The sequence below is a fragment of the Poecilia reticulata genome, chromosome 10 (assembly GCF_904066995.2).
Source record: "Poecilia reticulata chromosome 10, P_reticulata-male-v2, whole genome shotgun sequence".
Taxonomy (NCBI): domain Eukaryota; kingdom Metazoa; phylum Chordata; class Actinopteri; order Cyprinodontiformes; family Poeciliidae; genus Poecilia; species Poecilia reticulata.
This window is the reverse complement of record NC_088839.1, coordinates 14,687,188-14,830,722: the sequence shown is the minus strand read 5'-3', so window position 1 is coordinate 14,830,722 and position 143,535 is coordinate 14,687,188. Positions and strand designations below refer to the sequence as shown.

General features: G+C 38.4%; 8 protein-coding genes across 12 annotated transcripts; 2 read left to right on the top strand and 6 right to left on the bottom strand.

Annotated features, from left to right (window-relative positions):
* Positions 1-1,839: 1,839 nt before the first annotated feature.
* LOC103471230 (hepatitis A virus cellular receptor 2 homolog) lies at positions 1,840-5,539 on the bottom strand. Its single transcript, XM_008420083.3, has 7 exons — positions 5,178-5,539; positions 4,733-5,071; positions 4,148-4,210; positions 3,240-3,277; positions 2,864-2,975; positions 2,631-2,745; positions 1,840-2,081 (listed from the first exon to the last, which is right to left on the bottom strand). Exons 1-6 carry the CDS (start codon positions 5,263-5,265, stop codon positions 2,654-2,656), a joined length of 732 nt encoding a protein of 243 aa, XP_008418305.2. The 5' UTR covers positions 5,266-5,539; the 3' UTR covers positions 1,840-2,081; positions 2,631-2,653.
* Positions 5,540-62,594: 57,055 nt separating this feature from the next.
* LOC103471229 (alpha-1A adrenergic receptor) lies at positions 62,595-79,722 on the top strand. The gene is made up of 2 exons (XM_008420081.3): positions 62,595-63,924; positions 78,610-79,722. The coding sequence occupies exons 1-2, from the start codon at positions 62,961-62,963 to the stop codon at positions 79,173-79,175; spliced, it is 1,530 nt and encodes a 509-aa protein (XP_008418303.1). The 5' UTR covers positions 62,595-62,960; the 3' UTR covers positions 79,176-79,722.
* Positions 79,723-84,704: 4,982 nt separating this feature from the next.
* On the top strand, positions 84,705-86,028 carry LOC103471228 (gastrotropin). Its single transcript, XM_008420080.2, has 4 exons — positions 84,705-84,839; positions 84,937-85,097; positions 85,178-85,267; positions 85,399-86,028. Exons 1-4 carry the CDS (start codon positions 84,773-84,775, stop codon positions 85,456-85,458), a joined length of 378 nt encoding a protein of 125 aa, XP_008418302.1. The 5' UTR covers positions 84,705-84,772; the 3' UTR covers positions 85,459-86,028.
* Positions 86,029-91,817: 5,789 nt separating this feature from the next.
* ccnjl (cyclin J-like) lies at positions 91,818-114,201 on the bottom strand. Of its 2 annotated transcripts, none has more exons than XM_008420079.3 (6): positions 113,467-114,201; positions 112,733-112,840; positions 107,747-107,957; positions 97,928-98,227; positions 97,661-97,820; positions 91,818-95,942 (listed from the first exon to the last, which is right to left on the bottom strand). In XM_008420079.3, exons 2-6 carry the CDS (start codon positions 112,808-112,810, stop codon positions 95,414-95,416), a joined length of 1,278 nt encoding a protein of 425 aa, XP_008418301.1. In that variant the 5' UTR covers positions 112,811-112,840; positions 113,467-114,201; the 3' UTR covers positions 91,818-95,413. The 2 variants fall into 2 exon arrangements, with proteins under 2 accessions (XP_008418301.1, XP_008418300.1); XM_008420078.3 differs by having other exon boundaries at positions 112,733-112,843; positions 113,467-114,198.
* Positions 114,202-114,509: 308 nt separating this feature from the next.
* Positions 114,510-117,316, bottom strand: c1qtnf2 (C1q and TNF related 2). 2 transcript variants are annotated; one of them, XM_008420077.2, is made up of 3 exons: positions 117,142-117,316; positions 116,563-116,707; positions 114,510-115,438 (listed from the first exon to the last, which is right to left on the bottom strand). In XM_008420077.2, exons 1-3 carry the CDS (start codon positions 117,154-117,156, stop codon positions 114,798-114,800), a joined length of 801 nt encoding a protein of 266 aa, XP_008418299.1. In that variant the 5' UTR covers positions 117,157-117,316; the 3' UTR covers positions 114,510-114,797. The 2 variants fall into 2 exon arrangements, with proteins under 2 accessions (XP_008418299.1, XP_008418298.1); XM_008420076.2 differs by having other exon boundaries at positions 116,563-116,820; positions 117,142-117,315.
* A 2,125-nt stretch (positions 117,317-119,441) lies between these two features.
* On the bottom strand, positions 119,442-124,701 carry slu7 (SLU7 homolog, splicing factor). Its single transcript, XM_008420075.3, has 15 exons — positions 124,543-124,701; positions 124,183-124,345; positions 123,452-123,605; positions 123,278-123,358; positions 123,020-123,184; positions 122,321-122,386; positions 122,092-122,223; positions 121,830-121,927; positions 121,684-121,751; positions 121,259-121,398; positions 120,772-120,933; positions 120,559-120,660; positions 120,336-120,416; positions 120,101-120,220; positions 119,442-120,009 (listed from the first exon to the last, which is right to left on the bottom strand). The coding sequence occupies exons 2-15, from the start codon at positions 124,329-124,331 to the stop codon at positions 119,830-119,832; spliced, it is 1,698 nt and encodes a 565-aa protein (XP_008418297.1). The 5' UTR covers positions 124,332-124,345; positions 124,543-124,701; the 3' UTR covers positions 119,442-119,829.
* Positions 124,702-125,956: 1,255 nt separating this feature from the next.
* On the bottom strand, positions 125,957-129,268 carry glod5 (glyoxalase domain containing 5). The gene is made up of 4 exons (XM_008420074.3): positions 128,130-129,268; positions 127,565-127,720; positions 126,978-127,133; positions 125,957-126,880 (listed from the first exon to the last, which is right to left on the bottom strand). The coding sequence occupies exons 1-4, from the start codon at positions 128,184-128,186 to the stop codon at positions 126,737-126,739; spliced, it is 513 nt and encodes a 170-aa protein (XP_008418296.1). The 5' UTR covers positions 128,187-129,268; the 3' UTR covers positions 125,957-126,736.
* A 528-nt stretch (positions 129,269-129,796) lies between these two features.
* On the bottom strand, positions 129,797-138,567 carry rlim (ring finger protein, LIM domain interacting). Of its 3 annotated transcripts, none has more exons than XM_008420072.3 (4): positions 138,409-138,567; positions 135,551-135,779; positions 133,811-133,918; positions 129,797-133,722 (listed from the first exon to the last, which is right to left on the bottom strand). In XM_008420072.3, exons 2-4 carry the CDS (start codon positions 135,717-135,719, stop codon positions 131,972-131,974), a joined length of 2,028 nt encoding a protein of 675 aa, XP_008418294.1. In that variant the 5' UTR covers positions 135,720-135,779; positions 138,409-138,567; the 3' UTR covers positions 129,797-131,971. The 3 variants fall into 3 exon arrangements, with proteins under 3 accessions (XP_008418294.1, XP_008418295.1, XP_081467744.1); XM_008420073.3 differs by lacking the exon at positions 138,409-138,567 and adding an exon at positions 138,193-138,315; XM_081611618.1 differs by lacking the exon at positions 138,409-138,567 and having other exon boundaries at positions 133,811-134,320; positions 135,551-135,664.
* Positions 138,568-143,535: the final 4,968 nt, after the last annotated feature.

The window sequence follows — 143,535 nt, the reverse complement described above, 5'->3', positions numbered from 1 at the left end:
AATACACTGTATTTTAAGTTTTAAATTGAAAAAATATCTAAATCTTGTGACAATTTACATCACTTCATTAACAAAATAATTTATTCACTTAATAATTCAATAATTTCCAATATTGCTATTTCTGTTAATGTTTGCAGAGGGGTTGTGATTGGGTAAGAGATTAATTTCACCCTGGAAGGGTTCAGATCAAACAACACGTTTTTTACTTCTTGATGTGAATATAAAACCAGAACAGAGTCAAGGAGGCTTCGTCTTACAAATTAAAACTTCCATTCATCTGTTCGCAATATTCAGGCCGTCTTTGCTAGAACACATTATTCATAGCAGATTTGGATTTAAAATATGTTTTTATCCAACAAAGATAATAGAAAATGTGACAGGCATCTCTCAAAACATAATAATGTAGATGGTGGATCATACATTTTTTAACAAATTTAGAAAGTTACTCTCAAAATTAAAGGGAAAAAAAAAATCTTTGTTAGCATTACAGTCACCAAGTCTTACAAATACAGACCAGTTTGTTTACACTGGTATCAAGACGATGATGTATCTGTGACAATGAGGGTCAGTTCTTTGAGGCTTCCTTGATGGGACCCTAATTGCTTCTACGACAGATTCTCAACCAGATGTCAGTCGACACTCTTGGTTCCATGTTGGTGAAATGAAAATATTACTTTAAATCTTTTTCTAAGAGGGGGTATGAATCATGTTGGGTGTATCTCCAAAGGTCAATGGGTGAGAGGAATCCCGGTCAGAATATCACAAGGGAATTTGCAACATGATCATATTAAAAATATATAAAAGCAGGAACTGAAAAAGAAACAGAGAAACTGACATTTTATTGAAACGAAAGATAAAAAATGTACTTACAACACTCATTACTTGGAAACAAGTTAAAAAATTTGTCGTCTTTGTCCACACAGAAAATAGCTTCTAGGGAGATAATGTTCTTATTAATCTTAATGATTTTGAACTGTTAGTACTTTGCTCAAGGAGAGCTCACGTAGGCAAGCTTTCTGCAGGAAGGCCCTGAAGCCAGAACTTTATTGCTGCAAGGCAACATTACTGACATCCTGTCATCAATGTCATCAAACTTTATTACTAAGGAAGTACTGATACGTTCCAGAATCTCTCAGGTTGTTCATGGCTTCTCCATCCACAGCAATGGGGTTTACAAATTACCTACTGATGCTTGTTCACATGATCAAATGTATTTTTAAGCTCAGTCCCTTATTATTTAAAACATGAAGGACCACAGATGTCATAATCTGTAAATGCTCTGCAAGAGGCCTCTTATGAACATGCAACGCTGTGGGTCTGGGAGTCCTGCACATAATTCACACAAAGCTTGAAAAGTTGTAGAGATAACATAAAATACATCATCTTACTTTAATCAAGCATACTCCTTACTTAAATCTACAATAATGACATCCCGCATTTTAATTATTTTTATTGTAGTGTAAATGTGAAGGCACAGGGGTTGAGGCTTGTATTTTCTTCTGCAGTTCTGGTTACTATCTGGACCCCGATAGCCTTTTCACAGCCAGATACTAATCAAGATTAAATGCCTCCAGTACAAACAACCATTTAATGACTGGTTTCTAAATATATTAAAGCAAATCTGCTCAGTGTCTCAAGGCAGTTTAAACTTCATATTATTTTTTTCAAGCTGCGCTGCTCACTTTAGGTAATGATGAAGTGGTTCTGTTATCATGATTGGTGGAGAATAGCTGCTAGGATAGATGATTAAATCTTTACTGGTTAATGATCCAATCTGAAGATGGAAAAAACTGGCAAAACTTTCATTTTCTTTGTGCATAAATCAATTAGAAAGACAAGTTTGATCCAAGTTTACAAAGACAAAACTTTATTCAATTTAACAAGTTGTTACTGTTAATTACAAACAGTGTTAAAAACACAGCGTGGCCACATAATGAGCCAAGGACTTCTTAGAATGTGGACAAAACTATTCAGCAGCCTGCAACAGCTTCCTCTTTTACAAATGTGTGCTTACTCCAACGCCGTTTCTGAATCCTGTTTTCTCACGGAGAGCCATGCGATGAAACATCATTTCTATTCCTCTAAAGCAAAAATACAGCAAAGGTTAAAAACCAAGCCACTAATCAAAAGTCCACAGACAAAATAAGTTTCCTGATAATTTACAGTCTTTGAACCACACATACTAAATAAATATTTCAATTATTACATTTTGCTATGTGCAGTTAATTCGAGTTACGCCATTGTTTATTCAAAAAAAATTAACACGCAGTCCCACTGATATAATTCAAGAAGTCATTGTTTTAATACGTAAACAAAGAAGAAACAAGGACGAGACGAAGTACAAAGCGCATCACTTGTCCCGTCATTTCATTGTTTATAACATTATGCGGTTTGTCCAGTAGGTGGCACTGTGCCCACAACTGTAAACCATCACAATCTTTTCACGTCAGTCACAAATAAATTCAAGCAGATTAATTAACTTTAGGGATCAACATTTATCTGGGAATCACTGGTTAGACATCGTACGCTATTTTAATGAGATTACTGTTTACTACTGAGAAACGTTTTTCATTTAATTTACTGTAGCTGATAAATTGATAAATTAAACATGCTTTAAGGTTAGTAGAAACCTGTTGTATCTGTTTCCTGGCGATCATTTAGTCATAGGGATGGTTTCGTAAATATTTTCAGCTGTCTTGGCGTTGAGCCTCTGAGGTGTCGTCCTCCCCATGAGGACCTTCCTCCCTGGTTAGGAGAAATGCCGTGATTAGACATGTTTTCGGTCTGAAGCAGAAGGATTAGTTTAAAATGAATCCGGACAGCAGATGGATGAGTCACAATCTATAAACTGCTGCACACTTACTGATGATGAGGATGAGGATTAGGATTATGGTGAGGAAGAAAATAGCTGCAATCCTCCCAATGTTCTCTGCTTCTAAGAGGGCTTGGAAATTTTCATGCAGTGAAAAATTAACCTTATCATTGGAGACAGGAACAAATACAAATTAATTATAGTTTCTCCCATTCATTTTTAGTTTATAAGAATATTCTTTTTAAAACAAAAAAAATAGTTTTTGCCATTTCATTTTTCACTTTCTTTCTTGATGTTATAAATTGATGCAAAAATGGTAGCAAAAATTTAAAAAACAATTCAGGAATTCCTTTTTGTCACATTAGATTCCTGTTGTGCTTATTAAAAATTAGCTATTGACATATCTGTTTTGATAACATTCACCTACCTGACTTGTTGCACTCTGAATTTTTGGTATTTTTGAGCCTGCAGAGAAATAAAATGTATTTATTAATTTGATCTATCCAATATAAAAGTTAAAAATATTATTAATTCATCTAATGAAAGCAAATAATCTGCCAGATCAAGAATTTAAAGAATCAGAATCTGTGTTTTTTTATTTTCTTGTAAATATGTATATGCGTAGTGTTTTTACAAAAGAAGACAAGATTGAAGTATTGCAAACAAGCATGGTATTAATCTGGCTGTCAAGTGTTCATCAGAGAGACAGTTTAGAATCTGCCTCTGATAGCTATTTTATTCAAATTGCGCTTTGCCGCGCTGACCTGCAGGTAAAAGTCTAAACAGTTTGTATCCAGGATGTGTGGGGTTTGCAGAGATTCTCGCTTCCCTCCTTGTAATCCCATACAAGTCCTGCATGGAAGGAAGATCCTTCCTGGTGATCCTCAGCGGAGACCCGAATGTTCAAAGTTTGGTCCTTTCATGTTTTCTGGATGATTCAAACCACACAGTGATGCAACATTTGCAGCCCATTTCCTGGTGGTTCCCAATCCTCTGAAGGCTGTGGTTACCCATGTCAGTTGTGCGCCTGTTTCTACCACATTTCTTCTGTCCACTCAACTTTCCATTAAGGTTTGAACACAGCTATACCCTTTTTATGGAAGCTTTAATTCACTCTCTGCTGGACAGGAGGCAATCTTCACAAAGAAAACTGGATTGTAGGGTTTAGTTTAGCCATCAGCCATAATCATCAAAAATGATCAAATTAGACTGTCAAAAATGATCACTTTATGTATAATGAACTGGTAGAAAAGTTTTATTATAAATAAAAACATTCTAATATTCTGAGTAAAAACATGCAGCTGTTTTATTTTAGTACAAAGAAGCTCTACTTACCTTTGCTTACTGTCACAGTGACAGCCTCTGTTGTGCTTTGGACGTCAAGTTCTTCCATAGGAGCTGAAAACAAACAAAATGTTCCGGTCAGCTCAAGTTGAAGCAGCGACAGTCAAAATTAAATGATATCTTGTTTAAGAATTCAGTAGAATAGTGTTTGCTGTTCCCATAGGACAGATGTTAGCAACCTTTACAACTCATTTGTACCCTCATTTAGTTATATTTTAAGAAAATACAGTTAAAGCTGTTAGAAGCGACATGCATCTTCTTAGCAACAGGTTATATTTACCTGTCAATGCTGCATATAGCCTGTGTTTTTCACATCTACTACGTAAACACACTGAGTTTTTACACATTTTATATGGCCTTCAACAAGGTGACTCAACTATGGACAGTGGTTGCATTTGCGTGGAGGAAGTTGTTTTAATCTTCTAACAGAGCTAAAGGTTGAATTTTGTGTGAGAAATATGTGAGGGATTGAACTTTGTATACTCTCCTCTACAATGCTGCCCATAAGGTGCCTGGACAGACTGGTATTATTATAAGATAGCATCACTTTATGATGTCCCATTTAGTGAGCATTACCTTCTTCCATAATCAGGTGTACGTTGATCTTTTGGTCGTTGAACCAGCCAGGAATCTCCACCCTGCAGCCGTAGACCCCAGAATCTGTTTTCTGAGCTTTAACAATGGTCAAGGAAACGTCGCCCTGCATGACCTGGCTCAGCAGCTGGTACCTGGGGGACTCTCTGAAAGTCACATCCCCATTATCCGACGAGAGGACCGTGTTGCTACATTTGGACCGGGGCACCTGCCCGTGTCCCCAGCAGAAACTGACGACTCCGTTAGCTTGGACGTCGTAGCTGCAGGGCAGAGTGACATCCTGCCCAATGTAGCCAGTGACTGTAACGGTGCAGGATGACACTGAAAAGAGACGGCAATGACAGATCAAACGAAGAAACCCACACGTACCCTTCAGCCAACGAGCAAATAACACCAGCTAAAAATAACCCCGAAAATATTCACTTACCTTGGATCAGGATGAGAAGGAAAGGAATCAAAAGACCACACATCGGTGTAGGGTACTGTGTAATCATGTCCTTAAGAGAGGCTACCATGTATTTCTGCCACCACAAACACTCTGGGGCAGATTGTGTCCTTTGTTAGATAAATAATGAAGTTCCGTTTTTCCTTCAAAGAAATAAGGAAGGAAATCAATACAGCGCCTGTCTGCATTTAGATCTTAATTCTTCATATGAGCAAGGAGACCTAGGACTGTAATCTATCACATCTACTGCTGCAATACATGTCGAATGACTCCTACTTATTCGCAACAAACTTAGGCTGATGTTTAAGTCGAAGAAAATATGCAGTGATCGGAAATGTTGACAGAGACGTCACTATGGTCAGAAACAGAAGCTTCAAATACCAATATGTGATGACAAAAGCTCTAAGAGGAAACGCGACGTATGAGCAACTTATTTTACACAATCAGGTTTCAAAGAGGCTGGTTTGAGATTTGAAAAATGATCTGACATACTGCTGCTGTTTTTGTAAGGGAAATTACTTACATTGTTTTTATATGGCTGTTTAGTTTCATTTAGCTTAATGTATCCACTGCTGATAAAATAAGATTTTTTATTTTTTTTAAGTCTGTTGATGTTCACATTAACACACATTTTATCTCTTGATTGTCAAGCTTTTCGTCATTCCCTCATCCTTTCAAATGTTGCTTCTGCTGTTTAGGTCTGCTTTATTGCTAAAAATAAAAAAATGCTTAGCAGGTTCAGCACACCCCGAAGAACGACAAACAAGCCGAGCGGCTTTCATTCTGTCAGGGCTGATTGCAGAGTACACCGCCTTGTTGTTTCTGTTTGTTTTGAACGGATCAAGACAACTGGTGTTTTAAAGAAGCTCTTCACTGTCACTTTCATTATGGTTCCATCTTATTCTGCTTCCTAAACACACGCTTCAATCAATAAAAAGTGGCCTCATAAATGCATTGTGATTTTTCACACTCTTTCTGTGCTTTTGCAAGATGTCCAGATGTCTTCTCTTCATTTTGCAAATATGAAAGAAGTAACATAGATCTCTATATAGATTGCTTGTCAAAAGTATTTATTGATTTAACACAAAGTTTGCTGTGAGTTGTGATGGCCACACCAAAACATTGACTTTGTTGTCCTTAAGTTACTTCATCACCACTTTGGCTGTATGCTTATTGTTGATGTCTTCCTGGCTTATGTCTTTAGATGTTGCTTCATTATTTCTACAAAATGTTCGTTCCCCGTAATTGGATCTATTTTAAGCCCCAAAACATGATGCTGCCACTACCGTACTTCATGATTAAGATGGCACAAGCATCTCTATTTTTCCTCCAAATGTAACGATGGTCATGATGGCCAAACATTTCCACCTTAGTTTAATCAGATTACAGGAAATGTCTCTAAAAATGAAGGTATATCTCCTAGTGTGCATTTGCAAACTGCAGTATGACTTTTTATGTTTCTGTTGAGGAAAAAAAGACAGCAAGAAATAACTTTCATTCTGAAAGGACTTTTAGCTCATGTCTGTTTTGCTGGGGATAATGTCGCTGATTTCTGGCTTTTTTTTTTTTTTCCTGGGGTCAATCTTATGTTCACCTCTGGGACACAGAACTCATTTCCTTCCTGAGCAGCATGGCTATTGGAAATTAAAGAATGCTGTTCCCCTCTACATTGTCATCATCTTGATCTGTACTATGACTTTACAAATATCCAATCTCTGCAGTGCTGTCGTCTGAGATGACGTGGTACGGCGTCTCAAAAGCTCATAGGAAGTGAATTACTTAGGACAAAGTTTAGAACAGTCCACTCTTGGAGTTTGTTCATTTATTTTGCCAAAACTCACCAATAGTTACCATTTCTGGCCTCATTTTTCTTTTTCCCCTAAGAGAGTTTGCTCTAAGACCTTCAAGCTTTTTCACATTTTTCAGTCAGTATCTCCCAGCAGTGTTTAAATTCACATTACACTATGCGGGAAACGTTGAAAGCTCATTGTCATGTGCATTATTAATGTAAAGAAAGTGTCAGTATGTGTGTGTGTGTGTGTGCGTGTGTATATATATAAGCAGAGAAGCGTAAGAAAAATATTTTGTCTTTGTCAGTCATTTCCTACCCTCTTCTCACCTCTGTCAAGTCTTTCTCCACTTCCTGCCGTCATCTCTGTCATCCACCACTGAGTTGTGGTCCTGAGATCACAGTTCTGATGCTGCAGTGGCCTGTTCTGTTTCCAGGTCTGATTTATATGTGCAGAAAAAAAAAGAATGAAACTAAAAAACTAAATTGACATTTTCTTTTGCTTTGTTATGGTTCATCATTAGGCATGTCCAAAAGCCACATCAAGTGCTGACAAAATCTGTTTACAACTGTGCAAGTTTCTTTTGCCTTAGCTACTTTGTCAAATGTTTCAGATTAAACACACTTCTACTTTCACTATATATTTTATTTCTGTTTGCTGTATGTAATTGGTAGAGTTATTTTTATTTTTATTTATCTCAATGGCTGGCAAACAACTATAGGAAGCACTACTGCCACCAACTGGTAAGGAGTGTGGACCAGAAAATGGAAACAAACAAAAGTAGTAACTCGATCTTTGGCGTCACTCTCCTGCCTCAGCCATCCATCTGAGCTGTTCCTCTGATGAGCCTGATGTGCTTCAGCTGTGGGTAATCTGGCCTAGAAGTCATAGAAAACTAGTAGAAAACAGGCATATAAGCTCACCCATACACTGGGTCTGTGTTCAGTTTAGTAATCAGTTAATGACCTTCAGCTGAAGGTCATTATTATTTTAAGTAATAAGAATTTTGCCATTAACTTTAATGGCAAAATTCTTATTACCTAAAAAAAAACACAATGTTTTTGCACAATCAGTTTCCCAGAGACTCGTGTACTTAGACAATCTAATGTATTAGCATTATAAACAACATTCCAGTTTATTTTCACTACTCATATACATAAACTACTTGTTTATAATATTCTCTACTATAAAAAGAAACCAAGATAGTTGATTTAAACTGGAGTCACTGTCAATATGCTTTGAAGATAAAAGTTTAAAAATGGACTTTAGAGCAGAATAGCTGGTCTGAAGCCAAGATGGAGACATTAACAAATGACTGGTTGACTTTTGCTGATGTCTGATTAGACTGGAAACAAATAGAAAAGGGGAAATGATACCACAGAAGTCACTCAATGTCTTTTGTTGAAATCACCCAGTAGAGGTTGGAAATTGCTGCATCAGCTGCATTTGTGTTAAGCAAACAGGAACTTTTGATTTAAAGAGTAACAACCACACAACAAACCACGTGCATGTCAGTATGAGGTTTTCTGAACTGACTGACTGCATACCAACCTGATATCATTGTGTATTTGTCCAATGCAAGTAGATCCCTGACACTTTTAAAAGTGCCAAATTTGCATGATTTTGTAAATTATGACAATTTAATGCAAAGTTGGCATTTTTAATGGACATTCAATGCAACATTGCATTAAAAGTGTCATTATTTACCGAATGACACTTCATGACAACTGTCATAAACATTCATAAAGACTTCTTTATGTTCATGACAGGTGTTATGTCGTGTTTTTGACAGTGTCATGTCAGTCTTATGCACACCCCTTCAAATAAAGTGTTACCAGGAGTATTTCTTAATTGATGTAACTTCTCATATAAGGGAAATGAACCAAACATTGTTGAGTAAATAATTTATATTTGCTGACACCTTTCACTTTATTAACTGTCAGGAGGACACTGGTGTCATGGAGCCATTTACTAATAAATAAGCATTTTGAAGGTGACAGTTAAGGGGTTAAAATAAAAAAAAGGTGACAAATTATCATTTCACCTTAGTGTCTGTCACTCCTAAAGGAATAAGTATATATTTATTTAAAAAGCAGCTTTTATTGCTATAAAATATTGAAATATTTGCTGACACTTGGATCAAATCAGTAAGTTGCTTTAAAATTTGATTGCCACTATTTTTTTTTAAATAAGTGCAAATTAAAGAAATTAGAATGAAAAAATCCCAATGCAACTACATGGATGCTCTTTTTGAAGAAGAGAAAAAGGATGCTTTTTCTCAACAGGTGGAGTCTAACACCTCCACCTGTTGCTTCCACTCAATCTCTCTGCAGTTTGTGTTAAACCAATTACCCTTCCACTCCCAGTTGCCGTTCTTACTTTGTTTCTTTGTTGCTAATGTGCACTGGTGTTGTACTTTTTGGAACTTGTAAATTGTTGTCTCAATAAGACAAAAATTCAAGAAAAGAAAAAAATATTCTCCCATGAATTACTGGTATGATCTGTTCTCATTGTCAATAACTTCTTCACATTGAAAAGACAGCAGCTCATCTGTGCAAGTCAGTCTTGCAGAATAAAGAAATGTTCAGCATCTAAAGCAGAAAGGTTTTTTCTCAATAGACCACAGTGCTTCCTGCCGTAATGTTTTCTTAACTTTAGGAAGTTTGGTTAAGTCAAGATAACTATACCGAAAGAAAACAAAAACGAGTGCAAAACATTGTAAACAAAAGTGTGACAATCATGGTCAAGTTACAGGATGCAAATACAAACCTCTTGGTTCAAAGTATAGCGCTTCCTCTAGATTTCTAAACATCCTCCCTCAGCAAAATGCTGATAGAGTGCATAGCCTTACACAGCATGACGGAAGAGCTATTTTGGAGTATTTGAACGTTCCCAAAATGAGACATCAACAGGCCTGAAACAAATGTAGCACCTTACAACTGAAAACAAAAACATGATACTGGAACCATTTACTTCAGAAGACACGTTCTCTTTGTCTGAGCAGCTTCAGACAAAGCCGACTAGGTAGGCCTGTCTTCATTAGGACAGAGCTAACAAAACATCAGATCAAAAAGGAATGCTGCTATTTTGTTTATTTTATTTTTTATTTTTTAAATGTAATGTGTGCTTCCTGCAATTAGCTTTACTATTACTACTACTTTACTACCACACTGCATGTTTTTTTTTGTCTAGGTTGAGAAAACATGTAAATAAATGGAACAAAAGTTTAATCTTTTCTGGAAGCATATTCATGAGAATAAATCCAGCTTTATACTCTAAACCTCCGACTTAGTTTAATACGCCAAATCTAAAATGAATAAAAAAGAAATTGATTTTTTTTTTTTGTTTGCTTGTTTATTTGATTCTTGAAGATGTTTATAACCTCGCTTTAACCTTCTTCAGTTCTGAACAATGGTTTGGAGTTCTGGCCTCACAGGACACAACGACGATCATCAGACGTTGCAGCATCGAGCCATAAGGTCCCCATAAGGACATAAGAAAATTACTTGAAACAGCAAGACATCGATGAAACCCTTTGTGCTTCATTCTGAATAGGTCTCAATTGCAGCTGGAGTAAGTGAGGAGGATATTTTCCAAGTGCAATATTAGTTTGAATTTTAAGCCTAACAAAAGAAACTGGTTCACCCCAAGGATAAAACACTTATAGTGTAGCACAGTAATGTGTCATATGCAGTTCAGTGAAACAGGCCTTGGTAAAACAACAAACACACGGAAAAACCCAAAGGGTCTCAATCCTCAAGTAAAGGACTCAGCAGGAGAGAAACGAAAACTTTTTGAACAGAGACTTGCGGCGTTTTGAGAAGAGTGAAAGAAGTCAAGTACCTTAAACATGTAAATACTGGCAAACAAAGGAAGTGGCCTCATGTATCAAACATGTATGGCTCAACTCTGACTTGTCTCCCCACGTGGTTACACAACCATTCACAAGTTCAAAGAGGAGATTAAAACTCTTCACATGTTTCCTTTGTCATTCCACAAGTGACAACGGGTATAGAAAATAAATAGATGTATAACTTATGCTGCCTCCTGTATGAGGATCTAGACCAGTATAGCACCTACTTCCAAATCTGGTGCATCAGGTCTCAGTCCATCACTCTGATAAACGTTTGACATTATGACTTTAAAGCCATGAAATTAGAAAACTTACGTATTACAGAAATTCAATTAATTTAAGTGAAAGTTTTATAGTTTCCTGTTTTCCATTTTTTAAACCAATCAATTAGACTGATACAAATTTTACCCCCAAGACAGAAACTTATTTTAAGAGCCTCTATGGGAAAAGTGAACATAAATTTGTACTTTGTATGAAGTGCACTTTGTATTTTCTCAACTGATTTATTTCTAATTTCCTCCACAAGAATCAGCTCTAATCTTTGTGTGTGTATGTCCGCAACTCATGCATGATGGATTTACAACTACTGGTGAATGTGCAGATTGGCCCTTTTCCCACTTTTTACTTCCCACCCATCATCCCTCCTGGGAGTGTATCTCCGTGTCCCACTCCACTCTCCTATTAATATCCCGCTGGGGAGAGCAGAGCTCGTGGTGAGTTTGGGAGCGGAAACGCCTCCAAACACCCCGAGAAGAAGAAGAGCAGTAGAGAAGATTAAAGCGGATGGAGACACGGTTTCATTCTGACCTGTGTGAATCATTTGGTGAGTGTAAAAGAGAACAGGAAAGAGAACAGAAGTGTAACACAAACTACAGCCACTGGTGGAAAAGGTGGCCCAGAATTTGGGTCATAATATCTGACCCAGACAGAAATGCATCTTGTAAAGTTACTCTGAACATTCCCAGTCTTTATTTGCTCCTATTCTCCCTCCCACATCCAGTGAGTTGGGAAGCCACCACGACTCCCGTTGCTGTCACTCACCACAGCATCACTATGGGAGAACTGGTCGCAGGAGTTTGTTCCCACACACACAATCTTTTGTGGGTCAGTGACTTACTGCTTGATAATATTCATCACTGGACATCTGTCCAGTGGCACATTACAACAAATGTAAAAAAAAAAAAAAAAAAAGAAATCACGATAAAGCCACACGATGCCGAGACGGAGCCTGCATCGTTTCCACCAGGAACATTCACAGGAGTTTAATCTTACCTTGCAGAATCGACGGAGGAAAAAAAAGTGCAGGCATAAGCATATGCTTAAAGGAAGTACATCAGGATGTACAGAAGGGAAGAATCTCCTGACCCAGGCCTCATTCAGATCCAACTTTTCCCGTCCTCTGGGAAAACAAAGTTCTCTCTTTATTTCTCACATGGCCTGGCCACCCATGATCCTAACAAGGGACCAGAAGGCGTTAAGAAAACCATTGGTGAACATGTCCATATTGGAGAAATATTACATTTGTTATGGACTAGATTAACATATAAGAAGAACCCAAAAAAAAAAGCGAGGCTCACAAAAAAATTCGGATGTCCTCCTGCCGACTTATTGCCTGCAGCTTCTATCAGTGTTTTTTCCTGTCAGACCACCTCAGCATAGCTGCGAGACAAAGCCCCCCGCTCATAATCGACGTTATGAATCAACGCCAAGCCGCAAGTCCTCTGCGCTAAACACTGCCAGTGTCAAAGATCATGAGAACATTTCTGCGGCGCATGTTCACACAGGCTTTTTAGCCATTGCGATGCTTATGACACGTGTGTTAAAGGTCATTCAAAGAAGAACAAACAAACACATATAACTGTAAACCTTCAGGCCAGAAGCACAGCGTAGAGATGAAAGTGGTCATATTCATTCCCAGAATCTTAAAGAGGAGACCAACTTCTCACACATGGCTTTATTTGTTAAAGAATCCCCTGTAAGAAAATACAGCATTTGACAAAAGCAGTGAAAACCAATTGAACATTTGATAATTTTTCCAACATTTGTTAATATATTTGATTGGGTTGAAAGAAAATGATGCATGTTTTCAACAGTTTCTGCAAAGAAATATTTGAATAGTCCGGCATGTGCATGTTTTCACACAATTTTACTTTGAGAAATGTGTAGCATATATAAATCAGAGGTTCATTAATTAGGATTTCTAGCTTTGTTCATGTCACGTTATGATGTTCAATCCATTTACCTACCAAGACATGGCAGCCAAAATTCAGATTCACGTCTCAACTAGGAGAATATGTTGACAGGAAAACTATTAACTGTACACCTCTCAAAACTGACTTTTATGGAAAAGTGGCAGATTATTTATTTATTTAAAGAAAGAAGAAATCTAATTTGCATTGTAGATATGTAGATGAAAGTTTTCTGGTCAGAAGAGTCTAAAATTGAACTTCTTGACGAACATGCAACATGTCATACATGGTGGAAAACACACGCATTGTGATTAATGGTGGTGGTTGTGTCATGCTGTGGGAATGCTTTTCTTTCATCATGTTATTCAACACATAACATTTAATTTGAGTGGTTTTCCTCTTAGTTCTCACAAAAAAAAAAGCTTTTATTCATAATTCATTATATTTGAACATTACAAAACAAGACCTTCAGATCCTTTTCTGTTGGGGGTCTGCAGGGTTAGAGTTGCGGTCATGGTGTTTCTGCTTTTGTTTCATTGTTCATTAACAATATGCCAAATTTACAGTATTGTACGTCAAGTGGAGCGCGCCCACACTTGAGAAATAACCTTGTGAGATTTCAATTTCAGCAAACATAGCAGTGAGTGAAGTGCAGATGCAATCAGTTTGGATGAGATGAGAGACAAAGAATCAGACAGTATTTTAGTTAAATATATAGCAGTAACAACATTTCACATGCAAAAAATAATAATGATAATTTATAACATGATGGCAAATGTAAAGCAAAAGAGGAAAAATGGACAAAATGCAACAACCAGAAAACATGAAAGCGTAAAAATCAAACAGAACAAACAGCTTAAAGTGCTTGGAAAAACAGAGATATTTTCAGTATTGTTAAACATCTCAGCTTGTAAATTTAATCAGTTGTCATTTTATTATTCAATGTATCAAACGACATACACTGACATTGCAATAGCTGTGCTGAAAGATTATTTTCCATGTAAATAACAGGATTTGATTGACGGTCCATTTGTTCTGCTCAGTTCGACTGAAGCACACGCAGCGTCTCTGACTGTTTGAAGAATAAACAGAGTTTTCTCTGGATATGCAGTGTGTTTGTAGTTAATCAGCCTGATGAAGGGACACACTTGTTGAGCACTTTAAGTTAATAATTGTAATTGAATAGTTTAGTAGTGGTGGTCGTAGTCAAAAGTGTCATTGTTTGCAATTAATTAGTGTACGCTGCAAATGTTAGCTCCAGTGGTTGTAGCTTGAATTAGATGAGATATTTAACAAGAGGGAAGACCATTTTTAGCTTTACCATCTGTATTTATTCCAAGACCCTTTGTTACAGGGGAAACAACTCCAAAAATATTTTTGTGTTATCATTATCAACACTCATTTATCTGTATAAAGTAACTTAAGGCATGTCTCTGCTGAATGTTGTGGATGTAACGTCATGAAGGGTGAATACGCTGTTGTGGTTTTAGTGACGTTTGGAACCAAAATGCAGACCAGTTGAGTTGGGAAGTGGGCGATTTAACAAAGAATAAGATACGAAACAACTTACAGCAATCAAATGTGAAAGCCACAAAACAGAAACACTGAGACAGTTATGACAACTTAAAGAAACCAGCAAGGAATGAGTGAAGGAGAAGTGGTTCCTAGACAATGGACAGATACTAATCAGAAACCAGTTGCTGCTGTAAGACAGAGCAGGAGGCAGAAGGTTGAGGGAAGAAGAGAGGCGGCAAAGAGGAGCAAGGAGGAAAAAAACTGGGGAAAAGCTAAAACATACATATTAAAGGAATAAAGACTAACTAAACACAAGGAATGAGCAACTAAAGTGACATGTACATGCTATAAAACATGTATCATGTTATTCTAAATTATTTAGTTGGATAATCCTCATCATGCACTTTCCCTGGAATAGTCAAAAGCATTTTTAAGAAAAACAATCCAATCAGTAGAGTGGCTCATGTCGAGGGCACTTAAGCAGGAAGGGGTTTCTCTGACATTTTTCTTGCGACTCTTAGGAAATTACACGTCTCACAGTGATTTCACGTCACTCAAGCATTGTTCGTCTTAAGAGTTTTGTGAACTCTCACACTGCAGCTAGTGCTATTGTTATTACGGAGTCAAGGCCGTAGGAGGAATCTAATCTTGATTAATTTACCTACTTTGAGGAATTTCAGGAATTCCCAATGTGCACATTTTTTGCACTTCCAGCTGTCCCGTCCAAGGAGCACATCATCCATCTGCAGTCAGAGATCCCCGATTATTGGATTCATATGGAAAAGCTAAACAAAGATAGGAAGGAAACACACCATCTGCACTGCCGAACATAATTAGGAACTGGAAAGAAGACAATGAGCCAGGGAGTAATAAAAAAATAACCAAAAAGCCCACCTGAGAGGGCAAATGTGACATTCCAACAGATTTTATATAACATGCAGCCACAATAACACACACATATATATATATATATATATATATATATATATATATATATATATATATATATATATATATATATATATATATATATATATATATATATATATATATATAAAATCAAAGACAGCATACCTTCAGCTGGCATGGCTGATGAAAAGATGTAAAAAGCCTTAAATGTAGTGAATCTTTTCAGATTGACTGCAGCAGCATAATCTGAAAGAAAAGTTTGATCAGATTAAATTGGCCTTCTTGTCAGATATGGAAGCCTGTGAAGTCATTTGCAGGAGTTTGTTTATACTCCCTCACAGCAAATTCAAAAGTGTTAAATGTTTTGGTGTTGGTAGACTTTGCACAAAAGCAGAGTTAATTTTACTCTTATAGAGTCACTTTCTGCTTATGTAACTCTGGGGTGTATATTACTAGTAGTTAAAATCCAGTGTTAAAACAAAGTGTTTCCGTGTCAAATTTAGAGGTGTTAAAATAGAATCAATAACTCTTTACTTCTTAACTCTGAACTCCACCAGCAGCTCTAACACTGAAGGAGTTAATTCACTGACTCTGCCCCAGAATCACAGATTCCCACCGAAGCGACTCGACAGAAGCCAAGTCATCTCAGGACCAGGTGCTGAGCTATAGGGAGGGCTGGGGGGGCGACTGCCCCCGGGCCGGAAGGGGGCCTTGGTCTGGAGGGACCAGGGAGGAATGGTTTCAAGACGCTTTAATGTCTGATTTTAGACGGAGAAAGTACACCCCTGCCTGTTCAGAAAGGTATATGCAAGTTACTGTCCCAACCTGCACCCCCTCCCCTCAACAGTTTCCAGCAGCGCAGGCGATACACGTGAGGGGCCCGGTCATTGGCCCCGCCCCCCGGCCCGACGCTGACTTTTTCCGCTAGTGTTCAGGACTATTTCCACATGTCTGAGTTATTTACTGCGCTTGGTAAGTAATTTTTTTCTGAGATGGTTTATAACTATTATTTTGAGTTGAGCTCAACCTGTACGACAGACGTCACGTTCGCCACACGGCTCGGTGTTAACATATTTAGCTTAGCATGCCGAATGTTAGCGGAGTATAAGTGTTGAAAAAAATCGAGCCTGTGAACATTTAATCAAATTCTTGGCTAAATTGAACAGATCCGTAATAATGTGGATTATGTTTTTTCATGATGTTGAACGTTTACATGAATATTGGTCAGATTTATCAACCTTTCTGATCGATTTTTTTTCCTTTGAAAAACTGTTGAGAGCATTATTCCCGCTGTTGTGTCGTCTTATATACGTTTTGCAGCATGTTTTAATAATTTTATTGCCTTTTTATATATTAGAACCAGTCTGGTTGAGAATGAATCGACAGTCCTCAGTGTCAACCCCCCTCCTGATCCCTCCATGGATTCTTCGAAGATTCAAGCTCCAAAAATGATTATGTAAGTGTTAATATCTCTGAAACCTACATTTCTGTAATGGAGGCTTGTTGTTAGAGTTGTAGTAAAAATGTATTCCTTCGTTCCACTTGTCAATGTTATGTTTTTTGTTTGTTATGATCCAGAGACCGACACTGGCTGTCCTACTCAGAGACTGAATACTGTCTGATGCAGTAGAGAAGCATGTTGGTGTCTCTGGCCAAACTTCACAAACAGCCCAACAACCTGAAGACAATCTGTTAGTGAGTAGACATCTCTCTGGTGGAGTGCAGAGAGGAACTGATTCTTAACAACAGAAACAGAAACTGGATAAGAAATGATGGATCTGAATATCAGGTTGGTTTGTTATGTATTGTACATATCTGGCAATCTACCTGTTAAGAGAAAATGTACTCTATAATATTACATGAACTGCATGCATTGATACAGGTTTTACTTTCTTCACCTTGTACTTTGAACAATTTCATGCATATTGTATTGAAGAAAAATGTATTAAGCATACTGCAGTTTGTATTGCACAGCTGATATGTTCGACCTTTTAAAAAGCAATATGTGAATGAAAGTGACATGTGAAACATGCACATTATTCCACGTTGTAATATATTTTGTAATTATGGTGCATGTTTTGAAATAAATGTATTTGAGAAAATCATTGCCTCTTTATTAAATGTTTATTTTCCCCCAAAATTTTTAAAAGTTCAAACAATAAAATACCCTTTTAATATTAATTACAAATAACTCTTATGAAGTTAAAAAAATACTCTGTGAGAGTTAATATTAAGATCTAACACTGAATTAGTGTTAGTAAGTGTTAAATTATTAACTGCAGCAGATTTGATATTTGACACTTTATAAGAGTTAAGGTACCAACTCTTCAAAAAGAGTTAAATTAACACTTTCTGGTGTGGACCCATATAGACACTTGAAAAGTGTTGAAATCAAATCTGACAGAGTTAATCTGGGCCTGCTGGATTTGCTGGAACTGCTCCCCATGTTGCAGTTTGATAATTTTTCTGTACAATGGATCAAGTTAAATCCTCTCTTTCACATTAAAACATTTTTTTAAGAACACATTAGTATCTGAGACATAAGCTATGATTTTTGTTTGTTTGTTTGTTTGTTTGTTTGTTTGTTTGTTTGTTTGTTTGTTTGTTTGTTTGTTTGTTTGTTTGTTTACAGTTATAGTAGTCTGAAACAGCTATTCAAAAGACTTTACAAATATCTCTATATCTCTCTGTCTGTGTTCAGGACTTAAAATAGAGCTGAATATTTGGTGACTGAAAATGATTTAAAGCTTCCTGTCCAGCCAAGACTTGCAGTATTTTCTTAAAGACCATCTGTGTGTTGTGAGTCCTCCCCATGTCTTTGTTTTCTGCCTTTAGGATTTACTGTAAAGTCCACAAAGACTAAAACACGAATGAACTAACAGTAAAATCCCTCCCAGGCTACACGTTTGACCTCTCAGCTGTGCTGCATTGTGCTGCACCCTGCAGACGGCTCAGAAACATGGAGGCACTTGTTTTTTTGTCACTCTGCAGTCTCCTTGGAGACGCTGTCGCTGCAGCAGTGCAGCTCGCTTGGCTCGGAGTCTGATGGGAGTGTCAGAGTTTCTCACAGATGCTTTTGGCATTTCAATTAGGGTAAGTAACTTAGACCAAGTTGGCTGTTTGAGGAAGGAATGTGAAGACTTTTGAGCTGGCAAAACATTTTTCCATATACATGAAACTAAATATCAGTCATAAACCCAAATGATTTTCTGTTCCTCCAGGTTTACTTCTCCCTCTTCTTAGCAGAGGATATTAGAAAATCATCATCGTAAAAAGATCTGAAAAAATATGTTGCCTGTTCCCCCCTCAAGAGTTTCATTTATTATACAAGAACAGAATGAAGATTCAACACGAACATCTTGTGCTCATATTTTCTCCTCTAAATCACCTCTTCAGCCAAAGTCAACAGAAGCCTTTCAAGTAAGGAGTATTGTTATATGAGCTTCTATTGTATAGATGTTTATTCTGGATGAGGTTTAAGTAGTTCAACGAGCGCTATTCTTACTTGCTTCTACTGGATATTGTGTTTTAGATTCAACAGAAGGAAAACATGAACATCTCTACCTCATGGCTGTGTAATAATGTCAGAATCACCAGAAACAAACAGGGGAGGAACTTCATAAAAAAGTTCTTACTGATTTAATGCCAGTCATTTTTTTTTTTATCTCTAGTTATATTCATCTTGTCAGAGTTGCTACTGTAATATTTCATATTATCATATTAATGAACTATATTCTATTATCTAGCACAAAATAAAATAAACATCTGAAACAGTTCATGGTTATTGTCACCTCTGGTTTACATGTTTAAAAGTAGTAAAAAAAATAAATGTATTATGATTATTTCTTTCTAAAAGCAGATCTGATGAGAAATATACTAAATAAATATAAGGGAACTAAGTGATTATTTTGTACAAGATTGCAGTGCCACAGTTTTCTTTGTACAACCTCCAATATTTTCTCTAATCTTCCTAGCATCAAGCATGTAGAAATACATTTGGTAATCAGTGTTAAACAGTTTAGTTTTATTTAATGTCAGACAGTTACAAAAAAAAAAAAGTTCATTTGTCGTTTTATTTAAGTGCTGAGGATATGTTAACTTGGTAAACATATCCTCAGCCTGGCTAAATTAGTGCAGCCAGTGCGAAATTAAAAGCTCTGGCGTTTGGCACCACATACCTGGCAAACACATTAATCTCGCTTCGATTTAAACCCTTCTGGCTGGGCGCAAGTTTGATTAGTCAATTACAGTGATGAATTGAGTTGCTCCTGTTTTCTGTAAGAAACATCCAGAGTTTCTCTGTTCCTAAGGTTTTCACAGTAAGTCCCACCATTTTGGACAGTGAGAAAATGTGTATTTTCTTGTCCCATTCAGCTAAAAGCAGCATCACTGAAGTGAGACTGAACTGGATAACAGCTGTAGTTTGTTTCACCTCGTACGTAACGGCAGCAATGTGGAAAAAAGCAGCAGCATCAGCAAATTAAGCACCTTCACAGAATGGCGAGTCGCTTCTAAATCATCCTGTCGGGTAAGTGTTCAGTCATCACTGGTTTACTGAAAAATCCTATAAGCTCTGATCTTCTGGGACTGGAGTTTCTGAAGTGATTAGAAAAATTCTTAAAACCGTCATATGAGCTTATCTGATAACTGCTTTATGTAATGAAAGCAAAATATTTATTTCCAGCAGAAACAAACACACAGTAAAGAAGAAGGCCAGAAATCTTGATTTCCCCAGAGAACAAGCTAAATTTAATGAGCTGTGATTTAACCCTTTAGGGTCCACGTAGCAAAGCAGCTGGACATGTCACAGCTAACAATCAAATTTGGTTTTTGTCTAACAACATTAACAATAAAATGCAAGAGTTGATATACAATTGGTGTTTTTATGACATATTTTAGATTTACAAGCCGATTTCTTGTCAGTTTTCGTTGATGCCATGCAGGCTTTCAACAGACTATCTTACATTCAAGGTATTTTTACGCTTCCTCAACTATATCTATTCAGAATCACTTTTTTTCACTGTCTTAACTCACTCTATTGGTAAAATACATTGTCTAATCATTTCTGAGCAGGACTGTCATCCTTTTCCTGTTTTAAAAACTCATTACAGGAAGTAGAGCAGACAAACATCGTCTCTCTCTCTGTTTGTCTTCCAGTTGAACTAGCAAAGTGTTGGGTAAATCTTTTCCCAGCTCTCCGCTTCTCACCACTTTAACATTTACATCCAACTCTTCTGGTCATTGCCTTATAACCAGCATCGCATTATTACTATCAGATTTAAAGTTTAAAAAAATCTTTTTACACACTACACGTGTTGAATTTTGATATTTTTCAGAATAAAATGTGAGTGAGTTATAAGAGATATAAATGCTTAGAAGTCAGTCCACTTCAGGCAGGAGCTGCAGCCCAATTAAAAGGCAGAAAGCAGACAGAAGTTTTCAAAGCTTTCCAACCTGACAGGACGATCAAAGAATCTGAGATGTAATTGAGCCACTTAAATAACATAATGCATAATATTTTTAAAGTGAACATTCACTTCACAAATGGCTTATGTTAACTTCTACTACTATTAAAACAGGTATTTCTTTCAGGGACCTGCTGATGAAGGTCACAGCTTCATTATCTTATCGAGTTTTGACAAATATGTAATTCTGTTTCTAAACGTTTTGAGTTCAAAACAATTATGGAGCACTGAAAAAAAATCAGAAAAAATAAACATTTAATTTGACTAGATTTATTCAGTGATATTTAAAAAAAGAATATGACAAATAATCTGCAAAGCCAAACTCTTTGGTGCAGCCAAGAAAATAAACGCAACTAAGGCATTTCTTAAAGCATGCAAGAGCATGATTCCTAAAACCCGTACTTTGATTTAAAAAAAAAAAATCTCTAAAAATATAAATCTTATAATGCTGGCATTTTATAAATAGAAATAATTTTGGATGTCTTTGAACCGAAACAGGAAATGTTTAATTTGAATTAATGTCAGACAGTGAAGTGAGTTTTTTTTATTTATTTTTTTTATAAACTCTTATGTGTGTAATTTCATCTCTATGCACAGATTTTGCACAAAAACAAATATGAAAACTACTTAAGCTTGCCTTTCTAACAATTTTTAAAAAATGTAGTAAAACCTTTTTATTGGATGGGGTTTAAGAGCTACAAGCTGCTCTGGAAGCCTCTGAATAAGAATAATAATTAACAACTGGAAGCTGTTTTTATGTTAGTGCATGGAGAGTAGTGGTGGGCTTTATGTCTCAATTATGTTGGAGCTTCATTATTATGTCCCTGTGGAAGCATGTGGACCATTGATGGGTTGGACCAGACGTACGTGTGATCTGTGGTCTCTGCTTCAGTAAACGGCTAAGGGTCAATTGTTAAACTACGATCTGTCAGGTTGCATCATAACTCATAATTACTGGTGAGGAAAAAAGGGCAAATCCGTATAAGTCTTTAAACGTATAACACACAGACCATTGAACCAAAATGTTATGGAGCCTTTGATGAAGCATTCCTATCATAGTTAACGTTTTATGTCAGTAACTGCATAAGACTATTAGCCGGAAGAAAACTTAGTCATACTTATTGAATGTCTTATTTTTTGGATATCTGACAATTTATATTTGAGTTGTTTAAAGTTGGACCATAAGAGTAGACATAATTTAAATATTAGTAAATCATATTTATGTATTATCTTTTCCTTTTGAACATCTGGTCATCTTTTTTCATTATGATTACATTTTGACTGGGCTTCTCCACGTCAACGTCAAACTTCAAAATTACGCACCGGGACACCTACATCATATATTACGCTTAATGTTAGTTCAGTAAATAAAGAAAGACAAAATTATAGAAAATGATGTCTACAATTGTTCAGGTCTGTGTAATAATATCGATTTTGCGATATATATCGATATTTTCTTTCCTAGAAAAAAATCAATATTCATCTGCAAGTATCGAAACATCCAACTGTCACCTTGCTCACTCACTGCTTGCTTCGCCAGGAGAGTGATTAGGTCATCAGGCTTAGAGTGATTCCTTCAGATGTTAAGTATCAAGGTTAAAAATTTATCAAACTATTCAGAGCAGGGTACTTGATGCACTTTATTTACTTTACAAATGCATGTAAGCTACAGTTTGTACTGTTTCAATTAAAAGAAACATGTTTTCTCACCACTTCTTTGATTCATTTTGTCCAGCTGTTGACTTTAAGTCTGTGTCCATGTCCAATCAGAGCCAGGTATTGTGTAGTTGGTGCTTTTAATCAGTTTTCAGTAAAATTAATTCAATCCAACTCTATAACAGTCACAAAATGTCACCAAAATCACTGTCCCTCTAAAATCTTTCAGAAAATCGCAAAAGTGTATTGAATTGTATCGTTTGCTGAATATTGCAATATATATTGTATCATGAGCAGAATATCGTGTATCGTATCGTGAGATTATTGTATTACTACAGCTCTACTATTGATTTGTTTAATCTCCCGTTGTTTCTTTATGCTCACATTTTTAGCTCCATTGCATCGCAAATGTCCTTCTAAAGTTTCAAAGTGAATCTCAACATATGAATCTGATCAGCTATTCTGCAGCTGAAAAACTTTTCAATTGTCTGTTGCTTTCAAAAACTTTATAAAAAAAAATTCAATTGTAAAAATTCATTGTATGTATGACTTCATCATTCATGCAAAGTTAAGGAGATGTATAACTTGCTGCAACTATTTTACTCATCATTCTCAGGCTAAAACAGGCATTTTAAAATAAAACTAACCAACTAACCTGCTCAAACAAAGTTAAGTAGAAGCTGGTTGCCAAATTTAGCAACTAATCAATCAGGTGTCTCTCACAGGCTGCTGGGTGTAAGAAAGTAAAGATAGACGGTGAGAGATACTTATCAGTGCCAGAAACATCAACCCAGCTTCATCTTTATGTAGTAACTTACTGACAGCATGTTTGCCCTATCGGCTGTCGAGGAAATACGTCAGCAAGTCCTGCTGCCCCAAAGAGAGCAAACAAGTTGTTGATTGCTCCTTTAAAGATTGGGATCACACCGACACAGAGATACACAAGTTCTTTTTCACACATGGTTGCATACCTCAGATTACAGAGGGCATTCATAGGCTTCTCAGAGCTAGTATCTATAACTACAAAAACTTTTTAAAAAACAATATTAGACTACTTGATCTGGGACCTTAATTTCGTACCACAAGCCAGCAATTGTGAAATGGTATGACAGTAAAAATCCTAAAAAATGGTGGATGGTGATACTGAAGCTGGAGATATTATTTTACCACCAAACCCTTCACAAGTCTCTCTCTGATGTGCTGTGTTCTTGGCAAAGTGCAGTACATTTGATTTACTCTTTTCTTGAATTTTTATGGCCTGAGTTAATTTTTATATTTACAATTGAATCTGTGTTTGACAGTGACACATGAAAACCGATACACTTTGCAGCTTATGATTCTTCCACTGGGAAGACTGTTAGATTCATATTTAATAACAAGCTGCTTTTGCAGAAGTTAAAACAAGACGGGCATAATAATAACAATTAATCACTAATACGAGAAAAGAAATAAGTGGGGAATAAGTCATAAGCACATTCCCTCGTTGATGTGTACCTCACACATAAACAGCATGAAGAAAGTACCTTTTAAAAACTTTTTTTCAGAAAACGTCCACCTGAATAGTTCAGTCATTTCTGGGTCATTGTAACCTGAAAAGGCTTCAGAAAACACAGGAGTTAGACTTCTCAGAGTGGAAATTGATGCACAAGTGGTGAAAAACAGCTTTGACTTAATTGCACTTCCAGAAGTGGATTTTATGTCACATTTAAAAACATATTCCATATTCCATAATGCTGTAATTGCAGAAGTTTAAATTGCATCCAGGCAGCATCACTGGGTGTTAAAGTCAGAATTTCTCCTAAAAGTGAAGTCTGGGCAGTTGGACATTGTTGAGAAAAATTATTATTTTGAGTGTTTAACACAGTTTAAACCTTTTAGAACGAATTTCTTAGGTTTGAACAGGTTTGTGTTAGTGATTTAAAACCCAAAGAACTATTGCTCGGTTAAGTATTTAAAATACAAAGGAGAATAGAGGATTCTGCAAGAGAATTTCGGCTCAGACCCCTGGGGTCTTATCATTAAAGACAGGAGGTCATAAATTAACATATGCAGGAAGGTGGAGGACAGTATCACTTGAATTACTGTGAGAAAGGGAACTTTGGTCGGTTCACGTAACCAGGATGAGAAATCTTCCAGAACTAACATCTGACATGGTGCAAAAAAACTGAATATAACAGAAAATGTTTTAAATCACTAACATTTAATTTGTAAGACATTTTTCTTAGTTATTAATAGCATGTTTTGACTAAAAATTCTATTATCTTGTTTTAGAATTAATTTAGTTAATGATGAATGTATTTGAAATTGTATTATTTCTGACTATATTAGAATCACATGAAAATGATTTGTTTAGTATTAGAAAATACTTAGGTTTATGGTGAATGAATGTCTTAATTCTTATTTGTTTCTAATTCCTAATTAGAAACAGGAATTGTACTTCATTATTTTCTGTTTATTATCTATTGCTTTTGGTTTGATATCAGAACTAAACTTTGGAGATGCTGAGTGCAGAATAACAAATTGGGTTTTTGGAGAACTTTTCATTGAATTAAAATACAGAATTAAAGGTTTGTTCCTGGCAGAGCAGAAGAGAAACCAGAATTTCACAGCTACCTGTGAGGTTCATTCATTTGTTTCTCTTTGCCCAGATGGCTGTAGAGCCACAGGAGGCCAGATACTGTTAAGAAAATAAATTTAAAATGAGTTAGTTTTAGAATTTATCATGACTTGATTGAAATACCATAATTATAGTTTTAAAATTTATAACATATTCTGACCTATTGATATATTTTACTGTAGTTAAAGCAGATTGTTTGCCAAGATCTTCTGATCTGCTCTTTGTCTGTTGGGAAACAGTCAGTAGGAAGTTCTAGCTTTTCACACTGATCTGTGAAAGCCATAAACCACCATGAATTCGGAGAGTCTGCTTCCACCTTATTTAACAAAAGGTGTTTGATCTTGCGACCAAACTGCGGGACTTTTTTCTAAATTTAACAGGGCCAGAGATGCCTTCCAATTGGTCAAGTAGAGATACGCCTTATTTGAATACATTAAAGAGGTAAACACACCTACAGGTATAAAAGTTTGTGCACAAGGGAAACAATTCAGAAAAAAGCTGATTTATTTTACTTCTGCACCAGCTCTTTCTCCAAGGACGTCCTTGATATTTCTTTGTCTTCTTGTCTCAGGTAACAATGTTTGTATCTGTCTTTCTTTAGTTTCCTGTACTATCTTATATTTTCTTCTGATTGGATTAAATCCTGTAATTCTGTGACGTCAACACGCATTGTTGTGTTTTTGTCCCCGCACGTGGCCACGCGAGAAAACCCGGGATCAAAAGGAAGTATCAGAGCCAGAGTTTTGCTAAATTTACCAGTAATATAAAAATTCTTCCTTAACAACATATATCGTAAATTTTAAAAATCAAAATTCCCTCTTCAGTTGAGTTCAGGCCTATAGCTCACAGTATATTAATGAAGATCCATACATACAAACATCCGCCCCCTGTAACCAAGGAGGGTCGTGGAGGTCTGATGCCTATTTCCAGGGGTCAATGGCCAGGAGACAGGGTTGACCCTGGACAGATTTTGTGGACTGACGAGACAGTAATTGAAGTTTTTGGAACCTGGTTTCAAAGTAGCAGCATTTTAGAAAAAAATAACATAATACTGACAGTCAAACATGACAGCACTAGTGTGATTGTCTGAGATTGCTTTGCTGATTCAGAGCCATCAGAGCATCTGAATCAACAAATGATGTGACCATTAACTCAACTTTCTACCAGAAAATCCTTAACAACAGTGTCTGTTCACCATCAACCTAAATATAGTTGTCCTTTGTAGCAGGACAATGATTAAAAGCTCACCAGCAAGTCCTGAATGGCTGAAAAATAACAAAATAAACCTTTTGTCAAGGATTTGCTGTACATTTTTGCTAGACTCTATATAATGCAGCTTCGCCACTGAGGTATTGCAGAAACAGGAAGACTGAGTCACTGCCTCACTCGCACAGTTGTTTTTCAGGAATCTGGCCACAAACGTAGACCCCACTTACAGACCGAGCAAAACAGAGGCAGCCATTGTTTTCTATCAAAAGCAAGAAAAGGTCGAGCCTCCCCAAACACACAGTGCCAGTGAGAGCCCACAGACGAGCCAGACAGGTATCTGATCTAAATAAAACCTGTCTAAGGGGAGATTTTAATGGAAAGGGGGCTTTATTCAGCAGAGCATATTTGCTGTAATATGGCGTATAAGTCCAAGTCGACTGTACAGTCTCGTTTTGTCCCGTTTTATTCTATTTTACTGGAATTTAATGTAATAGACCAACACAAAGAACTACACAATGTAAGTGGAAGGTAAATGCTACAATGTTTTCAACATGTTTTATTAATCGATCTTTGAAAAGTGTTGCATATATTTGAATTTGTCCCCTTTACTCAAAAACCTTCAAATAAAATCTAGCGTAAGAGGCCACCTAATAGGTAAAGAGAGCCCATATGTGTGTAATTTAAAAGCAGCTACGGTGATGCACAGCGTGATGGAGGTTCACCTTCCAGCAGGACAGAGATTTTACAGCTGGATTGAAATCAGACAAAAATCTTGATGAGAATCTGTGGCATAACTTTAAGATTTACAGAGTTTAAACAATATGAAAGGAGCTGTATCAGTGAAAGACTGGTTGCATTTTTCAGTGTATCAAGAAAAGCCATATTTACTGTGCAACTATACAACTATGGGTCCTCTGCTAAGGACCTGGAAGATTTGCACGATAGTTTAGCTGATCCTTTGACTTATGCAAACGTCCCTGAGGTTCTTCCTTGCCAGACTCTGAGTCAGGCTCCCAGTCTGTCACTGATAACCCTGAATCCTCATTTCTTCTCATGTCGCTTCTTGTAGATGATGTTGATCACAACATTAGCTGAGATTTGCAACATGAACCTGGAGGTTCCTACAGGACCTTTGTCATGTCATTTTCCATTACCTTTGTCAGTGTCGCCCACCTGGACTGAGAACCTTCCAACTTTTACTTTTAACAGATATCCTTGTATCATTTTCAGCCACATGCTACAATGTGCTGGACTACCTTGGGGTTTTTATATTCTCAGCCTACACCGAGGGTCTCCGGTGAGGCAGACTTCAGTCTCCATTTGCACCTGTACTCTTTCCCCTTTTTTAAACAGGAAATATAAGGAGAATGCTGATTTAATCTTGCTCATATCCTAGTTTCACAGCACAAAACATTAAGTTGTTGTTTCAACATAGGTAATGCACATATTTTAGGATCCATTTCACCAAGTTCAGCAGACGAGGCACATGACTTGAATGATGAAGTATTAATTCACATTCAAGCGTTCTCTTCTTAACCTGAGCCATCATGTTGTTATTGCGTTGTTGAGAATGCTGGTGAACATAATGGAGCAAATGATTGCATTGCACCTTCGCACTGAGAAGCAATTTCACTATATAGGAAATTAATTTCTAGAAGACGAGGCTGCCCTTTGTTTGAAGTCCAAGACGGTGTTGTTATCTGGGGATGTTGCTCAGTGAACTGTGATTTCTGAGCTTGTTGTTGATGAAACTGCTCAACACTAGTGGCAACCGTATCTTTAAGTCAACAGAAAGGCCACAGACAGTTGCTTTGACATTGACAAAGCATGGCTGAAAGCTTAAAAAAATAAATCTAGTTAGTGGGCCATTTGGAGTGTAATGTTTATATTTCTGGATGGAAAAGGCTTTCTTCATCAAACCAAATGCTTCTGCTATACCAGTGCAGCATGTTTACATAAATGGCAGCTATGGATTGTGGCAGCTGAACAGGACGGTCGAGACAAATGAACCGAGACAGCTGTGGAAAAATTCTTTTAGTAGATTGCCAAAATCTAGAGGCGCATTCTTTTTCAGTATATTTCGGGAGATAAACTCCAAATATAAACTCCTCCTGGGAGAGAAGCACATGTTGCATTTGCACGTAGCGTAGCCATCTCTCTCATTTGTATGCATGCTAACAACCAGATCATGCTGCTGCAGGATGAGCTCTGCACCTTATTTTAACTGGCACGTAAAATTTTTCCTTTCGAGGTTACAAGAGGCTAATCTAGGAACAGAGTTGAAAAAAGTAAAATATATTTATTTTCTTTTTTTTCCACAAAAATACAAATTTCTGATCCAATCATTTTGATACTTTTTTGGAAAAATACCGTATACACACAAATAATATTTGTGTAGATAAATAAAGCTGGTGCAGGCACACTTCAGAAAGAACAGCTCTGTTTGCAAATACTGAGGGAGCTGAACCTGCACACTCCACTTTTTTCATTTGAATTAGTAGAAAATGTTGAAAACCCTGCATGATTTTCCTTCTACTTCTACTTTTCCTTCTACTTGATTGTTAATAACTTAAACCACACAAGACCTAAAACAAAATCTTGCTAGGCCCTGCACAGTACTGCCCCTTTAAATGCAAAACTTTGTAATTGCACAAATAGATTTTTTTTTTTAATATGGCCCAAGTGAGCAGCACTCAGCTCCTCTTTTTAAGACAAACTTTTTAACTTTGGAGTTTGTAGACAGTAACTCATCCACTTCAGTGTATGTGAGCAAAACTCTGCCCATAAAACCGTCTGCAGGAAGTAATTACTCCGCAGCATGTTTAATCTAAAGACTTCAGTAAAGATCTAAGTAATACAGAGCCCTATATTCTAGCTGTAATTCTGTGTAACCTATACGCATAGTTTTGTTTCTGATATTATAATCCATAACATTCAACAAGTCATATACATTTTTTTGTATTTGTGTTTTACTTATAAAGGTGGATTTGTGATGAAGTTCACACGAAATCATTTCAATCACCTAATGCCTGCCTAATTGGTCATGTGGCCACATCCATTTTCTACACAGAGAGAGGTGATGAAGATTGGTTCAGGGAACGGTGCCAGGTGAGCTGTTTATCACAGCTGTGGGCATTGTTAAAATTTCCTGCTCTGTTTTATGAACTAACGTGTTTAGATGATTGTGAAGGCTTTGTTGCCAGCCACGCCACATTATGCAGGGAGCAATTTATTCTGTACTCTCATCTGTGTTATATTATGAGCCAGTGTTCCAGCAAAATTGGAAACTTGAAATCTAAATCTGCTAGTTATTTATTTATATATTTATCATATTTGTTCGCAGTGCTGCGCAGCTCAAAAATACCTGCATATATAAATGCAGTATTTATGTACTTTTAGAAGTTATTTATCTCATTTCACTCTGCACTTCACTGTTGCAGAGATTTGAACATTTCATAACAAACATCTGAGCTAATTTCATTCATCTGTTAAAATTTTAAAGTAAATTTATTTGGCAGATCATTCATTATTTGCTCAGAATTGGATATTTCGATTGTGCACTGTTAAAGTTAGGGAAACATTGTGGCTTTAGTATGAATATGACATAATTTTGAGACTATTGGTTGACCCTGCAGGGAACTTAGAGGGTTTTGTTTACTCAGCAGTGAGGCAGATGGGCATGGAGGATAATGTCTACATCAATCAACTCGTCCGTATGGGGATATTTACAACCAGCAACAGGTAATAGTTACATGGGGAGAATGTCCTTTGGATAGATTGGACAGAACCGGACATCTGTGGAAGGAGTTTAAATGTGCTGTCTGGAGAAGGCATCCTTCAAACCTGAGACCACTGGAGCAAGTTGCCCAAGAGGAGAGAGCCAAATTACGGGTGATCAGTTTCATTGAAAGCTACAGAAACTATTTGCTTGTGGTGATTGTGTTTATGAACCACAATTCAAAAACTATGGCTGGTTTTCACTGGTTAATTTTTGTATTTTATTTTTCTATTTACTGTTACTTTTGTCAGTTTTAAGTCATTTCATTGAGCACTGAGGGTTTTTCAGTCATTAACAGAGACAAATTTGTCCACGTGTGTACATTTAATACATTTAATCAATTGTGGAGTCCCACAACTGCCCACCTCATAACTGAATGATCATTTTTGTATTTTGTGTCTAAAACTACCTGATAAAGAAAAACAGAGACATGAGGTACAAACAGATCCATGCTACCGAAACAACATTTTTCCAATAAGGTAAAAACTTTTCCAGCTGCACACCTAACTGTACTTTCTCTTCAGTTCACTGGTGTAAAGAAAATGTAAAGAAACTTTGAATTTGAATGGCAGCTTCAAACATAAAGCTGTCAGCTGATAAGTTACAGCTCTCTATGGGTGATTAGCGTTCGATGGGAATGCCATTACTGCTTTATGGTGGGCTCTCATTGCGTCTTCTGGGTCATAAACTATGAGCAAATATTTTTCATTTTTATGAAACTTTATTATGTTTTTTTTTTTTTTTGGTTCCTTCAAATCACACTAATCTCCTTAAGGAGTTCAGATTCACCATAACAATATGAGTCGGTGTAATTATCATTATGCCTCTTGTGTACCATGAAGTTTCTCTTGGAAGCTCCGCTGTGAATCACAAAGCATTTCTCTTGCTTGCTTTTTAAACAATAAGATTATAATGTTGTACACAAAAGTGGAAGAAATGTGTGATAAATGGCACGCTGCATGTTCCCCAAACAAAGTTTTCCTTCCTGGCTGCTGCAGCGTTGGTCTAATGGGTCAATGGTGTCTTCTCAAAGCGCATATTGTTTACACAGGCAGCAGAGCTTTAATGCTCTCTCAATAATCACTCATTATGTCCACTCTGTGCCTTCACTGACCTTACAATATTGGAGTAAATGTGGAGAGCGCAGAGAAAAGCAGGTTTCAGGCTGCTCTTTGTCTTGATTTCATACATATGTTGTTGTTGCTGCTTAATGGATAAAACCTGTAAATCTGAGAGACAGCCGGCTGTAATTGCCAAGATGTATTCATATGGCCTCTTTATTTGTTTGGTTGTTAGTGGCATTTACAATTGTGTGACTCCAATTTTAGATCTGTTGTTTGTGTCCAAGTCTGGTTTTAAAGTGATCACTGAAGCAAATTTGATACATTTAAGCTAACGTTAGCTTGTTGGTGCTACAATATTTACTCAGTTTTCTTTGGTTATGAGCTACTGACTGGATGGGATCGTGCTTAAAGCAAATATGCATATTTTATTGCTGCTGGATGTTGGACACTACTAATGTTTTTCCAAGATGATGGCCTTTAATTGAATTTGGAGAGGCATAGAGGTTGAGGCTCGATTTTAATTACCCTCACATTTCCTCACTTGCCTTCTTCAGTGCATCATGTCAGAAACCTGAATCAAAAGGTTGTTCTGATTTCTACATCTGTGTGAACAGGTGGGACGCTTCCAGAACGTCAACTGGAGCTGAATTCTGTGGTCCAGTTTGGGTATCTGTACAAACAAATGTTGGGAGTTATAAATGTGAATCCAGATAACCGCAGACCAACTAGATGGTGAGACAGAGCCACAACCTTCTCGGCAGACCCGGTCTGCTTTCACATGGGAAGCTGGCCTCTGCAGTTTGGTTGTGACTCACAAAGAAGACAGGAAGAGACAAATAAGAACAGAAGCTCAGGACATACCAGACTGACCGTGTACTTGTTTGGATTACCCTCCGGACAAGTTGTCAGATGGCCTTGGGTCATGGACCACAGCTGGAGATATAAAAATAAATAAGAAAAAAAAAAAAAGGATTTCAACTAAGCATATGTGAATCTTTCCGCAGGTGATTTATTTTTAATTAGTTCTGCAGACATTTGAGTTCAGTCTGCATGTGTATTTGTGAAACGCTCCTGAGTGACTTTGTTGTTAAAGTAAACATGTTCGTGGGCAAGGGGTCACAACAGGCTTGATTAGGAGAAAACTTATCCCCTCCTTCATCAAAAACTCCTTCCACATAAAAACAAAAAAAAGACAGAATTGAACATATTCTTGATTTAAGAATAGTTTAACTTTATCATAGTCATATTCTGTTATGTTAAACTGCATTAGTTTGAGCTTTCCTTCATGGTTTAGGCAGATACAGATTCTAATTAATCTTCAACATCAGTCACAACTTGCTCTTGTTCAGTTTCATGTCCTGAACAGATGCTTAACATGCATAAGAATTTCCGTACTTTAGAGCCGGATGCTATTTCAGGATCGTTTGGTCCTGGGGGAACCAAAGCTCACTTCCCTTGAGGTTTTATTATTTTCACCAGCAATCACATAAATTTAAAATGTACAATAAATAACTAGTAAAACGTATTTATTTGCTTAAAGAACAGCACAATAACCCATTCCAAATCCATGAAAGATGACAATTATGATTGTAAAATGCATTTTAAAACTCGCTGAGCGATAAGAGCCTCCTCTGAGGGATCAAGGCCAAAGATTTCAATGATTACAATCAAGCAGGCAAACATTTATCAAACTTCACAGAGACAAGCTATGGAGGAAAACATTGTAAACAACAGGGTGCAGCACAGCAGATGCATTTGGTCTGCTAATTTCAGTCGCTGCAAGCTGCTGGGGGCTGGGAATAATTACAACTCCCTCACAAGGACACAACAATTTACAACTACTGCCACTGTTTTTGGCTTGGAAAGAGAAAAGAGGTATATAGATTATGCCTGTAAGCAATGCTGTCTGTCCCTATAAAACCTGGTCCCATTGCGATCGTCATAAAAAATTAGGACACTCCATAAAATGTCCCTGGAGGCCAACTCCACCGCTGTCTCTCTTTAACATCCCACTCTTCCTTTACATCCCAGTGCTTCTTTTTAATGTGTTGCCCCACAGGAATTAGTTTTAGACCCCTTTCTTTCCTCTCTCCGTCTGCTACTCCACGGCTCCGATTTCAGGAAACGTGGAGTTTCTTTCCATTATTATTCAGACAACTCCCAGAAGTATCTCAGTAAAGTTGCTGTTTAAATGCATTAATCACATACAGCCTGTCATTACTTTAAACCTATTAAACTGTAAGAAGCAAAAAAAACAAAAGGTGTGTTAGGTCTTGGTGGCACGTCTGAGACCTCCACAAGGTTTTCGTTCCACTTTTGAGCCATCCTCACTCATCTGAGAGTTGAAATGGGTGTAGATCTTAAACTTTAAAGCCAGATTAGAGATGATGTTTAATCCTGCTTTTATGATTTGAGACAGTTTTCTGAATGGGTCATTGTAACACACTTTATTTTGGGATTAGTTACTCATCCATTAAGTGTCTACAGGTGGTGCAAATTGCTTTTTTTTTTTAACTGGCAAAATAAATCTGGAGACATTCCCACCATTTTAACTTTGGTCCTCTGTATATTCTAGGATCCTTTTTTCAGGTTCTTTTATTTGGTCTTCTCTGGATCATTGACATGGTGCTGCTGGATCCAGTTCTGCTTCAGCACCAGGTCCTTTACAGATAATGTTACATTTCCTTCCAGCACCAGCATGAATCAGCAACATTCATTGTGGTTCCTATGATGTTGAGATGGTCATCCTGCTCTCACACCAAACACGTCCTCTTTTTGTTTCCCAAGTAAATCATTTGTATGTGTCTGAAATCCTTTGTATTTTCTTTGGCAAACTTTACAGTAGTCTGCAGTTTTTCTTTCACGGCGAGTGTTTCCTCTTTGCCCACCTGCCATTGAAGTTAAACCTGTGGAGTCTTTTTCTTATTCTAGAGGCACACACTTTAACACAAACAGCAGCAGAAACCTGCTGCCGGTCCCACGATGACACTTTTGAGTTTTAAAGACTCGTTTGAGCATCTTGCAGACTGCTGTACATGTTGGCTGTTGTCCCCAAACCAAACTATCTGATATCCAAACAAGGCAAACCTCCTTCACAATTTTATTTTTGATACTTTATACAGTTTTTTTATTGCATCACTTAAATATTTCAGTGAAACTGATGATTTACAGCATTTTTGAAATATAAGTAAACTGTTGGACATCTACAACAAATGCTTTCGATTTTAAGAGTGCATGAAGGTGGTTGATAAATGTCCTCATATTATTCCTCCTCTCAAAAGCACAACCTGATAAATATTTTTGTCCCCTTTAGAGGAAAGCATTTCTCTATAAATGGAAATATCCAAGAGTGAATTGTTCTGTTGGATCGCAGTCAGCAGCCTCAGAGCTAGTGGCTCTTATTCTTCGGTTCAACATTCATGTGATTCCAGGGCTAAGTTGCTCTTAGTGGGATCTTCTCTTTCACTGACTGCTTAGATAAAGGGAAAGAACAGGTGATACCAATTAAATGTAAAGTAACTGTCAGAGCACTGACAGTCTTGACAGTATAAGACCCCTGAAAGTGAAGCACTTATTTACATTTCTGCTACGACTTGTCAAAGTTTGTTTCATTCCTAATTCTGTCTTTTGAGCCATGAACCATTTTTGGAATGCGAGTAAAAGAGGCTGTGGACTAATACGGCCACATTTGTTGGGCTGTAATTCAGAGTGGCAGATTTTAGAAACAGAAATTAAAAATAAACGATTGCAAAACAGCCCTAAAACAGAGGGGAGATAAAAAATGGAACAGGTGTTTGGGGCAAACAAGACAAGGATTAGAGCAGAAATAGCAAACAGAAGAGATCAACGACATTAGTTGCTACTCCTCCACCATCATGCAGAGCACTGATCCGTTACTTAAACAGTAATTGAACGGCACCTTTTGACTCCAATTAGCAAAGAAAGCTTTGAAAGCACACAGGCAAAAATAGAGAGCAGGCAAATATCTTACAAACAATGTGGAAATGTCTGAAAGGTTATATATTTCTTCAGATACAAATCAAGCAAATTGTATTTGTTTTTCCTGGGGAGTTTATGTTTTCATTTCCTTTTGTGTTGTGTTTTGGTTTATTTCTTGTTGATTTCAGTTCATTTCATTTAAGTGATCATTGTTATTAAAAATATTGTGCCATATTAGTTCAGTTCTTTGTGTTTATTTTCTTGTTCTTGTGTTCTATGTGAATTTTGATTAATATTCCTTGATATGTGTTGGTCTTTACCTTTTAGTTTTACTTCCCTTTGTGTCCTAGTTTACCTCCCTTTGTGTTTGTTTTGATGTAAAGCACTTTGAAATGCCTTGCTGCTGAAAGGTGCTATACAAATAAAATTTGATGTGATTTTGATTTGATTTGTCTGCATTTTGGTTCAGCTTTAAAGCCAAATAACATGGCAGCAGAAATAGCCTAAAGGAATTAATATGCTTTCACTCATGTTAATATGAGAGTTTTCAAAGGGCACAAGACATTTGAAAACATTCATCTCTGCTGTTTACTAACTTAACACAATCTCAGGTATTTCTTCAAAAAAAAAATTTAAACCATATTCAGCAATGAAAAATTATGTTTATATGTTAATTCATCAGCAGAATGAAGCAATTTGGGGAACCAACTCAGGTTGATCAGTTTATTTTAGTCTTAGGAAAGAAATTGAGGAAATAATTGTCCAGCAGCTGGCTTGACTGAAGCTGTTAATTACCACCTGTATCCATTGGTATTTATTTGCAGATATGTTACTGCATGTTCGTTCTGTGGTCCAGTTCAACATCTTTCCTTGATGCCTCCTCACTCATTCTGCACGCACATGCAGTGGATGCACTCAAACTGAAATAAATAAAACATACATACACAAGCCCATGTCATTATGTATGTTTAGTGTCTGTCCCAGCATAACTGCAACCATGTGTTTGCAACACGAAAAATCTGCTTTTCGTTGTAAACAGTTATACACAGCTATACACAGCTATTGGCTCACAAAAATCCAGCATGATTACACTGATGTTCTGTCTGAGTGTGAAAGTCTTTGCAAAAAAGATGTTCAAAACTATCAGTGTGTGAATGAGAAATTGTGGTAGTGATATACCTCCAAACGTGGCTCTACAAAGCATCAACTCAGAGGGGTTACACATAGACGCACGTCTGTCAGATGGTTTTTTTTGTGTTTGTTTTTTTTCTTTGGATGCAAGATACAAAAAATGATTCACCATTTTACTTCCACTCCACAGCAATAAACTACTTTGTGTTGGTCCATCCTCTAAAGTCCCTGTAAAATACAACTTTGAGGTTGTCATTTGACTAGATGTGAAAACGTCAAAGGGTGTAAATACTTTTTCAGGTCCAGTTAGTTGTTCACAGTGGTCAGTTAGAAGCATTGTGGTCTTTAGATTTGCAATTGAAAATCTATTTATGCTTAACATTTCTGAAGAGATGGCAAAAAAACATAACACCAACAGGTGATGCTGTTTGTGTTGTCAAAAGAACATTTTGTAATTTGTAAAAAAAAAAAAAAAAAAAGAAGAATGTCCAAAAGTAAAGAGGTCATAAGTCTCTATTTGTATTTTAGAGTTCGAAAACTGAGAAATTTCCAATAGGACTTCCAGGCACTTCACAAAAATCACTAATTTCAGTTCAATTATACATTCCAACTGATCTTAGTTATCAACAAGTGCTGCATCAAGTTCAATTCATTATTCAGATTAGTTTTATCTAACCTTAGAAAAAAGGTTAAGTGATTGACTTGCAGCTTTCAATCCTCCTGGACGAAAACATAGCAACAGTGGACAATCGCTTGCATTGTGTTATTAATTTACATCTGTCCCTCTTACTGAGCATGCATGTCGCGACAGTGGAGAGGAAAACATCCTCTTTAAACAGGAAAACCTGGAAGACATCTGCTACCATCGACTGAGGGTTTGAGATGACGAAGCAAATACACAGAAAAGAAACAGAAACTGATGAACCCGGGCTTTCTACATTAAAGAAAAGTAAAACAAAGTTAATAGCAGGAGAGAGAAAATGTTTAGTTGTTGGCAGCATATTTCAGCTGATGCCTTTTTTCTGGAAGGTGTCACAGTCAAACAGAACGCCAGGCCAGGTGTAGCTTCTATGGAGCAAGAAAAAAATTAGAATCAGAAAACAAAGTTTACGGTTAAAATAACAGAGACAATGCAAGTTGGAGGGTAGTAGAACCAGAAAGCAGCAGAGTGAGGAAGCGGCTCAGTTTGTCCTCCTGCAGCACAAATGTACAGCAGCATAACAACAGAGACAGTTCAGGATAACCTAACCCCTAGAGTGAGGCTTGTATCAGAAAAGTGATGAATGATAGTAAACAAAAGTGGTTTTGATATCTTGATATCTTTGTTTGATTACCGGTGAGGTAGAGCACCTGAAAGTAGTTTTCCCTCAAACTTGGATGCTTCCCTGCACGTCTCATTTGGAATTTAGCAAACAGCTCTCCGACCATCCATCTTCCTCTCTGTGTCTAAACGTCTCCAGACCAATTTTTCAATCATTAGCAGAAAGTCCCTGCTTCTCCTCGCTTCCTAACAATCTCATGGTGTAGAACAATTCTCAGGATGAAAATATCTCCCTCCTCGCAGAACTTTGGCCATGGTCAGCGTCAAGAGAGCTATCTGTTAGGCCTTATTTTGGGACTTATTTACAAACTTCCATGTGAAGTTTATTTAGACTCATGTTCTTTTTCCCCTTTTGGCAAGTCCTCCTGGAAGACTCAGATGATCACAATGCCTCAAACAAACTTTTGTGGTGCTTAAGTTTATGTGAAGTGTTCACATGTTCCTGTACATATTATATAAGCGAAGCAAAACAAAGAGATTGATATTTTCCAGTTTGGTAGAGAGGTTTGTGATGTCCTTTGGTTGTACGTCATGTTAGCTTTTCCACACTAAGCTTTCAAGAAGCACTTCATTCTTAGGTTTTGGAAAGGGTTTTGGGAGCAGGGATTTATGACTGTAACCCTATTAATATACCTTCTAAATTATAAAACTGTCCAGCAATAAAAGCATTTCTCTTCTGAGACTTCATGGGATGAGACCTTTATGCACAAAGGGAGCATCAGAACAACCTCTTCAGATTTATTCCTGGCCAAAAAGAAAGAAAAGAAATGAAAAGAAAATCTCAAGAAGGCCGACTACTGATCAGCCTCTCACACGTCTCTGTTATTTTCTGTTTTTGAATTTTTCAGAAGCAATCATTCTAACGCAGGCTAATATTGAAAGTGTGCAAAAAATAAAACAAAATATTGCCGTTAAGCATTTCAAACCGTTAAACTTTTGATCAGTCATACACTTCAGTGTATGATTTAGGAATTTTTGGGATTAAACAACACAAAGTGGCAGATATTTTTGAGATATTTTTGAAGTGGGAAAAAAAAAAGAATGTTCCCGTGTGCATTTATATTCAAGCCCCTAAGCAACAGTTGCACAAATTGTGCTTGACGGTAAACATCCACTGCAAGTTTTTTTTCTATTATCGCCCTATGCTAAAGTCTCCACAAGTTTCCATTAACTCTGACCAATTTCTCCACCTCTCTAAAGAATAGCATGACCACAGTATGATGCTGCCACTGCCATACTTCAGTGTGGGGATTATGTGTGCAGTTTAATAAGCAGCATTTGTTTGCCGCCATATTTAAACTTTACCGGGCAAAACGAACATCTTCCACATGTTTGCCGAGTCAAAGTGCAAATGGACGGGATCGCACTTGGCTGTTTATCTTTTTACAGTGTTTCTGTGTGAAGATTCTTCCATTTCAGATTTCAATCCCAGGATCTCCATTTTGATCTATGAAATAAAATTGCAATGAAATAAATCATTTAAAGTTAGTTGGAGAGGTAAAAGCACTTGCAAAACATTTTGTTTGAAAAAGTATCAAGACTGAACCGCATTGTTATGAAAATACCTGCAATGATTAGCCCACGCAAAGCATTACGTTTTTTGAGAGCAGCTTGGAAATTTACACAAATCTACACAGAAAAACGGGAAAAATTTGTCTTTCCTTTATAAAAATAAAAAAAACATCCAAAATTGGTAGATATAAGCAGATGGCTGATGTAATGTACCACTGGCAGCAAACATGACTAAAATAGACAATAACATGAACATGACTTTTTCAGTTTCAGTGGAAGACACATAAGAAAAAATTGGACTTAACAAAAATAAAAACAATTCTTGTTACACTAACTTATTCAGTTCTTTCATTTTTGACAGGTTTCTTGGCACAATTTTTTCCCTGACCTTCAATCAAAAGTTGTCTAGCGATTATGTTTATTAGTTGTTTTTCATGCTTTTAAAAGGTATAGTAAGGCACATGTTGTACATTTTCATAGAAAAAAATCTTAAACAGTTTTTTTTTCTTTGACCAGGCAGCAGAAAATGGAACAAGTAATGAAAGCCTCCTAATGCCAGACATGACAATGTTGATCGACTGGTTTGCGTAGGAACCTCAGATTAAATGACTGTAATGTAATAAAAGCAGAATTCTGAGATGTCAGTTCATGTTTTGTTTTTTTTGAGGATGTGATGGAAAATTGTACAAAGGTAACGACCTTTGATTCAAGCACATACCACGTAAACCACAGCTGTGCAAGTCCTGGGTATATTTAAGTCTCACAAACCCAGCAGGGGATCACATTTTTATGAAAGAACATGAGTTTTCTTCACTGACAGCTTGTGTTTCTTCACTGGAGAGCTGCTGCGACTACATAGAGTCAAAGGCTGAGGTCAGGTCATCAACAATGTCCTGTTGATTTCAAAGTACCATTTTAGTTTCACATGCTGAGTCTAGCAAAACAAATGTAAGGACAATTTTTCTTCCCATACGGAAATTCACTGTCCACACACCTTATCTCGATTTTCGTTTTTACATTTCATAGGGTCTTCTTTTAGACTTTAATCATGATTTTTATCATGGTGCGCTCATCATTTAGACAGATTGGGGATTGTTTGAGTTTTAGCAGATCTAATGTACGTTTTGATGAGATCAGAAAAGTGCGTGATGAGCACAGCACAGCTTGACCTGAAGGAAAACAACATGTTTATCTTTTGCAAAGGAAATCGATTTTATCAGACAACTATTGGGCAATTTCTTATCTGTTTTAACCTTTTTGCCTTGAGCTAAATAACTACTTTTCACATTTATTTGCTCAGATGGGTTTTATACCAATCCCCAGGCAAAGGGATGTATTTAGAACAACTTTAATGAGATCTTCTGAGAAAATGGGATCATTCTGCTCATTGACTAGCCATCAAACGACACACAAACTCAATAGCCTCTTGTCTAGAAATGAGTGGATACTCTGTGTGTCTGGGATGGTTTAGTCACAAAAATTAGGCTGCCTCTCTGCTTTTCAACAGAAACAAAATACGACAGGCTACAGAATAATTAATAAGGATGGCTGATTATGTCATCTTTACACTTGTCATTGGGTGACAAAGTGATCCCCTTTATTCTCAAAGTTGATGTGTTGGGAGCTGGAAAAACAGGCAACTATGATAATTTGTCAAGGATCAAACTATATATAGGTGGCTAGACATCTTCTAAATTGCAGCCTTTTTAAATTATTTCTGCTCTGCTTTGGGTTTAAAAAAAGATTCAAGGAAGAAAACAAGGATGAAAGAGTGGTGAAGTGACAACAGGTTCAGAAAGGCACACTTTACATGGGCAGCAAAGGCCGGCCCTTGTATTATAATCCACATGAGCCATGTCTGAACTGGACAAAAAGTAGTGGAAGAAAATGGTGGCAGGAAGCATGATATGGGAAAACCATGAGTCCTGCCATCTATTTTGGTATTACTTGACAAGTAGCTTTGTCAAACTTTATGCCTGCTCTGCCTTGAATGCATCCTCCCACCCACCTTATTCTGCTAATTACCATCACTTGTACCTCCCTCTCTTTATTTTTGCTGTTCTTCTCAAAGTCTTGCCAGATTGTCTCTTACCTTCCTGTCACAGTGTTCCAGTCACATTTTCTGAGACATTGGAGATTCGCCATTTTTACACGGGTCCTAATCCGTCTGTATTTTCTCAATGGAAAGGTCTGCCTAAATCTGATGGTTTCTTCTTAGCTGATTTACCATCTAAGTTAAGTAAACTTTTTAAACCTTTCTGCTATGTCAATTCTAGGAAATTTACTAAAACATTACAGACTAAGCATTTTTTCTCAGACCACGTTCAATCTTTTCCTGAAAGACTGAACAGATAGATCAATCTCTGTCATGCTGAAATAGTTGTGATCTGTTTGACCATTATAATGCACCCTGTCATGAACTAAGCTGTTTTTGAAGAATTCTTTGAGGAGAACATCAAGTTTAAGGTCTTTCTTTGGCCTTTAAATTTCCCAGATCTCAAGCTAATCAAACATCTGTGGCTTGGATCAGTTCTGATCCAAACCTTGAAACGTACAGAACTTAAAGGATCTGCTGCCAACACTGGTGTCAGATACCACAGCACAAATTCAAGAGGCTAGTGCTAGTGAAGCCCAGGCCTCAATGGCTCTTTGTTGTGTTGCCACTAAATGGAAGACCGGTACGACATTAGTCACAAGGTCAAAAAGTGTATGCTTCAGTGAGTCGATACATTGATGGCACACTAAAAACTGCATAGTAAAAGGAGGATGTGACGTCATTCCCGTGCCTTGTCCCTGGAGGATGTAGTGCCTGGCAACAGCAAACTCCGACTACGACAACAAATAAGAATCAAACTGATGTGAAGCATAGGAAATTGGACTGCACCAAGAAAGAACTAATGGTCAATAACATGTCACTGCATCAAAAGCCAGATCTGGTTAGGGATCATAATAGCCCAGATGATGAGGCTCACGGCTCAATTTGTGAGCATAAGTTGAGACTTTATTGCACCACCAGAGGAGCGAAGCACCAATCTACAAGGCTCAACTTTATATGGGTCCAATATTGAGTCAGTTCTGGTTTCAACATGAACGGCATTGCCTGTTGCAGTCCCATCTCAGGTCTAAGACATTCCTCAACTTCTGACTTTAGTTTTAGGTGTTTTTGAAGATGCAGCGGGCATTTTGAAAAGAATATAATTTCTTTGGTTACATTCATCACTACAACTTGTAAAAAAGATTTTCAGACTCCACACCGCCATTTATCTTGCCAGATGTCTGTTGCAACACCAGAACCAGCAGGCACAAACATGCTCCCGAAATATCCTTTGTGAGGACACAGATGAGTTACATCATCAGGATATGTAGAATGAATGCCAAAAGTATGTCGGGATTCCAATAGCACAACTGTGGTAGAGGCTACAGGGAAATCAGGACCATGTGACCACTGAGATCACCGTTTCGTTCCACTATAGTCAGAAAATTTGATAAATTCTTACTGGTTGGTCCACTTGTACAGTTCCAGGAGCATTAACAACAGACAATATACTTCATTCATGTTGTAATCAAAATCAGTGATACTCCAAGCTGAATGAATGTTGACGAAAAGTCAACAAACACCACATAGACAAAAATGATCAAAAAGTTAGTGCTCAAACTTTTGTTTATAGCTTAAGCATTTAAACAACAGGAATAGGAGACATGGGTAGTTGTTAGATGTATAATGTGATTTTGGTGAATAATCTTATTAAATTTCATGGAAAAAGGTTTCAATCTGCAGTGTAGTTGCTCCCAAAACCCTGTTTCACATCTGGTATTGTGTTCAGCCCTCTTCGCCTATTTAGACTTCACCAATGTTGTTTCTAATTTGTGCATAAGAGTTACTCAACAGAGGACAAAAATGTGCACAAAGTTTTTTGAACAAAGAGATTTTAAAGACCTCTGCGTTTACTTCACCTCCTGACCCTTGGCAGGTTCCGTTCGCTTGTAGAGCAACATTTTTTTGTGATGGTGTGAGATTCTTCCAATATTTCACTGTTATGTGTCATTATGGTTAAAATATTTGCTGCAAACACGACTGCCTGCCTACAGCAGGAACCCGAAGGCTTTTTAAATTCACTTGAAGCGTATCAAGCTACATTTTCAGTGCGTTTAAGCTTTCTCCTGTCAGTATGGACTGATGTCTTTTTGGAAAGTCTCTTACAGGAAAACACTGAGTTCTTTAAAAAAAGAGGCGCTCCAATGCAACATATACTCCCAGGACAGTTCATCACTCTTACTCACGTTTATGCTGTTGATTTTCCAGCCAGAGATTTTATTCCACAAGGTCCCACCAATGGATTTAGGGAAAGATTTAGCCAGACACCAGTTTCAAACCATCTGCTTTGCAAACAAAAAATAGTTTTCATTTCAAGCTCCACTCTTATTAGTAGCTATAAGGAGCAGAAAATATACAAACAGAAGGTAAACGTCTAATTAAGAATTACTAAATAAATTACAAATAACCTCTATTCACAAAGGTTCACCATCATCTCCTGAAATTTAACTGCTTAGAAAATAATGAAACTTTTGAGTTTTGTTTTTCTTCTTTTTTTTCTTCAGTCAAACCGAGATAAGCTTTGGCCAAATACCAGCAAGATTAATAGTTTTAGAGAAGACAGAAAAATAAAAATTTCAAATAGTTGGCTGTACATCTAATATATTTCAATCAGTAAATGAATTTTCGAAAATTGAAAGACCAGCACTGATAAGCAAGAAAAATGAAAAGTCAAAACATTGAAATCTGAAAGAAAATATGACTTCTTATCCTCAATTTTTTTCCCAGGTTCCATTTGTTTGTAGAGCATCAATTAGCTTTGGTCTTTGGAAAGTTTTCTAATAAGTAAAGAAAATCTCACAGCATTTGCATATTATACTGCATATCGTATCTGAACTTTGAACTTCTTGGTCAGTGTATTTACATCTGAAACTGTAAAGCTGGTTCACATTACTAGAGGTGACTGACTGTGGCGGTGAGTTTAGGGAAACATTTCTTTGTTTCTCAAAGCAACACGTGTATTTGCATACAAAGAGGATAAAATCTGAGTCCAGTTTATCTGTCTGTAAGATTCCTGTGGAGATAATATTGCATGTGTTTGGCAGATTTGAAGCTGTCCAGGTGTGACTGGATCAACCAGGACACTTCATGTTGAGGACAACCTGCAAATCCTCACAGCAAGACAGGCTTTTTCAGTGTTGATGAAATAAATTGGACTCAAAGTCCCAAATGACAACAGTGATGTATAAAATGCCACTTTGTAACCATCTAACAAAAAGTATTTCATCCAAAGAGACCTTGACATCCAGTCCAGTATAATTAGATTTACAGAAGTTAAAAGAAGAAGCAGGAAAATAAGCAATATTCTAAGTAAATAAAGTAATATATATATATATATATATATATATATATATATATATATATATATATATATATATATATATATATATATATATATATATAAAACATTATATAAGATAGAGGCACGTCTCAGTAAATTGGAACATGAGTTTGAATTCATTTGTCAGATTAAGCAAGGACCTTTTAGAAATAAACTTTTAGGTTTGCATTAAAATAATTTTTCCCATCGCTCCCACATTTCTATACTAAAAAAAGTTTTGTTTTCATCACCCTAATATGTCACATATTGTTTTTGTTATTAGTTGTAAGCAGGAAATCATCCTAATTAGCAGGAACAAAGGCTTGAGAACATCAGTCTGTGTATTCAATCTATACAATGTGTTTAGTTTTTATTATTACTTAGTTAACTGTGGAGTACTCGTTACTTCTTCAAACTTAGACCACACTTAGAAAGTCCAGAGGATACTTTCTTACTTACTTAAACTATTTATCAACCCAGAATAGGAATTAGTACTTGGAATCCAGAAAAACTAGTTTAGCAAATACTTTAGACTCCTTTTCTCCCAACCCAAAAAAGGAATTAGACCAGAGGAAACTTAGCAACCCTGAACAGGAGCATCCAGTTTACATACTTTAGATCAACATTATTAGCTTTTTCTTCTTTTGCTCTTTCCTTTGGTTTGATATTTTGTTTGCATTTCCTTTTAATTCCTGTAAAGCACTTTGCATTGTCTTGTTGCTGAAAATGTGCTATATAAGTAAAATTACCTTTACCTTTAACTCAGTGAAAGGTAAATTAACTTTTTAATATTATTCAAATTAATTAACACGCACCAGTATATATATTTTTCTGAATCGAAAAAGAACAATCATAATTTATGAAGCACCAGAGAAAGATATGAACATCATAAATAAGAATAAGTAAATGAAATAAAACAAAATTCAATTCCACGTAGGATGAAATCGACAATAGTGGTTGAAAACTAAATTTAAAAATGCATTAAATCAAAGGCCTTGAGATCAAATTCAAATGGAATAGAATTAAATTAAACTAGACTGAGTTGTAAATGTTTATGTAAAACTCAGGCTAACTTCAGCAGCCCAAATTGGATCAAGATGTTTCTTATCTCAGGTCCAGAAAATCTGAGAAACAATTCTGGGACTTCCATACAAAGACAACAAATAGTTTCTAATAAAGGTAACATTCCCAGTTTTGCTCATTAATTGTGTTTTTCTAAACAATCAGACAGTTTGAAAGCTCAGATAAACCTGAGAACAGAATATATTTCTCCCAGCAAAGACTTTGATTTGTTGTAACATTGACTCCAGTCACATCAGTTAAAGCTTTTCCGATCAAAGGAGGACGAACAAAGCAGACCTGAACACTATAATTTATCTGATCTGTTCTTATTCTCATGTCAATACTAGTTTGTCAGCTGACTTTGTTCCACAAACCTCTTCTGACAGACATCTGTGCTACACTCACAGGCAATCTTTCAGTGACAGCCTGAATGCTCTTTAATCACAACTTTATCTCAAAGTGGTAATCATTCTTAAGACATAATGCGACTCGTGCACATGCAGACACACATTCACTTTTAAAACAGAGGGAGATTTCAGCAGGGACATTTGGCTTTTACACTTGGGTGGAACAGGAGGCATTATTAGGGTAAATGGCAGGTATTTGGAAGCAGTGTTGATGTGCAGCTTTGTGCAATACAATTGTTTTAATCATGATGAACCTTATCCGGTCAGTAAACGTCTATGTAGTGAAGGTGAAATGGCACGGCTCTTTACTGGAAACCGGGTATAGAGAAGTAGAACTGCCTGTTCATAGAACAGCCTTAAGCCCAGCAATCACTTGAGGCCACTATATGTAATCCACCTAAGTAATAAAGCATGCACAATTCAGTTTCACAAATTTCCACCATGGTTGACTGTAGAGGATCAAAGAGCTCACCATCCTTATGAACTGCAGGAGAAACTTTTGAAGACATAACAAGTCTCACCGTTGCTCATAAAACCTCAGAGGCAATCATCTAATAGTGGAGGGGGCAGGGGAGCTCTGGTCACTGCCAAAAGTGTCCACTCAGCAGCGCTCCGTGTGTGCAGTCTGGGCTCCTGCCAAACCACATCCAGCTTTAGGCATCATCAGCCAAGAATCCCCTCTGATGGACGTACCTTCTGCAACAGCAGCGCTGCGCTTTAGCCTTCAACACGCTCCCCTCTGCCCCATCCTGTTTTATGTCTTTGTCAAACAATGTGCGCTCTCACACCCAGATTTTGCAACTGTAAGCATTCCTGATGAAGTCATCCAAGGGTGTTTCAGTCAGGTCTTAATCGAAATTACGTAATTGACAATTAAGGTGCTGCGAAAAAGTTTTTACCCTTGTCAGATTTCTTTTGTTTTGTTTTTTTGTATTTTTGTCCTATCTAAATGTTTCAGATTATCAAACACATTTAATAATCTAATTCACGCGTTTAACAATTTTTAAATTCTGTTTTCAAGTCATATTTATTTTATTAAGGGGAAAAAAGTCCTTGTGACAATATGGGCAGATGTGATGACTTATCAACAGGAGAGCAAAGAATGGTGGAGCTGAATGCCTCAGAGACATCGAGCTAAAACCAGACCTCAGAAAAGCAGAAAAAGAAGAAGCAGATGAAAGAATGGACAGTTCCAGAACAAATGTACGTGATATCTGAATACATAGCTCAATTTGTGGTTCGTGTCTAATGAACTACAGAACTTGATTTTATTCATTTGGATCCCTGTAGATGATAGACATTATCATAAAAATAATAATAATAATAATAAAAAAAGATGTCTGTAAGACTTAATTTTGAATATAAGTTAGCTGTTGGCATGCAGATCTTAAGTGATGTGATGTCAGTGCACTGTCAGACAGGAAGACAAAATCCTAATTCAGGAAGATTTGAAGGATGTGAAAGCACTCCTTTCCTTGGAAACTGGACAAGGACACTATTAGGTAACAAAATGGATTCTGCTTGCACATAAATTCTGAAATTACACGGCTAAAGAGTCTGGGATGTAGATGTGTCGCGCATTCATAGTGCAGCTTATTAAATTATTTTGCAGCTGGTCATGGATGTCTACAAAATTTCCACTACGTCTGCAGGTATCCATTTCCAGCTGAAAGGATTTGCGGAGCTTCATTTGTAAAAGTCAAATCAGCAGTTTGATTTGTAGTGAGAGGAAGGAAATGGACATCTCTGCCGTTTTTCAGCTCCCTTAAGCCTCAAGATATACATTACTGGAGCTTGTCCCCGTGAACAGGTTGGTCATTTTTGTTTTTAGAAAAATACGAGAAATAAATCAGAGTTTTTAAAATGGCAGACTTATTATTCCCCCCCCCCTCCCCCTTTATCCTTCATATTTATATTCAACAAAGTCCAGAGGGACAGTTTAACCCCATTTCCCATTTGAAGAGGCAATTGATAGAGACAGATATGAGAACTTTTTGGCCAAAATATTTCACGTTATCTGAAAAAGAAACATTCGGCAGCAAGCCCAGACGTCTGTTTCCAGAGAAACTGAGGAATTAGAGACCCTGCTGGTCTCAGTGTGGCCGCTGTGTTGTTGTTCCTTTGAAATGTACTACAGGTGGTTTCGCCTGTCACTTCTCGGGGCTTAGGTGTGATTCTTTTTTTTTTCCTTTTTGAAGATAACCAGATGGGAACTTCCTTGTTTTTCCAGGGGAGGGAAATTTGGAGAAAGAGAATATTTCTGCTGACTGAAAGTATGATACATATGGAAAGCTTTATGCAGGAGATGGAAAGTACCAGCTGTTGGACTCAAATAATGATCTGACAGATTGAGGCAGCAAAACGCTAAACTTTATACCATTTGTTGTTTTTTTTAATTCATCAGTCAGTTCTTCCTTTCCCACAAGATTCAGCACTGTCCTTTGAATTAGCTGCAAACTACAGCAAATAATTGCATTTTCGTTTTGAACCGAGTTCCCCGTTGTGATTATTCAAAGGGACCTTTCAAAAACGTCTCTTCTTGGCTGAGGAGGACACCTAAGCTCAACCTCAACCAGCGGCGTGTCTGATGCATCATCTGTTAAACATTCAGACACAACAGTAACGCTGACTGGAGGGAAAGTGCTAATGATGCACTTTGGATTTGTTTCTCTCTGCTTTTCCCATTTTCTTGCCACTCTGCTCTCTCTGAAAAACGTCATTTCAAACTGATGAATGGCATCCGGAAAAGGAAGATTAATGAATGCCTATTTCTGTTGTACTATTTCTTTACAGATATCTCTGTTCAAACAGAAATACTAAACTGAACATACATAAAGCAACGGGAACAAAAGTTTGAGTTTCACAACCAAAACATTCAAAATGTGCAACCCAGATTTACTGCTACAATCTAGTCAACGCGTCCTTACTGAAATGATACATTGAGAAAATTTAATATTGAATGTTTTACTGGGGGACGAACCAGGTAAAAAGTAGACACAGAAAGCCCCAATCAAGAGTTTAGTCAGTAACTCTAAATTAGACAGCTTTTCATTTGGGTAACTGGGCTTTCTGCCAAGGTCAGCATGTCATACGGGTGACATCAGCCAAACATAAATAAATAAATAAATAAATAAATAAATAAATAAATAAAAGCTGAAGGATGTTCAAAGTGTTTCCTTTTGCTTTTAGCTAAGTAAAATAAAAACAGGCACAGTCCTCTAGTGTGCATAGTGTAGGTACTGTAGGATAATCTTGGTGTAGAAAGGTTTGGGTAAAAACACTGAAAAGCTGCCATCTGATGCACATTTGTTTTGGTATACAGTTAAATGTTTTTTGGGTTTTTTCCTATGCTTAAGGAGTATATACAGTTTTAAAAGTTTTGTTCTGTTGGTCAGAACACATAAAAAAGAAATATTTTGCAATGTTTTCCATGCTTTAGGACCACCTGAGTTTCAGACAAGTTTGGAAAAACTCTTTATACAGACAGGTCAAACATCAAAGTTAAACAAGTTTTTGGTGAACCAGGGGAGTTGATTTGTGTGTGGCTGTGTATGGGGAGCAGGAGGAGCTTGCCCAGAGCACCATTCATGCAAGAAACATCGCTGTGCGAGGCAACAGTGGTAATTATCCGATCCACTGGGCAGATAACATTTTAAATCGATACGCAACGTCGAGCTCGTAGGTGAACGTTGCTCTCCCACAGTGGGATTCAAAGAGGTTTATGTTGCGTCACTGATTTTGTCTTCACAATGATTGTTTTTTTTTGTTTTTTGTTTTTTTTTATCATATGCGTTTTATTTTTAGCCTTTCATGTTTTTACCGGCTCTTGCTGTTGTTTTTAAGTCTCTGCAGCAGTTGTTCTTCGTTAGCGTTGCTGTCCGCTCACCATGTTTCAATTCACCAATTACAACACCCGTCTCTGGTTTGTCTGCTCTTCTCATTGTATATGTAGTCAGAGGTTTTCCTCAGAGCTCATCCCAGCTTGTGTTGCGTTTTACTTTGCCAGTTCAAGCTTTCACCAAACTTTGTTTGTGGTATTTACAGATTACGTTACATCACTCCTTGCCTTTGTTTTTTCCAAATTAATTTCTTTTTTTTTTCACATGATGTGCGTCCTTCCAGTCTTGCCAACATTCAGGGGTTTTCTACCAACACCAAACACAACTCATCATTGCAGATGTGACTCAGACATGTTGCTGTTTCAGGCCTTTTATTTTAAACCAAAACTATTAAACGCATTTCTGAGTTTCTGTCTGCAATGCAACGTGAAGTGGGTCCCTGAAAATTACGCAACGTCATCCATATTTAGCGTAGGGGTCGACTATACCACCCAACAACGGCCCACTCACCAAGTGGGCTGGTATCTATATAGATTACATGTGGGTTTCACTTTCATTTATCTGCCAAATCCAAGGCTAAAAGCATCCACAGTGAGTGTGAGAGACATGTTGCTCTATGTTACATAAGCACAGGACAAATTGTACAGGTACCGGCCTCCTGAGCTGCAACATACACTGGAGACTGTGTGTATGCATGTGTGCGTGTGTGTGTGCGTGTGTGTGTGTGTGTGTAGGGGTGTGTGTGTGTGTGTGTGTGTGTGCGTGTGTAACTTTCTCACATGTTACGCTGCTCTGCTCCTAAATCAGTCCAGTCTGTTCAATGTGACCAAGTCAGTATTTGTTTACTTTCTTAAAAACATAATACCAAACATGTGTTTTCAGTGAGTATAACTGATAACATCAGTCTGCGGTCGTGTCCTGAGCAAAGGCAATGCAAGATTAAGAAAACCTGTCAAATCTTGATTTTTCTGTAATAAAATCCCACTGTCATTGTAGGAGAGCATTTTGAGAATCTGAAAATTACATTAAAAGTAAATTAGAAGACTAAGATAAAATGTCCTTATGCAGAAATTATCCTTAAAATATAACTTACGGAAACTTTCCATGGATGAAATTTTAGAATCTTTAATCAGATTTGTTTTATAAGTTGATTAAATGAATGGCAAATAACCACACAGCAGGCCGAATCATGTTTGGGAGAAGAACTCAAATAGTCCACTGCCTCCTATAATTTAGAAATTATGTTCCTCCTGCCAAGAAAAAAAATGCAGATCCTCCTCAATTTGAGGCAAATCAGGAACAAAAACAGAAGCAAGCTGAAATCTCTTAATTTAAATGTACAGCAAGGAATAAAGAAAGTGATTCTAAAAATCTGGATTCCAATCCAAATCTATATCAAACTGCAAACATTTTTTTTATGTATTAATTTTGTGCAAATGATTTACCAACATTACTAATAGATTTCTTTGTTAAAGATCTACTAAATGTTCCCTAAAAGGAGGCTAAAAAAACTCCTGCTGCTCTTTAGTGGAACCTACCAAAGAGCAGCACTCAGATTTTTGAAGTGTTCACTTTTTTTCTCTGGCCATTACAAGTTGAATTTTAAGCAGGCTGATATATTGAATCTTCTTTTTCCTTCTCTCTTGACATTATTTACTACTAGATTTAAGAGAAGCAGAAGTGTCAGATTTCCAATGTTGACTTTTAACTCAACTCTCACTTTGGTGTTGATTTAGATAGCTTATGTAGTAGGGTGCTCCATTGTTGACTCATGGTTGCTAAAAACTTTACTAGATTTTAGTGACATAGTGGGTGTAAAATATTGAATAAAATGTTGTGCCACATGACTGGCTTTATTTTCACTCTTATATTTGACTTTATGACACAAAACTACAAATGAATTGTCCTTATTTTCTCCAGGTGCATTCTGGGTAAACTTATCACCAGTGGTGGAGAAAGTACTCAAAAAATGTACTTAAGTAAAAGTACAAATACACAGTCAAAAATGTACTCAAGTAAAAGTCAAAGTACCACATTAACATTTTACTTAAGTAAAAGTAAAAAAGTACTGGCTTTTAAAAATACTTAAGTATTAAACGTAAAAGTACTCGCTGAATGCATCACTTAATCACTAATATCATTAAGTGTGCTGATCGTATTTAATTTTAATACATCAGAAATGTGCCATTTTAATGAACACTACCACAGATTAAACATGTTCTTATTGTGTTTATTCTCTGTAACAGTTTAGACTTAGATATGTGATTCTATGAATCATAATTTCAGGGATGGAAACATTTTTTCTCCTGTCCTAACATAGCATGAACTTCATTAGTCACATTTATTTAGAAAGAAATCTAACTGAAAGGGGATGTAAAGAAGGTGCGGGCGGGGTGGAGGACATGCAACCAAGGAGCCATGTAGCAGAGTTGTAGTCAAGACCACCGAACCCAAGACCAGCGCCCTGCGCTAAATGACACAATAACATTAAGTTTACCTATCAAAATTGGTTTTCCGATTGATCTGAAAGATCCACATTCCCATAAAAACACCTAGATATTAAATACTTAAGAGCTGAAATGAATTTAGCCAGTATCAATTAAAACTCACTTCATTCTGTTTTGCTTTCATCGCTGTGCTACAATCCGCAGAGGTCTCCTGCTATCCCTAGAAAAATAACGCCCTGGGCGGTTGCCCATATTGCCCATGTCAGAAACCACAACTGAAACATCGCAATTAACGGTAAATAATTTTCAACTATGAACACTGTCCAACGGCGCAACAAGTAACCAAGCAGAAGGAGCACCGTGACTGTTTTCATCCTCCCTCCCACTGCGATGCTTGCCACCATGACAGGAGACGAAATCAATCAATGAGCAATGAGCATGCTCTGTGTTCATACATTCAACTTTTACTTATTCAGCGATTAAATAATTAAATAACACATTAAATAAATGTGTGTGTATATATATATATATATATATATATATATATATATATATATATATATATATATATATATATATATATATATAGCTACCGCAGTGTACACAAGAACAAAGAACGGCTCTAAGTGAGGCTTCAGTCCTTAGGACTTAGTAAAGATCCGTCCAGAAGAATCGGATCGTTCGTGAATGTTATATCACTATATTGCAGACTTTGGTCACAGTGTTGTCCTAAGCAACACCTCAGTCAACACCTCCACACAATAATTCAGCGCATGAGTGACAACTTTTTTTCATCGCAGATGCAACATGTGTCTCAGTACAGCTAGCTTTGCTAGCATCACTTCCACAGAGCTTACCTTTCTTTAAGCTTTCCTTCCAAGTGACGCTAAAAGTTGGACGACGTCCCACCGTCTGTGAAAGCGAAGCGCTGGTGATTTTACATGTCGCCATATATTATGATTTATGCAGCTATTATCGATTAAACAGACATCTTCTCCCGCTCAGAGGAAACCACTGCGCATGTCTGGAGCTCCGCGTGCGAGTAAAGGTGGAGCCGATGGGTGACAACAGACACTAAGTCACGTTATTGCTCGGATTTTACGGCGCCACCTTAAATCCCTGAACTTCACATTTTAACGGAAAAAAGAGCAATGCGACTTGGATGTAACGAGTAACGCGACAGTTTTGTAGAAATGTAGTGAAGTAGAAAGTACAGATACTTACTGTAAAATGTAGTGGAGTAAAAGTAGAAAGTCCCCATTATTAAATCTACTTAAGTAAAGTACTGATACACGAAAACTGTACTTAAGTACAGTACTTCGTTACTTCCCACCACTGCTTGTCACCAACGTCATCATCAGTCACTTGGTAACAAATATCAAACTAGCTAGACTGGGTGCTGTGGTGGCACAGGGGCAAAGTCCTCATGCTGGTGGTCGCAGGTTTGATTCCGGGAGTGAAATGGGTATTGAGAAGAAGGGGAAGACCAGGAAGCAAACCCACGACAGCCGCATTGAAAACTAGAGCCTTCATATGTGGGCAGTGCTCTGCGCCACCACAGCATACCCTGCCAGTAGAATTCTAAAAATCAGGTTTCTATGTTGTTCTATTCTTTACAGTGTTCTGTGTTAGATTAACACATTTATAGTGTAACTTATGACAATATACACTAGTTTTGGAGTAAATTAACACTGAAGTGTATTTGATTTCAACTACTGTGAGTGTTGAACCAACTCTATCAGAAATAACACATTCAAAAGTGTAACTACTACACCATCCGGTGTGGACATATATAGACACCTTAAAAGTGTAAAATTTAACTCTGTAGGGCAACACAGAGACACACAGGACACACACACTCACACCTAGGGGCAATTTGGTGAGGCCAATTAACCTGACAGTCATGTTTTTGGACTGTGGGAGGAAACCGGAGTACCCGGAGAAAACCCATGCATGCACAGGCAACAGCTCTGTGCAGCCCATGTGTGTGTGTGTGTGTATATATATATATATATATATATATATATATATATATATATATATATATATATATATATATATATATAATTCAGTATTAATCATTATTTATTTGTGTTTGACATTTGACATATGTCAAAATGTCAACTTGACTTCATATACTATCTGGTGAAACATACCATAGAAGCAAAAAAAAAAGTTGTTTTGTTATTCAATCTTATAACTGTATCTGTTATGCGTCTCAGATCACAAAGAAAAAAGCCAAATTAAGACGACTAAGGAGACAGAAAATGCAGAAACACTAGGGCTGGAAGACATTGTATGAGGCCATTTAGGAGTGTGTCCTAAAAAGAAACACATTACGAATCTGAACTAGATGAGTTCATATTCTTTGTGTCTCTAACAGTCAGTGAGTCAGTCTCAGTGAGACACAGAGGTAAATTTAAGAGATCCATTAACTTAATCACTTTTTAAGTTTTAAGTATTTTAAAGGAAAAACCGGAGCACCCGGAGAAAACCTATGCATTTATAGAGTGTCTCCAACACTTAGTGAGCGAGAGACAAAGGTAAATTAAAAAAAAAACAAATAGCCTAATCAGTTTAGGCTATTTTTCTCTCAATTTCCGTTAGAAAAATCTTCCCGCTTGCCTGTTTAAAAGGCAGGCCGGCCTTTCAGGCTTCCTTTTGCTAGGGGGTTTTAAATTTTCTTGTGCTGTGAGGGGAAACTCTGACTTGCCTTCACCTACAAGCAAAAATCTTCGATTATTAACTGGCTGTATTTGGGGTAGCTGTAATTTTTTTTTCTGGATCGGTGGTTGAGGTCTTAATTGTTTATTGTTGGTTTGTGGTTTGACCTTGCTGTCTTCTGTTGGTCCTTCCAAAGACTCGTTGCTCTCTGTGGAGTCCTTCAAATTCTCGTGTTTCATTTTCTCACCTATGTACAATTCTGTCACCTTAAGCATTTGGTCAGTGACTTTCATGTGATTTTCTTGCCTCTTCCTGGTTTTGTTTAGAACCTTAATCTGAGAATTTAAGGACTCGTTTTCTTTTTTCAGGTCTCTGCACTCAGCTTTTGTTTGGTCCAAACTTTCTCTCACAGCCACAGCCTCTCTCTGTGCCTCTCTCTGCTGCTCCACGAGTTCACTCACCTGCCGTTCTTGTCTCATCAGATGTCGCACTATTATCTTGTTTAGCTGTTTTTCCTCAGCTAACATGTTTTCTTCAGTTAAATCTATCCTTGCTTTAAACTTTTGCTCGGTTTTATCTATGGCTCCCTCCATAGGAGTTTTTGAAAGCTTAAGAATTTCATTTTTCTCCTCTGCCTCTTTCAACTGCTTTTCCAGAACTTCTACCTTCCCCTCAAGAAAGCTGCGCTTGTCTTTTTCTCTCATAATCTCATTCTTCATGATGATGTCGTCGATCTTTCGGGACATCTCAGATTCAAGTTTCTTCATTTCACTTTGATGCTTTTTAACCTTGACTTTGTATGCAGTGATTTCAGACATCATTTGCCTTTTTTCTTTCTCAGCCTTCTCAGCTTGCAGTTTTGAGACCGTCTCGAGGATTTCTAAAGAGGTTTCAAGCTCTTTGACTTTATCTCTGTAGTGTTTTACCTCGTGTTTTAGCTTTGAGATTTGCTGAGACTCCAGGTTTTTGTTTTGCTTGCGAAATGAGTTTAGCTCTTTGGCGATTGAATCAATATGCTCAATTTGTTTATGAGCTTTTTCCAAATCCTTCTTCTGTGTGTTCATACTCCGTAAATCGCATCTTTCTCTAAGCTTTTTTAAACAATCCATAACCAAGGTAACCAATTCATCTGAAGTCATTTCTTTAACTTGGGACTTGGTTAAAGAATCAGTGTCAGTTTGTGACATTTTGACTGTCCGACCGATAAAAAGCTACGAAAAAATGCTATGTTAAATCCAATATGGGAAAACCGTGCTGCTACTTTAGTTCTGCAAGGACATTCAAGGCATCTGTTTCTTATGACATCACAACACTTTGACATCATCTGATTACATCAGTGGAATAATGTAATTGCATGCTATGTTGCTAGGCAACAGCAAAGCCAGCTCACTTTCCAGCCTCCTGGCTGTTTCTACTTTATTGTAGAAATAGCCAAATCTTGCAAGCACATATACTTTTTATACAGTATCTTGAATGACTAGGAGTCAGTGATTACACTAAGAGAAAGAATAACATGAGGTTACAGAATAACATGAACGTTACGTGACACAACAGGTGATTATTAGAAAATAAAGGAAGCCTAATAAACCGAATAACTGGAATTATTTTCAGGGTCTCAATCATTAAATAGATTAATGTCAAAAACCAACAGGACAAACTACTACAGAGCAGAGTAGCATTCTTTGTCTCTATCATTTTCACAGAGTTGAACAGAAGTTAAATTTCTTTAAGGTAACATCGAAGGTTGGGGTAATTAAAAAAATTATATATTACATTTGTGTAATAATATTTGGCCGTTCGAGGCTGCTTGCAGAATTGGAATATATTAATGATATATTCCAATTTTGTGTCTAAAATATAAATGCCAAATTTAATATTACTGTAAGTCAAAGTTGGAATATTTAATTTATTAGTCAGCAACCAATCATGAAGATCTTTCCAAAATTTAGATGCATAACTACAAGAAAAGAATAAATGTTGCAAAGTTTCCACATCAAAAGGTACAATCATTAACACTGCTAGTTCTTAGTCCATCATGTTTGATAAGAACTAATCAAGTTCTGTTCACACATGAATGAGATGAACCACAAAAGCATATTACAGAACCAAATTATCAACGACTCATATCAATGTAATGAGTACAATTTGGACCCAGGATGGGAACCACAACCCAAAGGTTAAACGTTTCTAATTACAAAAAACAAACAGAATTTTGTTGTTTGGCAATAGCATTTTAACACACACACACATGCACACGCATACACACCCACGCACACACACACACACACACACACTTCTCCAATGATCAAATCTCGCCATCGGGTAAGGGGACGATGTCCGCAATCCAAAGCTCAGTAGTCAGGTAAACAGTCCAGGTCAGCAACAGGGCAGCCAGAACAAATCCAAAATCTATGGGGACAGTAATCAGGGTTCAGGTAAATTAATCCAGGACTAGGGTCAGAGCCAGAGGTAGATAATCTGACAGAGCAGACAAGAGTCAAGCAAAGGTGTATGCAGGTAACGTGGTGACATCTTACACTGGCATTAAAAAAAGAGATTTGGCATTGAAAAATATAATTGTAAAATCAAACAATAAAAAATATTGTCATTGAATAAACAAACAGTGAAGATCCTGCAATACTCATTTTTATGCTGCAGTTTTTTTTATGTGAACATTTTAATGCCACTAGAGATCAATAACAGAATACTAATGCTAACAACAAAAGACTTCTGTAAACCTGATATGCCTTTCAAGAGAATAATTCATTGTTCCTTTGCTCCTCCTTGTCCAAATCATGGCTGCTGCTACCCATCATGCAATGTGCTCTGACATTGATTCTCAAGCTCCAAATTAATTTATTTATATAGAATACCTAATAAAAGGAGTTTTCTCAGTAGAGGTTTAAGACCTTTCACCTTATCTAGAATAAAATTTTGACCTTTCCACATAACGTTCGAGGAGTCATGATAGTTTTCTTCCTCTTGTAGCATTTTGCTGGACCCAGAGCAGCAGAGGCACTCGTGTTCATTGAAAAAAAGAAAATCAGTGCATTAAGACAGGTGCAATGGGCAGAAAAATGCATTTGATCCTTGTCCTAAAATCTTGTCACAGTTATAGAAAAAGGATAATTCCCAGTGATTTATGTATAAAGAAGTATGATCATATCTAAGTGGATCTAAGAGATAGAGTGGACGTCTGTTTCCCCTCCAAGGAGTTCAAATTAGGGATAAGAGATTACATGAACTGCAGTCGGGATTCCTGAGATCAAAAAGTGCCTCTCTCATTTAGGCTGGCTCTGTTAATTAGCTCTGTCAGGGTTTTGAATTAATCCTTTGCTGACCTTTAAACAACGATTAGAGTAATTGATTGGCAGAAACGGTGCAGGACTCCGTTTCTGAACATGAACATCAAGAGAGTTAATCCCATCTTCCATAAGAACGACTGATATTCAGAAATAATCCAGTCATCACAGGAACCTTTACAGTCTGACAACAAGCAGCTATCTCTGTTTACCAGAACTTTGAACTTATTTAAGGTGACATCATAAAAACCTTATCTCTTCTTCTTAAAAGCAACACTTTGTACTTTTTTTGTCTTTTTCACAGCACAGACCTTGTTGAGTCATTTAAATATTCAGAATGTGGAAGATGTCATTTAAAAGCAGTGAAGAGCCATTAATTAGTTTGGTTTTATGCAAATTCAACTTTTATCTGGTACATTATCTTTCTGCAAAGTGCAAGTTATAGAACAGTATATATTTTTTTCCTCCCTGCAAAATGTATTTTTAACAGTTCTACACACTAAATTGAAAAGTTGTTAGCCAAAGGGACCAAACTTTGAATAAATAGATCATAATCTTTAATATCTTTAGGAAGTTCCTGCGTATGCATACAGCAAGGACACAAAATCATACATCCATAATCACAGCTCAAATAATCAAATACTGACTTCCAACAATGAAACACAGATAAATGTTGAGGTCTGCTACTGATCAATGAATTCCCTTTAGTGTAATAAGTTTCATTACATATGCTCACCTTTAAAAGCATTTTTAAGTGACTGCTTTTGCTCTGAAGATTATTTAGCTAATTTACGAATCAAATTGTTTTCACCGACAATCTATTCCGATGTTCTGCAACCCAGGATGAGTACACAAACTGGGTAACTGGGAAAATGAATCTAACTGAGGAAGGACTGAACTAAAGTAAAATAGAAACAAGGCTGACCCAATCAAAATAAGAAACCAAGGAGCAGAATGACAATGAAACTAGAATGAAATAATCGAAACACCGAAGCAACTCTAAACAACCCAGAATCCTGACATCATAATCCGTCATACATCCAACCAAATGTCTTTCTAAAGTATGTAGTGAGCCAAATGCAAAAATAAGAAAAACGTCACTGCAATTAAGAAAAGAGGAATGTTGGCAAGGAGTTAGCAGTGCAAAGTCATCAGTCAACGTGTGCACACTGATTAAGACAATGTCACACAAAACTCAAGATGAACTCACTTCTGAACTACAACAACAGGAAAACCACCCAGCTCTCAGACGCAATCAAAAGGAAATTAATTTTATTCTTTCTAATTATTTTTTAATTTGTATTATATTATTGAATATTGTCAGGAAGCACATTAATTACTTTATGGGTATGTGCAAGATCCACATCAACTCTGTAGAAGAGGAAATTTGGCTAGGACAAAAACACAAAACTTTATATCCCCTTTAAAATAAATAGCCATGAGCGATTTATTAAATTATTTTAACCGAGGCCGACAGAACGTCATGGAATAATGTCTGTGTTTACAAGAAAAAACACAAGTTATAAAACATAGTCTCCTCTGATACAGAGCAACAAGGAAGCACTTTGTTCAGGACGGGATGCTGAATAAAGACACTGCTTCTTCTTCCATTATCCAAATATGGGGCAAATTTTAGTGCAAAAGCACTGAAATGAGCTCATCCTTTTTACCATCAATTGTCCTGCAAAAAAAAATAAAAGAAATAGGACACCCGACAACTGCTTGTGTGTTTTTCTAATATTTTTCAATACACAGGAGATATTTAATATTACCAATACTGAAAAATCCAAGTAATATCATAAACTAATACAAACTAAAGAAAAGACATCTATAATGTTATGTCAAATATATTAATTTCTGGTTATAAATAAGGTAGGACACCCAGAAGTTTTTTTTTTTAAATGGTAAGATGGTTAAAACCCCACGAAGGTATATTTTATCAGGCACATGTTTAAGATTGTTCTTTGAAAGAGGCTTATCTTGTTTAAACTTGACATGTTTAGTTTAGCGTTCCCGAATATTGTAATGGTTTTTGAGGCTGGTAAGGAAGGAAACTTCGAAGCAGCAACCATTGGAGCAAGTTCTCTTTAAAAACTTGTCCAAAGAACCTAAAATGTCTTCACAGGACATACAGGAGGGAGGACATGTTTGACATAGATCCAAATACGGCATTCCAGAAAAAGAACCTCATATCAACTCTGAACCATGGGGGTGGAAGAGTCATTGTTTGGGGATGGATCCACCAACATGACAATGACATAAAACATACCAGCAAATCCACCAAGAACAGGCTAAGAAGCAGAAAAAATCCTGGACTAGCCCAGATCTTGATGTCATTGCAGATAAGGACTTGAAGAAGCATCTTACTAGAGATATTTCAGATAAATGGTGTAAGACTAAGATTTAGTGATTATGGAGTAGGGTATTATATATTTTCTCTTTGTTATAATACACATTTTTATTGAGATCTTTGCGTTGTCCTTACATTTCTGTCTATTTTGTTGCGTTTTCCGCATGCGTTGCTACACGCTGGCCTCACAATCCCCCAGTGATCTGACTGCACGTGTCATGAGTGGTGGGTGTGCTGTACCCAAATGTAAGGAGACAGGAAATGGAAAGATTGTATCTTAGTGGAGTTCAACTAGCAGAAGAAAACTAACTTACAAAATAATAAGGATAACGCAAAGGAACAAAACGAGGAGAGAGAAGCAAACGACTGAAAAGAGGAAGGGGTATAAACACAGAGGACGATTTCACTCCAGTTTCACTGTTGGACCTTCTTATCATCATCACACTAAAAGTTGCCAAATCCGCTTTTACAATCCTGTTTTCTCCCTCTTTCTCTCTATTTCTCTCTCTTACACACACACACGCACACACACGCACACACACACACACACACACACACACACACACACACTCATCCTCCTGGTGACCCTTCATTGCTTACACATCCCACAGCTAATCAATAGAGACGCTGATCATTCCTGCTGACTAATGAGAAGTCAAACTGGAACAAACAGCTGCGTAGGACTACACAAGTAAGCATGCAAAAATCAATTTCACATTTTAAACCGCTCATGTTGCGTTTACTGTCAATAAAACAATCACAAATTCACAAGCTGTTAGTTATAGTGCCTGCATGTCATAAGCTACCATTTGGCTTTAACTGAGAATACTGTTAAGAGTCTGTTATTGGAAAAGCACTGCGGAGAATAAAATGTTTTAGTTGACAATGCGTTATTTCACCCCAGATGATGCAGTCGGAGGCTACGAATTCCTTTTTGCAACAATGTGAGAGGGTTGTTTGTTGCACCTTCTCACTCTGGAGGACAATGCTATAGGATTCATTGGGATAAAACTGGGTTCAGGAAGCAGTTTCACACATAAGGTGACCACCATGAAGTCCAGAGCTGAACCTGAATGAGGATTTTTGAAATGTACTCTCTTTCTATTCATCAAACGTATTGCAACTCTGAACAAAAATACTGTAACACAGAATCCTTTAAACCACTGCAGATTTGTGCTGTGACCACAAGTTGGAGTTAGAATAAGTTAAAATTACAGTAATAATATCTAAAATTCAGTACAAATGACTGAAGGAGATTTTAAAACTTTAGAGAATTGTTTCTAATGTAGTAAATACATATTTACAGGTAAGCCAGATTAACTAAGTTTTTGTTATTTTGGATCAAAAGGGTCAAAATGTTAGTCTATAGAGGAAAAAAGTTGGTAGAGACCTATCCCGGAAAGTTTGCAGCCGATTGCCTTTAATCTAACAAAATGTGAATACTTCTTCAAGGAGCTATGCTTCATTATTAATATCTCCTACATATTATGTTGTTTAAGTGCCCAAAGTTATGCATTATTATTATTATTGTTGTTGGGTTTTTTTTTGTCATTTTCTGTTACTGTGTCTTATTAATTTTCCGAGACAGTTTTTTTTCTTTTTGGAAATAAACAAAATAAATAAACAAAATAGTTGAAAGCACAGCTCTATTCCTAATAGGTTTTTTCAGTTCGCCTTTGTTTTTTGTTAATTTGCTGTGTTAAAGAATGCAACAAAGACCCTCTAAATCAAGGCAACCATTGACCATGGGGAGGGCAAGGGGGAGTTAATGCGCCTTTTGCGCAACACTATTTGTTCAATTAGGCAACCTCTTCTGGTGGGAAAAGGGGTGTTACCGTACATGTCACTACCAGCATAAAGGCAGCCAAGTTGTTCAGGTCTAGCTATAAAATCGCGAAGCTATTGCAACAAATAATATTTTTGCCCTGAAAACGCAAAAAATAATTTGCACCGCAACATACAAACTTTTTTAACTGAATTGCATGGTTACAATTATGAAGAGTCACTGTCTTTGTGCTGTGCGTCATGCGCACTCTGTCGCCTCGCTTTGGGTATGTTTGGTCAGTTTGTGGCAGCGCTGTGTGAGGGAGAGGAGGAGAGGAGGCAGGAGATGACTGCCACAGCCCTCACTTCTCCACTGAACCCCCATGAATGTGGAGGGAGAGGGACTGCCTGCGAACAGATCGGCTGCGCAATGGACTGATGTGGACTCGTGGTTCGGCGCTTTTTGAAAGAACCATGCGGACGTAGGGAAGTTTGAGCACTTGCGCGCAGTACAGACTCTTTAGTTATAGTGATAGAAAGCCTGCTATGGAGCACGTCGTGACTCAAAATGAGTTTGAGCACTGACGATGTAACAAACTTGTGGAAAAATGGTTCCTCGGACCTCGAGTGGGACTCTGTGCAGTTCAACTCCACCAACAGCTCCAGGACGAACCACACCGAGTTCAGCGAGCTGGACCTCACCCGCGCCGCCCTGCTCGGCTTGGTGCTGGGGGCTTTCATCGTGTTTGCCATCGTGGGCAACATCCTCGTCATTCTGTCCGTGGTGTGCAACAGGCACCTGCGGACCCCCACCAACTACTTCATCCTTAACCTGGCCATGGCCGACCTGCTGCTGGGCACCACGGTGCTGCCGGTTTCTGCCACCCTGGAGATCCTGGACTACTGGGTGTTCGGCCGGATCTTCTGTGACATCTGGGCTGCGCTGGACGTGCTGTGCTGTACGGCGTCCATCATGAGCCTGTGCGTAATATCCATCGACCGCTACATCGGAGTGAGCTACCCGCTGCAGTACCCGGGTATTGTGACGGAGAAGCGGGCTCTGCTGGCCATGCTCGGGGTCTGGGTGCTCTCGGTGGTCATCTCCATCGGACCGCTGTTCGGCTGGAAGCAGCCGCCGGCGCCGGACGACACGGTGTGCCTCATCACAGAGGAGCCGTTTTACGCGCTCTTCTCCTCTCTCGGCTCCTTCTACATCCCGCTCGCCGTCATCCTGGCCATGTACTGCCGCGTTTACATCGTGGCCAAGAGGACCACGAAGAACCTGGAGGCGGGCGTGATGCGGGAGAGGATGAACACCAGCGAGCTGACCCTCAGGATCCACAAGGGCTCTCAGGTGCACGAGGACCCCGGCGCACCGGGCACCGGAAAAGGCCGTGCGCACCAGGCCAGGAGCTCCCTCACTGTGAAGCTCCTGAAATTTTCCCGGGAGAAGAAGGCAGCTAAAACTTTGGGAGTTGTGGTCGGAATGTTCGTCCTATGTTGGCTGCCTTTCTTTCTGGCCCTGCCTATAGGTAGGTTCAGCAGGTCGCCTCTGACAAAGCGCTCTATTATACTATGTTATGATGACAGGAACGTTATAGTCATTTGCAAAAGTACAGCCACAATCCCGAACATCCTAATTTAAAATCTTTATTAAAAAAAATATGAAAACAGGGCCAGTCTGAGGTTTCTGAAAACAGCTTAGTGCTGTGGGCCCCCGTCGAAACTCTGAGACACAAATATACAAATGTCCAAATTAAGCACATGCAAGTGTATCCCAAGAAACCAGAATATCATCAAAAGTGCATTTCAGTAACTGGATTCAATTAGTAAAACTCAGAGGTTACATATGCATTCATACATTATTGTTATCAGTTCAAACCACTAGTGGAAGCTGTTAACAAAATGAGGTGTCCAAATATATTATTGGAAAATTGAGAGGAAGAACAAAAGTCTTTACATGCAGGGAACTCCGCACTGAGGCAGTGATTCATGCTAAAAGAGCCCAACCTAGTATTGAATGCACGAGCTGTACTTAAGCCAACATCTCTGTATTGTTTTTTTAATATACTTTAGCAATATTCTAATTTATTACAAAGGTTTTCCCATAAACCCACTGCTTTCAGATCAGCAGGTCTGAAAAAATCAGATTTCCCCCCCTCCATATTCCAAGCACCAGGACTTAGATTTCTCACTATTTACAGTCCATACATAAACCAGCAGCATGTACTTACATGCATTTTTTTCCTCAGCACCATAAAATCAAGTTGGGGGTCATTTGATGCTGTAGTGCATAAATATGGATAATATAACAAAAAACAATGACTTATCACTTTAAGCAGGAGAAACAGCCTTATTAGTGCATCTCTGTCTACATTGTAGGAGGAGTTGCAGACAGAGAACAGCAGCTTTGTTGAGACTTAATATTTCTACAAACTGTGGGACACGATCTACAAACTCAAAGACTTTATGAGATTTTACTCGTTTAATTTAGGGACCGTAATAAGTAATGAAACACTTAGGAATTTGAGGAGGAATTCCTACTGAACTTATCCAAACAGTTCCTGTTATCTTTTGCTGTATTTCCTCTCTGTTAGTTAATCCGGTTGTGGCCTCCGATCTGCTCGGTTTTCGTCGACCTCGCCGAGAATCCATGATGTGACAGACACTAGCGGGTCTGTTTCAGAAACTGCAGATGGGATTAAGCAATGTAAGAAAGGAAAAATATGGTGAGCAGGTCAGAAAACCACCAAGACTTTCTACATATTTATGAATTGGGTAGAAAAGGACCCACTTTTTCACTATTTTTTGTGGCACGAGTTTGTATTAATTCCCTTTTAATCTAATGCAACTACACACATCCAGCAGAACTGACTCTTAACAAGTCACCTAATGACAAAAATACTAACCTAATTCTCTGCCGGTGTGTGTTAAACTGAGGATAAATACAAGCAGAACATTATTTGGACAAATAGCCAAGAGGCCCACGTTAACTCTGGAGGACCTGCAGAGATTATTCATGCACTCCACACATCTGGATTTTATGGAATACTGGAAAAATAAATGCAGGAAAGTTAAAAGAAAGCCACAAGAAGTCCCATTTAAAGCTTGCCACAAGTCATGTAGGGGACACAGCAAACATGTCGAAGAAGGTTCTCTAAAACCTTTTGGCCTGCGCTTGCAAATAACTGTATGTGGAGTAAAAATGGCATCACCCAGAACACACCACCGTCACGGCGAAACATGGTGGTGGCAGCATTATACTGTTGGATTTCTTTTATTCAGCATCAGAGTCCACTGGGAGATGGATAGAGATAAATAGAGAAAAATCCAGGGACAAAACCTCATGGGAGTTTTTTTGGGGAGCTGAATAAAAGTGTACAGTTTTACTAAATGCCACTGTGCAACTTTAGGCTTAGTTTGGTTATAAATAATTATCAATAAGTGCCAAGGAAAGTTGTTAATTGCAATCACAATGAATAAGTCAGACATTATCAGGAATTCATATCCAAAACCTCACAGTTTCTGTCAGTTATTGCTTTCTGACCTGCCTGGTGAGGTTTGGTATTATATAATAATACGTGGAGTATTAGCAAGTTAGCTTTCAAACCTAACAAAGAGCAAGACGTTCACAGTGATCAAATGGCCTTACTGACTCTAGTGACAAACCATAGATATCGACTCACAATTTGGCATATGGATGGCAGGTGTGGTAAGAAAATTAGCTACTGCAAAACTTAGCATCCCCTATTAGTCCCACATGTACCTTTGTGTGCCATTAATAAAAAAAACTGGCAGCCAAACATAAAAAAGTAAATCACAATAAACTAAAAAAAAAATTAAGAGTTTCTCTTGGAGCATCTTTGAGTCAAATTCTTGCTGCAGAAAATCTGACGGACAGTTTTGGGCAGCTAATCTTATTTTGAGATACAGTCTCTGGCTACACAGACAGCAGGCCATACCCTGGATTAAAGGTATCTTCGAAGATCCAGTTTTTGTTTTACTCGGCCAGCATGACGTCCATGCGTGTCCACCGCAATCAGCTTTTGGGAGCAAAGGCAAAAGAGAGCGGAAACCGCTGCACGCTAAGTTTTGCAGCTCCATAAGATTATTGGGATTCCTGCTGTGATTGCGCCTTCCTGGAAGTTGTCACAAAAATAGCTTGATACTGTACATTCTGGGATCCATTATTTTTATATTCCCGTCTGTGTGCAGTTTAGTAATCGTTCTCCATGTGGCTCGGTTGGATCCCCGACACCATGTTTTGTTTTCCTTCCACTTTATAATTTGGCACTGCCTTGTGTTGATCTACCACGTAAAATTCCAAAGAAACATATAAAAAATTAGTGGTTGTAATGTCACAAAATGTGTTGCGTGCTTGTTTCTTTTTCAAGGCACTGCATTTCTGCTTCCGGGGAGATTTGCCTCTGTGTGTGTTGGTCAGATGAGAGCAAGTGCATGCCTCAGGCTTTGAGCCTCATATCCTCAAAGATGCAGAGATTGCAGCTCGAAGGTATTCTTGGTGAGATGCTGCAGATTTAGGAGCCTTGAAAGTGTAGATTTCCAGGGAGAGGGATCAGCCGGAAGGCCCCATTTATGTAACACCATGGGACAAACTGCCAAGGAGCCCCTCTCCTCTCCCAATGCTGCGGTCTTCTCCATGTGTAGCATACTGATACACTGAGACAAAGCACTGTGCCTCTTTACTTAATGCACATTTAAAGCAGACAAGTTCAAAACTTTCCTGCCAGGAAACTCTTTGCAATTCACCTTCATTGGAAGCTCTCTGCCATAGCTGGATCTTTTAGAAGGTGCCCACTTTCTTTACATTTTTTTTTTCTCATTTTAGTCACTGCTTTTCTCTTTGACTGTGCACCTCAGGTCTCTTGGTGAGACTTTGGTCTGAATTAAAATTCTCCAAGTCCGATAGGATCGCAGGCAGACACTCTTCTCCTGTTGCTCCCTGAGCGTTTGTTAGCTTCCACCCACAGTGTGGGATTTCCGTTTTCACACATGTTATTAACCCAACTTTCTTCAACTACATGCTGTCACCGATAGGCGACGTGTGCTGAAGGGGGGTTCCAGCTCGCAGAGTGTGTGTGTGTGTGAGGAGGGGGGGGAGGGGGGGCCGGGTGGTTGCCATGCATGAAATGCTTTGGTTGAATTTGTGTTTGTGTGCAGGTTGGTTCACGTATTTCTCTCGGAATTTTGTCTGTGAGGCTGGACATGGTTCCCTCTTGTCCATCTCTGTAGATTTTTAGACTGCACAGATGAAAGTAAAAGCTGCGTGCTTCCAGACAGAGCTACACTGACCTTAGGTCTGAAAGGTCACAACCCCTGAGTGCCGCTTGACAAACTATGTGATCCCCCTCCCCCCCTCTTCCTCCCCTGTCATTACTGATCTACCCTGTCTGGCTCAGATTTTGTAAATACCGTGGTTTATTGTACATAAATGGCAAGCAGACAACCAGGGTTGACTCATTTGTTCTGAGTTTTAAAACTTCTGTGCTGCCTTTTACGCTTTCAACTTGAATCAAATTATGTCAGGATGGGAAGAAAACAGATCAAAGTTTTCTTATAATGTTAGCGGTATTCCAAGCCTTCAACTGCTGATCAAAAGCAGCCCCACCCCAAAAAAACTCAATCAGTCTCAGAACAAACGCAGATTTAACATTGGGTTACGTCACATTCCTGAGTCTTAGCATGCAAAAGAAAATACTGTATATCAAAAAATCCAATTATATTACAAACATGGAGAGGAATTATATGGGAGTAAAACAAAATTTACTTGTTGGAAACTGCAGTCACTTAACATTTTCTTTGCCATACAGTCCACGAAGTTTTACTCCGCTGTTTGGCTTGGCATGTCAGATTATCCTCAAGAGCCTTTAAACATGCTGAAACATGTTTATGTGCTCCTAGATATTAGATCACCAGCATTAAGAAATTATTTCAAAACATGAAATAAACATTACAAATTGAATAAGAAAATTCCTCAAAATAAACAATCTGTCAATACCGTTTGCTTTTAATAAAGAGGAGCTTCAGAGTAGGTGGTTCAAGGTAAATAAAAGCTTTGCAAGCAAATGCTCTGTAGGTCAGAAGCAGTTTTATACACAAAATGTGTCTATCAACAAGCAATGGAAACTTTTCCAAACTGGACAAGAAGTAGTTTCTTTTAGATTAACCTTATAAACTCTTGAGGGTGCAGCTTTAAAAGCTTTAAAAGAAAATAGTTTTACATTTCTTAGCAATAAATGTTGCGTCTACTTTGGTACAGTTACCATTTCTACAAATGTTTGTATCCTGGCAAAACTTTCCGACATTTTATATTACACCAAAAAAATTTATCAAATTGAAATATTATTTTTTAGCAAATACAAATCATGCAGATGTTGGGTATATTTGTATTCAGGTACCCTGAGTCAATAATCCTGACAACTACCTCAGTCTATAAATATTTATGCCAGCTTTGCACATATATTGTTTTGTTTTTTTAACCCCCAATTCTTCGGTGCTAAACAGATCAATCTGTCTGGAGAGATTCTGTGAACAATAAGTTTAAAGTATTTGGACCATTTTTTTGTTGGACTCAGGTCTGGACTTTAAGTTATTCTAAGCCATTAAAAGGTTTTTATCTAACATTTCCATTGTGTCTCTGGCTTTATGTTTGGGGTTGTTGACCTGCTGAAGCAGAAACCAGTCTCAGGTCTTTTGCCGTCTCCAACAGGCTTTTTTAACGTATCGCCCTCTGTTTAGTTCAATCCATCTTCATCAGCTACTTGCAGAAGAAAATGCTTCCAACATCATTATTCTGCCACCACTTTTTTTGAGGCATAATGACGACTTTATCCTCTTTTTGATGAAGGATAGATTTGTGAAGTGCATGACTTACTCTTGTCCTGTCATCAGATTCACCAACTTGACATTTGGCTCTCTGCCACAGATCTCTTGGCTGATTCCCTGATTAATGCTCTCCTTTTATGTGATCTGTCGGTTTAGATGAACTGCCCTGTTTTTTTTAGGTTTGTGGTGTCACAAAATCTCTTTCCATTTTTTGATGCTGCATTGAACTGTGCTCAGTGAGATGCTCAAAGCTTTGGATAATGTTTTATAATCTAACTCTGTTTTGAACCTCTCTCCCCTGACCTTTCCACGGGGTTCTTTGGTGTTCATGAAGCCGTTTCTTCACTAATGTTTTCTGACGTCCATCAGAGGCTTTTGTAGTTTAAGTTGATGTATACACAGATGATGTTGCACACAATGGACTCCAATTTTGTGCTTTCTGAAGGCAATTGATCCCAAAATTTAGAGAGAAAATTGTAAAAGGTGTTGTCCAAATACAAAATGCATTTTGGATTTTTAAAAACTTACCAGCAGCATTTATTCTCCACCTCCTGCTGGCCAAGAGATTTTATCCTCTTTCATGCATGATTTTTATTTTCCAACCAGCATCTAAGCAGTTTCTCATCTTTTTTTTTTTTTTTTTCTAAGCACAAGTTCACTCTGCCAATTTTTTACCAGCGACTTCCTATTTTCCTAACTTTCCTCTATTCATTTTTTTTATTTTTGGTATGTGGCCATATCACTTCTGACATTCAGCCAACAAGTGTTTCTCAAAGGAGCAAAAAATAGTTTTTTTATCAAGCTATCAAGCTGAGTTAGGTGGCCTTGCAAGCATAAAAACACAGATTTCCATCTGAGCTTCCATTGTTTATTATGCCATTATTTCTAAATACAGCTCTCTTCAGTCCTAGTTTAAATAAAAATGAAACCAAGATATTTTTTTTTAACCACAGATAAAAAGAAAAATTATAGGTATATTCTATTTACTTGTCTTACTTTATTTTAAATCCCTATTTTTTCCAAAGATCAGCTCAGGACTAGCCTCATGTTAAACAGTTGGGGATTTTTTCTGAAAAACATACATTCATGTCATCATGGTAAATATTTATAGCTCTTTTTTTTACGTTTATTTCAGTAAGGATTACATACGATGATGAGCATTCTTTGTAAGTAAATAACCAGATTAAAAAAAAATGCTTCACAAATTCTACAAATTTCTTAAATTGCATAAATTACTTTAATGCTTTAAATAAAAAAATATGTTATATTAAAATACAAGAGTTCCACAATTTAAGGAGGCAGACTAGTTAGGATAGAGGGGAAGATGAATGCAGTGATGTACATATGAAAACTTGCTCCAGAGCATCTTGACCTCATGCATAAGACAGCAGGATGGATTTCCTCCTGATGGGACTGATGGGAAGATGGATGGAGCTGAACACAAGGACATGCTGGAAAAAACCTGCTAGTGGCTGAAGGAGACTGGAAACTTCTTAAACAAACAGGATAAGAACCTAATACATCCAACCAGATCTACAATGGGATGGTTTCGATGAAGTCGATCCCAGACCTGATGCTCTCCATCCAAACTGTCTGAGCTCCAGCTATTTCGCAAAAAAGATTTTTGTCGAAGTTTCTAGAAGATCTAAACATCTTAAGGTGTTTGCAGCAAAATGTGGTTTTAACAACTACTGGCTCAGTTGAGCCGACATCAAACGGCCATCACCGTGTTCCGCTTTTGTTCGCGAAACATTTGGACAGCAGTGCACCGCTTTGTGTTGGTCCATTATCTTTAACAGTTAACAAAACGCATGGAAGGGTGCAGCTGTGTCAGTAGACTAAAAGTGGAAAGCATGAAAGAAAAATTAATCTCTTTCGTGCATATTCACATTTTTGAGCTTTGATTTCTCCAAGAACGTTTCGTCATCATGATGGCTGAATAATCATTCATTCAAGAAGTAGCTGCTTAGAGTGATGGACGAGTGCATTCATATTCTCTCCTCTTTATTGCAACCCACCTCCAGTGAATCAGTCCAAATGACCAGAGCAGCAAGACTCATGACATCTATGGTTTCAATAACTTCATAAACAGAAGATTTTTGTCAAGAGATGCTTAGAACAGCTCAGTTAATAAACATGGAACAATTTACTATGACTTGGAACTCTAAAGCTTCATAATGTCCATTTCATCCTCATTAATGCACCCTGTTAAACTCTACCCTCACTCATTTAACAGCAGTCAGTAAGAGTTTTATAGATTATACTTAATTTGCAGAACAGACACCCTTCAGTGGAGACATTTGTCATGCATCTCAATGTTTTCTTTTCCCTCTTTCTCATCCTCGCAACAAAGAGGAATGATCAGTGGGCTGCAGGTGTTACATCCTAACACATATTTTCATGCGGCTCTTTAACACCCAGAGCCAGCACAAATATCCTGCGAAGGCTCCGTAAACTGTGCCGCTCGAACGCGAGATGTGGCAGAAACCAGCACTCGCGTATCTTCCTTTATGAAAAATGTGAAATTTTTGTGTTTTTCATTGAGCTGATGATCAGCTGTGCACCAGGGGGACCGATGGGATTTTTTTTTTTAGAAGAGGGAAAATAATGAGAGGGCAGCGTGTCAAAGCGATGTATGAAAAAGGTGGCAGAGAAGAGCAGTAGGGTCTGTGGGGCAGGAGGAAGGTGAAGGCAAGGGGTCTCTGGGTTGTCAGTGTGATTTCCTAAAATTATCCCAACACTGCGGTTTGACTGAAAGCTCTGTGTGAGGGCTGTAGTGCTTTCAATCTGAGCCACATTAGTCATGTTTATAGGTGTTATGAAACAGGATTTGTGAGTTTTAGAGGGAGAAATTTGTGAGTTTGTGTGCGTGCGTGCGTGCGTGCGTGCATGCATGCGTGCGTGCATGCGTGTGTTTTAGCATTTCTCACCTTGTAAGGCCCATTGTTCCACGTGTACTACATGTGAGGACCCACAGCTCTGTATGGGCCCAAAGCCAGGGACACAATAAGGAGAAGTTCTGTTTTTAGACTAGAGCTTAGGTTTAAGGTTAAGGTCTGACTTGAGTTTAGGTTGTGTTTAGGGTATAGAAATGAATGAAAATGAAAGGAAGTCATTGCAGAGCTTTTGTGAGGATAGAAAGACATGCTCTGTGCGTGCGTGTGTGTGTGTGTGCTTCACATGGCAGAGAATAGGCATCGCTCCTTCCAATTAGTGAGAATAACAGGATGCAGAGTTTTGTTAAGATGTTCCTGTGTTTCGGAGTGAGATGTGTGTGCGCCTGTCCTCAGGAAGGAGGTGCGAGCGGTCCTCTTAACAGAAGAGCCCGAGACCACCACCCACATCAAACCCCCCGCCGTTATCTGCTGTATATTTATACCATTGTCTCACAGAGCAAGCCCATTGCATCCTCCTATACTATAGGCTCTGAACATAAACACTCCTGAAAGGACAAAAATGGAGCGAGTTCACATGGAACTTAAACAAACAAATATGTCCCCAATGTGGCTACAGGCCACTCCGCCGTTATCCTGTGTTTCCTACCCTTTATCCCCCACATGCTTGTGTAACGGAGATCCATGAACGTGACGGCCTTGACCCACCTCTTTATTCTTTATAGAGGCCAAGATTTTTATTAGCTCCTCCTGGAAGGAAGGTAGCACGACCACGTTTGACTCAAGTCATCTGAAAGGCTTTTAAATGAAGTGAGGATTCAGAGTGCCTCGCTTTGCTTTCATTTAATGCGTTGGTTCCCTGGATTTGAGTCCAAATACTTCCGCTCTATAATGCAAGCTGTGACAGAAAAACTTTTTAATTATTTGTTGTCTTAAGCAGCAGGTTGACACATATTCTTATCTAGAGGCCCAGAAAACTGCAGGAAGTACAGAAGTATAGATTTTGGTATTAAGCTTTTTCCGGATCTGGATAAGCAAAGAAAAACACATTTGACATTAATATCAATTTTATGTCCGTTCTACTATCCATCCATTCATCCTTTGGATTTTCTTTTAGCTATAGAAGCCTGGATATGTTATAAAATGTTTCAATAATGTTTCCAGTAATATTTCCAGTTTTCTTTCAGTCTGATCTGTCAAAACTGACAGTCCTTATTTAGATTATGAAGCAGACACATTTTTATAAAAGTGTTTTAAGTAAACTTAATGCTTTCAAGTACATTTAAGGCTTCAAACATGAAGTATTACTTGGAAAATAGGGTGGGATTCATTTTAGTCAATTTGTAGTTTGTAATCGAACAGCAAATGAGGGAATTAAGAGGCTATCCCCACTTTTGAATCAAAACATAAGCTCTTAATGACCATCAGATTTTTGTTTTGTCAAACTCAAGACAATCTGCATCAAAGGTCATGCTATTAAGTTGATGCTTTGGATGTTTAATGCATTTACTTGGCAGAAGAATAAAAGTTGAACCATTTTATGTTAGTAAGAAACGGGCCTTCTTCAATTATCACTTCGGGTACAACTTTTCTTTTAAAAATTCATTAGTCTCTCATAAGAAATTCCAGATGCCTGATGGATTTTTTACTGTCTGTAATAAATTGAGATCTTAACTTTGGCTTAGTTGTTCCCGTATTGTCGTGGTGTTTTCTCGAAGGTAGCGGTAAATTGCTCTTAGGAGTACGTGTGTTTGATGGCTGTCCACTGTGAACGGCATTAAATGGAGGATTTTATCGCTCCACTTCTCTTAGTTCTGACTGGCCTTTTGCTGATTATTTTGGAAAGAAAAAAAAACCCTCAACACGATGCCATCTCCTTGTTTAGCTGTAGAAAGAATACCGACGTGACGGTGCCCTGCTGCATAGCTTAGGACACATTGAATTTCACAATGTTAAATGAGTACGTTTCTCATAGTATCGAAGTCGTACCAAAATGCAATCAAGGCCTGTTTAGTAACAACGTTGCCATATCTCTACAAACACTGATTGTTTCTGAATGATGGTTTTTATGACCGTCATGTTTGAGTTACCATCCTGATAGTCAAACTATTTTGCTTCCCTGTTTGCACTTTTGGCTTGAAGGCCAGATTTAGGAAGACAGATGCAGCTGTGTTCCAGAAATCTTTCATCCCTCCCCAAAAAATCTGCACCTTCACGCAATCCTGTCTGCCAGAACAAATCCCTCTTGATCTCATTGCCTTGTTGATGCAGTGCTGGTGTTTAGTTTGAAATGCATCACAAACCGTGACAATTGATGTAAACAAGCGTCTGCCTTCTAAATAACGTCTGACGAATTTGATCAGGCACAGATATGCAATGCACCAAACGTCTATTTTTTTCTGCGTGTGTCCTAGTAGAAATAGTTATGACTGATTGCTTGGTCTGAATTGTGAGAAAATTTGTTTTGCACTTTGTTTTGAATAAATTAGGAAAAGGGATTTTACAATAAATCTCAGTCTTTCAATCAACTTTAAGTCAAAATGTCCTACCGCTTTTTCAGACATGAGATAGAATGAAACTTATGAAAAAATCTAGCGCAGCTTCGCTGTGTTCCACAAACGTGTTAAACTGAACATTTAACATAATTTATCTGTTTTTATTTAAACAAACAAAAAAAACAACATCCATTTTACCACTGCTAAAATAAGCTGAAACCGTAGTTATTATATCCACCAACTGTTTCTACATATGGAGAACTGCTTCATTCAAATTAGGGATGTGTGATATATTGCAACTAAAACTGCTGTCAGCTGATGTTAAGTCATTTTTTTATCATGTCAGTATAATTCTGACAAAACTGGGCCAATATTAAACGATACTTATTTCGGTCTTCTTGTTGTTCTTTCTGGAGGGTGAGAGAAGAGATTGGTGTTTGTTTGGTCATGCTACAGACCAGGACAGGATTTGGCGGAACTACAGCAGAAAAGCAGTGGTGAAGTCAGCAGTGTTATCTTTTTTTTCCCAAGATGTTGAAAGGATAGTAAAATATTTATAATATCAGTTATCGCAAACACCAGCAATAATATTATTGGATATTGACGTCAGATGAAATTTTAATATCAGTCATGAGATAGAATATTTTAATATCAGTGCACCCATAATTTAAAACTAAATAAATAAATGCTGTTAATAATTAATAATTGTTTCCATGAAAAAAATAAAAAATAAAAAAATTTAATGGGGAGCTTATTTTGTCAATCACAGTAAATATTTTTTATCCATTTACTTTACTTTTTCATTCATAATGGTGTTTAGGTTGCGAGAGCTGTCTGAAACAACAAAGTTTCAAGTTTGTGCCAAGTTGGCAACAGAGCTTCTTTCGTCCTGACCACAGCCCGGCCCACCCCTCCACTCATCCCCACGCTTGGCTGTGGCTCTCAGTGTCTCTTGGCTCCGTCCACTTAGTCGGAGTCTTTCAAAACTCATCAGGGGCGCGGTTTTGCTTCCGCAGGGGCATAATTTGACATCCAACTCTATTCTGGCCGGTGTCGTGCCGAAGTAGTTATCCCAGTAAACAGCTGTGTTATGGCTTTTATTTTGATACATTAACTTTAGCAAAATAAAATAGAATAAACTATTACATTTATTTTTTATTTGTGCATTCTTTATTTTTTAAGTTTTATTTTCAGCTTTAGTGACTTATTTGACAGCGGTCAGACCGGACAGCAGGTTGTGAGTCAAGGGGAAGACGGGTCAACAGGCCAGGACTTGAACCTGTGACAGACGCGTCGAGGGCCAAGGCCTCAGTACATGGGTCACAAGTTTTAGTCCTGCTCCACTGCCGCGCCCTCTGCGGAATATTTTACAGTTTTTTATTTGTGCTTTCATAAACTAACACTGGGATCTGATTTAAGCTCCTTTGGGCTGGTAGGAGGTTCCACGTTTAAGTGTTGAAAAATCATTTGCTCTGCAGTTGTTTGGGTCATTTGGCTCCACTGCACACCTCATTAGAACCACTAAAGGCGAATTTGGGTTAATTTCCTGCCTAGTTGAGTAAATGAGAAGCTAAATGGTTGCAGCCAACACACCAGTCTGGAAAAATTGATCTCTGAAATCAGACATCAAATGCTCTTAAGAAGCAATGAAAAAGGTTTCCTTTGACACTCGATAACAGGGCTTGTGATGAAAGCACTCATCACCGTCAGAATCCATCAGGATCTGCTGCCTAAACCGAGATAGATAAAGACAGGCTCTCTCTGCAGAGGCATGCCCTGTATCCCAGTCATCCTCGTCACTCACACAGTCATGCAGTCACATTTAAGTGGGTTTCCAGAAATGGGAAGAAAAAAAAAAATCATGTGAAAATACCAGCTGCTTAGAAAAGACGCTGGCAGCTCAGGAGGCCAAGACAACTCGATCTGGTTCAACTAAGCCCAAGAAACACTAAAGGTAGAGATTTTATTTTGTTTATGGGATTATCATCCGAGCATGTGTGTGCGGACCCCTCGCCTTCATCATTTTTTTAAAAAGGTTTTTTTGGCTCTAGTGGCCTTTATTTGACAGCTAACTGACAGGAAGGTTGGCAATGAGAGAGGGGGAAGACATGCGGCAAGGGTCACCAGGCCGGGAATCGAACCCGCGACGGCCACGTCAAGGACCAAGGCCTCCATTCATAGGCTGTGCCCAACCCCTGCACCACCACAGCACACCCCGCCTTCATCATTTAACACGTGTCAGTGAAATATAAAACATGCAGAACTGCAAGGAATCATTCAAGCCGTCTTTCCGGTGCTCCTATAAAAGTCAAACCGAGGTGTCTGTCATACTTTACCAGAACTAATTTCACACTTGAAATCCTGAAATTACGATGCATCTTCAGCCTCTGCGGGAGAATGATATTAATGTAAGAACGTGGGTCGCTTTAATTTAAGAACTCTTCACATCTGCCTGCATGCGAACACATAATGTCTCTCTTTGTTTCACACTAATCCTGCTCTTGCTGTGCGTATTAATGGACTTTTTTTTTCCATCTACTTCCTCTTATCTCCTCCGCACTTTTGTCTGTTATTCTCGCCTATTAAATCTCAACCGCATCTGGGCAACGAGTATCATCAAGTGTAGATTGATGCAAGTGGAGAAGTCATTCATTTTTAAACATTATAAGCCTGCTTCAATACGTTGCGCTCAGGACCATCTTCCTGAGCGTTACACGCCACATTAGCCTGTGTTGGTTTGTGTGTGGAAGGCAGAAGTGTGTTGCTGCCCTTTAAGCTTCGTAACCTCTCCCTGAAACCTACCATTTCATTTAATGATTGCATCTCAAGGAAATAAAACTCTCCCACAGACTTAAAGAGGAGTCCAAGATTCCATCAATGTTTTATATAGATAAGCATATAACCCGTTTATAAAAGGTATTTCTCAACACAGAATCAGTCTTTTCAATCAATGCTGCCACCTGCTGGATAAATATGACATTCAATCCTATACATGAAACATGAAACCAAGAGTTACACGCAGTCCAGTTGTGTTTTTATCCTATTTAAGAAGTTATATCTTCTCATATTAACAGTTTCTGTTATTCTTCAGTCCAAATGTATTTATTCACACTCTTTAACAATTCTTACTTTTCACTTTCTGACACATAAATTGCTCTGTGTCTGCACCTATAACTTCACTAATATCATCACAGACTCGCGGTAAGATTGTAGTAATAAAACGAATCAAGCGACACAAGTGCAGAGAAAACTGAACAACCTGCTCAGCCCGTCTCAACTAAAAGAATCTAAGAGGTGGCCGGTTTAGTTGAGCTGGGAAAAATATGATCAAAAGAAAGAGGAAATGAGAATGTCTGCTGGATGTCTGGCATCATTAAATAAAGAGCAGAACAACAACATATTTCTATAATTGCATTTTGTCATTTGAAATAATCTAGGCTCAGCATGTTCAGTCAAAGAAGTTTAGAATAAAGGTTCTTCCCTCACTTAAGTGTGTCATTTTTAGCACAAAAAATAAAAACAAATGAATCTCTGGACTCTTCCTTTTTAAGCATTTTAAAAAAAAATGCATGATGTTTTTGTTTTATTTCTTTTTCTAAAAGCGACAATATTCTTAGGGATTTGTTTTTTTTTTAAAATAAATATGATCATGCTGTAAAGTTTATGTTTAGTTTAACAACCTAAAGCCTTGTTGGAGTGGTTTATCTGAACTGGAGGAGTGCAGTTTGACCATAGTTCATCGAACTGTCAACATGAGCACAAAACCGTGTTGTATCTCTGATTTTATCACCAAGTGTACAGAATCTTGGGACTGGCCTGACTCATTTAAGACCAATAAAAACAGCATGTTTATGTTGAATAACCAAAACACTGAGTCATTATTTATTTTGAGGTTCTTTTTGAAGATTGGCCTGTAGAGAATAAAACAAAACAGTCTGCCGTTTTCCACTTATCCATCTCCTTTTTTATCTGTTGTCCTCAGGGTCCTTTAATGTGCATCTGCGGCCACCTGAGACCCTCTTCAAAGTCATCTTCTGGCTGGGCTACTTCAACAGCTGCCTGAATCCCATTATCTACCCCTGTTACAGCCGCGAGTTCAAGCTGGCCTTCATCCGGATCCTGAGGTGCCACTGCCATCAGCAGAAACGCCCCGGCTGGAGAACCTACAACTACCGCTCCTCCACCTTCCGCTCCTCCGGAAACTCACGGAAGAGTTCGACGGATCACACCTCCAGCTGGCTGAACGGGAGTCAGCGCACCCTGCCGTCCTCTGCCAGCCCCAGCCCCAGCTTCCTGAGCAAGGGCCTCCCTCCGTGCCCGGAGGGGGAAACATTGTACATTTGGGGAGCCACCACCTCAGCGCCCTCCACGCCCAACCTGCTGCCCGGCAGCCCCGCAGACTGCGAACAGGGAGGCGTGAGAGGGGACAGCAGAGAGGGGAAACGGGCAGAGGGGACCGCTGGGGGGGTGTTTTCTTTCTCCTTTGGGAACATTAAAGACAAGCGAGGGCTCAACAGGGACATCATCATGCCTGATGAGAAGGTGTGACTGCAGGCAGCTTCTGATTTACAGATTAGCGGAGTACAGACTTTGTAGGTTTCACTGTACATGGTTTGTGTTGCTTCATCCGTTAGTGACATGTCTTCAGTGATTGGTGTGAGGAGCTGATCTGCTCATTTACTTCATTTCCGTGTTTGCAGTTGGTGAAAGGTTTCTCTCAGTGAGCAGTGACCACTAAGATGTTCAAATATTCCCGTTTTTATGCCCTGTTGGGATCAAAAAGAGAACTGCATGTTGTTTTAGATGTACTTTGGAGAAACCCAAGCTAAATCATTTCGAACACTTTTAGCTTTGACTCGTCATGTTTCCTGTAAAAAAAAAAGAAAGACTGAACCTGATTTGTAAAATCAAAGCAACCTCTTGTAAAACAAAGAGCGACCAGGCATTTGACGACCTTTCTGTTGCAGTTGTCTGATATTGTGGTATTTTGTGAAAATAAAATATTGTATGTATTTTTCTGCTTTGCGCACAATCTTCAAATATATTGTGTGTGATTGTAGAAATGTGATGGAAAAAATAAAATATAAAATTCCAATTTGATGTGTAACAACTTATTAATTTCTCTGTTGAAGAAAATGCAACAATGTTTGCTATAATATGGATGTTACCTGAACCTCAAGAATTAGTGTGTGTGGGAGTGGGAGGGGGAGGGGGGGAGAAATTGGCTTGGACAAAATTCATAAAGCATTGGACCTGTGAGGTGACTAATGCAATTTTTACTTTCATCATGTTTGGAGAACTTATTTTGTCATTCAGAGACAGAAGATGCTGTAGCAGACGATCTTACTTAAAGGTAACATCGGCCTCCACAATTTTTGGTAGTTTTGGTATTTTTAGTATTTTTTTAAAGTATGAGCATAAATTTGTCATCACAAATGCATTCTAAATTTACAAAAATTGTACCTAAAAACTTTGCACTTTTGTTTTAATTAAGGAAGATACGAGTCAGATGATTATTCTCTGGGAAACTCATTAAAAGAAGGCAAACAGATCAAACACGATAACGCAGGAGGAGTTGTTTCTCCACATAGTAATTCTTTGTTTCACACCAAATCCCCATGTAATGACTCCTGCTTAAAAAAAAACAATCTGAATTTCATCTGACCAAAGAAGAAACTTTGTTCAGAAGAATATATAAATCAAAAAGTGAACCAAACATGTGTGCTCACAAACAGAATAAATGTATTTAACCCACTCAATAAAAGTGTGTCATTGTGTTTGGCCTAATGAAAAAGCTTAAATGTTCAAATCGTAAATTAATGTGCGTGAGAGTGACCTGTGGTATGGCTACGGACGAGGCCAACCACATCCTTAAAGTAGAGCATGGCTTCAAAGCAACCTGTCTGGTTGGTACAAACAATCTGACAAAACCTGCCTTGGCTGTTACAAAGAAACCGAAATAACCAACTGTCCCCAGAAAAATAAATATGTACAACATTCACGCAACCAAGCCATTATTCCATACCAACTATTGCCATTTTCAACTTGTCAAGGAGAGAAAAAAAACATGCTGGCAAACTATATGCAGCAAGTGGTGTTGGATTGTGGACAACAAAGACACTGTTAATATTAATATAGACTTTTATTTCATTGCTCTAATATAAACTTCATCTGCCTTGAGATCTGCAGGTATTCAGAAAGACGCAGGGTCACTTGTCCACGACACATCTGATATACATGGAACTAGAGTATCACAGTGTGCTTAAAACCATCCTGAAGCCAAACTTATATAGATGTTGGGAGGTAACCAAAGCAAAGAATCCAACGCCAAACCCCACAAAGAGCGACCCTAAAGATTAAAACCGAGACCCAGCAGAGATTTAAACTGAACATTCACAAGCCTTCCCCTTTTGGGTAAACAGAAAGGTCAAATGATTAGAAACCTCAAACGTTTATGCAGCACTTTCTAGCAATTTCCCTAATGCATGGTAAAATAATTTCCAGAGACTTGAGCCACAGAGTAATCCTTTAGTTTCAGTGGGAAAATTCCTGAATACTGGAAGAAATTCGCAATGCCAAAGTTTATTGCTACATTTTTCCTCGATCAGGTCAGGATACAGTGCCTTATGTGAGTATTTACAACCCTGAGATGTTTTAATAGTTTGTCACTTTACAAATGTTGGTGTGTTTTTATTGAGATTTTACACACAAAACTAACCAGTAAAACTTTTCTTTTATAACAAATAAATATCTAAAGAAAATGTTCCATTTATCCTTGTTTTCTGAGTACAGCGGTGTACCTGCAGCTGTTCATTGTTGCAACAACTCTGAACAGCTTTGATTCTGAAGAACAACGGGGGAGATCATGTATCCCTGGTCACTCTGCAGGGTATTTACTGAAATATTTCTCACCAGTCTCTGTGAGTGCACACACCAGTTTAAAGGATAAGAAATGATGCTTGGTCTTTGACAGTTGGCTTTCTTTCAAGAAAATACCTTTTCTTGAATCTCTTCCTTGAAGGCCAGAAGTCATGGCAACACATTCTCCTGAGCCGTGGGTTTTTGCAGCTCCTCCTGAAACATCATGTACTTTGATTATTGCTCTCCTTGTCTGACCAAATATTTTGTGTGTTGTTCTAATACAAAAGTAGCGTAAACGCTCCTTCATAAGAGAGATATTTGTCCTTTTTCCAACATATTCAGTATGTTGATTGTTCTGCATAAATGAAATTAAAGAAATTCTCAAAAAAAAAAAACTCATTTATTCATTCACTCACTCATCCGAAAGTTCAAAGTATGCAACTACTTGCCTTGCTTTGTTTATATTCAGCATTAAAAATAGCTCCTCCTGCCTGCTGTGTGCATGCTGTAAGCACTGAAATACTATGTTGCTGAAAACAAACACCAGCAGGTTGGTTTGATCCAGCAAGATTTATTAAAGTGCTACGCTTAACATTTAAAAGGGTTAAAAGATCTTTCTAAAAAAAACAATGACTTTGAAAGAATTTAAATATAAAGCAACTTATACAACAGGACTTAAAATATGTTTTGGTTTGGTTTGCTGGTTAGTCCATTTGCATTCCAGCAGTTTGTGAGCAAGTTCTGACCAAACAAAGCACTCTATCCAAGGAAACAAACTCTGGTTCGTTTAAAGCAGGGGTCCCCAAACTTTTTCCTGTGAGGGCCACATAACTTTTCCCTTCTCTGCTGGGGGGCCGGAGTCAGTTTGTAACAGAAAAACTGTGACGATTGTAGGAGTGCCTAAATATAAAAATTTATTGTTTTTAAGAAAGCACAATCAAATAACCCTCTCTGGGTTCCTCACAGAAAAAATCCAGGAAATATCACTATTTATGAAGTAAATGCTGTATTTTCCGGACTATAAGCCGCATGCCCAAAGTTTTTTTTGTTTTTTTTAAACAGTAAACATACACATATAAGCTGCACCGGACTATAAACCGCAGATATCTCTGCTGCTCCAGGTTTTCCACAATGATGCAGCAGCAGCAGAGGGGGGTGGACACCCAAAATATGGGTGTCCATAACAGGTCAATTGAATATCACATTTATTATGGTTGAAAAAGAAAAAGTTGACAAGTTTAGATTTAACTGAACTAATTATGGTAGTTTGCGAAAGGTAACTGTAACAGTAAAAGTGCTGATCCTTCATGTCTGCTACTAGCATGTGCTAAATGAAAATAGGCGCCGCCACCTTCTTCTTCTTCTTCTTCTTTAGATTTTAACGGCAGCTTGCTGTCATGTTTGGTCTAACGTTTTTAGCCCATATGCAGAAACACTCACAGAGAGATGGATGTAAAGGGTGTTTATTGTAAAATACAAAAAATCAAACAAGGAAGCTCGACTAGAGAGGTCAGCGGGCCGGAGTCCGGGTGCGTCTGTACACAAGGGGATAGAGAAGTCAGAATGGTTTCACAGAGGGTGGGAAAAGGAGATAACCACTGGCCGGGAGTACAGTTCTTACTTGGAAAACCAGTGGAGAATGACGGGTGGAGGAACGGGGTTCCAGACAGTGGAGAGAGCTATGGAGGCAGGTCGGGGAAGGACCAGGCGTTGGAGGGTGGCAGGTCAGGTGTGTCCCCACAGGGGAGCAGCAGAGCCATCTAAAAAGTTGCAGGGCAGTGGCCCTCCAGGCCTGGAGTTTGACAACTGTGCTCTAGTCAGATGGACAAAGTTGTATCTCTTTTGACCTGAACTATATCAATACTTCACATCAACCTGAACAGGAGTAGTCAGTATAGTTTCAAAATATATGAATCCGTCCAATCTGACTGAGCTGGAGGAACTTGGTAAAGAAAAATGGGCAGACATTTTTGTTGATTTGTGCGAAACTGGTCAAATGATACACTAAAAGACTTGAAGGTGTACTGCAATGGAAAATGGTTCTTCAAATAATTCATTTATAAACCTTTTTTAAAATACAGATCCCTTTCTTTCCACTTAGACCTCATCAGTCTCACAAACATTATTTTAAATGCATTCTGTACTGCAAACAGGAAGTCACTGGAGAGTTGTTAACAATGCTGTTTCTCTTTTTGAAGTTTCTGTCAAAGGTCAGGATGCAGAACTCTGAACCAACAGAGCAAATCAACAGCTAAAGATGCAACTCAGGGAGGAACATGGTTGTATTTAACACACCAGAGACAGAAAAATGGTGCAAAAGGTGATTTGTATTGTAGTTAGAAAAATTATTTACAATATATACAGAATAAACTTTCATTGAACAGCTAGTTCAATGTTCCTTTTAATCACAAACATTTCCAAATAAGTTGATTAAATTCATTCAAAAATGTCCACATGCTGATAAGGATCCCACACAAGTAGTAATAGTCCAGTCCACTCCTTGTATTGACTTGCAGATGTTTTTTGTGTCAGGTCAACACAAACAACAGAAAAAAATCATAACCCACTGTTCTCAACATGGTGTTTAATTTAAAACATGATAAAACCCCACTCAATAATAAAATGTTGTCACCAAGCGCTCAAAGTTGAGGAGAGGCAGAGACAAACAGCAGACATTGATTGAACATTGATCAGAAGTTGGCATTTCAATCATTAAAATTCAACCACAAAACAACATTGACTGAATTACATCTCGTCAACATTGATTACTTGGCTAGAATTGGATGATTGATGATTGATGGTTAATCCACCATCCATCGTCTACCCCAACCATAAGTCAACATTTCTGACCAGAATTCAATGTTGAACTACCAATTGCTTGCCATCTGGGATCTAATAAGCAAACCTTCATCAAACAAACATACTCTAATAACCAATATGCTTGAAAGTGGCCTTAAAGTCTCAGTTATAGGGATTTCTGCTAATCTTTCTCACATGCCAAATGACCACAGCAGTTCCTCTCAACCTCTTTCACAATTCCGAGCAGGCTTTAACTTGCTCCCCAGATCTCCATCATAAAATGGTTGAACAACCGGATTCTAACCGAAGCAATGACGCCCTTTCACTAAACACAACAAGACACTCATCTCTTGCGAAAATAACTAACATTTTTCATGCAACTCCCTGAGCGTCACAGGAGAGGAAGAGGCAGGTTGAAAAAGCTCTGTCCCTCCTTCGTTGACTCATAAACTCTTTCCGCGGCTCCTCTGTTCGCAGTCAGCAGCATGGCGTTTGCAGGGAAATACCAGCTTGAGACTCAAACGAACTATGAAGAGTTTTTGGAAGCAATTGGTAAAAAGATGTCTTCATTTGGACATTGATTTGGTGAGCAATGATTTATTCAAAAGCTGAATTATTTATCATTGGACAATGGATTTCTCCACCACAGGGCTTCAGACGGCTAAGACAGAACACAAAGTGGTGACTGAGGTGGTTCAGGATGGCGACAACTTCACCTGGACACAAAGCATCCCTGGCTGGAGCTGGACCACCAGTTTCACATTGAATAAGGAGTGTGAGATGGAGTCGATGAAAGGTGAAAAATTTAAGGTAAGTCACTTTCGCTAGGCTGAAAAATTGGAAAGAATTGATTGTTTAATTTGAGACACTTTGATCTTTGTGACCTGCAGGGCACTGCAACTATTGACAATGAGAAATTGTCTCTGAAGTTTCCAGAATATTTCTTCACCGCAGAGATTGTTAATGATAAACTAGAAATGGTGAGAGGAGGTTTTGAAACTCTAAAAGTGATTTAAGCCCTCAATCAGATGAGTATGAGTTATAAATTGTCATAAAATAACCCCAGACTCTCTTTTTTCTTTTCCTATATTCCACCATGTGCATGGTTCAGACTTGTGTAACTCCTGGAGAAAACAGTGTGACTTTTAAGAGAGTGAGTGGGAGGATCTAGCTATGCGGGACCCAACATGTCTCCTTGGGAAGACGAATGACAGACAACGGTTGCTCTGGCTTCTTTCTCAAAGCAAGAGAAAGAAAGTTACGACATTAAACCAAGCCACAAGCAGATGGTCAGCGTCACTCAAATGAGTCAGTCATGAGTTTTGAGGTTTGATTTTGCAGAACTGATGAAATTACAGAGTGCACCATGTGAATTTCTCAGCTTTAACAGGACATGCATTGAAACTAAGGAAAATCCCAAACATGTTAATTACTGATTTTCCCCAAATTAATCCCGACTTCTAACATCATTTTAATGTTTTAGCATGATGCTAATGTTTCTATTGTACGCCTATTTTACCTATACATGCCTGACAAATGGAAAGAGCGTACTTCCAGAGAAGAACGCTCTTTCCATTTGTCAGAAGGATGTAGCAGAATTGGATCACGGCACCAATTATACATCCAATAACTGAACAGTTTGACACTCAGATTTGAAATACTATTGTGCAAAGTTTTTATTGATTGTGATGTGTCACTTCATTAAAGATAAAGGAAATTAAAGAATTATCAAAGGAAAAAAGTTCTCATTTATTAATTCATCCAAAAGCACCCAAGCAAATTGACCTACTTTGTTTATGTTCAGCAACGGAAATAACACCTCCTGTTGGGTGCACGCTGTAAGCACTGAAAGAAAATATTGCTGCAAACTGTGGGTTTCAACTCAGAAAAGACTGTCTGATTTATGGCTTGCCATTTCTTCAAGTGCTACTCCTAACATTTAAAAGTGTTAAAATGTCTTTCTAAAAAAACTTTGAAAGAATTTAAATATAAAGCAACTTATAAAACAGAACTTAATATATGTTTGGGGAAAATTAACAAATAGAAAATGCCAGTTTAGGAAGGCAAAATTTGAAGACACGTATAGAAGAAGCACAGCTGATATTAACGGTGTGTTGGTTCCATTATGAAGAGAAAACATTCTGACTCCTTCATGCTAATGACTGGATCTTGGGGTATAAATAATAATAATGGTAATAAAAAGTGTTTTCTGTTCATCTGCTGAGGAGGTAGATAATGGTCTAATGACCTTAATGTAGCTAATAACTCATTTTCTTTTTTTTTTTTTAAAGTCAAGTCAAACTTAAATAAATGAAGCACAATGGATGTACTTCATCTTGGTTGCCACTGAGAGGCGCCCTTCTCCCTTTTACAAAAACGTTTGCTTTTCAAATAAAACAGGAAGTTCTAAACATAAACATACAGGAGAGAAGAACAACGAACTAGACGTGAATCAGGATATTAAAACAGAGAATCCGACGCTGATTCATGCAGAAGAGTGAAAAATCAAAAGCTTATATGAGGGCAGATGAGGTGAAACTAGGTTTGCCACCTTTCAGAAATAAAAATAAGGGATGCTCCCTACGGCGCGTCTCCCTACTCTCATGGGGTGGGACGTCCGCTTTATTGATAGACATTATTTTATGGCGGTGTTTTTTGTTTTTAAAAAGTGATCCATAGAGCAATCGTTCATGCGTAGAGGTCGGAAACTATACTCCAATCAGAGTAGCATACCTTAAACACGTTTAATTAAACAAGTGTAAAAAATATTTGGTATACTACTCAAGTATATATATTAGAGATGATAAGGTTTTTTCTTGCCGATATCGATCACCCATGAGGGCCGATCACCGATACCGATCACCAATACCGATCACATGATTACTATTTATTTTTTTTATCATAAACACTACCGGTTACATTATGTGGAAAAAGGAACCATGAATTCACCTTAATTTAGACAAAAACTTGTTTTTAATAACTTTTTCCAAGAAGAAAACTAAACAAAACAGGCATTCTGCAAATTGTACTGCTATCAATAATGCTATCTTTAAGAGTGATAATACATGAAGGCTCTGAAGAGGCTAAATAATGCAAAGAGCCAAAATAAAACTTCTCAACATTGCCAAAGAAATTCAAGTATAAAATGTAACATTCAAAGGCAAAAACAGGTTCCATTACAATAAACAGTCCAGAGTTACTGAATGAAAACTTCCTGATAGCATGGCGGCTAGCTGATTACTGCTAGTTCTGATTGGCTGTTTCTGACTGAGTGGAGTAATTATGCAGAACAGGGAGGAGATCGATTATTTTTTTTAGAGATTATCTGTCTCATGTTAGGACAGCGAAAGTTTTAATACGTATGTAAAATGTATTTTTTTTTAGGTTAGATGCTGCAGCTTTAAACAGAGGTTCGTGTGAGAGTCACTACCAGGTGGAGCAGAAGCGGCGCTCCGTCTGTGAAATATTACTACCTGTAGCGCGTAGCAGCGGTTCAGCAGCGAGAGCAGAACCAGCGTCTTACATCGCAGCTCAAGACTAAAATAATTTTGCGGGTTATTTGTTTAGCTTTCTGACCGTCATGCTAATCCGGGTGAGTGTTTGTAGCTGTGCGCTGCTTTACCTGCTATCTGATCCTTCATATGTCTTTTTACTGCAGTGAGCCTCGGTGTAGCCAAACTCCGTCAAGTATGGCATTGTTTTTGTGCCATATTGGATTCGTTGTGTTGATGCATTTTGATGTGCTTCAATTTTCCGCCGCAACACGCAAACTTCCCCATTAACTCAGTGCGTTATAGTTCCTCATTGCCTAGTATTTGTTGCTGCGCAGTTGCACAGTGTGAAAGAAAGAGACGACCAGCTGCACAGGCAGGCTGCGAAATGAGATGCAGGTGATCGGTATCGGCAACAAGAGCCAATTATCGCCGATCACCGATCATGCACTTTTTCACGAAAATCGGCCAATAATGATCAGTGGCCGATCGATCGGCACACCTCTATTAAATACAGTTAGTGTGTGCAGTTTAGTGAGATTTAGTGAACAGCCAGCCTTTCAGGAACAGCCAGCCACTCAGGAACAGCCAGCAACTCAGGACCAGCCAGTGACTCAAGAACAGCCAGCGTCTCAGGAACAGCCAGAGACTCAGGAACAGCCAGAGACTCAGGAACAGCCAGCCACTCAGGAACAGCCAGCCACTCAGGAACAGCCAGCCACTCAGGAACAGCCAGCCACTCAGGAACAGCCAGCAACTCAGGACCAGCCAGTGACTCAAGAACAGCCAGCGTCTCAGGAACAGCCAGAGACTCAGGAACAGCCAGAGACTCAGGAACAGCCAGAGACTCAGGAACAGCCAGAGACTCAGGAACAGCCAGCCACTCAGGAACAGCCAGCCACTCAGGAACAGCCAGCGACTCAAGAACAGCCAGCGTCTCAGGAACAGCCAGAGACTCAGGAACAGCCAGCCACTCAGGAACAGCCAGCCACTCAGGAACAGCCAGCCACTCAGGAACAGCCAGCCACTCAGGAACAGCCAGCCACTCAGGAACAGCCAGCCACTCAGGAACAGCCAGCAACTCAGGACCAGCCAGTGACTCAAGAACAGCCAGCGTCTCAGGAACAGCCAGAGACTCAGGAACAGCCAGAGACTCAGGAACAGCCAGCCACTCAGGAACAGCCAGCCACTCAGGAACAGCCAGCGACTCAAGAACAGCCAGCGACTCAAGAACAGCCAGCCATTCAGGAACAGCCAGCGACTCAGGACAAGCCAGCGACTCAGGACCAGCCAGCGACTCAGGAACAGCCAGCCATTCAGGAACAGCCAGCCACTCAGGAACAGCCAGCGACTCAAGAACAGCCAGCGACTCAAGAACAGCCAGCCATTCAGGAACAGCCAGCGACTCAGGACAAGCCAGCGACTCAGGACCAGCCAGCGACTCAGGAACAGCCAGCCACTCAGGAACAGCCAGCGACTCAGGACCAGCCAGCAACTCAGGAACAGCCAGCCATTCAGGAACATCTAATATATATATATATATATTATAAGAAAATCGAGTTAAAATAGCAGTAAAGCTGAACCTGATAATGTGCGGTTGTGGCATAAAACAACATAGTGATCAAATTGTGCACTAATTACATGCAAGACAGCAGCTCAGTGTGGCTACAACCCCGTAGGAACTTTCTGTCATCTGTCGGCTGTTATCCTGAATTATGACACAGCGTCATGGCAGCACAGTGCTTCCCATACATGGAGGGGGAAAAAATCATAGTCGTCTCTCAGTCCATTGAACAATACAGAATATAAGTAAGCAAAGAGCTTATTTCTTATATTTTTATACCATCATAAGCCACAAATAGTATTAAAATGTACATTTTCTGTGTGTAACTAATGTCACATATTTTCTACATTAGACTAAAACAATAAGTATGGTTCAGTTTAATTCTCTTTCATGCTCAGTCTGGACAGTTCCTGACGCCCCCTTGTGGATTTAAATAACCCCTTCACTCCTTTCAAAGTCTGAGATTTATTGCTGGTGTGTTTTTCAGAGAAGAAAAAAATTAAAATACAATTACTTTAAAACAGTAAACTATCATGTAACAATTTACTGCAACCAGCAATGAGCAGAAGCATGTTTTCTGATTGCTGGTTTAATACAAACAAGTTTCAGATAAAATGGGAAGATTTCTTAATTAAAAGCTCCCGTTCCATCAATTTTCCACAGGTAAATCTGTAAATGTAACCACCAGAAGCCAATTAAACTCATATGGTATTTTTAAAACTCAAAATGCATATTTCACTTTACACTGACCCAGAAGAAGAGCTATAGTAATTTCCGACTATGAGCTCTCATTCATTTTTCCAACATTTTTCTGTTAACAAATAAATTAAGGAACAAAAAAATAATAATAATCTGAAGAGCTGCTTTGGAGCAGACTCGTTTAAGTGATGCAAGGAAAAAGAGTCGGTTCTCTAAAACGAGCCAGAAATCCCGCGCTGCCGTGACGTGTACCCCTCCCACTTCCCCGAGCTCAGACAGGCGGACAAAGTAACACGTTACCGACATCAGTGTTCACGAGACTTCAAGAAGCGTGGTTTGAAAAGACAAAGGCCTACAGAGGACAATAAACCTTTGGCAAAAAATAAATTTGGGGAAAATCCATAAAAAGTGAACGAAAATCTTAGCTGCAGCAAAACTGTTGACAGTTTTGTGATATTTGCAAAAAGGGATGCAACAACTGATCCTGCAGCATAACTAAACCTGTCTTTTATCTCTGATCTGAAAAAATATATATATCTGTAATCATTTTCAGTATATAGGTGGTAAATTGAGTCATTTATACTTGGTTATAAACAAATACTTATGAGAACTCCACCCCCACATACTCACACTGGACTGAGTGTTTCCCGTGATTTCATTCTGTGTCCAGTGTCAAGATGAAGGCAGTGAGGCCAGCATTGTATCAAAGCATAATGTCTCATGTGTAACAGAGTCTCCCATCACTGAGTGGGCCAAACACGTTGCAACACAGAAAGCTCTGACTGGACTGTGGAGGCGAGGTCCAGACCAAGCAGATCAGAGGCTAAATGATAGCTCTGTTAGACATCTGGTGAGTGATGCAGCTCTTAATCTTGCTTTCCAGTCTTACACAAAACCATGCTGCTGTAGCTTTTATCCTGATATTTGATCAGAGGTTTAGCCTTTAAAAATAAGAACTTACAAAAATGATACAGAATTACACGTGTTTTCACCCCATGCAACATGAGCAAGGCTGATAAAGTATACAGATCTCAGTCTCAGAGAACATCAAAGTTTGTGCGAGGTTCTTTGTGTGGGATGTCATATTTGGTTTGCACCAAACGTGTCAGATGTTCTGCTGTGCATTTTATAATAGGCTACAGAAATGATCTTTTGTCGTGCTTTTTATGTTTGTTTTTTCTGGCAAGCTTCACAGTAACCTTTTTGTTTTCTCATAGCAAGCATGTTTCCTCACCTCGCATTTAAGTTAAACACGTGCAGGATCTTTCCGATTTTACTAATGTGAACTTTGACATAACCAGATGTGGTTCTAAATGCCAGTTTATCTTTGAAGACTTCCTTCAGCATCTTGTAGTCTGCTCTCAGGGTTCACTTACTTGGACAACCAGATACATAGACACAAGAAAGAAGCCTGGATTGCTAGAACAACACATCAGACCATCAAAGAATAATAAGTACTGACCTGTTCACATCAGGAAGGAGTACAATGTAATAATAGTAGTACCTAAAGTACCAAATAAGTTGTTTAAATATTTTTAATCGCATGTATTATCAGAGGCTGTTTTTTATGTTGCAGTGTGAGAATATCCTTCTGGAAATTATGGTTAAAATATTTCAATTGTAAAGATTTATACACATCTACAGCATCCATGCCAACAAATGTTTTGACACTCTATGCCAAAGCTAGATGTGATTAAATTAATTTAAAGTGAAAGTTCTCATTTCCGTGAATTTTTTTATAGACCACAGAATGGGATAGAAAACATGTCCCAGAAATCAACTCAAATGTGGGTTTATTTTGTCATGGCACAATGATAAAACATTTTTATCAATCAGTGTCAAATAAACCAAGACTACAAGTTGTTATAAGAAATAAAAAAATAAAATAAATGCCAGTGGTGTCATTTTCATCACTATTTTCAAAGAACATGTGTTGTCTGGTGAGGTGAGTGGCATCAGCACCGTTCATGGTTAGGACATGGAAAACAAAAACATTTAAAACTCAAAGCTCCAAGTATTCTGGAATACTTTTCACTTATAGCATATAGCTGCAATATGCAACATATTCACTGTGTTCAGAGCCTAACGCCCTCTAGTGGAGATCAAGTCAAATTACACATTTAATTAGAAAAAAAATAAGTTAATAACGTTGAACCAGTGGTTTACATGAGTCAGTGATGGCTGTGGTCAGCAAAATCCCAAAGACAACTTATTGCACCGTTTGACACCTTAACAAGAAGTTGCAAACAGAAAACTAACAAAAAACAAACCTAATTCACACCAACAGCAGAAACAATAAAATTAAAACATAGTTCAAATATATGGAATGTATAAAATATAACAAAATTGTACATAGAAGAAAAATAAAGGACAGAGTCTAAGTCATTTCAGACAGACATTAAAAGTAGTTTTCAGTGAATGGAAGAAGTCAACCAGGATGTAACTGACCGACCAATGAGAGCTGCAGCGACTGAACGCCTCACATAGGGAGAACTGTTTGCACATGTTCAGGGACTTGATGTAAAAGCATGGCCATGATGCCCAGAGTCCACAACAAACAAGATTATGGTTAACTTTAAAGCCAAAACATCAAACCCTCATTTTGAACATTTTAGTAGTTTAAATTTTCAGTGCCTGCAAAGCAAGCAAACGGCAATCGTCCAAAAATAAACACATAGTGAAACTAAAAATCCAGGTTTGGTGCCAGTAACTGTGATGTTTACTTCTCTGCCTAGAATAGCAGACACCATAGAAAATTAACTTTAAGAGATGCTAGATTTTTTTATTTTATTTTAAGTGAAATTCTAAAAAGTTATCAGTAATCATTCCCTTATCTATTGAAGAATGCAATTTCATTTGTTTTTATTTTTTGGTCATCCTGTGTGGTGTATCTGCTTCATTTCTCCCTAAATATGTGTTGATGGAAACAACACATATTGATGGAAACAACTCACTGGTTCACTTTGTGCCTGTGTGTTAATGTGCAGCCAACTAAATCAATGTCACTTCATCCCGTTTTATTCATGTTTGTGTAGATCATCCACACAACACATTACCCTGAATACGTCATCCCTGCTGTGAAATACGGCAGTGGCAGGATCATGCTGTGGAAATACATTTCTTAAGCTATTATTAATCTAAATTAGATTATTGGTTGCTGATTAGTGGTTCCTCAAAGTACCAAAAACATTAACAGTTCAACTTAAAGGAACAATTCAAGTTTTATCGACTGAGGTTTAGTGTTTGTCAGTATTAATTACTTTTCCTGTTGAAAATGATCTTATATTACCGTGAGCATCTAAAACAAGACTGTAGTGGAAAGCCAACAGCTGCTGACCCTAGTTTTGAGTGATTTATGCGATTTAAAACACAAGCAGCTAGAGATATCTATGGATTGTAACAATTTACTATTAAATATTAAGCAGCAACAGAGAGACCACTGATAAGTTTTTATAAGTCTGAATAGGCTGCTGTCAGTGCAACAGAATGAAAAACTGAATCATTTTGACCTTTTGTAAATCTTGTAGTCGTTTGGATTTTATCCAGGGAGACTCAAAGCGAACTTACTGCTGAGATAAATTGATGCACAATGCAACTTTGCAAAGCAAAAGTAAAAATTGTTAAATATTTGCCAAAAAGCTGTCAGCCTTCCATCGCGTTCCAGTTACTCACTTTTCTATAACCTCAGCGACATGACATCTTTCTACTACAGGTAGGTAATTACTGATGATATATGCACAGAATTGAACTTTTCTCTGGGTTGAATTTTCAGTATATTATAGGCTTTCTGGACACTTCAATCAATCCACAATCTGGATCCTAATTTAGATCAAACAGAACTTTTTTAAACATGTGAAATACCAGCATGATGACCTGTGGTCAACCCTTGTGATCAGCTCTGGGAAACTGGGAATGTGTTTACACTTTAACAGGAAGTGGAAGATGGAGGATTGCAGCTTTACAAATTTGGGAAGCAATTACAGATGACTGGCTGCAGATGTTCAGAAGTGAAACTAGCAACTATGAAACGGGGTCCTTTATGCAGCAAAATGCATTCAGCTAGTGAGACACAGTATGATCCAGTGATAAGGGGTGGACACAGATGCTACATTAGCATCCACTTTAAAGCACAAAAAGCAGAGACAGAAAAGAAGGCAGCTTCAGCCTTAAAACCTGAGCCTGAACATACAAAAAGAAAACTATACTCGCTCACTACATGGTGGATTTCTAAGTTGGTATAAAAAGCTACACTACATCAAACAAAATGAGAGCAATAAAAATAAAGAACAAAAAGTTATAAATAAAAGCTATAACATGTTTCAATGGCATCATATTCAAGTAATCTTGATAAAGTCCCTGATAGTGGTTCATGTAAACATTGGGGTCATTAACACAGACAGAACCAGCAGTTCTTGAGAAGGCAGCAGCATTTCATATGTACAACACAACAAACCTGCACGTCGTCTTCACCAGGCTGGTCCAGTCACATCAGTTTGTGTTTCAGAAATGAAAACGTCAGCATGAGAAAGCTTGTAGGAGAGCCACATTCACACCTGCATGGGTGAGGGCTCAACTTTGGGAGGAGGAGGAGGGAAAAAAAGAAAACCGAATACTGCCGGCCTGTTTGAGCCAATCGACGTCACCTGCTGTGCACAAAACAATGAGTTCTTGGTCTCCTCTGGGGAATTCTCAGAGAAAAGCCTTTCAGCTCTTTACATCAAATGATAGCTGATTTAGGAGGGGAAAAACGACATGAAAGGCATTCATAACCTTTTTATGTTCTTCCAGTAAAGCAATAGGCCTCCATTTACTTCATTCTATCTTTAGTCTAACATTGGCTTACATAAATATATAATCAGCCAGATTTCCTATAAAATGTGTTACATTTTTGGGATTAGAAGTAAAAAAGAAAATGTTGAGCAGCAAGACGCATTTACCACAGAATACGTTGTGTTCTGTGCACTTCTAAAATTGGCTCAGCTATCACACACACGACCGAGAACAGGCACTGAATGAGGTGGGTGTTTGATCACACTGCTGCTTTCATCTCATTCACAGTGATGACAGTCTCATAATAACATATATTTATAAAGCCAGTTCAGATTATGGCAGAGAGATTTCTGCAGCGCCTCGGGGTTTAACTCGAGGCAGAGGAGCTTTCGTCACGTCAGCGTGATGACTTCCACCGGATCCGTCTTGCCTTTGGCCCTCTGCTTACGCTTGAGCCGTCTATGCGAGAGCGGCGGGGAAGCTGGGGTGGCAAGAGGTGTTGCCGTGCTGACGGAGAGGGAGAGGAGGTCTGTGAATTGATGTTTTGGGGTGGGGAGGTGGGACGGAAGCATTCCGGTGGACTCCCTCTCCGTCTCCTGGCGTCACCTGTCGAAGCAGCCGGCGGGGAAGGTGTGATGCGCGCCCAGGTAGCCCCCGCTGTAGGCCATGCTCAGACAGTGTCGTGGTTCTCCAGCAAGGGCCATCTGCATAGAGATGGGGCTCTGAAGAGGCAGTGCACGGGCCCCGGGCTGGAGACCTGAGGTCAGGCCTGGGTAGGAGGGGAACGCTCCTCCTGCAGTGATGGAGGGTGCCCCCGTTAGCAAGCCCATCCTGTGGCTCTGAAGAAAATCCTGAGACATGTTCACCACGGGGCCCAAAGCCTGAGAGTCAGCTAGTGCTTGGAGCTGGGACAGAGAGGGGGAATGCTGGGAGAGGTGTGTGAAGCTGTCTGGCTGGAAAAGCAACTGTGGTGTGGAGGAGGTGGAAGAAGAGGAGGAGGAGGAGGTCGGTCTCTGGATGGCAGATACCGGTGAGAGGTGGGAAGTCTGCGGCTGTGACTGCAGAGAGGAGGGCCGGTGGGGAGGGGTGGATTTGGTTTTATTGGCCTCCTTCACATCGTTGTCATGAGCCCTGTCATTAGGACAACAAACAGGAAAATAAGTTTATGCTTAGAGAGTCTGTCAAGGATTAAATGCAAGGAAATTCATAAAAGTCTGTTTAATTTAACCTATCAAAAGCACATAAACAATTATTCATATTCCTTAAACGTTATATATATATATATATATTTTATAGAGCAACACAAAGTGGTGCATGATAGTGAATTGGATGCAAAATGATACGCAGAATATACACTTTTTCCCACCCAAATAAAAATCTGAAAACTAGAAAGACACAAGAAATGCTATACATCCAGTAGCCCATAAAACATCAACACAAAAAACCCATCCATGAATGAATGCATTCATTTGATGTTTGAATAATTTATGCTAAGTAGCCGATGAGAACATCAACACACATTCAATGTCAAAATAGATTTTAAAATCCTCTGTTAACTAGTAACTTAGGATAATAGCTTGGTTGAATGAATGAGTTCAACTGTGGTGTGTATTTTATTTCAACCCCCTTTACTCTGTTACAATAAATAAAATATAATGCACCAAATGACATCCAATTAGTGAAAAAAGTATGTGATTTAATCTCAGTATAAATCCAACAGGTTCTCTGAAGACTTCGGTTTATAGAAAACCTTAGTGAACAAAGAGCGTCATAAATACCAGCACACGGGTTAGGGATGTTGTGGAGAAGTTTAGCTTGGTTACAACACAACATTTCACTAAAGCACATTTTAGCTCAATATTTAAATATGGAAAGAGTGGCAGAACTGTAAAAGTAAAAATCCTTGACCATCCACCCAAACTGACTGGCCAAGCAGGAACAGCAGCATTATTCAGAGGAGCAGCCAAGAGGCCCAGGGTGACTCTGGAGGAGCTGCAGAGATCCACAGCTAAGGTGGGACAATCTGTAAACAGGATAACTATTACCTATGATAATCTAACCTTTATCAAGGAGCAGTAAGAGGAAGAATATCATTGAAAGAAAACTAGAAGTTTTGTTTGAAGTTTTCCACAAGTCAGATGGCGGAAATAACCAGGATGTGGACGAATTACATCTGGTACGATGAGACCAAACTGAACCTTTTGCTAACAAGCACACCACCCTAAACACACCATTCCCATAGTAAAACATACAGTTAACATTATGCTATGTGGAGGTTTTTCTTCAGCACTAACAGCAAAGAGTTGATGGATCCTCAATACAGGGCAGAGTTCACCTTCCAGGAGGACTAAAATCCTAGACATGCAGTCTGAGCTACATGGGACAGTTTAGGAATAAAGTATTTTAATGTGCTGCAATGGTCCAGTCAAAGTCCAGATGTAAGCTCCATTGTGTTCTGCTACTGTTCAAAAACATTCTCCAACCAATCTGACTGAGCTTGAGCTATTTTACAAAGAGAGACAGACAGAAATTTCCATCTCCTTCAAATATCAGTGACAAAATGTGACAAAGTTCAAAGGCTAGGAGCATTTCTGCAGTGCTCTGTATTTACACAAATCTATTCAACTTGCTGAGAACTAGCTGTGCAACTTATTTGATCAAACTTTAAAACAGACCTGACACTGTGATACAACTGAACATGTTCTCCTGGCTACACAAAGACAAATTTTCAATCAACACCTTTGACAAAAGAAAAGAAACAATCTCTCTCAACATGCTGTCACACCTGCCAGAAAGCCCTACCTTGTATTTGATGGGATTTTACTTATGTGTGTTTGTGTGTCTCTTACAGCAGCATTAGCTCAATGCACGGGGTGAGGTGGTCCCAGGAGTACCCGGTTAGCAGATGGAGAGAAGTTGTCCAGCTCGGGGAAATCTGAAGGCAAACGCGAGACGCTGCAACGCAGGCAGCAGCAACCTGAGAGGGTCGAAAATTCAGGAAGGCGTGATCTACAAGAGAAAAAAAAAACAAAAAAAACCATCAAACTTTTAAATCAAGCTTCAAGAATCAGAAATTTAACTCTAAGACATTTAACCCCTTTTTCTCTTGAACTCACCCTGCAGTGAAACCTCCAGGAAGTAGTGAGTGTATTTGTCCATAAAAGCTTTAGTCTTGGACATAGAGGACAGCGGCCAGCCGTTGTAGAGGTCGCCCTCCTGCACCGCGGCGTGGAGGTAGTAGTCGATAAAGTGTGCAGGCGTGGGCATGCACAGGTTCCAGCCGAAGGTCTCCAGCAGCAGCAGCTCCATTTTGATCAGATCCCTCTTGTTAAGAACGAGGTTTAGGCTGCACATAAACCCCAGAGAGTTCAGCTGCTCCAGCTTAGGTACCCGGTCCTCCTTCTCTTCAAATTTACCTGGAAAAGGGAAAAAATAGAAACTGTCCATTCAACCACTTACTATTCAAATCCCTAAAAGGCATTTACGGATATTAGCTACACTTCTTTTAGGCATTAAGCATAGAGTAGAAATTCAAAAGCTTTTTAGACAGTGGTTTTTAATCTCTTGAGCATCAGTGGAAGGAAAATACTCAAAATTATAAACAATGAAATGAATAAACACAAAATGATAAAGCAGAATATAACAGGGTAAATGCAGGTCTCAAAATAAAATTTAAATTTCAGATGAACGCACATTTTGTCTTATTTTTTTTAAATAATTCAAGAAATAAAGAAAAGACTGTTAGTAATTTAGTATTACTGTTAGATCATATTATGCTTACATATTGTGATGAAAATATTACTACAACCCTAACAGAATCGGCAGCTACGTCTAGTCTGGGTATAAACAGCAGTACGACTCCATCAAGAAGCCTGGACAAAATATTTGCTAAAATAATCATGGAAAACCTCAGCCTTTAGGTTAAAAAAAAAGAATGACAAAGGATTAATTTCTATCCAGTGAGAAGATCTAACATTTTCTGCAGATCCTCACAGTCATAAGAGCAATGTCACTTTAGTCGGCCCCCTCCCAATTTGAAGACGTACTCTTTTCCATAGCAACAGCCCCGAGGCCTCAGGGGTCCATGTGGCCAATGAAGAGGGTTGTTCCTGCCTTTAATCTAAGGCTCTGAGAGGCCTGCACTCCAAAAATTAGGAATGAGGGCGAGGAGGGTGTCAGGTTACTGTGATACAGCTCAGTATTCAAACGGCACACAACTTCCAGTCGAGACTTTACACGAAACTGAGTAGATCCTCAAAAATCAAAGTAAAACTTTCTCTCAAATTAACGTGGAAAATGTAAAGATTTTCTCATTTTTATTAAAAATGTGACAAAGACACAAAAACACTCTTATAAACACAGTACTACCGACAACAACTACTCCAGAGAGTTTCTTATAAAGAGATTCACAATTTCTGACAAACAATGTAAACGTTCTGGTTGCTGCTGATTACTATAATACAGTCAAATGCTTAGAGGTGTAAAGATTTGCAAAAGCCAATTACCGTTCTTGAGAGTACACGGAAATGGCCAAACTATACCCTCGCTACTTATACAGACATAAATAAACACACTTATGTTGACGCAAGCTGCTCAAGCGCCACTCCATGGTGCAATAAGAAGCAGTAGGTTTTATATGCGCCTGCAAGGATTAAAAAGTTGCGTTTCATGCTGGGAACAACAAAACCCTCTGTGGAGTTAATCTACAGATCTAAAACCATGGCAACCAAACACTGAAAATAGGGGTGTTTACTGACATTACTGAGCCACAGTTGTCTGACATGCTGTAGACCTCAATGATCCCTTTATCCCCATGTCTAGAGGAGCATCTTCCTACACAGTGTAAGTTTTATCACCAAAGTTGCGACCCATCATTAAACAGGGCAGGAGGGAGGACGCGTGAAGGCGGGGATCCGCAGCCCAACATGGAGAGAGGTGGGAGTAATGTGTAATTAGCAGAGAGGCAGTAATGGCGTTTCTCCAGCAGAACAGGAAGCACCAGAAACAGAGCTGTTTACAGCCACCAGGACTGGTTCCATGTCTCAGTGCACACTTGCCACATTCTCTCACCCTCATGTCCTTCAAATCAGGGCACCGTCTGCCGCTGGCCATGACCACAAAAACCAGCCGTAAAAAGCCGTCAGCACCTCCATCTATCGAGCCTCTTTGAAGTCGAGGGCCATAATGCAACCGGTCATTGCGCTCACAGTTATGACTGGTTTATAGAACTATATGCAATTTAAATTCAAAGATTAATTTGATATATTGCACGTCTGAAATTGGAACCAGAGATGCTCCAGCTGTGAGGAGCCAGTGTGAATCACTACACCATCCTAACACCTTACAATTCTTATTTTTGTTATTTTTACTTGAAAATATTTAACAGCTGATCCTTTTTTAAAAAAATAACTATTAGCATTAGGGGTGCACAGATTAGTTTTCTGGCCAGTCGCCAATTATGACCTTAAGATTCTGTTTTTGGCCGATACAAATTTTTTATTTTTTTTTTATCTGAAATGTTGCTGAATAAGAAAGTCGCAAGTTGGCATCAGTGGGGTGATTATTTTGTTTGCGAACATGGAGACATGACCTGGTTGGACAAGCCTCTCTAATAGAGGACTGTCTCTGACTTTTAGACCTTTGCTGAGGTAGACAGGATAATAATCTCAGCTTCACATTTAAGTATCGGCTGACCACTGATTTCCCAAAATTAGGAAATCGTCTGGCCGATTTATCAGTGCATCCCTAATTAGCACATATCAAACTGAATAACCTTGAGCCAGAGTCAAATTAAGCTTAACCATCACAGAGAAATGCATTTCTAAATATATATATATATGCTAAATACAGCACAGACAAATTTCTTTTTTTGGTGTACATAACAGTATATGGTACTAGCATTATGTTATTTAACAATAGTATCAAACATGACTTTGTGATGTACGCCTTATTTCCATCACCCTTTAGCAGCAAACCTAGCCCACCAGAGCGCCCATTAGTTCTCTGTTGTCAGTTTCAATCCTGGAAGAGACGGTGCATTCTTCTCTTGTGAGTTCAACTCACCTGGAATGCAGGCAGCAAACTGATCCCATCTCATTCCAGCAAGCAGAAAAAGATCAGCAAAAAACCAAGTCCTTTTCATCTCTAGAAGCTACTTTGCCATAAGCAGCCAACACAAGTAATCCATCACTTGTCACATCACCTACAGTTGATGGGGACGGTGAGCCAACAGAGAAATCTCAGAGGTTAAGGGTTAGGAAAAGGTAAGACCGGGATGCAGAGGCTTGTCCCAGGAGGGCTGCTTGGGGGAAAGGTCAAGGTGGAAAAGGGCTGCAACTGATAAGAGTTTAATGGGAAACCTGAGAGATGCGTTCTCAGACAGGCTAGACTTTATACAGCCAAATGATCCAAAAATAGCCAATTAAAGTGTTTTAATACCAAGATAGTCTGTTGGACTCTGCTCAACAGACCAGAAAATTACAAAAAAAAAAAAAAAAGAAAATCACATTTTCATTTACTTTCACATAGCAAACCAAAGCGCCAGGAAAAAGAGATTGCCCAGCTGCAGTAGCTACTTGTTTGGGAAGGCATCACCAACAGAAAGCAGACATTTGAGGTAGGGGCATGAAGAAGAAGAAGAAGACGACAATCGCTTTGTTCAGTCAGCTTGATTACAACAAAAACAAACAATAGAGCAACAGGAGATTAAAGCAGACCAGAGGTTTCCGTCTTTACTTTCATCATCTAATCTACTTGCTTTTTCCACAAGCTGCTGCCTGGTATAAGTGAGGTTAGAGAGCTTGTTACCTTGTACATGTGATATTTACATCTGGTTCACTTCCTCTCTTTGGTTTGCTGGTTAGTCCATTTGCATTCCAGCAGTTTGTGAGCAAGTTCTGACCAAACAAAGCACTCTATCCAAGGAAACAAACTCTGGTTCATTTAAAGCAGGGGTCCCCAAACTTTTTCCTGTGAGGGTCACATAACTTTTCCCTTCTCTGCTGGGGGGCCGGAGTCAGTTTGTAACAGAAAAACTGTGACGATTGTAGGAGTGCCTAAATATAAAAATTTATTGTTTTTAAGAAAGCACAATCCGGACTATAAGCCGCACGTCCAAAGTTTTTTTTTTTTAAACGGTAAACATACACATATAAGCTGCACCGGACTATAAACCGCAGATATCTCTGCCGCTCCAGATTTTCCACAACGATGCAGCAGCAGCAGAGGGGGGCGGACACCCAAAATATGAGTCATAACAGGTCAAATGAATATCACATTTATTATGGTGGAAAAAGAAAAAGTTGACAAGTTTAGATTTAACTGAACTAATTATGGTAGTTTCCGAATGGTAACTGTAACAGTAAAAGTGCTGATCCTTCATGTCTGCTACTAGCATGTGCTAAATGAAAATAGGCGCCGCCGCCGCCTTCTTCTTCTTCTTTAGATTTTAACAGCAGCTGCATCCATTATTGTTGCACTACTGCCATCTATCATCTAATATCTATACCTCAAATTCTCATAATGATCCCAAACAAAAAATCTTTTTCCCCTCAATGCTACTTAACTGATCAACAACATTCTCAAATTTCAATTCCCTATTAAAACCTAATTCCCTTTTAATGGGCGCTTTCTTCTTTTATTTCCAATTTTGACTTCCAATGATTCACTTCCTGCTACCCTGGTGGTTGAAGAAAAATATTCATATTTGGGCTATAAGCCGCAAGATTCAAAGCTTAGGAAAAAAGTAGCGGCTTATAGTCTGAAAAATATGGTATATAAAAAAAGAACTAAATGCTCTCTAGTATTGTTCAGAGGGCCGGACCAAATGTGGAGGCGGGCCGTAGTTTGAGGACCACTGGTTTAAAGGAAACCAAACAGCTCCTGTGTGAAAGCCTAGCCACTTTCAGCCTTTTTTAGGGTAAAAGCATCAGTAAATTTTGTTGTATTTGAACTAGCATCTATAAAAGAAGACAGTTGGAGAAATCTCAATTTGCTTTCTCATTTTTCACAGATTAAAAACTAATGGGCAACACTTTAGACACAGCATCAATGTTAATTTATCCCCCAAAATGAACAAACATCTAGAAATGTCCCAAAACTAAAAAACAAATAGAAATTAATAGAACACAATGTAGAAATATGTTATTTTATATTTTCTCGGTAATGCAGAAGAAGGTAAAGATAAATATCTCTGACATACTAAAATATCCAACAAACTGTTTTAGATTTTCTTCCAATTTTACCGGGCTTGGATCACTTCTTCTTCTCCTCCTTAATAATTTTCATTGGTTGCTTTATCTTTCACTGCGAGTCTGTCACAGCTCCGTCACATAATCTCCTTGTTGCCACCCCTGGTCCTGGGGGCTCCGACAATGTAGACCCAAGCTGACCTCTGACCGAAAAAGCTGAATGCTTGGGTGACCATAGAGAATTGCGGAAACCTCCGTTCTATGCATGTGTGTGTCACGGTGTTGGGTGGGATTCAATGAGCCGGGAACACCCTGAATCCAACTAGGCAGCGGCATTTACTATTCTACTTTATAAATCAGGATTGCAAGACAGCTCTTAGGGTGTTTTCACCCCAGATAGACCAGTAGACTTGGTTTGATGTGGGACTAAACGTATAACATGTTACAGTTGGTGAGGTTTGCTTTTATACTGCAGTGTGTGAAACAATCCAAACCCTTTGAAAACCCTGCATACCCCATCACCTGAACCAAGAACTACTGAAAGAAATGACATATACTTACAGAGACATGAGCATAACGTCCTTCTTCACAAAATATAAACAAAAATTGAGTTGTTCCATAGTCTAGTAGTGGCAGAATTTCTCTTTTGTCTTTGGGAAAAGACTGTGAGCCATTTGCCCTGCTGCTATTAGACTCTCATGTTTGTTTTTGTTGTATTTACCCAGAGTGCCCTGCGCTACAGAGCGCTTCCCGCTTTCAGTCTCCGGTCTGCAAGGCATTCACGTGTGAATCCGAACCACACTAGAGTTCACTTCCACTGAACCGAGACCTAGGTTTGTAGGCGGACCAGAGTTTGCTTTTGGTTCGCATCAGAGTTCAATTGCACATTCACACCTTCCCAAACGAACCAGACTTTCTAGGCAAACTAACTAAACAGGACTGGTGTGAATGTACTCTAAATCAAGAGATTACACTCTTAGATTACACTCAGTATTTATCTTCTAATCAGTCTGCGTATCATTATACAGTTTTTTTTAATGCAAGAGCCCTGCATGTGAAGAAGCTTAGCTTGAGAAGTGATCTCTCTGTTATTCTACATTTCAGGGCACCCTGTTGGGTGGTTCAGTTCCAACATGTTCCACCTCCTCTCCCACCCGCTCTGCCTCCATATACCCTGCTTAACATCAGCAGCCATCCTACCTTTGAAGTGCCACTCCGTTCACCTCCCACACCTCAGCGGCTGTGGGGTTACTTTTACAGGGTGCCCTGTCCCGGGACTGACTCTCAATGCTGGACCCTGACAAGGTGAGAGGAGCGAGGAGGAAGCAGAGCAGGGAGCAGAAAGGTAAAACAACACCGCTTTTAAATAGCCATTTGGCTCTTTGTGTTGGGGAAACTCAAATATTCTCTGTAGGTTTATCATGTAGTCGTCATGACGACCCACATCCTCTTATAGTTGCTTGGCTCATGGTGAACCCTGCTCCATGCACACATACACAACAGCCTTCACGCCTCAGAGTGTGCTCCCCTTCCCCCCTCTGTGGGAAGGCTCTGGCGGGCCGGTCGGCTTGCATTGACTGGCTTTTGTTTGAGGCCTGACTCGGAGAGCATATGGCAGGTGCCCCTCAGCACACAGCCCGTCCCCACCCCCGGGCTCCGAGGCCCGTGCTCTCGCTCTCTGTGGTCAACATGAGTGAGCCTCATGTGCTCAGTCATTTCAGCAGGATGTTCTTTATTGTTCTTGTTGTTTTTACCCCCCACCCCCACAATACAAGTGACTTAATCGGGTTTATTCAATGAAACGCTTTAAAAATACAATAAATCCAGACAAGATTATGTATCTGGCATAAACAGAAAATGACATGTTGTAAGCTTAAAACAGAAAATACAACATTCTTGTTCTGGCTGACAAACACACATTAATGATGTCATCTATGTGAAACAAACAGCTGCAGTATGCAAAGCTGTTACTCTGTGGACTCAAACCTGCCAGCAAGACTGATGTGATCCCTGCAGGACACGGAATGTAGTACAAAGGAAACTTTGTGGTTCTGGGATGACAGGATCAGCCCAGGACTGTGGTTTCTCTGATTAATTGGGCTCTCAAAGCTAAGCGGCATCTCTAAATAAGTGGCTGACAGTCAATAACACTCAGCCCTAAAAGGATTTTAAAAAATGGACCATAGTCTATATCCTGCAAAAGAAAGAGAAGCTCATCTTTGGGCAAACATACACACACACGGGCCTACAAAAAAACAACAACAAAAAAAAACACACTTACAATAGAGTAACAGGATTAGGCAGTGACTGCTGAGAGGCACAAAAGAGGTATAGATTAATTAACCAAGTGCGGAAGGCAGGAAAGTTAAAAGAAAGACAATTGTGCATGCAAAGGGAAGCAGTGAGACCCTGGCAGGTTGTTCAATAACTAGGCCAGATTCCAAAGCACCTCAAGACAGATAAAAACCTAAGTCAACTGTGAATCAAACAGCCTTTCAAGCCTTCATCAATCATGACAGAGACTCCCCCGAGTGCTGGAGGAGCACAGGAGAACAGAGAGCCACGGCAAATTAAAGCTATGATCAGAAGACTCAAGACGAAATCAGATTAATCTATTAGAGATTCATAAAACAAAACTCCACTCAGGTCTGGATGTCACTTCCTTTACCTGACTAAGTGAACAAACTCTAAAATCTATTATTAGCCTCTCATGTGATTGTTTTTAAATAATAAAAAAAAGAAACTCAAGTCTCACATCTCACCACAGAGACTTGAGCCTGATTGAAGATGGTCTGTTTCAAATCCACTCACACGCACCCTCATGTACACGCGCACACACACACACACACACACACACACACCAAGCCCTCCCAAGTGAACGAGCTCTTTTCCAGACTCCCATTCTGACAGCATCATTAGTCTAATTATCCATGATGCCAAGGGCTGCATTAATGCACGAAAAAGCTCACAGTCTGCTAATCACCAGACAGACATTGAGACAGTAATAACCACCAAGCAACCTGCACCGTGCAGCAGTGGGGGAAGAATGATTAACACACCTGCTTCAGCACAAAACAAAAAGAAACACCAAGATTTCACAGCAGAAGAGGCAAACTGGCAACCACTTGTGTTCAGAAATAATTTTAGCTTGAAAAGAGATTTGGCCAGAAACAATTGTAAAAAAAAAAAATCTAACTTGGTGAAAACTGATGTAAGCTGCATGTTTGCTCTCCCAAACGAAGGATTTTTCAGTTTTTATATCGAGTTTTGAGACAAAAATTTCATTTAAAAGTGCTTTATTTTTTCATCCTTTTAGTAGACGGGTGATGCCTTTTATATAAGCTGCCACAAGGGGGACATTAACACATACCAAGATGATAAAGGTGTTACAGCAACACCTTCATCTTCTCTGTTTTACAATTTTGACAAGTACAGTTAAATATGTTGTGGAACATATTGGATTAGGAAATAATGGAAATCCCTTAATGAATGTTGGAGTTGATTTAACTCTGCACGAAATAAACTAAAACAAAAAAACTGAAGTGCTATCAACTCTAATTATAGCTGTTTCAATAGTGAAACCCTGTTTTGCTGCAGAGCTGTGTAACAGACTCATCTGACCCACATAGTAAATGAGGTCACCTCTATTTTCTATACAAATACACAACAGGCTAATTGTTTTACAAGCAACACCAGTACAAGCTAAATATTTCTTGTATTTGCTGTTAGATATCCATTAATATTAGCAGATCATCACAGAGGTGTTAACAGAAGACAGGAAGTGCTTAGTGTTAAGATTTGCAAGAGTCACAAATTTAGTGCAGAGATTAAAAGAGAAAATCATAGTTTGAAAGTTGCATGTATGCCATGTTTTTAAACCAGTGAAAGTTACTTTGAATAAATTAAAATCTATACTGAGCTATCTAATAATTAGTGTTGATAATATATGTATAGATAGATAAGTGACACTTAATTTAGGGTTAGGGTTAGTTTGTTTTGGTTCAAAGAATTTAAATGCAACTTGCTTCCAAACTTTTGGCCTGTAGTGTAAATAACAGAAAGATGCTTAGACTCCTGTCTAAATGCAATAAATCAATTCATGACATAACCCAACTTTAATATTAAATTATAATCTTGGTCTAGGTGTAGATACTTGTGTCTCAAAGTGTGGAGTATTTACTGTGTGTAAATATTCAACGATGAGAGACAACTCAAACTTTCAGCAAAAAAATAAATAAATAAAAATTACATTCATCTGAAACAATGCTTCAGCTCATTCAATACTTTTTTTATACAATAATAAATCATAATTTGCCACAAAAACCTCTCACTGGTTCACCTCTAGAACCACCCTGGAAACAACTACCAATCCAAATGCACATTTAGATTTAAAAGTTGTCACGCAAACTTCAATCAAAATGGATACTCTTCTCTTTAACTCACACTTCAGACTACAAAGTGAAGCTGGGGTGAAAGAACACAATCTCTAGGGTGCTGCTTAAATTAACCATATTTCAGGAAGTGCTTTATCTTGTGCCATGCTGCAGAAACCACAGATGCTTTAGGGCAAAGAGATCTACCTGAAGCTGTTGTTTGTTTAAAGAAAGGATTATTTTCAAGATAATTTTATCTATTCAAAAGCCATTGACAACAAACAAGATTATTTCAGAAAGAAAAGAAAAACGCAAACCAAAATAAACCAAACATTTTTTTAAACGCAAGATTAATTCTCCTTTCTGAACTTACTAGCTAGCAGCAGACAAGAGAGGGCGATGATGTAGAGCTGTTTCACAGCGACATCGTAGTGGTCCATGAACAAGTCGAGCAGGTAGACGGCCAGGTGCCGTGCCGTAGGACACAGCTGGTACCGATTGCTCAGGATGGCCAACAAGTCTGCAAAGTAGCGTCGCATGCCGATCTGCGGAGAGTGGGCCCGGTAGACGGGCAGCTTCAGCTCCTGGTGAGGGAAAAGAAAGATGAGCAGAGTTGAAAACGACAGGGGGTGATAAGAGCAGGGTGGGCAGGAAGCGGCGTTGGAGAAATGTGGGGGATGAGGATTGTATGCATGATAATAGTGATCCTTCACATCTCCAGTTGATGGGGTTTAACTGCTCACAAGTGACCTGAAAAGACTGATATATAGAGAGAGTTTCCACTTAAGAGAGCAAATTCTTCAGCATGATTCAGCCTTAGCTCAGTTTTACTGAATTCACCGTTGTTGCAGAAAACTGAAGCTAATTTGGATCATTGCAGGGGGCTATGAACAATGAGCCGAGGGTTTGTAAGTGTGCAGTTTGAGGAGGGGAGGGTCTTCCTCCAGCAGAGTTCAGCAGCAGATAGGATTAGGTTTCACCCCTAACACATCTCCTATTCATGTTCAATTAGCTGCATGTGTTTCAAAGTGGAAAGAAGACACTCTGGGGTATTAGAATGGAATCGGCCGAGGGTATCTTTCTGAATCAGCTTCAAATAAACTAGAACAAAAAAAAAAAAAGGCTCTGGTTTTTGCTTCAGAAGCCAAAAACATTTAGAACAGTATGTACGCATTTACACAGCAGCAATTTTCTGGTTTTAAAACAAACATATTGGAATATTTCTAAAAGTGTTGCACGCTCTGGAAATAGAAGCCAGCACAAGATATAATGGGTTGGATTAGAAAATGCCAACAGGTAGATTAGAGTCTACATACACAGTCCGTAAAAAGCACCAAAGCTAAAAGTGAAAGGCAAAAATATTCCTTTTATTGCTTTTGAGCTGCAATTTCTCAGCAAGCCAGTGATGTAAAACATTCAAAATATGTCTGCAGATTATAAGCAATGACTAATCTTAATGATTCATCTAAAATCCAGACAGTTTTTTTATTACTAAATACATCAAAACTAAAAACACAAGACTTTGGTGTATGAATGTATCAACCTTTTGTTGAGTTTTAAAACAGTAATTATCACACCTCAAGCAAAATCAGGAATGAACCAGCCTGGTCGGTTCGTCTGTATCTGGGTCATTGAAGGCAGAGGCCTGTAAAATGTGGGGCCATTAGATTCTAAAAGGTGGCTTTTCTTCCTATAATTACTCCAATGAATGCTACGGGTTGGAAATACAAAAGCTCAGGAAACAGCTGGTAGATTTTTCTATATAGAAAATATCTGCTTGTTGGAGCAGATCCAAGTTTTTGGATAAGCTCTCGGGAAAACATGTTTACAGTCAATAGAATTTGCTGCGAGGGCAAAACTGCCAACACGGTCAGAGTTACACAAACTGTCAAGTACTTATTTTGAGCACAACTAAAAAAAAAAAGCCTGTGATGCTAAGACTGACACTTCAATGGAATCCAAAAATAAACAGTGCCCCCCCTCCTCCCCACATCAATGTATAGCAGCAGCACCGCCCCCAGAGCCTCAAACTCCCATATCAACCGATCCTCCCAAAATTCTCCTCCCCTCCCACTGCCTCTGGTCCATCTGTCTGTCTAGGGGTGCAAGGGCAGCAGGAGGAAGGGAGGGAGGGGGGCATAGGGGGATGGAGTGATTTGAGGGAGGAGGCTGCTGCAGTCTGGAGGGCTGGGGAGGTGGTGGCGGGGTCTGCATGGAGCAGAGAAGTGCCTTTGTGGGGGGGAATCGCACCGTAATTAAGGATTCCACAGCTGCCTGCTGATTTGCATGTCTGATAATTTGCCACATGCTACACAGCACTGCTATCTCCCACATCAGGGCATTATCACTGCAGCAAACGTCGTTAAGGCTGGATGAGACGGTGGGGGTGCGGGCACCGTGCAGGAGATCTGAGCGCCGTATGAGGCTCTGATAATGATTCCACCATTCTCTCCCACTACACTTTGGATATTTTCTGAGAGGAAAATATCCAACAATCTCTACTAATTGCGAGTTGTTTTTGTTTTTTTAAAGTCTTAACATTTATTAGGGTTAAAATACAATTCATTCTAAAAAAATGCATGTGTTGCTTAAATAAAGCTCCTTTTACAAAGCTGATATGTGCAAATGTTTAAAATGAATAACTTTAGCATTTTTCTATTGACTGTAGCTTGAGGATCATTTCAGTAATAAGCAAACTTGTTTTGCAGTAAATCCTCTAAAATCTTAAAACATTTTACACATGCTATTTGTGGCTGAAAATTGTTCAATGTCGTCCCATTTGTGCTCTGTCACTGCCTAAGAACGTCCAACAGGTTATGAATGCTACTTTATCTGATTTTTATCATGTGGTGGAACAGCAACACACGTCGACTCAATTGCCAAAACTAAAAGAGATCAACGGATAAACCTTTCAGAAAATACTCCAACACCTTCAGTGCTTCAAGGCATCATACACTGCTAAATCAAAAGGTATTTGTACCTCAGGAAAATCCCTGTACGGAGAATCCTCACTGCTGAGTGAAACGCATGCAGATTTACAAGCAAGACACCAAACTGCTCTGTAATGATGTGTTCACAAGCTATGCGTCATGCTTTGCTTAATCCTCAGTTTACAAGAAAGGTATTGTGCTACAAGGTACACCATAACGTACTGAGACGATTGTTTCAGATGCAATCGGAAATGTAGACATAGGGCAACCAAGACCGAGCTGAAGGCTGACAGTAATGCTCTCCTATTATAGTAAGTGGAAATAAATGTGGGTGTTCAGCCTGTTTCCACATCAGTGCAGATTCTCGCTCTCATGCTGGGTTTTTCTGAGTCAGATAATGTCCAGCTTGAGAAAGGTGAGTCAAACATTACCTAAAAGTGACTCAAAAACATCTGGTTAGGAATCCAAAATGCCACAGAGTTCACTTGACTCATGAATGCAGTTAAAGGCAGATGAAGACACCTGATCCCATTGTATCTTCACCACCACAGGGGTCCTGAGCTGAAAAATACCAGTCAAGTCACAAATGTCTCAATTAAAGTGACACACACAAGGAGAGGCATGTTCATGCCTCGAGGATAATTAACACATTCTTAATTTGTGAATGCAGTTAAATTTAACTCAAGATTAAAAAGGCAACGGAGCTATAAATAGTTTTTGTATTCTATGTATACTTTGAAGAATATCAATAACTTTTTAAGTCCTTTTTAGACTCTGATAAAACATGTAATATTTCGTTTTTAAAAAGCTGCTAATATAATAATATGCCAAGCAACAGCAACGATTATTTTTCAGAAAGTTTAGAGTTGCCCAAGCAGCAACATCAAACTAAAATCTTTACCAACATCAAGTATGTAATTGCTAGGTGATTACACTATGACTGCACCATTCTCTCAAAAACACCTTCATAGTTGTTTTTGTAAGCAACATTTCAAGAATTGCTGATGGTAATGTAAATATACTTAGAATATCTTTTATTATTTATTTTCCTTGGATTTCGGTTAGCAACATAGCAAGGGCTTCTGCTCTGACAGACCCAATGCTTATTTACCTGAAGACCAGGAGTCTATTTTTTATGAGACAAATACTTAGATAATCGTTTGAAGCAGTTGTATGATAAAAACAGTCAGATCTGATATGTGAACACATGTTTAATTAGACTGGATAAGGTCCAGAGTCCATCATATTGTTTACTTAAAAAAAAGAGCAAAATAAAAGTCTTCTGTGATACTATTTAAGTGAGAAAATATGAATTTATATGAGGTTATATTACTACATTTATTCTAATCCCTATAAAACGGAAAAGATTTATTAAAGACTTCAGACATATTTTTAAATAAGTTGTTATAGTGATTTTTGAAATGTCCTTGGACACTAAAAAAATTAAATCTTAGTGTTAGTTGAAAAGCAATTTTATTGGTTTTTCATTTTATTTTTTTTTCCCCCCCATACAACTCTTTTGAAAATGTTTCTACATTCATAACACAGCACAGCTTCCCTTCATCTTTGTTGTGGATGAGAAAAAACCACATTTTGAAATATTTGTACGAGAACTTTTCAAAAACATTCTATAAAATCAAGGCTGTCCACACATGTAACAAGAAAAACTTCCTTACTTCAAGCTAAAAGGGAGTAATTATAGATACGTCACTATCAATGAGTCCGCTGCTGACATTTTTGTTCCGGTTGCTGGATTTGGGAGTTTGCTACTGGCTGCACCATCCCAATAAACACCACTCATTCACAATTGTGGGTCGTAGTTTAGAAAATTCCTTTTTTGATAACGCACATAACCAGAATTCAGTTTCTTATTGCTTTTTTCAGTTCTTTCCCTTTTCTTATAGGATATGGTTAGTCTGAATAATCTCAGCTATTTTTATACCAAAATTTAACAGGCCAGTATCCATGTCAAATGAGAAAAACTGCAAGTGAATTTTTGACCCTTTTTCCAAACACATTAGAAAATGTCAAGATACTTAATTTTCAAAATATTTACAGTACTTTTAGCTTTATTTTACCACAAGATCTTTCAATCCACAATGTTCTCCACTGCTGTTTTTAATGTTAAAAATATATTCCAGCCAAATTGATCAAATATTCTCTGAATGTTTAATGGCAATACCTTAAATACTGTAATGGTTAACTAATTTCTTGATAAATATGTTCATTCCAAACACAACTTTTCACAGATTTCGATTTGAATTGAGAGACTTGAATTACAATAGAATTTTAGATGATAAACGCTTAACCTTCTAAAATTTTAAACCTACATACATGATTTTAAATAATTTGAAATGTCGTTGCATGCTCTTCCTGATGAAACCTTTTAGAAAATTTGACCAACAAATTAATTTTAGAGGCCAACTCACCTTAATGCGTAAGGACTGATGGATGTCTGAAGCTAACTGTCCTTTCCACCACTGCAGCTCCCTCTCCATCCTTCCCATTCAGAGGAGGCGTCCACAATCAAGTTTTACCTGCTGAGACGGATGTTTCCCAAACGGGACATATTTAAGATACCTCAAAGAGCACATTTATGCGATTATGGCTTTAACATTTACAGTTTTAATGCAGCTTTACACGAATTACACTTGACAGAAGGACAAGTTGAAGTTCCTCTGTAAATGTTTTAATTACAGAACAATCAATGGTTAATTTGCCCAGACTTGTGATTAAATGTGTTAATTGTATGTGGTTGGAAAAATACCTCAGCTTGGACAACGTTGTAGCTAATTAAACAGCAGCAATCCGTTTGCTAACACAGGCCATCCTTTCTGCTCGGGAATTTAAATGGCTCATTTAAATGCCCGCTCGGCCACGCTGCAGGTCACATTTTTCACAAAATCTTTCGGATATCCGTCTTTTGGCAAGTTCTTATACAAGTCAGAAAATAAGTAAGAAATTCAACAAATTAGTCACTAAAACATCACCACGACGGGGGACTAACATGCCCACCGAGCTCTGATATTCTCCACTCGTTTGAAACAAAAACAGAACATGAACACTAAAAACTGACGCTTCATCTCAAACTAACGTCGCTTTTCCTATAAAACAATAATATAGCTAACTTTTCATAGTAGTGGTTATTACATGTGCCACTCACCGCTCCGTTGGGAATGCCCCCCAGACCCTCTTTGTCTCAGTCCGACATCCTGAATGAGAGAACTCCTCCGCGGCTCAACTTTTAAACAGACCTCTCTCTGACGCCGAAAACGAAAACTTCAAATGCGCTGGAGAGCTCATCAAACAGCCGCCACCGAGAAAAATCCCACCGAAGGCCCTTGGGTTTAACCACTTTTCCCCCAACAGTTCACACTTTTTCCAGCCACAATCAGCTCCGCCGTTTTCTCTCCGGTGCCTCGGCTCTAACAAAGTAGCCTCTTCGGCTGCGCCAGCTGCTGCTGCTGGGCTCGTGCGCCGCACGCTTGGTCCCTCCTACACGTAAGCATGGGAGTTGTAGTTTTTACCAGGTCACTGTAAAAACTACAACTAGCAAAATTTGCTACAATCCAATAGAATGATAGCTAATTGTATACAAACATAAATGTGTGATGACTTCAATAAAACTCTAACAAGTATCCAAAAACACAAAATTATCCACAATTATGCAAATACTAAAACATATTAAATGCATAATGAAACCTCAAAATAATCAATTTAGTTGAAATTAATTTTAAGGTAAAATTGTAGACTATTTATATCATGCTCACTGCGCTACAAGAAATAGGTCCTAAAGTGCACTAGCTCAAGAAATAAATAGCAAAAAAATAAAAATATTAAAATGTAATGACTCCTTAAAATAAAATAAAATAAATACATAAATAATAAACAAGTATAAAATGTGTAAGTATTACATTAAAATAACAATTAAATGACTAGATTTATAAATTATAGAAAATTATAATTCCTTCTTATATATTTATTTTATGCTTTTGATCTACAATATATACTAAAAATGTGTCAGTGAACACTTAATTAATTATATTTTCAGAAAGTATTAAGTATTAAACTTACTATACTACATGTAAATTTATCAAAAATATTTTGGATTCTATTCATAAACTAAATTTCAGCTTCCTTATATTTCAAGCGTTGATCTTTTTTTTTCTTTTTTTTATTGAAATAAAACTATTTACACTAACCATCAAGAATGCACATTTCTTTAAAAATGGAAATTGACTAATTACAGAAGCTTCTTCCATAAGAGCAAAACAAAAGTGATCAATCCGCCCAGACACCGCTGGTAAATATTTAAGCAAGTTGGACACATTAGTACTGCAGTTATGAAACCTTTGTAGTTCGAGTCTTTTTCATGATTTATTTTCTTTACTTTTGCGCCCCCTTGTGTCAACACGTTTTCAACAAGTCCAGATTGCATTGTTCGGATTTGACCTGTAATAAATCAGATAATTGGATACATTCAGGATTATAATGTCAACTGTCATCCTCACTATTTGCCTTTTTATCCGCCTCATTGAGAAACTCCTGATCAGCGTAAATGAGAAACCCAGTGAAGGTGCTGTCTGTCCAGAAGGGGTCAAAGAAGAGTCCATTCTGCTCTGAGTAGAAGATCTGCAGCCACACCTGATCCGACTGCTTCAGGTGGAGAACAGTGGACCCAGATGCCACATCATGGTTTCCTGTGTTGGCATCAAAGGTCTTGATCTTGTACTGACCGTTATGCACCAGACCTATAGCCAAGTGTTTATTGGCCAGTGTTATATCATAGGTGAAATAATAGACTCCAGGGATCTGACAGACAAACTTCCCACTGCTGACATTGTAGTGATTCCCTTCATTAAGCAAGATCCGGTTGAAATTGATCGGCATTCGTTCTTTAGGATAACTCTTTGTCACGGCCACAGAAAAGGCTGATCGAGCCGCAGTGCCACAGTTACAACCACCTGGAGGTCCTTGCTGGCCCCTGTCACCCAGCTCCCCTTTCTTCCCTTGTTTTCCGGCCACACCTGGTGATCCACGCAGCCCCTTTGCTCCCCGAGGTCCTGCTTTACCAATAACACCTTCACGGCCTTTCACCCCGGGCTTCCCAGGGTTCCCAGGTCGACCTGGATCACCTGATGGCAGACACACAAAAAAACATAGTGACATAACGATGCAACGTCCACTAGGACTGGAAAGGATACAAAGGGACAAATTTATGCAAATCTGAGTTTTGTTTCTGATCTGATTAGATTTCCAAAACCCTCAAAGTTTGAGTTTCCCCCTTTCAATTCTCAACTAACATTTATTCTTAATTATAGAACCTTATAGAAATGCTCCATTCCCCTGTAACAGTTTCACACTGTCACAGCACAACCACACACTTCAAACACTTCAACATGATTTATCGGGATTTTATGAGATACACCATCATTAATTAGTACCTACTGTAGAAGAGGAAGAAAAACAATACATGGACATTTTTCTATTTGTATTCAGCGCCAGAGTCAAACCTTTGAGGAGCCTTGGGTCTTTGAATATATCTGTCAGCTTTGCACATTTAGAAACTGATATTTTGCCCACTTTTCCCCACCTTAGCCCAAACTCAGTCATCTAGTTCTGAACTTGGACTGAGCCATTTATGAACATGTTGTAATCTTAACCCTACCACTGGAGTAACAACATATTTTGGGTTGTTGTCATCTTTCTGAAAATGGTTTGTAGGTTATGGCCTTAAATCATAAGTGTCCAGCTACAGTACTCAAGGCCCAGCATCCTGCCAGCATTAGATAAGGTTATATTCTAATACAGCTGATTCAATTGGTCCATCTAACTCCTCAGCATGTTAAAGTTCGGAAGCTTGCTAACGAACTTGCTAACGAACTTGAACCTAGGAAGGAACTAAGAAATGGCGAACACCAGTCCTTCACGACTGAATTTGAACACCTCTGCCCTAAATAAACATCAGAACTGGTTCTGGAATGGATAAAGCAATATAACATTAAACATCTGAAATTACTGTGACTGAAACGCTGTTGAAAATGTGTTTTCTTTGAATAAAAAACCAAGAGAAGCTTGTTGATGACCCTAAAAAGTGTGGTTATTAAACCAATATTAAACCAAATATTAGTTAGGGTGCAGATACATATCAAATCTCTGAGACTTGCTGAATCAAGATGTAGTAAACACTTTACTGAATTATTCTTATAATTTTGAGTTGATTAACTGTAAAATATTAGCACAGTTATACAAAAAGTACCTCGGTTTCCCTTTTCGCCCTTTCCTCCATCTTTTCCATCTGGACCATCCAACCCTGGCGAACCCATAGGGCCCATGGACCCTGGGGGTCCAGGAGCTCCTGGGAATCCCGGGGGTCCTGCTGGGCCAGGCAGACTGCAAACCAGCTGAGAGGAAAGGATGGGGAAATTACGACCTCTCTTTGATGAGGAATTTGTTGACTGAGAGACGACGGCTGAGAGCAAACAGATGATCACACACATCTGGAGCATAATGGGCACTGCAGAGGCACAACAAGATGAGGGACAGGAACCATTAAAGCCATTAAATTTGATTTGGGTTTTGAGGGCGAGGAAAAAACATGGAAATAACAAGATGTTCCTGGAGAGGAAAGCAATAACAGAACCTATGCATGCACACCTATTCAAAACAACAAAACATTCACTTTAAAGGTGTGGTTGCTTTTAAGGTTTTACCCAGTCCTTTTGTGGAAAACTCTGAGTCTATTATTTAAAGGCTAAGTAGAAGTCAGCTTTTGTTTCCAACATGTTTAACAAATGGAGCATGTAAGAAGTTCTATAAAGACAAAGAAGCGACTTACCGCTTGAGAAATCATGGCCTCGGGTCATTATTCAGCTCTGCCTCTCTTTTTAAGGTTCAGCAGTGATCCTTCATGAATGTTCAGTGAACTAGAGATTTAATATTCTTCAAGAGAAGCTCTGCAGAGAGCAGCTCAACCCAGAGTCCAAAACATCCACCCTGTTTATGCAACAGCTGGGCCCAGAAAATATTTCCGGCATGATGTCATTCAAATCAAGACAGCTCACAAGGATTAGACGGCAACAGCAATGACAACTCTGGCTCACCAACTCTCACTATGAGAAAATTGTCTATGCAATGCTAACTGAACAAGAGGGTCCGCAGAAAATAGGGGTTTATCTCATGAAAGAACAAGAAATAAATAAAACTTTTTACGAGTCTGGGGAAGGAAGAGTCTGGAGTTCTGCAGGGCTGTGAGCTCTATAATTTAATTATATTGCATTTACATTTAGATGTCTTCCATTGAGATTTATCTTGAGGACAGCAGTCCTTCATATTAGTGATCCTAAAATTGTTCAACCTCCACTCAAGATAAAGTTTAATTGCAAAATTTAAAAAAATTGTTTGCTTAATAAACACAGTTTTATTAACAGTTTCATTGGCTAAAACTAATGTCACACGGAAATCGTGCAGTTGCCATTTTCAATGACAGCAGCAGCCTCAAGATTATTCAACCATCATAAAAACAAGCATTTGCAAATCAGGTGTGGTTGGAGGCACTGCTGATCATATCAACCAATGGCTTCAACAGATGAAACCAAATAAGCTAAAGATGTCTGCCGCTTGATTCCTGAAGGTACCAGAAACCCTCAATTGACTGGAAATGACCTTCAGTTTGTACAGCAAGGTACATACTAAATGCTGAAGGGTTGTACGTTTGAACTCAAAGACGTATGTCACTACTGTCCCAAACGTCCAGGAGCCATCAGGCCCTCTATGCTAAAAGCAATATAAATAACACAAAGAGGTTTTGGGATTCTGACACATTCAAAACTGGAATGTGTCAGACCTTCAAATTAGCAGCATGTCTGCAGGAAGAAGAATGAAGCATACACTGAAAAGAACACCTGGAGTCAGGGACAACATAGTGTGTTGTGTGTAGATGGAAAGATGAATTCATGGAAATCTTGCGAAAAACGGGAACACAGTCTGTAGGGAAATCAACCCCAGACATCACCGAATCCCAGGACTATCTGAAAGTCCACCAAGAATTGGTTTTAAACACATACTGGAATATAGTAAAGTGGAAATCAGTCGATTGATGAACTGTATTGAAGGGCTAAATTAAAGGAATGCTGCCATGTAGTGCCTGGCTACATATCATGTCTGCAGCACATTATAAATCCAAAGAGTTGCGAGATAATTAGTAAAGACATATGTCGGATTATTTTGACTAATTGTGAAAAAGTAGTTCCAACACTGATTGCTATTTGTTTATTGCAAATAGATGAAATTGAATATTTTAGCAAATCACATTTACAGTGGGAGTTGAATAATTTTAGAAACATCTGTAGTTTTTTTCTTTGTTTAATTTTCAGAAACAAATGATACACTGTTTTTATTCCTGTGTTTTATAGATTGGGTCATTATAAAAAAAAAATTCTGAGGTGAAGTGTCCAAAGACACTAAAACTTCAAGAATAAATAGTCGACAAATTTCATTCATTCAACAAACCAAAACCAGAAGAGCTTACAGTGAAATCTGAAGTACGGTACACCCTCTCCCAGGGAAACTCCATTAATCAAGATTACCTTGAACTCATCTGTATAGCATAAAGTCAAATATTGCCAACAGATAAAAGCTTTGATAAAACTGGATTATGAAACAGGACAATAATCCCATCTACATCAGTGATCTCCTCCACCCATCACCGTTTTCTGTCAATGACCAATTTATTGGATTCAGGTGCATCCAAGCAGGGAAACATCTGAAACCAGCACAGATGGGCTGGAACCGTCCACATCTGCTTTAGAGCCTGCTGAACCATGGAGCGCACTTTATTTTTATCTGGGCTTTTTATCTGAAGCTGTTCAGCATTTTTAAACATTTGAAGTTAATTAGGATTATTTCAGAAGCTTCAAAAGACGATATTTTATTACATCCTGAACTGCTAAACGTTAGTTATGTTACTTTAACTTAGAAAATTGTTGTAACAAAACCACATAAGAGAAGATCTGACATATCAGTACACATGTAATATTCTTATACTGTGCATGTTGTGATGCACCTCTAGACGATTTAGACAAACTGCTTTTTCTAAAACCAACAAAATCAAAATGAAAACACTTCAAGCACAATAGACAAATTTACATAATCCAGTTTAATTTCTTTTTATAATCAAAATTTGACCTTTTAGATCATTTTTTTAGAAGTTGAACATAAGCAGAATGCAATGTTTCCAGACAACACAGATAAAAAAAAAACTGCAGAGATTACTGTAGTGAAACGAAATTCTCCAATTTGTTGTAAAGTCCAGAAAAGTGACTCAATGGGGAAGTGAGAGAAAAAAACAAAACAAGAGGGCTTGAAAACAAATAACCATTGGGCGAAAAATAAAATAGATGTTTGTAAGAAAAGCATAGGGATAAAAGCTGTCAAATACTGTACAGGGCTTCTTAAGCATTTAGGATCCAACTGTGCTGAAGTCCTTCCAGAACAGTTGGAATAATCAACAGGGATTAGGATAAGGTCACTGTCCCAGGAAGGAAGCCATGGGGTCATCTGGCCGGCTGCGTTTCATGCGGAACGCCTCCATCTCCTCCTCAGTCGGCGCCTTCACTTCCTGCAGGCTGTAGTAGGGCCTCTTCCTCTCATCCATCTGCATCAACGTGTCAATGTGCTTCACTCGCTTGTCCTCCGCTTCCAGGGCCTGGGGGACATTTGAGGAGCTGAGCTTAGTCACAGATAAAAAAAAAAAAGGCCAAACCACAAACACCAAAAACCTTTCACCAACTACAAACCTTCTTCAGCTTCTCCTTCTTCTTTTCTTCATCCTCTGAGTCGCTGCTGTCTGAGCTGTGCTTCTTGTTCTTTTTGTTCTTCTTTTTCTTCTTCTTCTCCTTCAACTTCTCTTGATGAATCTGGCAATAAATAAATAACTTTGGCGTTAGAAGGAAAAGTCCAGCACGACGCAGAATTAGTGACTATATGTATGCCATCACCAGTGCTAAATCTTAAATCTGTTTAGGTCCTTACTTCCAGTAAAGACTTTGGCTCTTCTTCTTCTTGGGGCTCCTGGAGTCCATCTTCAAATGGAACGCAGTCAGAAGTACCTTGCTGTTTAAAAACAGAGGAAAAAAAAACACTGTATAAGACTTATCAGTAACAGGCTTTACACACAACATATATTTACACAAAAGAAAAGTACATGTATTGGTGAATTACTGACATGAAACAAGTTTGTTGCACCATTAGTTACCGTTTGAATTCCTGCTTGTCCCGTGCAGTAACTCTGTTTGACCAGTGAGTGGCAACACTTGTATCCCCAGCAGCCATCCTTCCAGTAGGAGCCCCATATACACTATACAAAATAAAAATTATGCAAACAAATGTTGAAAAACAATGTAATAAAAAAAATAAATAAAAAAAAGCAGCACAGCTTTAAAAGCAGCCATTTGTCAATTTTCCTCACGGTGTGGTTGTTGATGAGAACGTCCTCCTCGTATTTGGAGCGGGCGACGGCCTTATCTTGTCCCTTCAGCACGGCGCCGTGGCGAGAGTACTCCACGTAGTCCTCAGTCTGCGCCAAGAGCAGCTCCCGCGGCGGCGCGTCCAAGTGCTCCTGACCTCCGTACTAACGAGGCAACGAAAAAGCAGGAGTGATAAAATTTTAATTTTAGTTTACACATTTTAAAATAAGTCCATGAATAAATTAAATACCATTTCAAGGTTTTATTTTTATTTGCTTTGAAAATTTGTGGCACTAGTGGTATTTTTTTTTTGTGAGTAGCTTCACAAGAAGAACAGAAGACATGCACTAGATTGGACGGTGGCCCTGAGGACCGTAGCCTCATTCATGTATGGTGTGTCTGCTAAACCACACAGGCCTTTAAAGTGAACTTCAGCTTAATTTGTACAGAAAAACTGAAGTTTAAAAACATTCTGATAACTAAGCGTACCTTCTCCAGGATGCCCTCTCTCTGTGTCTCTTTAAAGTCCTCCTTTTTGACCTTGAAGGAGCGATGGAGCAGCTCCAGCTTGGTGGGGTCAGCCTGAAGATGGACCTCGGAGCCTCTCTCGTATGCCTCCCAAGCAAACACTGTCGCAACAGAGCAACAGTCCTTACAGGGATCAGAAAACATGAAGCATGTTTCCTCAAAGTGACTGGAAACTCTCCAGCTGTGAATCACAACCAGCCTTCATCTGAAGCCGGCCTCGTAGATTGATCATCAAACGTGTACTAAATGTAGCCGACTCTCTTCTTTATAAGTTATTAACTTAACTTCTTCAGCCAAATTCCCACTGAGGTGATTAGTAATATTTAAAGTACCAGGCGCCGTTTTACAGCCATCTAGTTTAAAAGGTGCTCAGAGTGAAAACTTACGCTGCGTTTGAGCCATGGAGATTGTGTCTCCAGAGTAGCGAGCAAAGTTGTCTCCAGCGTAGCCCACCCTGCAGGACAGAGCAGTTTGAAACTGTTTTAGCATAAGCTTCTGAAAGGTAATCAGGAAATGGAAACTAACAACTTACTCATCAGGATTCATGCCGGTGTTGGAGTACGGATTCTCTCTCATAGCTCGAGTCTTCGGATCGTAATACGCTGAATTTGGATCCAGATTTCTCAAGTACTGCGAGACAGAAATGCAAAGTTCAGCTGATCAAAATCCTGAGTTTGTCACAGACCTGAGCCTGTAGCTTTATTGCCCCATTTCTTCAATGGTGGGCATTAGAAGCAAACAGATGTCTGATCTCGAGTCTTCATCTCATCACTTTTAGCTCCTCTGGCTCTTACTTTAGCCGTGTCCTCTCGGATGCGCAGGTTCCTCACGGTAATGCGTCTCTTCGAGTCAAAGTTCTGACCCGGCATGTCGATGTCGTCTGCATATTTGTCCTCATCCTCGTCTTCGCTGTCATATTCTCGCTCCTGTGCAGGGAACATGATGCCCGTTTGAAAAGCTTCATGATTAACAAAAAAAAAAGAAAAACAAAAACAATTGTCTGTGAACTGACAGATCACTTACGGTTTGGTCTAATTTCCCAGAAGCCAACTCATCCTGAAGTTTCTGAGCCTTCAATGTCCGCTTAGCCTAACAACAACAAAAATAAATAAATAAATAAATAAATAAATAAATAAATAAATAAATAAATAAATAAATAAATAAAAATAAAAAACAAATGTGAATACCAAAGAGGGGGGGAAATACTGATTTGCTGTTGGATAACACAGCAAACTTATAATGTGACAAATGACAATACGCCTTATGTTAAAAGAAGACATGTGTCTTCAAACAAATCTAGCATAAACTAGATTTGACAGATGTGGTCCAATCAGACCACATCTGTGAGATTTGACAAAATCTGGTGCCTTGTTGCTGTTGAAAGAAACAAAGTTTACCACAACAGACATGTAAAAGAAGGACCTCTGGTCAAACGGGACCAAAATTAAACATTTTGGTCTATATATAAACTAACACAGAACATCATACTCAGCACAAAATCTCTGCTCTGAAACGAGATGGTAAAAAAAAACGTGACTCACATTGCTAATTATTACTAAGGTGTATGAAGGTATATAAATATTTAAAGTTAATATTCCTTCCAAAGCAATCTTTACAAGGCAAACAAAGTATCTCCTTTCTCTCAAAAGCAGAAGTAAGCTCACATAAAAATATATTTTTTTTAAATTAAAAAAAAGCTTTTTTTACTCATGCACTCCTTACCAAATCTACTTTAGCATACTCCTCCACAATGCGCTGATGCTCCTCTGGGTCATACCCATTCCAGCGATCCCGCTTTCCGTCGTAGTCCATGTCGAGCTGGACCTGAGAGTGTTCATCTGGAGCTATCGCGGTACCTGTGAACTTGGCTCCAACCTTTCTGGGCCGCTGAGGGAACACAAATGACATTTAGACCTTGGAGACTTTAGGGAGAAACAATCCAAACGAAGCCCTTATTTATAGATTTATTTATTTTTTTACCTCCATACAGTCCTTCTTCTTGTGTGTCATAGCCCCACAGTTTTCGCAAGCGCCTTTGCGGTATTTAGTGGTAATAATATTCTGTGTGAAGCCAAAAGATGGATAAATACATTAAATCTAACTTGTTTAGATTTGTTCAAATCGAATTAACAACAGTATCTGATTCATGCTCACCTCCTGCACTCCTCTTTTGTACCACTCTCCAATGGTTGAGAACTGCTTCTCGTTTTCATCCTGTGGTCGCTGATGCTTTAGTGTGGGTCTCTTGGATGGGTCGATGTACCATGGCACTGATGAAATGTACTGAGGGATGTGAGGGTTTATGTCCCTGGTGGAGAGAAAAAGTACCCACAGTTAATTACAACAGAGTTCATCCAAAAGCATCTTTAAAAACAACTGAGGTCCCTTTCCAAAGGAAGGCAGAAAATTTAAATAAGTCAGAAAGCATAAAAAACAACAGTAGAGGAATCAGAGCCAAAAACCAAACTTCCTTTGCAAATTAAAACTGATTTGTTTTCAAAGCCTATTACAAGTCAACGAGAGAATTAATGTTGTCGATATTTGAGTTTTATCACTGTTAATTCTAAGAGGAGCGCTAACAGGTCCAGAATCAGTAGCTGTAAGGAAATCAGTTTAAAGTTTAACTATTGCTGTAAAAGGGTTGGAAACGAGACTGAAATACTTAGCAATTATTGTTAAACAAGGGACTAGTTCTGACCCATTTGTCTTGCCTTCTCAACTTGGTCCTTTAAAATCACTCAAACCCTTAAACTTGCTCATTTCCCTGCTTTTAACTCTTGAGTTTACTTGCTATTTAATATGTCCTAGTCAGTGACAACTGCCATAATAAAGAAACAATCAATGTTAATCACGTCACCCATCAGTGTACATCCAGGTGTACTTACTTTCCCTCTTCGTCCACCTCAGCTGGAGCATTTCCCAGCTTCCTCTGCTCTTCCAACTCCTTCTTCTTCCTCCAGTCCTCTCTGGTCATCTTCTTGGGCTCATCCAGACCCACGATCCCCTCCGAACTGGCACTGGTTTGCTCGGTCATGATTGGATCTCTTCCTACACACCAAACAGACAAATTAGTCCTCCAGAATGTGTCCCGTTTGATCCACAACTCTTGCTGGAGCAGACTGATAATTTACTTGTTTAAAGTGGAGCAGCCAAAAGCAGAGCACGTAGCTCGATGAGATGCTTACGACTTAATGTGAGATAAATAGTCACTGAAAGTCTTATGATGAGACGAAGTTGTTACTTACCTTGGTCAGAATAAAAATATTGTAACAGGTGATGTTTATCTCGTATTTCAACTCTTTTAATAGCTCGTTACTATGTTTTGGTCAAAACGCCATCGCCGCCATCTTGTTCTTTTCTTCGTGTGGCAATAATTGGCTCATTATCGCCACCACCTGGCGTGGACTCGCTACTTCAGAAACTTGCTTCCAGAAAATGCAAAAAATGCTTCTTGAAAACAGTTTATTCTGAATTTGATGAGTGATTGTTGCTCTGATATTAACTAATGTGACTGAGGAGAGTTTCAGAAAAATATTACAGGATGCAATCTGACATAAATTGATATGTGTCTTGTATTAATTATGTTGTTCTAATTAAAAGCATCATTAATTTTTTTTTCTTGGGTTATTTTTTGCATATTTACTATACTGTTTTTTCTTTGTTAACTTTTCCTTCAAGTTATCGAATATGTTGTTCTTCTCAGCCCCTTTTGTAATGCAATAACATTACTGGTTCATATTTCTAGTTTTAATTTGGATGAATATATAATAATAATAATAATAATAATAATAATAATAATAATAATAATATTCAGGCCAAACAGCATGACTTCCTTTATAAAAAAAGCTAATATTTTTAAGTTTAAGCACTGAGGCCTCTGCTGTCTCTTGCTGCATTGAATACATAGCACTAAAACACTAAAGAATCACATCATCTGTTGATTCAAAACACTTTTTATCCTTAACCCTGAGGGATGCTTTGATAGACTGTTTTGTTGCCTGTTTTAGATTATTCTCCAGCTGAAAAACAAATCTAAAACCTAATCAACAACTTGCTAGAAAATAAAAATCTGAAGAACTTGGCACATTAAAGTAGATGTAATTACACTCTATGTTTCCACCCGGCTGCACAGTGGCGCAGTTGGTAGAGCTGTTGTCTTGCAGCAAGAAGGTTCTGGGTTCGATTCCCGGCCCCGGTCTTTCTGCATGGAGTTTGCATGTTCTCCCTGTGCATGTGTGGGTTTTCTCTGGGTACTCCGGTTTCCTCCCACAGTCCAAAAACATGACTGTCAGGTTAATTGGCCTCTCCAAATTGCCCCTAGGTGTGAGTGTGTGTGTGCATGGTTGTTTGTCCTGTGTGTCTCCGTGTTGCCCTGCGACAGACTGGCGACCTGTCCAGGGTGACCCCGCCTCTCGCCCAAAACGTTAGCTGGAGATAGGCACCAGAAACCCTCCCGACCCCACTGAGGAACAAGGGTGCAAGAAAATGGATGGATGGATGGGTGTTTCCACCCCTCTTGTCTTTTATATTCCTACTTCTGAATTTTATTAAACATTTAATTAAAGGGAACACAAATTGGTAAATGTTAGGTTTTTGCATTATTTTCCTATAAACACTGTTCACTGAAACTAACAATAAATTTAGAAAAGTAAGGAGGACTCTAATCAATCCAAGTTTATTTGTGTAGCACATTTTAGCAACAAGGCAGTTCAAAGTGCTTTACATCATAAAAACACAAAAATACAAAGTCATAGAACACACAGTCATCAATTGAAGCATTACATTTTATCAAGTGCCGTTGTTACACATCAACATGTTGATGTTTCATTTATAATGTTTCAAAAGCAACTCTAGAACAGATGGGTTTTGAGTCTAGATTTAAAGGAACTTAGTGTTTCGGCTGTTTTACAAGTTTGTTCCAGATTTTGGTGCATAGAAGCTTCTCCACGTTTGGTTCTGGAGAAGCTTCTACACAGACCAGAACCATAAGACCCGAAGAGGTCTGGAAGATTGATGCAACAACAGGAGATCTTTAATGTGTTGTGGTGCTAAGCCCTTCATTGATTTAAAAACTAACAACAGTATTTTAAAGACTATTCTCTGAGCTACCCTGAGAAAATGTCAGGACTTTAGAACTGGGGTGATGTACTCCATGTTCCTAGTTTTAGTGAGAACATGAACAGCAGCGCTCTGGATCAGCTGCAGCGGTCTAGTTGATTTTTCCTTTTGGCAGACCTGTGAAGACACTGTTGCAGTAATCATTGCTACTAAAGTTAAACGCATGGATGTGTTTCTCTATATCTTGCAGCAGCTGGTGTTGTCCACCCTCTCTCATTTTTAAACTAGCCATTTCATTACTAGTCATTTTGGTTTAAACCTTTAATGGTTATAGACCCCGTCGTGTGCTGACAGTGCATTTTTACACGCTCACTAGAAGGTTCAAGAGGAGCCGTCTGGTGCCGACTGGCTGTAGTTTGACACTTCAATGAGATTGTGGTCTGGATCTCTGAAGTAAAGAGAGGTGATGGATCCCACAGCTCCACTCCTCTGCACTGGTCCCTCTTCAATTTCAACACCACAAACCTGCCAAAGACAGAAAATGGCACTGAGCATTAACACCTGTTTTGTTCTTATCAGTGGCAAAAGCCAATATTAAAAGCCATCTGTGTGTTGAGAGCACCTTCAGATGAGCAGCTACTTCAGTCAGAGGGGTTTTGGTGATGAGACACAGGTCTGCAGAGCCTGAAGTTGGATGTTTAGCTTTTGGTTCAAACTCTTTGCCCAACTGGTGAAGGTTAAACTTTTGTTTACCAAAACCCAGAGCTTTACGGTTCCCCTGGAAAAATTAAGATAGGAGATACAGAAAAACACAACTAAGGAGAGAAAGACGCCATCAGCTGATCCAGAATCAAAGACTTCCATACAGTGGCTATTTTTTTTATATAAAAATAATGTCTCAACTATTTATCCTACAGTAATAATTGTTGTTTCAAAGACAAGACATGTACTTTTTGATAAGGATGGTACCAGTACAGTGTCAATTTTTGACACAATGTTTATTTGTTTTTACATATGCCAAATATATTATTATGCCAGAGCCTCTCCTACAAGGCTGTCACTTTCCTAACTTCTCAGATTTTTTTTCTGAATAAAATCAAAGTTTGTGGTTGCAGAAAAAATACCAAAAGCTTCAAGAGTCATAAATAGTTCTGCAAGAATTATTATTTTTGACAGCTATGTAATAAGTTTTAATGAATTAGCACATACCTTAAAAGTGACAACCTCCATTCCAAGAACTGATGTATAAAAGTTGATTGTGTCCGGCACACTTTTTACTGTCAACACCAAATGATCTAGATGGCTCACTTCAACAGGACAGGTTGCCTTGGATCTGACACCCAGGTGAGTTTCAAGGGCGTTGACCTACAAGGGGTGAGAGAAATCATTTTTCGGTAATCAACAGCAGCACATGCTGATGGGTTGGATCTTGAATGTCAAACAAAAGGCCTTACAGCTTACATTTGACTCAACACCACCACCCAGTGGTGACTCTTTGCTACACACATTTGACTTCAAGTGAGTGTATTTTTGGGGGTAAATGAGAAACCATCTTGGTGTACTTTCGCACCGATTTTGCGGCTACTCCTGCTCCACGATTATTGACACAAGTCCTTTATTTTACTACCATGATTACATTTTCCGAAAGAACTTGGTGGAAAGTGCAGCTCTACACGGAAGTATACACACATATCAAATGCTTGGTCCATTTTACAGCAAAGCTGGCTATGAATAACAGCGAATGCTTGCAAACAAAGCGATAATAATAGTTTACCTTAAAACATGTCCTCTGGAAATACAGTAAGCGGTTACTAGCTGCCCGGAGAGCCATCCTTACTGGCGTGTTGTTCACAGGTCCGACTGGTGTGCCGAGAAACGTTCACTTGACGACCGAAACACTTCCTTGTCCAACAGTCATGTGGACCAATCCCACTAAACTGGCCACACCAGACCGCTTCACAAAAACAATTAAGTATTCCAGAAACTATGTATTTAATTGTAGTCCTCGTTATTTTTTTCGCATTATTGGTATATCTTACTTCAAAAACAGTATCGATTTCAGTGTTTGTATTCATTTGAATGTTTACAACTAAATTAAACCTTAAACTCGGGTTCTCAGGATATACAAGACCTACACAATCATGAGGAAGACTTGCTGACTTGTCCAGAAAATGTCATTGGCACCGTCCCACTAGGAAGATAAGGAACAAAAAGGTAATTGGAAGCTAATTAACAGGGTGCTTTATCTATGTGTATTGATATAAAGTTTAGTGAAAGAAAAAAATATATGGTTGGGGGGGGTTGGATAATGAAAATCCAAGTCATTGCAACTGATCTGTTTTCTAGTTAAATCAGCTCTTCTTCAAAACGTAAAAGTCACTGTTAAAATTTTGGGTTTAATCTTTTGCCAGCTTTTTTTGACTGGACATAATATTAAACCTTGGAATGACCAAGTCAGTCTGGACCTTAATCCAAGACGTGGAGCTTAAAATCAGAAATGGATAATCAAAATACCAGTGGAACTCGCTGGTCAGTGAAAACAAGGCTCGACTACTGTAAGTCCAATATAAACATGTTCCATTTATGATTGAGAAGAGTGGAAAAACTGCAACCTGCAAGACTCTTTATGAAGACTATGAGATAGCTGTCTCATTTCCTATCAGAAACACATCTTAAGATTTTAAATCTAAATCTGCTAAAGGGGAAAATGTGGGGCAAACAATAATAAAATCTTGATTTGTTATACACTAAACAGGTTCATTACAACACTGTTGGTAAGCGTTTTATATTTTTATTCCGTATTTGGTTCCTAAAACCAAAAAACTAAGAGTTTCAGTGGTTTGACATGTGAACCAGACTAAGTTTTTAAACCACAGAGTGATCTGGTCTAGATGCCAAAGAGAAGTGCAATTTTAAAAAGTGAGTAAAGTCAGGACTTATCCTTCATAAATCTAGAAGGTTTCTCCAAAAAGCCTTTGAGGTGTGGCAAGTCAAAGATTAAGGATTTAAATTAAATGTAAATCATTGTAGTGTTCATTTTATTGCTTAGAAATTTAGATCAATTGTTAATATAACAGAATAAGAAGTACAAACAATTTTTCATACTTACCCATGCCTGAAAGATGCTTAAAGACAATGCAATACTAAAGAGAAGTAAGAACTCTGTCAGGCAAATTAAATATAATTTAACTTGGGTGAGAAATCTAAATCATAATGGCCTTAAAAAGTGTGACAGAAAAGACATGTTTTATAAAACACGGCTGCATCCCTTTGGCGTATTACTGGCAGAGCTTTTGCACCAAAGCCCTACATTTCATTTTTTTAAAGTTTTCATTTTAAAAATAAAATGGAAACATTGCAGCAGTGTCTTACTAAAGCATCACACATGAATGACTTAAGCACGTACATGCACCATCATAAAAAACGTCACCACAAGCAGAGCACAGAACTCATTCCTCTGCTGTATTGTTTTATAGCATATCAACTCGTTTAATTCAGCGGTTAGTTTCATTAAAACACCCAGTTAACATCCTGCACTGGGTAGGTCACAGAACAAGGCCAAACCGAAGCTCGGCCCCTTTAAAGGAAACAGACAGTTCTTTTTTTTTTCTTTTTCTTTTTTTTACATGTTAATGCTATTCAACATCTTGCATTCAAATATTTGTGTCCCACAGAGGGGAGGTAATAATCGTGGCTAAGACATCAAACAGTGAAACAAGAAACAGGATGGCAATAAGTGATGCCCTTCAGCTCCTTTACTGGTCAATGTTCCTGTTTATTAATTATTAAAACCTACATAGCTTCTAAATAAAATCAACTTCAACACATACTGTAAAGGGTTATAAGTCTTCATTTAGGATTTAAACAGTTTTTAACAATAGTACACATTTAAATCATGGTTTGTTTTACTATACTTGTACATTTTGCAAATATTGCACACCACTTGGGAAGATTTGCTCATAAAGCAGTTGGGTAACTTCTTGATTTTCTATTGAAATTTGAATTTTCTGACAATGTTTGAAAGTCTAAGCCGTTGTTTAATAAATATTGAGCAACTTGTAGAATATGATGGACCTACCTTTTAGAGACAAACTCTGGCTTGAGATAAGGTTAAAGGCTATTTCCATATAAAGCCCGTTTCTGGTTATATGACTAACCCAGAACGAGAGAAATATGATGAGCTTGTTATCAGACCGCAGCTGCTGGTGAGAGAAGGGGAATGAATCACTGTACATGAGAAATAAATACTGGAAGAGGGACAACTTTAAACTTCAATTTTAAGCCTATTATGAAATAAGAACTCACCTACAAAATAAAATTTCCTGACCATAATGACATTTCCTGGTCATTTTACCCATTTGCATCCAAATGTTTCAACAGCCTTGTGGACATTTTTTTTATTCTGTCCCCAACTTCCAATTAAAAGTAATTTTTCATAATCTACTTCCTCTGCTGGAAGGAAATGTAGTTTTATGACTCCAATAAATGATATCTACCAGCAGGTTGTTGCTTAAGAGTTGCTTTACTCTGATCAAGTTTTATAATTCATCATATTTCATTAGGTTTAACTGGCTAAAACTGGGCTGATAACCTATACCATTGTAAACTGGGTATAATAAAGTTTTCATAAAATATGGAAAAATATGAAATTTCCATAATTTGCATAATTTGATCTACCAAAAAAATGATATGCAATGTTAAGGACAAGTGTGGGAAATGAATTGTTTACAGGTATGAAATGTAAATGCTCAAGGACAAAATGGCAACATGTAGGCAGAAAATGTGGGTACAAATTGTCAAAAGGGGCAAAATTTACCTGAAGCCAATGCAGGCAGATCCCCATTTCTGATATTTCTTCTGTTTAAAAAAAACACTGCAGGATGCCAAATATTTTCCTCTATGCCAGAGCAACATTTTTTTTAAACAACCTAGCCTAGCAGAGTATTGGCAAATGGAACTCCAGAGTAGGGTCTTGATTTGGTCATGTGAACAAAAAGGAGCACGTTACACCGTTACCTGCAGACCAACTCATGAGAACATATGTCTGCTATGCAAGCTCATTCTCTCCCCATCCTGAAACTGCTTTAAGTGTAACCGAAATGACTCTGATCCTCTAATTTACAGTCCTAAACCAATTCACTGATACAGAGTCAAAATTATTTTTTTACAAGCCTATTTACAGCTAATACTTTCAAACTGCTGCAACTAAGAATTGTGCTTGAGGTGCTAATTAAGATTCATACCAAAAGAAGATATCTGAAGTGCTTGAACTACCTGCAGGTGTGCAGCAGCATTTATAATCAAAGGGTTTAATATAAGATTATAGGTCTGCTTGTGTACATAACTTGGTGCATCACTGCATGGACACAACAGGTTGATCAACAGCATGCACTGCTTCTGCTCAGCTCTGGACAACAATAGCAAATGTCAACTTAGAGTCTGAATGCATGTCAAGAGACTGAGCACCTCAAATGAAACCTGTAACATAATGATCAATCTCACAAATTATGAGAAAAAAAAAAATTTTCAATAGTGGAGACATTTCTTCAAAGCATCTTACATGACTTGGATGTGTAATTAGTTTGAAATATTGAAAAGGTTGGAGTCTGTTAAGAGTTAGATCACGCTCTCTCGGTTGGCTGATACCAGGACAGCCCTGCGACAGATGGGGCAGGTGGAGTTCTCAGAGAGCCAGCGGTCTATGCAGTGCACGTGGTACTCATGAGAGCAGGGAAGCTTGCGTAACTTGTTCCCCTCGGCGTACTCCGTTATACAGACGCTACAGGTTTTCAAGGCGTCGCTCTCACCAAAGTTGCGCATGGAGAGGTTATCAATCTGTTCTTTGGTCAGCCCCTGAGGCTGGTCATCGTCGTCGTCATTCAGGAGGAAGAAGTGAGCAAGTCGTAAGAAGGGCAGCGAGCTGGGCTCCTCTAGGCTGATGGGGGGTCTAGGTCGAGCCCTTCCACCAGAAGCCTGTGGGCCAGTAGTAAGACCCTCATCCGCATCTGTCTCAACTGTCCTCTCTCTAACTCCAGCAGCAGCAGCAACCGATGGTTGCTCATCAGCAGCAGACGCGTCAGCGTTACTAGCATCTGGATTATTGAGGGATTCCGTATCGGCGGGTGTCCCGGTACCGCGGTTTGAATCTGAGGAATCTGAGTCGGAGTCCATGAGGTAGCCTAGCTCGCCGAAGCCCGTCATGATCTGCCTTATCATAGACTGGAGAGCCATCGACGTCGCCTCTCCTAACCCTGCGTCGGAGATCCTGCGAATGGGGATTCGAATGGTGCTGACGTAGGTCCTCACTCCGGCACGCTCGGAGCGCGAGAAGGTCCTGCGAAAACCCCCCCGCTCACTCTCATAGAGAAAAGTGTTGTTGGAGTTCTGCGAGCGTGACCGGGTACGGCTGGCGATGCTGTCTCTTTGCCGATATTCACCTGGACGCACACGACGCACCTGAAGGTCGAGCATTATAGTCGGGGGACGGCGTTCCGCCGAACCTCCTTCATTCCCGTTGGGTTCTCCTTCCTGAGGTCTAACATTCTGGGCTTCTGGGACTGATTCTACTTCAACACTGGGTGGTTGAACATTGTCGTCTAATGGGCTTTGCCTGGAGAGAATATGTTGTCGAGTCCGAGAACTGCCCTCCACTTGAGGCACTGGAGGTGTGTCAGTGGAAGAACTGGGGCTCTGAGAGCCGTAGGTGTGTCGCGGACCAGGTAGGTCATCTAGTTGATCCAAACGGAGAGGTGAACGGCTTCTGGCTAAGCGGGCTCTGGTCCTGCGTGGTTCTGGGCTACGGCTGCGGGGTCTCCTTTGTCCCCTTCGTGGAGAAGAACAAGGTGGGGGTTGCTCCGGTGAAACTTCTTCTACGACTGGAGCTGGAGGTGGAGCTGGGGGTGGACTGGGAGGTTCCTCGACAGCTTCTTGTGAGGCAACCTCTTCTTCAGGTGTTTCTTCAGGTTCTGGCTCAACAATGACAGCTAACTCTTCAACGACTGGTTCTTCCACAACCTCTGTTTCCATAGGAACCTGTGGTTCAGGATCTGTAACCTCTTCTTCCTCTTGACCCGCTGGGGCCTGCTCTGAAGGCCCCTCTGAAGGCCCCTCTGAAGGCCCCTCTGAAGGCCCCTCTGAAGGCCCCTGTTCTCCTTCAGCAGCGGCCTGCTGTTCGGCCAGGTTGCGGTTCACACTGATCTCCAAGCTAAAGCGAAAGTCTCCACTGTTTGGGTTGGTCTGGCTCACAGCTCGCCACGACTGGTTTCCACGATGTCCAGTTCTAGTTGTGTTGCCGGTTCGTCTCACTGTGTTGAGCCAGTCAAGCAAGCTATCCCCACCTTGGGAATCCTCAGAGCTCTCTGGAGTTTCTATTTGGGGACAAAAGCCAAAGGCAAATTACATCTAAATTCAGATGCACATCATGCATTCAAAATCTGAAAGATCCTGTAAACATACCGACGGGATCCTCAGTATTTTCTGTGCTTGGGTTGTTATTCTGTGGCTGCTCTGGACCATCTTTGATTTGTTGAAGTCTATTGAACAGCTCATCCTCAGTTACCTCCCCTGGAAAAGATATCAACAAATATTTCATTAAATACTACTTTCAAGGCATTATCCACTTTCTCTTCTCAACAAACTTCTGGGGGAAAAAAAAACTAAGTTCTTATAATAACAAAACGTGGAATTGCAGCAAAGAAAGACTAAGATTGAGATACGCTAAAATACAGCTACAGAGAAAATGTTCTTAAGTCAAAGCATAAACAATCTAAAAACCTGTTACTCTGAACTCAAGTTGAATGCAATTTGGTCGGACGCAGCAACAGGACAATACTACAAAACCTCCAGACTTACCAGGTATGCCACTGTCCATTTAATTCCCCCTCCTTGATCCTCCACTAAAGGACGCTGCAAACTTATATTTCCCCACCCACTGTCCAGGGACAGAAATGGACTGCACCTCCTCGACTGTCGACAGGCGGTTGCATTTTGAGCAAACACAAGTATAGTGAAAAAAGCGGAAACTAGCCAAAGTTGGAAAAAATTTAATACATGAGATGAAAAACAGGCTGACAAACTATACTAAAAAAATATATCAACGTGATACTACATTGTCCACTATTTGTCCTTTAGAATATCTCAATAACAATTCTTTGGTTTTGTAAACTGTGTCTTGATGATGTTTAGGATTTGGGGATGCTCGAGTTCCAGACACCAAAGTTTGCTTAAAGATGTTCCTATGGAACTATGTTCCACAGGAACATAGATTTTATAGTGAGTTCAAACTGAACGCCGGCTTTTTACAGTATGTATTACAGTTAAGTAAAAAATAAAAGAAAAAAAGGCTCAACATAACTGTGCTTAAACCAGGCTAGCAGTTTGCAGGCAATTACTGATCCTTCTATTTGCTGATATCCTAAATAAATACTAATTTATGTTATTGCAAAACAATAACATAAATTGTTATTTATCTGTATATTCAGGATACAAACAGATCCCTTATGTCTAAATTGTCAACATGGATAGATATTTCTTCTAAATACTTCGAAATCTACATATAAAATTGGAGACAGACACATGAGATCAAAAGGAATCCTACAAGTGTTTCTAATTTCAAATGTTTCCAGAAATCAATTGGTGTTTTAGCTGTTTTTATAACATCCTGCATTTTTGAATACAGATAGTCATTTTACCATCTTTATGTCCACAAATCATAAAATCATAAATGAGCACACTGCTGAATAAGAAGCCAACTTCAGCATTGTGCTCATTATTATTATTATATTATTACACTCATCATTTTTTTGGCTTCTGGACTGCATTTTTCTGTAGTAAGTGTTTGTGTGTGTGTGTGTGTGTGTGTGTGTGTGTGTGTGTGTGTGTGTGTGTGTGTGTGTGTGTGTGCGTGCGTGCGTGTTTCTTCTTTTTTTTTAAATACAGTTTGAGTTATGTGGTCTTCATTCTAAAGTTTTGTAAAAATCACAAAGATTAGAGTGTCACTGTTTTGATTGTGTTAAAAAAATACCATTTTAGATAGTTTGATAACCACAAGCTTAGTTTAAAGTTCTGACCTGAGCTGATTCAGAGGCAAAAAAATAATCCTTGGTGAAACAGCCTTTTTTTAATTAGTTGTATCCTGCCAAATTTCTTTTATCATCCTTATGCAGGAGAAAATAATTCTAATTTATATTTCATCACCTGGATTGCCCAAGAGGTTGTTGTCTCGCATAAGACGATAGTCCTCATCACTGAGATTGTTGACAAATTGATAAAAGGCCTCTTCCCGGTCTAGACGATCCAACTGCCTTCGGCGCTGCGACTCTGGCTGGTCACCGCCACCTTGCTCTACGCTGTCAGACCCTTCCATTGACTCTGAAGGGTAGAAAAATGAACGGGATACTCTGCAACTTTGAGCAAGATCCAGTAACTGCAAGAAATGAGAACATTACATTCTTAGAAATTTGAGGTAATTAATGTCAGTGAGTATGAAGCAGTCATTTGTATTCCATTCAAAGAATTGACCGTCTTGTCTCCTCAAAAAAAGTTATTATTTTATGATAAAGTGTTTAGGTAACCGTAGCAAAGTAAACAAACCTAGAATTCGATTTGCAATCTCAATTATTTACCTTTATAAATAAAATAGTCTGGACATCATGTTCAATTTTTGGTATAACAAAACTATGATAAAGATGACCGGAATAAAAAGAAAGAGAAAAAGATTTGTTAATGTTTCTGAGTAGCTGCAATGGAGGCCAAAATTAATCATACCCTCGGCAGATTTGAGATTTTTATTCAACCACAAACTGTGTTTCTGGTTAGTAACTACACAGGCATCTCTCAAAAGTTAAGACAATGCATCAGACAGGTTGAACAAAAACAAAACATGTTTTGTTTAGGCTTGAATAAAAGCTACATGTTGAAAATTATTTACATCCTGCTCAGTCATTTACAAAAATATTTTTATTAGCATTACTTATTAACAGAATTGCAACCAAACCCTCTCTAATAATTGCTGATGAGCTTTTGGCGTGTCTACGGCAGCATTTTCGATGATTCATCATTTGTAATGAGCTTCAGGTGTTTAAGGTTGGAACATCTCCTTTCCACAACCCTAATCTTTAGCTCCCTACGCAGATTCAAGTCAGGACTCTGGTTCAGCGACTCCAACATATCAATATTATTTCTATTCAGAAGAAACATGCTAGTGAAATTATAAGATTAGTTAAAATCCAAATCAGCAAAGGATAATTAAAGGAACTGATTTAATACACGAACACATGCTTTTCTATTCAAAAACAAATAAATAAAATATGAACAGTGTCCATTTCAAAGCAGCTATGAATGGTAGTGTGAGTTGAGATGTTCTCAAAACAAAAGATTCAGTTTAACAAAATGAACACTTGGAATGCCAGAATCTAACTACATGGTACGCATTGAAAAAGAATGTATTTTACTTTAAGAAATACTTCTACTTCCATTGGTAATAGTAAGTAATTAGTTGTAACAGACATGACATTTCTGATTAATCAAATACCTGCTAGAACTAAACTTAGCGATTGATATTTATTGAACTACTAATTTAGGAATATTTTTTAACAATGTCTTGAGGTTTTTGCTTTAAAAATTTGGTCTACGTTAAATTAGGATAAATATTATTTAATATACCAATGACGAAAGAAGGTATGACTTTTCTGCCGCCTCAATTTGGTTTCCATCATTATGACTGTCCTAAAAATTTTCCATGACCTTAAGCAGCTTGGCCAGAAAACTCTGTCAGCTTTGGGTGTCAAGGGAACTTAAGAGTTTATCCAACTAGCAAAATATATTATTTGTCAACTAAATATCATGACTAGCCACTTCATTGAGATTGCAGTACTGCAACATTTTGATTTTGTGATAATTGCAATTAAAGATTTTGTACAAGTCCACAAGAAACAAGGATAATTTTTGTGATGACAGTTACAATTTACAATATTTCATTTGCTATAAATTGAGGGACACAAATTACCACTAAAATATGGATTTTAAAATCTGTTCACCGTCATGAAAGTCTTACAAAATGGTTTTGCTAATATTTGAGAAATCTTTTGATACTCTTTAAAAAACGCTTCTGACATAAAAGGCTTCTGTAGATTTTACCAATATAAGCCAGACCTAAACGAAAGCACCTTATTTTATACATTCAGTCTCACAAGAGAACGGACAAAGCTCTGCAAAGCTCAAATTGTGAAATTACAAAACATCTCTTCTGAATACGTAGTTGTAACTTGTGTCAGCGTAGTTCACAAAGCATACTGGCAAGCCACCCTGACAACAGACCAGCCATAAGGCTAAGAAGCCTCTTGGTTTTTAATCGCAAACAATGTACTCTTTAATCTAGAAATCACGGCAACTTAAATCTACGTAGTATTTACAACTACATTAAATCATCTTTAGACTATGCCTCTTAAAGTCAAAGTCGACATCCAGTATGTTGGTCAAAGTCGAGATAAAAACAAAATGGCATCTTATGACTTGCGTTTCCTAGCTACCGATTAGCTTTGTGTAAGATAGCTAATGCTGTACTTTCGCAACAAAATGCAGAGACGGCGGTTTTCAAAGTTGCCCAAGTAATAAAATATTAAAAGTCTGAACCTGATACCATTAGTAATATCGGTTTAAAATATGACAATAAAACGATCAAACGACCCGGTTATATAGCATTTAAGCTAGTTAGCGCTCGGGGTAGCCGAGTGGCTAACTACGGACGCTACAAACGGCATAGTTAACGGTAGTTAACTTTTCCATTTTGGCAACTTATTTATTAATAGTTATATTATAGAAGACGTAAGAATATTTACATGTATAATTTCTATTTCCTTTTGCTGGAGACTCCTTATGTTGTCATTAAAAATATATTAAGCCCGTTGTAGCATCAACGCGAGCTAACTTAGCAAACGACGTCAACCAGTGACGTTCATACATCAAGCAAACAAGCTAAAAAAATGCTAAGTACGAAAGAACCAAGTTAACCAGGCGGAAGGCGTTGCTTTAGTAACAAATTAATGACACTCTACCTTGTTAGTGATGTTGTGATCAATACAGATGGACGACAAGATTCCTATTTAAAGAATATATTGAGAAAAAAGACTGGTTTAGTAGAGTACGAGCTCAGGATTCCATTTTCTTTCTTGTAGGAAGGCTATAATGATTTTCCGGAAATAGATTTAAAGGAAGTTTTTTCCCGGAGTACGGCCTGAAGGCAAACAGTGTAAGAGTAAATTATTCCTGAAAAATCAGACATTTTCCGTAATATCCAAGGGCATATGTATCTTGAGTTATTTATATTACATATATAGTCAGTTAAACCTCTTTATACCTCTTTGTTAATGGAAATATTTCGACAAACGCTACCTGTCAGATTTTAATAGGGGTAAAATTTTCCCATGCGCCATAGGTTAGAAAGAGTAAAAATATGTTTATTTAGAACATGGGTGCTGCTCTAGAAGCTGTAGTGTCACAATGTGGTAAGAGTGGAGGACAACGCGAGGTTGACAGAACAACATACAAAAAAATCTTAGAGGTTTACATACTTCGGTCAAAATCTGGCCTTTGTTACGTACATATATAAAAAAAAACTTTTACCTCCTACAATTTAACCTATGCATATATGCGACTGGCGAGCAAAACGAACTTTAAAATGAATAAAATAAAATAAATAAAATAATAATAGTAATAATAATAATAATAATAATAATAATAATAATAATAATAAAGGCATAAAGTTTTGATTTCAAACAACAAAAGCTTTTTTTGTTGTTGTTTTTTATCAGTTCGTGAGGAGGTCCCTTGTCCACACCCAACTCAGTTTTATCCCGTTGAATATTGTTTTAGACCACTGGTCCTCAAACTACGACCAACGGGCCGGATCCGGCCCGCCTCCACATTTGGTCTGGCCCCCTGAACAATAGTAGAGAGCATTTAGTTTTTTTTTCATATACCATATTTTTCAGACTATAAGCCGCTACTTTCTTCCTAAGCTTTGAATCTTGCGGCTTATAGCCCAGTGCGGCTTATATGAAGATTTTTCTTCAACCACCAGGAGGCTCTTTAGCAGGAAGTGAATCATTGGAAGTCAAAATTGGAAATAAAAGGAGAAAGTGCCCATTAAAAGGGAATTAGGTTTTAAAAGGGAATTGAAATTTGAGAATGTTGTTGATCAGTTAAATAGCATTGAGGGGAAAAAGATTTTTTGTTTTTTAAAATAATACTGGGATCATTATGAGAATTTGAGGTATATATATTAGGATCCAACAGATGGCAGTAGTGCAACAATAATGGATGCAAGCTGCCGTTAAAATCTAAAGAAGAAGAAGAAGGTGGCTGCGCCTATTTTCATTTAGCACATGCTAGTAGCAGACATGAAGGATCAGCACTTTTACTGTTACAGTTACCATTCGGAAACTACCATAATTAGTTCAGTTAAATCTAAACTTGGCAACTTTTTCTTTTTCCACCATAATAAATGTGATATTCAATTGACCTGTTATGACTCAAATTTTGGGTGTCCGCCCCCCTCTGCTGCTGCTGCATCGTTGTGGAAAACCTGGAGCGGCAGACATATCTGCGGTTTATAGTCTGGTGCGGCTTATATGTGTATGTTTACTGTTTAAAAAAAAAAAAAAAAAAAAAACTTTGGGCGTGCGGCTTATAGTCCGGAAAATACAGCATTTACTTCATAAATAGTGATATTTCCTGGATTTTTTCTGTGAGGAACCCAGAGAGGGTTATTTGATTGTGCTTTCTTAAAAACAATAAATTTTTATATTTAGGCACTCCTACAATCGTCACAGTTTTTCTGTTACAAACTGACTCCGGTCCCCCAGCAGAGAAGGGAAAAGTTATGTGGCCCTCACAGAAAAAAGTTTGGGGACCCCTGTTTTAGACTGTTCTGGCTATTGTAAATCAATTATTTTGTTGATTTGGATCGCCTTTCTAACATTTACTTAAACTGATTTCTAGAACTGTTTATAATTCACTTTGGGGTGGGGGTGGGGCTGGGGGAGTGATGTAATCTGAAGAAAACACGATTGTGACATTTTCTTTTTGTCAAACTTTTGTATTTGTGGCCCAGACGTTTAAGCTTGGTGTAAGTAGTCCAGAATCAAATTTTATTCGATTTTAGCCAGGCATGGACATTTTCTTTGGAATGAACAGATTGTGTTTTCAACTCATTTCTTAATCTAGACCTGTGGAGAATACAGAAAGTTTTGTCACATGCAGAACCAGAAATCCTTTTGAGCTGCTTGTTACTTTTGGTCTATTAGGGGCCTCCCTGATCAGTTTCAGTCTCATCTATTGATAACTGTCGTTTTTATACCTTGATATTATTGCAGTGACATTTTTTGGCAACAATAAAATCTGTAGAATTTTTTGTGACTCTTCTAAGTGATTTTACATAAAGGTGCAAATAAGGAAATAGAAAAATTATTAAAAGAACAGGCTTATTTAATTTGTATCATGTACACATTGACTGATGTTAGATGTGTCATTAGACCACATGTTAACCAGATTACTGCAACTTCTTTTGCCTTTTAAATGTAACAGATTTCCTTTTTTCTCAATTGAATAATATAAATGATATTTCACATTAAACGTAAAATTTGGTATTGCTTTGCTAAGGGAGGCAGCATCATTATTTAATTTTTTACATCACAGAAACCAGTGCAACTTAACAGTGCAAAGTAGACTTTTGAAGCACAAAGATTATGCTCTACATATGTTTTATCTCTTTTGTTTACTATGGTATACAGCATTCTTTAGCACTCCTCCCTTTCTTCAGGCAGCAGGGGGTCATCCAGAATGCCTTGTAGATGCTGTTCTAATGGAATCTTCTAATAATACTGGAGCTCCACAGCCAATCCAAACCCAGAACAGAAATGTCTGGGTTTTATTAGGTAGCCTGCTTTGGAGGAGCTTCAAACTTTATGATGAATAAAAGAAATGTGTATCCTTTATTAGGACTTTTATAGGAATTGCAGCCAGATGAGGGAGCACAGGCATCTGATGAGGATGCCTTACGGGCACCACCCTTTGGAGATTTTTGGAGCAGAGTGCCAGACCAAGAACTTGTAGGAATTGTATATTCCTCCTAGCCTGTGAAGGACTCGGGGTCCCCCTCCAGGATGAGTCGGAGAGTGCCTTTGAAGATAGCTTCCCATGACTCCCTTCTGGACCTGCTCCATTCAGAAAAAAAGAAACTACCAGATTAAGAGTTACCAGCATCCTTTCAAGGGTCTTGAACACACTCAAAAGACACACTTTAGACAGTAACCCTCATAGTCTGATTACACAAGAACTATATGTATTTCCTATTAGAACATTTTCCCTACAAAATATTTTAACCTACACTACATGGTGTACTACATAGCTTTGCATGTTATGAATGGCATCCCATTCTTCATTCATAATAGTTTACAAGCAAGTGTGTTCATGGGAATGTTTGACTGTCCTCATGGATGCTCATTTGCGAGGTCAGGCACTGCTGTTGGACGACTTTAATTATTCCCAAATGTGTTCTGTCAATTTGACATCATAACTCTGTACAGACTAGTCACAATTTTCCACATCAACCTCCCTCTTTAATGTATTTTTGTACCTTGTTTTGTGCACAGGCACGATTGTTCTGGAACGGGAATGGTTTGCCCCAAAATTGTCCAAAATTTCTTTGTGTGATGAAGTATTAAGAGTTCCTTTGACTAAAAACTAAGGTGCAGAGTCCAGCACATGAAATGCAGTCCCACATCATAATCCCCACTGCATCAATCTTTATCCTCGACCCAGTGAAGGGAACAAGTCCCATTTCCCTCATGTATGCAAAACCTAGTCATTACCAGTGGCTATCAACTTTGTCATAATGGCACTAACAGTTCACTGTGGAATACTTAGCAGTAAGGAAATGTCATAACTGGATTCATTGCACATCTGTTATTGCACATGAGAACTCCTCAGAGCAACCCATTCTTTTACAAGTGTTTGCAGTCTACGTGTGCCTAAGTGCTGCTAGCTATCTATCTATCTATCTATCTATCTATCTATCTATCTATCTATCTATCTATCTATCTATCTATCTATCTATCTATCTATCTATCTATCTATCTATCTATCTATCTATCTATCTATCTATCTATCTATCTATCTATCTATCTATCTATCTATCTATCTATCTATCTATCTATCTATCTATCTATCTATCTATCTATCTATCTATCACTGCATATGGCATGTCTTGAAACTGTCACAAAAGGAATGACTTTTCAACTCCAACAGGCAGAAGAAAAACATATTCATGGGCTGAAGAAGTTTGTTAGTGGAGCTATGCTGACAGCGCTGTCAATCCGGAAATCCAAGCTGATTGTCTTTCCCAGTCCAGTACTTACCAAACTTACTTACTTTTGTTTTCAGTTGTACTTCACTTCATTTGTTAGCTACTGCTTGGTTAGTTTTTATTTTCTATAATTTAACTTGATTTGTAATGTCTAAACAATGTCTATGTATTTCTTTATAATAGTTTTAGTAAGGATTACTCTAAGAATGCTTCATGAATAAGTTGTGAACTGCTGTGTGTCTTTCCCGGAGATGGTTAAAACATGTATTTTATTTATCAAAGATGTCTGAGTAGGAGAGAAAATAAACCCAGTAATGATGATCTGGGAAATGGTAAAGGCTACATCTATTATATCTTAAAAGATGGAAAAACTGGGAAGAGGATTTTGTTCACCTTTCAAGTGGATAAATTATGGGAAATCAACTCCTTACAGGTTTACGTTTGTATTTCTGTCTCTTTGTTCCCTATTCTAAAAAAATATGCAGACATTTGTGATAAAATGACATTAAAAACTTTCTTAATGGCTTAACGGTATTCATTATGTGAAAATCTTCTTTGTAGAAAACCATGGAAAGCTTGGTATGGGAGACAAAAGGAGTTGAACTTTATTTGGAGCAGATTCCCACTTGTCATTGATCGCAATCTCTGTTACAGGCTAAAGCTGGATAAAACTGCCTGAATCCCATTTAAAGGTGGATTGTTATTACATTGAAATACTTTCATAAATACAATGTAGTCATGCATGCAACGACAATAAAGCTCATTTTATCTGACCTATATTCACTTACAACCCACTTAAGGTTGAAGTTATCCATGT

What these genes read in the sequence shown, in the direction of transcription:
- rlim (XM_008420072.3), bottom strand. Translation starts at nt 135,719, where the DNA reads ATGGAAGGGTCTGACAGCGTAGAGCAAGGTGGCGGTGACCAGCCAGAG. An exon ending in CAACCTCTTGGGCAATCCAG is followed by an intron (nt 133,919 to 135,550) that starts GTGATGAAATAT and finishes TATCTTTTCCAG; the next exon opens with GGGAGGTAACTGAGGATGAG. An exon ending in AAATACTGAGGATCCCGTCG is followed by an intron (nt 133,723 to 133,810) that starts GTATGTTTACAG and finishes GTCCCCAAATAG; the next exon opens with AAACTCCAGAGAGCTCTGAG.
- ccnjl (XM_008420079.3), bottom strand. Translation starts at nt 112,810, where the DNA reads ATGGGAAGGATGGAGAGGGAGCTGCAGTGGTGGAAAGGACAGTTAGCT. An exon ending in CTCTTGTCTGCTGCTAGCTA is followed by an intron (nt 98,228 to 107,746) that starts GTAAGTTCAGAA and finishes TCCCTTTTCCAG; the next exon opens with GTAAATTTGAAGAGAAGGAG. An exon ending in TGCATTGAGCTAATGCTGCT is followed by an intron (nt 95,943 to 97,660) that starts GTAAGAGACACA and finishes TCCTAATGACAG; the next exon opens with GGCTCATGACAACGATGTGA.
- LOC103471230 (XM_008420083.3), bottom strand. Translation starts at nt 5,265, where the DNA reads ATGGTAGCCTCTCTTAAGGACATGATTACACAGTACCCTACACCGATG. An exon ending in ACACCTGATTATGGAAGAAG is followed by an intron (nt 4,211 to 4,732) that starts GTAATGCTCACT and finishes GTTTGTTTTCAG; the next exon opens with CTCCTATGGAAGAACTTGAC. An exon ending in CACTGTGACAGTAAGCAAAG is followed by an intron (nt 3,278 to 4,147) that starts GTAAGTAGAGCT and finishes ATTTCTCTGCAG; the next exon opens with GCTCAAAAATACCAAAAATT.
- slu7 (XM_008420075.3), bottom strand. Translation starts at nt 124,331, where the DNA reads ATGACCGAGCAAACCAGTGCCAGTTCGGAGGGGATCGTGGGTCTGGAT. An exon ending in AGAAGAAGGACTGTATGGAG is followed by an intron (nt 123,185 to 123,277) that starts GTAAAAAAATAA and finishes GTGTTCCCTCAG; the next exon opens with CGGCCCAGAAAGGTTGGAGC. An exon ending in AGTATGCTAAAGTAGATTTG is followed by an intron (nt 122,387 to 123,019) that starts GTAAGGAGTGCA and finishes TGTTGTTGTTAG; the next exon opens with GCTAAGCGGACATTGAAGGC.
- c1qtnf2 (XM_008420076.2), bottom strand. Translation starts at nt 117,169, where the DNA reads ATGACCCGAGGCCATGATTTCTCAAGCG. An exon ending in AGGCCATGATTTCTCAAGCG is followed by an intron (nt 116,821 to 117,141) that starts GTAAGTCGCTTC and finishes GTGCCTCTGCAG; the next exon opens with TGCCCATTATGCTCCAGATG. An exon ending in GGGCGAAAAGGGAAACCGAG is followed by an intron (nt 115,439 to 116,562) that starts GTACTTTTTGTA and finishes GTCTGCCATCAG; the next exon opens with GTGATCCAGGTCGACCTGGG.
- LOC103471228 (XM_008420080.2), top strand. Translation starts at nt 84,773, where the DNA reads ATGGCGTTTGCAGGGAAATACCAGCTTGAGACTCAAACGAACTATGAA. An exon ending in TGAAAGGTGAAAAATTTAAG is followed by an intron (nt 85,098 to 85,177) that starts GTAAGTCACTTT and finishes TGTGACCTGCAG; the next exon opens with GGCACTGCAACTATTGACAA. An exon ending in TTAATGATAAACTAGAAATG is followed by an intron (nt 85,268 to 85,398) that starts GTGAGAGGAGGT and finishes TGCATGGTTCAG; the next exon opens with ACTTGTGTAACTCCTGGAGA.
- LOC103471229 (XM_008420081.3), top strand. Translation starts at nt 62,961, where the DNA reads ATGAGTTTGAGCACTGACGATGTAACAAACTTGTGGAAAAATGGTTCC. An exon ending in CTTTCTGGCCCTGCCTATAG is followed by an intron (nt 63,925 to 78,609) that starts GTAGGTTCAGCA and finishes TGTTGTCCTCAG; the next exon opens with GGTCCTTTAATGTGCATCTG.
- glod5 (XM_008420074.3), bottom strand. Translation starts at nt 128,186, where the DNA reads ATGGCTCTCCGGGCAGCTAGTAACCGCTTACTGTATTTCCAGAGGACA. An exon ending in TGGAGGTTGTCACTTTTAAG is followed by an intron (nt 127,134 to 127,564) that starts GTATGTGCTAAT and finishes TAATTTTTCCAG; the next exon opens with GGGAACCGTAAAGCTCTGGG. An exon ending in AAGTAGCTGCTCATCTGAAG is followed by an intron (nt 126,881 to 126,977) that starts GTGCTCTCAACA and finishes TGTCTTTGGCAG; the next exon opens with GTTTGTGGTGTTGAAATTGA.